This window comes from Odocoileus virginianus, chromosome 24, assembly GCF_023699985.2.
Source record: "Odocoileus virginianus isolate 20LAN1187 ecotype Illinois chromosome 24, Ovbor_1.2, whole genome shotgun sequence".
Lineage (NCBI taxonomy): Eukaryota > Metazoa > Chordata > Mammalia > Artiodactyla > Cervidae > Odocoileus > Odocoileus virginianus.
In genome coordinates this window covers 12,014,892-12,159,070 of record NC_069697.1, presented here as the reverse complement: position 1 = coordinate 12,159,070, position 144,179 = coordinate 12,014,892, and the positions used below count along the sequence as shown (strand labels likewise).

Here is a 144,179-nt window from a genome sequence, read left to right as displayed (position 1 = left end):
TACATTGTTGGTGACTGGGGCAGTCATGTAGGGTACTAAGCAGAGGTACTCTAACACAGACTCAGTGAGTCAAAGAAAGGTTCTTTGGAGAAATGACTCTGCTGATGAAACCAGGAAGATATATTAGAATTAATAAAAAGAAAAAAAGCATAGGCTATTATCATAGGCAATGGTGGATACTAGTGTTGTAGATCTCCAAGGATTTCAATCTAGGTGAAGAATATAGAGTAAGGTGAGGGAGACAGAATGTAGAGGCAGGCTAGAAATACACTGTGGAAACTTTTAATAATGATTTTTCCAAGAAATATTGGAATGATTCAAAACAGTGAAAAGATCAGATTTGTATTTTTTTAAAGAACATGTAGGTAAAATAATGCAGGTAAATTGGAAGGGACTAACTATAGATAGAGTTAGGAGAGCTATTCTGATCAAGAAAATATGTATTATTACTATGTTTTTTTATATTGGAAATGAGAGAAAGGGATAAATTGGAGCAAAAGTAAAGAAGTATTAAGAAAACAGAACATAGAGATTGCTTCTATGAGAGAAAGGTAGGAATTAGGAGGGTGAGTTGGGAAACAAAACTAGTACCAAGGTTTGAGGACAGGGATAATGGATATGATGATGACATTCCCATAGATAAGTATCAAGTGAGTTTCAGAATACCTCTATGACTTTTCCAAACATGTTCAGTAAATAACTGATACCCTGAAATGTAAGGAAGATGTTTAACTCAGTTATTATTCACAGATAACATAATTAGTGAAGTTAGCATTCAAAGAGTCTCTGACGATTAAATGCTGAAATCATCTGTTTAAACAAACGTTGATGTGGAATCTGTCTATCTGAAACCTGGTATTTCCCTGAACATCCATCAGGTATTGCTACAGAAGCAAAAGCCACACACACTTAGACAATGTGCCCTGACAATGGCACATTGTATGCTATGCATGAAGTTAGACTAGTTACGGTACAGACCTGAGTTTCTGGTACTTTCAGCCCCCTCAAGGCCACAGGCGTGTCATTCTCTTCACTGTGGGATGCTGTCTGCCGTGGGCAGTGTTCTACCATTGCAGCTTGAGCCCATAGGAAGTACCTCTCCACAACTGATCCACCACTGCTCTTTATGTTCTCTTTGATGTTGCATTAAAAGTAGAATTTAGCTAAAGCTTTTCTCAGATATTTTGGAGCTAGAGTAAAAGGCACCAGTCTTAGGAGGAATGAGAGAGAGAGGAGGGAGGGGGAGTGAGTGAGTGAATGTGTGTGTATATGTGTATATGTATGTTTGTGTGTGGGTGACATAGACTATGTAAGGTGCTTGTAAATTACATTTTCTCTTTTCAACAAAATTCAAAGACCTTCCATGTCTATTATCTCTGCTGGGTGTCTTTTGGTGGACATATTACAACGATGGTATAAAATTTCCAAACTTCCTTGTAGTCACAAACTTTGCAATGTGAATTTGCAGTTCATTTCATTATAAGCTGGAGTTTATTCCCCTGGTCTTTGAATCAGGGAAGTTACTTGCCTAGACCAGCAGAATGTTCTGGAGTGATAGTGTGTCAGTTCAGAAACTGAGACTCAAGAGTCCTTGCATGCTTTTGATCTCCCTCTTGCTTTTCTGTCTCTGCTATGAGCATAAGCCTAGATCAGCCTCCTGGGGCATGAGAAGGCACATGGAGGGGAGCTGATCTGCACAGCCAATGATAGGCCAACTCTAAATATGTGAGTGCAGACAAAATTAGCACAGCTACGTATCTGCCCCACAGCTAACTGCAGATGCATGAGGAAGCCCAGATAAGACCAGAACTGCCACCCACAGCATATACTTGTAAGCAATAAGACACAGATACTATGTTATGCCAGCAACTTCTGGGGTGATTTGTACGGCAACAATAGCTGATTGACGGAGTTCTTTATGTGCCAGAAGTACAGAGGTACCATCTTAGTCCCATCTTTTAGGTGGATGAGATTACTGTGACTTTGTAGGTTGGTTGTATCTTGAACAGTTAGATTCCATGAATCAAAGCTTCTTGATTTATTTAGTCACTCTTAATCATATCCCCAATATTTGTACTGAAGTGTGATGACTAGTAATACAAATCGTGTTATAAATGCTATAATGATAATATCCTGGGCCTTCACCCTGAATGGAAAGATATTAAATATATTTACACATATTTATTTTGATTACAATCCTTACATTAATGCCTTTGAGAAAGAGGCATGTGCTTTTGCTAAAATATTCTTTGAATAACAAGCTCATACCTCCCCTTTTATTCATTTTGTTTTTAAACCGAATGAGCTTAGACATTTTCTCCTTAAATCATCTATTTCCAAACTCTATCCAGTTTTCACTTCTGTTTATGATACTGAGAATGCCAAAATTTTTACAGAGTGTCAAAATATTGACACCTTGTTGAAACCTTCATCAATACTTCTCAGCAAAGACATTCCCTTTGTGAACTAAATCAATATTCCTTAATTCTAATTCAGGGTGCTGTTCTCTTATTTCAGAAGTGATGATGAATGTATGTATCTGTGTCTATTCCAAAATATGCCTGATCACATAATAGAATTACAACATTTTATCTATTAATAGATAGGGTATTTTCTCTATATTTAACAATATATCTCTGTTATTTCAACCTATTATTCTTCATCTACTCTTTTAATCAAAAAGATTAACAATGAATAATCATTAACTTACATGAGTCATGAATGTATCTTTTCCTTACAGCATGAAAAACTTATTTTTTTTTTTAACTTCACTAACAAGTTAGCTTTTCTAAGTGCCAAGTAGACATGCAGAAATGCAGGAGAGAGGATGGGACAGAGGAAGATAGGAAGGGGTGGAAGCAGAGAAAGAAAGAAGAACTCTTGAGAACTGTCTGAAATGTCATGGCAAGATGATTACAATGAGAGAAATGTTACAAACTGCTGGCTCCCCAGATGAATCTTGTCTGCAGATGTGTTTTATTTGGCATACACATTGTCTAAAACAAACTTGAATTAATTTTCACAATTAAAAACAGAGGAATTTAATGGAAAAAAAGATCTATCCTCTCTTGAAATATCATAAAATATATCCACACTGGGCCAACATGCTTGAATGACAAATATCTGCTGGAGCCTAATAGTAGCTGCTTCTTCTGATGGGGAATGAATTCTCCAGACCCATCAATGTCAAGTATTCTATTGCTTACAGCATTTGGCTAAGACAAAAGAAAAGTTAGAAATTCTTATTTTTTAACAGTAATATTTTCATTGTTTTGCAGAGACAAAATAGATAGTTTTAAGGGCTTTAGGAAATAAGGAAGTAAGGGGGTGACAACTGTTTACCTGGCTTGCTTAACCCATTTGCTTGCTTGGCTCCTCTAGGCCTTTTGATTTCAATACTGGATTTAAGATTTTAGGACTGAGATAGTCAATACTTCTCAATCACAGGTGGCAGAAACCAACTCAAATTTCTTTAAACAAACAACAAGTGGGAAGTCAAGGCTCACATTATTTGTTCTAGCATTCATCATAAATCTGTTTCTTTGGTTTTTCACTTACTGATGCCATTGTGCTCCCTGACGGCTTCATTTGCAGTCTGGTTCTAGCAGTGAGATAAGAAAGGCAACTGGCTCCCCCAGGATTACATCATCTTGCATGTCCATTACTCCAGATGGAGGGAGAGTTTCATTCCCAGTAATTCCAGATGACTCCTTGTGTCAGGCCACATGTACAACCCACCAACCAGTATTGGATGGTAATTGTGATATTTTTATTCACTGTGCCTTTTGGTTTGATGTAATTCCATTTCTTTATTTTTGCCTTTGCTTCCCCTGTCTGAGGAAACAGATCCAAAGAGTATTACTAAGCTCAATATCAAAGATAATACTGCTAATGTTTCCTTCTAGAAATTTTATGGTTTCAGGTCTTACAAAAATATCTTTATTCTGAGTTTAATTTTCTATATGATGTGAGAAAGTATTCCAGTGTGATGCTTCTGCATATAACTGTCTGATTCTTCCAACACTATTGAAGAGGCTATATTTTCCACATTGTATGTCCCTACCTCATTTGTTATAGATTAATTCTGATATGGGGCTTCCCTTGTGGCTCAGAGGGTAAAGGATCTGCCTGCAATGTGGGAGACCCAGGTTTGATCCCTGGGTTGGAAAGATCCTTGTGTGGATTTCTTTCTGGAGTCTCTCTTCTGTTCTATTAATCCGTGTCTGTTTTTCTGCTGGTACCATACTGTTTTGATTAGTATAGCATTGTATTATAGTCTGGAGCAAGGAAGCATGATGCCTCCAACTTTGTTCTTTTTTCTCAAAAGTGCTTGGTTATCCAGAACCTTTGTTTTTCCTTACAAACTTTACAATGTTTTGTTTAATGTCTGTGAAAAATATCATTCATATTTAGATATGGATTGCATTGAATCTGTAGATTGCAGTGGGTGGTATGGTCATTTTAACAGTATTGATTTCTCCCCATCCATTATCATGGTAATTTTTTAATCTGTTTGTGTTGTTTCAGTTTCTCTCATTAGTATCTTATAGTATTCTGAGTACTGGACTTTAACTCCTTAATTAGATTTATGCCTAGATATTTTATTCTTTTTGATGAAATTATAATGGGACTGTTTTCTTAATTCCTCTTTTTGATAGTTTAGTGTTAGTGTATAGAAACACAACAGATTTCCATAAATTAATTTTGTATTCTGCAACTTTACCAAATTTATCAGTGCAACGTAGTAGAAGAGACAGTAGTGGAAATCACTGAAGCAGAACAGAAAAAAAGAAAAAGAATTTTTTTTTTTTAATGAGAACAATGGCTGGTTCTTATTGAGGTACGAGAGAAAACCACAAAATTCTGTAAAGCAAATATCCTTCAATTAAAAACTAAAGTGACCAACAAAAACAAAAAAATATGAGAACAAGTTAATTCTTATTATAGGAGTCCCAGGAGAAGCAAGAGAGAGAGGGGTACAGAACATGTTTGAAGACACCCTTAATGTTAGACACAAGCTGAAAACACCCCTAATCTGAGAAAGGAAACAAACATTCAGGTTGGGGAAACTTGAAGTGTCCCAGGCAGGATCAATCCAAAAGAGACCGCAGTAAGATACAATGTAATTAAAATGTCAAAAGATAAAAATAAATAGAGAATATTAAAAGGAAAAGAAACATTACATACAAGGGATCACCAATGTGACCATCAGATGATTCTTAAACAGAAACTCTGCAGACCACAAGAAAGTGTCACAATGTATTTAAACGGATGAAATGAAAAAACCAACGATCAATAGTCCTCTAGCTGGCAAAGTTTTCATTCAGATTTGGAGGAGAGATCAAAAGTTTAACAGACATTCATCTGTTGATAGACATCTAGGTTGCTTCCAAGTTCTAGCTATTGTAAATAGTGTTGCAATGAACAATGAGATACGAAATTGAAAAATCTTTTTCAATTTTGGTTCCCTCAGGGTATAGCCTGGAGAAGGAAATGGCAACCAGTATTCTTGCCTGGAGAATCCCAGGGACAGAGGGGCCTGGTGGGCTGCCAACTATGGGGTTGCACAGAGTTGGACATGACTGAAGTGACTTAGGAGCAGCAGGGTATAGGCCTAGGAGTGGGATTATTGGGTCATATGATGCTTCTATTTCTAATTTTTTAAAGAATCCCCATACCATCTTCCATAGTGGCTGTATCAATTTACATTCCCACCAGCAGTGCAAGAGTGTTCTCTTTTCTCTACACCCTCTTCAGCATTTATTGTTTGTAGACTTTTTGATGATGGCCATTCTGACCAGTGTGAGGTGATCTCATTGTAGTTTTGATTTGCATTTCTCTAATAATGAGTGATGTTGAGCATCTTCTCATGTGTTTGTTAGCCATGTCTATGTCTTTGGAGAAATGTCTGTTTAGGTCTTTTTCCCACTTTTTGATTGGGTTGTTTTTCTTTCTGATGTTGAGTTGTATAAGCTGCTTGTATATTTTGGAAATTAATCCTTTGTCAGTTGTTTCATTTGCTATTATTTTTTCCCATTTTGAGTGTTGTCTTTTCACCTTGCTTATAGTTTCCTTTGCTGTGCAAAAGCTTCTAAGTTTAATGAGGTCCCACTTGTTTACTTTTGTTTTTATTTCTATTACTCCAGGAGGTGGGTCATAGAGGATCTTTCTTTGATTTATGTGATTGAGTGTTCTGCTTATGTTTTCCTCTAAGAGTTTTATAGTTCCTGATCTTACATTTAGGTCTTCAATCTATTTTGAGTTTATCTTTGTATATGGTGTTAGGAAGTGTTCTAATTTCATTTTTTTTTTTTACATGTAGTTGCCCAGTTTTCCCAGCACCATTTATTGAAGAGGCTATCTTTGCCCCATTGTATATTCTTGCCTCCTTTGTCAAAAATAAGATATCCATATATGCAGGGGTTTTCTATCTTGTTGCACTGGTCTATTATTTCTATTTTTGTTGCAGCACTATACTGTCTTGATGACTATAGCTTTGTAGTATAATCTGAAGTCAGGAAGGTTGATTCCTCCAGTTCCATTCTTCTCAAGACTGCTTTGGCTATTCAGGGTCTTTTGTGTTTCCATATGAATTGTGAAAATTTTTGTTCTAGTTCTGTGAAAAATGCCATTAGTAATTTGATAGGGATTACATTGAATCTGTAGATTGCATTTGGTAGTATAGTCATTTTCACAATATTGATTCTTCCTACCCAGGAACATGGAATATCTCTCCATCTGTTTATGTCATCTTTGACTTCTTTCATCAGTGTCATAGTTTTCTGTGTACAGTTCTTTTGTCTCCTTAGGTAAGTTTATTCCCAGATATTTTATTCTTTTAGTTGCAATGGTGATTGGGATTAATTCCTTAATTTATCTTTCTGATTTTTCATTGTTGGTATATAGAAATGCAAGTGATTTCAGTGTATTGCTATTATATCCTGCAACTTTGTTAAATTCACTAATTAGCTCCAGTAATTTCCTGATAGTATCTTTGGGGTTTGGAATATTACTCAGCCATAAAAAGGAATGCATTTGATCAATTCTAATGAGGTACATGAAACTAGAGCCTATTATACAGAGTGAAGTAAGTCAGAAAGAGAAAAATAAATATCATATACTAACACATATACGTGAAATCTAAAATAATTTTACTGAAGAATTTACTTGCCTGGCAGCAGTGGAGAAACAGACACAGAGAATAGATTTATGGACCTGGGGAGAGGGGAGGAGAGGGTGAGATAGATGGACAGAGTAACATGGAAACTTACATTACCATATATAAAATAGAGAGCCAACGGGATTTGCTGTGTGGCTCAGGAAACTCAAACAGGGGCTCTGTATCAACCTAGAGGGGTGAGATGGAAGGGAGATGGGAGGGAGGTTCAAAAGGGAGGGGATATATGTATACCTATGGCTGATTCATGTTGAGGTTTGGCAGAAAACAAAAAAATTCTGTAAAGCAATTATCCTTCAGTTAAAAAATAAATAAATTTTAAAAGAATGTTTAACAGATAAGAAAAAGCCAAAAGTATTCCACATCACAAAATAAGCTTCAGAAGAAATATTAAAGAGGCTTCTTCTATAAACAGAAAATAAAAAGCTACAACTAACCACAATGTGAACATTTAAAATGGAAAAATATTTTGATAAGGCAAATACACAGTAGCAGTAATAGCTCAAATACTTATAAACCTAGTAGGAAGATTAAAAAACAAAAGTAGTAAAGTCATCTATATCCACTATAAGCAGTTAGGGGACACAAAAAAAGAAAGGATGTAAATGTCATGTCAAAGCAGTAAATATTTGTAAGAGGCAGTAAAAAATACAGGGTTGTTAAAGTGTTTTGAAAATTGAGATCAGTAACTTAAAATAATCCTTTATATTTTGCTATATAGAAGCCTTATTGTAGCCACAAACAAACATCAATAATAGATACACAAAAAGAGGAAGAAATCCAAATATAACATTAAAGATACTCCTACAATCACAATGGAAAAAAGAAGAAGAAGAAGAAAGGAACAAAAAGCTACAAATATAAATTCAATTAACAAGTTAGCAATAAATATATACCTATCAATAATTTCATTACATCTCCAAGTCAGGCTTCAGCAATATGTGAACCGTGAACTTCCAGATGTTCAAGCTGGTTTTAGAAAAGGCAGACGAACCAGAGATAAAATTGCCAACATCCGCTGGATCATTGAAAAAGCAGGAGAGTTCCAGAAAAAATCTATTTCTGCTTTATTGACTATTCCAAAGCCTTTGACTGTGTGGATCACAATAAACTGTGGAAAATTCTTCAAGAGATGGGAATACCAGACCACCTGACCTGCCTCCTGAGAAATCTGTATACAGGTCAGGAAGCAATAGTTAGAACCGGACATGGAACAACAGACTGGTTCCAAATAGGAAGAGTACATCTAGGCTGTATATTGTCACCCTGCTTATTTAACTTATATGCAGAGTACATCATGAGAAATGCTGGGCTCGATGAAACACAAGCTGGAATCAAGATTGCCAGGAGAAATATCAAATAACCTCAGATATGCAGATGACACCACCCTTATGGCAGAAAGTGAAGAAGAACTAAAGAGCCTCTTGATGAAAGTGAAAGAGGAGAGTGAAAAAGTTGGCTTAAAACTCAACATTCAGAAAATTAAGATCATGGCATCTAGTCCCATCACTTTATGGCAAATAGATGGGGAAACAGGGGAAACAGTGGCCGACTTTATTTTTCTGGGCTCCAAAATAACTGCTGATGGAGATCCAACCAGTCCATCCTAAAGGAGAACAGTCCTGGGTGTTCATTGGAAGGACTGATGTTGAAGCTGAAACACTAATATTTGGCCACCTGATGGGAAAAGCTGACTCATTTGAAAAGACCCCAATGCTGGGAATGATTGGGGGCAGGAGGAGAAGGGGACGACAGAGGATGAGATGGTTGAATGGCATCATTGACACAAGGGACATGGGTTTGGGTGAACACTGGGAGTTGGTGATGGACATGGAGGCCTGACGTGCTGCGATTCATAGGGTTGCAAAGAGTCAGACACGACTGAGCGACTGAACTGAACTGAAATGTGAAAATGCTTCAATTAAGAAACAGTTTGTAAAAAAAAAGAAAAACAGTTAGTAGATGAATGAACACAAAAATAAGATATATCTATCTATCTATATATATAGATATATATAGATATATATACATACATGCTCCCTACAAGACACTGGCTTAAAATCTCAATACACAGACAGCCTGAAAGGGGATGGAAAAAGGTATTCTAGGCAGATGGAAATGAATACAAAGCCAGGTTACCGTATTTATATCAGACCAAATAGACTTTTAGGCTCCAAAATCACTGCAGACGGTTACTGCAGCCATGAAATTAAAAGATGCTTACTCCTTGGAAGGAAAATTATGACCAACCTAGATGGCTTATTTAAAAGCAGAGACATTACTTTGCCAACAAAGGTCTGTCTAGTCAAGGCTATGATTTTTCCAGTAGTCATGTATGGATGTGAGAGTTGGACTATAAACAAAGCTGAGCACCAAAGAATTGATGCTTTTTAACTGTGTTGTTGGAGACGACTCTTAATTGTCTCTTGGACTGATAGGAGAGCCAACCAGACCATCCTAAAGGAAATTAGTCCTGAGTATTCATTGGAAGAACTGATGTTGAAGCTGAAACTCCAATACTTTGGTCACCTGATTTGAAAAACTGACTCATTGGAAAAGACCCTGATGCTGGGAAAGATTGAAGATGGGAGGAAAAGGGAAGACAGAGGATGAGATGGTTGGATGGCATCACCGACACAATGGACATGAGTTTGATTAAACTCCAGGAGTTGGTGATGGACCGGGAGGCCTGGCATTCTGCCGTCCATGGAGTTGCAAAGAGTTGGACATGACTGAGTTACTGAACTGAACTGAAATAGACTTTAAAACAAAGACTGCAATAAAAGGTAAAGAAGGACTCAATCCAAGTAGATATAGCAATTGTAACTATATATTGTATCCAATGTAGGATATATATAAAGCTAATATTAATGGATATAAAAGGAGAAATCAACTCTGATACATTAATAGTAGGGGACTACAATGCTTCATTTACATCTTTGGGCAGATAATAAGGTAAAAAAATCAATACTCAAACACTGGCCTTAACACATTAACCAGATAATGCGTATATTATATATTTTGTATTTCAACATAATAAAGTCCATATATGACAAACCAACAGCTAACATCATACTCAACATGAAAAGCTGACAGCATTTTCTCTAAAATCAGGAAAAAGACAAGGGTGCCTACTCTTCCACTTTTATTCATCTCTTATTAGAAATTTTAGCTACGGCAAAATTTATATTTTCCTTCCAAGACAATATAAGACTCAAAGAACAGTTTATCTTCCTTTTGACAAGTTATTCCTATTCTGTATCTAAATTCTACACATTTAATCCCTTTGAACATTATATTATCTTTTTATTTCAATGAATATTTGTTTATATTTATTCACATATTTATACCTGTTGTTTTCTTTCATTCATTTCAGCCTCTTCACCTAGGATCACTTTCTGTTTGCATAGAGTGTATTCTTTAGATTTCAGTGCAACTCCACTTGGATTAAGTTTCTTAGTTTTGTCCAACAGTGTATTTATTTTGCCTTTCATACTTGAAAAAAGTTCTCAGATTTTCACAAAAGTTGTGAGCTTCCACTCTTGTGAATGAGGAGAAATCCTTGTAATGGGAACAAGTATTACTGAGATATGAATATTTGGGGCTTATTTACTTAGTGGGTCACAATAATGTGGTCCTAGCTATAACTGCACATACTTGTTAATACTACCCAACTGGTTCTGAGATTCACCTGCATGTAAATTGCTACTGTACAGTTGCTAAGTCGTGTTCAACTCTTTGAGACCCCATGGATTGTAGCATGCCAGATTCCTCTGTGCCCCACTATTTTCCAGAGTTTGCTCAAGGTTTGCTCAAACTCATGTCCAGTATATAAATTATTCAACTTTAACGTGCTAACTCTTGGTGTGATTTATGTACATCTGGCTCTTGTACCTCATCTGTCTAGCTCTAGTTTTGGTGTTGGTTGGTTTAGTTGCTAAGTCATATCTGACTTGCAATCCCATGGACTATATAGTCCATCAGTCTCCTCAGTCCATGGGATTTTCCCATGGCAAGAATACTGGAGTGGTTTGCCATTTCCTTCTCCAGGGGATCTTCCTGACCCAGGGATTAAACCCAGGTCTCCTGCACTGCAGGCAGATTCTTTAGTTTTAGTACATGTAAAACTGGCAAGCATTCTATGGTGATATTGATTAGATGTGATGTCTTTCTGTGGTGGTAGTCAATATTTTTGTGTTTGTATTGATATAGTGAAATTGAGATTTAACATACACACATATACAAATACTCTACATACTCCCAACTCTTTTATTGTCAAATCACTTTTTTTTAAAGTTCCTTGGGAATGGAGTACTGGAGGTGAGTTTAATCTTAATTCACATTTGCCCTGAAACTAGCCTTTGAAGTCCTACCTTTCTTGATGGAGGGGTGTAGGTATCTTCTAGTAGACTCCCTATCATGGGAAAGCCTAGAGCTTTGGGTTCTGTTTCAATGTCTTATGAGATCAAAATAGCGTCAGTGCAATATTATCATGATTGAAAATTATCTTTAGGGAAAACATGGGTGATGTGTTCTGCTTGCTTCTGAGTAATTTTATACTAAGATAATTCTTTGAAACCTTTAAAATAATGTATTAAAATATTTCAATTAGCCCTTTTAATTGATTTCAGAGGGTAGAATAATCTGAATAGGAATTATGATGACTACCATATACAAGGTGACAATTTTTTACTTTGCCAGTATCTGCCTAGAATGGATTGATAGGGCTCAAACTCTGTACTTGTGTGGCTCAGTGATTGGGTGGAATCCAAATGCTTTCTTCGTCCTCACTCTTCTTGTCTCCACTGTAGAGTACACAGAATTTTTAAGGCAGTCTCTTCTCTTGTTCTAGCAGTAATAAGTAAAAACTAGATGAAGTTACCACTGCTTGGTAACTTAAAAATTTCTCATAACCACTTATTATAGAAATTCTTCTACTTCAAAGACTATTTTCTTTACAAATAAAATTATATGACAGAATATAGGTGGCATTTGGCTGACGAAAATTAACCACAAAAAATCTGTTACCAAGATGTGAAAGGTCTTAACAGTACCAACTAAATTCAAAATTATATTATTACATTTCTGCTGGTTTTATATTTTAAGTTACAATATAGGTTAGCAATATTTAAATGCCATTCTCTTCTTCCTTAGAAGGAGTTCTACATGTTATCTATGAAATTAACTTGCTGATTATTCATTGTGAAGATTTGCATGGTGCATGTGTTTTTACTGTGTATTGGGTTGGGGGATGGTGAACATGAACCAACGTCAAATGAAGGTCATTAGGTATATTTTATGAGCATGTCTCTGATTTGCATATATGAGGCAGTTTTATACACTAATATGTAATTTTATGGTGTTTTGCATTAATAATCTATGCTATAATAATATCAGATTTTATTTGACAGCTTTTGCTGCAAAAAGGCTCCGTACAAATAACCTTTGACTTTCAGCAGCTTATATAACTAGATTGATTTCTCACTCACATTTTATGTCAGTGCCCTTGGGTTAGATGCTGACTTTTATGTAAGTTCAATGTCAGATATAGGTCTGCCCCAGGATATCCTCTAATTCCAAGACCACCATGATACTGAACCCCATCTGAGGTGTGATGTTTTCACGGGAAAGTAGAATACAAGAGGGGCACAGAGACTATCCATATCTCTCACAGCTTTTTCTCAAAAGTGGCTCCCCTTCACTTCCGTCCACACATACTGACCAAGGCGAGCCCTATGACAAAGGGGCGCATGGATGCGTTGAGAAGGGTATCCTTCCCATGCAGTGTCATCAGGGAAGAGTGAAGATTTACAAATGAGAAAATCAACCTAAAGGGCATTTTGGATATTGTTTTTATTTTTTAAATTTTTGAATAGTTATAACAGAATAAAATTATAGAAAAATAATATAAGAACCAATACACAGTCCAACAAGTTTTAGCAAAATTAAATATTCTTTCATATCTACTGGAGACACGTTATTTATCTTTTTTATTTATTTATTTTACAGTGGTCATGGCTTTTATTTTTTTAATTTATTTATTTTAATTGGAGGTTAATTACTTTACAATATTGTAGTGGTTTTTGCCATACATTGACATGAATCAGCCATGGGTGTACATGTGTCCCCCATCCTGAACACCCCTCCCACCTCCCTCCCCATCCCATCCCTCAGGGTCATCCCAGAGCACCAGCCCTGAGCACCCTGTCTCAGGCATTGAACCCGGACTGGTGATCTGTTTCACATAAACATGATTCAATGCTATTCTCTCAAATCATCCCACCCTCGCCTTCTCCCACAGAGTCCAAAAGACTGTTCTATACATCTGTGTCTCTTTTGCTGTCTCACATATAGGGTTATTGTTACCATCTTTCTAAATTCCATATATATGTGTTAGTATACTATATTGGTGTTTTTCTTTCTGACTTACATCACTCTGTATAATAGGCTCCAGTTTGATCCACCTCATTAGAACTGATTCAAATGTATTCTTTTTAATGGCTGAATAATATTCCATGGTGTATATGTACCACAGCTTCCTTATCCATTCATCTGCTGATGGGCATCTAGGTTGCTTCCATGTCCTGGCTATTATAAACAGTGCCGTGATGAACATTGGGGTGCACGTGTCTCTTTCAATTCTGGTTTCCTCAGTGTGTATGCCCAGCAGTGGGATTGCTGGGTCATATGGCAGTTCTATTTCCAATTTTTTAAGGAATTTTCACACTGTTCTCCATAGTGGCTGTGCTAGTTTGCATTCCCACCAACAGTGTAAGAGGGTTCCCTTTTCTCCACACCCTCTCCAGCATTTATTGTTTGTAGACTTTTGGATAGCAGCCATCCTGACTGGCACAAGATGTTACTTCACTGTGGTTTTGATTTGCATTTCTCTGATAATGACATGTTCTTTAATAAAGCAAGCCTTCCAGAGATGGCTGAAATCCCATGTTAACTCTTTAAAATTCATACCATTGTCATCTCTTCTTTTCCAGAGTTAATTACTATCTTGAAATTAGTATTTCACTTTTTCATACACATGTACACATTAACTTGATATGAGTATAAACTAAAGCAAGAAAATATAAATGCAAACTTTTTCATTTTTATAGAAATATGATTATATTACTATATGTATTCTACAAATTTATTTTAATCCTAAAATATGTTCCATGTTAATATGCACAGTCATAGTTTCATTTGTTTCAGTTACTGTAAAGTATTACATAGTATGAAAAAGTGACAATTTCTAAATCTATTCACACAGTGTTGAACATTTAAAATTTTCAGTATTTAAAAATTGATTTTGCCTGAATTGCTTTATCTTTCTGGAGAAGGAAATGGCAACCCACTCCAGCGTTCTTGCCTGGAGAATCCCAGGGACAGAGGAGCCTGATAGGCTGCCGTCTATGGGGGCACAGGGTCAGACACGACTGAAATGACTTAGCAGCAGCAGCAGCTTTATCTTTGTTATTACAAATGTTTTGGTAAATATATTATGCAAGTCTTCTGGTACAATTATGCATTATTAAAATATTACACTTCAAGTGCATTTGTTAAGTCAAATGGTATATATATTTTTAACTTTATACTGCTAAAATTATTGTTTAAAACGTAATGAGTTTGTCTCCCCTTAGCAATTTATTAGAGTTCATGTTTTTCCACATTCTAAACAATGTTTTTTTATAAACAGACTTTTAATTTTAAAAATTGCTTATTTGGGGAGGTACTTTTCTGGTGGTCCAGTGGTTAAGGGTGTTTCCACTGCAGGGGGCATGGGTTCTATCCCTGGTTGGGGAACTAAGATCCCACATGCCTCCCAGCACAGAAAGAAAAAGACCCTGGAGCAATGACCTCAAAAGTCTCAAGGAAATTCTTTAAAGAAAAAGAGATCATTTTAAATTTAGCTATTAAGTGGGGTTGAACATCTTTCAACATATCTACTGGAATTCTAGATTTCCTCTTCTATGAGCTGTTCATTAAATCATTTGGGTGTTTTGTTGTAAAGTTTACAAATCTTTTATTTACTTGAGAGAGTTATTTATATATTTTTAAGTATTAATTTTGAAACTATGTCACAATCTATACATCATCAGTTTAAACACCTAGGTTTCTATTTTGTCACATATTATTTTAATTTAATTTACCCTCATTTGTTAGTCCTTTTTGTTAAGGCCTGTACTTTTTGAGTTGTTGAATGAAACTCTTCTAATGTAATAGATTATTTTGTACTAAAGTTTTATTTCTCACTTATAGTCTTTTCATCCACTTGTAATTTGTATAGTATGAAATGACCCATTGTCATTTTTTTTACATGTATCTGTAATTATTCTTCTGTTATTTATATAATCCCTCATTTTCTCATTGTTTTGAAAATTTCACATATCTTTCTTCTTTTCTGTCATCAATCAGTTTATGTTCATCAATTTGCTTCATGGTTATATATGTCACTTCTTGAAGAACACATACTTTATTAATTACCATAACACAGTAATAAATTTAAAACTTAACAAGTTTTAAATAAAAAGAGAATTTCATGAGAATTATAGAGAATTTAGCAAATAATCTGTAGAGAAGTGACTTTCCAATATATAATCTTCCTTATATAGGAACTGAGTGTAAATCCTCTGTTTTTTTCAAATCTTCCTTTTGGTTTTCAATATGTGTTTAGATTTGTTTGTATGTGTATTTATGTATGTGTGAACATCTGTATATGTACATATATTTCCTAATTTCTGCTAAAATTAGATCTATATTTTTTTTCCTGTTCCAGTATCTAAAAATCTTGCTGCACTGAAATTTTCATTTTATTTTTCTGTAGATTTTCTTGTTTTGTGTATATTTACAGTATTTCAAATAATAAGATAGACATTTCTTTTCCTTTACCTTTTATAATTTTATTTTTATTTTTTGTCAACTTGACTAGAACTTCTATTAAAAAGTTGAATAAAAGCAGCACCTCATTATCTTAAATAACAATAAGCATTTCAGACTATAGATATTATATTTTGTCTTAGTTGGCAAAGACATTTTAAGAATCATGATTATGGGTTTGAGTTTATCAAAAGCATTTTTGGGGGAGTTTTGAATAAGGTTTTCCCCCTTGTTAATACGCTATTTTTATTCAATTTTCTGATGTTGTTTGCATTTAACATTGTTGACTATAGTCTACTATTTTAAGTTACTGCTAGATAGGTTCCTTAGCGTTAGAGTTTTTCATATAGTTTCATCAGTGGGATTGCTTTATGAATATATTTTTCTCCTTGATTTTTCCTTTATGTTGTTTGTTAACAAAGTTTGACTTGTAAAATAACTTGGAACACTTTCCTTCTTTTCCTAGTCTCTGAAAAAACAAAATATATATATAACATATGGATTTTCTTTTCCATTTTTATTGAAGTATATTTGATTTAGAATGTTGTGTTAATTACCACAGTACAGCAAAATGATTATTTATATATGCATATATACATAGACATACATATACTATATATATATGTATATTCCTTCATAATGGTTTATCATAGGATACTAAATATAGTACTCTGTGCTATATACAAAGATCTTGTGGTTTATGCATTCTACATAAAAAGCTGCATCTATTAACCCCAAACTCCCACTCCACCCCACCCTTAACCCGCTCTCTTGGCAACCACGAGTCTGTTCTCTATGTCCATGATTCTCTTTCTCTTTCATAGATAGATTCAGTTGTGTCATATTTTAGATTTCACATATAAGGGATATTATATGGTATTCATTTTTCTCTCTGACTTACTTTACTTAGTATGATAATCTCTAGCTGCATCCATATTGATGCAAATGACATTATTTCATTCTTTTTCATGGCTGAGTATTATTCCATGACATGGGGCTTCCCCAGTGCCTCAGTGATAAAGAATCCACCTGTGCTGCCGAAGACGAGGGAGATGTGGGTTTGATCCCTGGGTCAGGACAATCCCTTGGAGGATGACATGACAACCCACTCCAGTATTCTTACCTGGAGAATCCCATGGACAGAGGAGCCTGGCAGGCTACAGTCCACATGTCTAACTCTGCAAATGACTGAGTCAACTGAACATGCATCATTCCCTGGTACATGTGCGCCATGTCTTCTTTAAGATGCACTGCCCCATTCTTCCATGGACATAACTTAGTGACTAAACAAATGTTGATGGACATCTAGGTTGTCTCCATATCTTGGCTATTGTGAATACTGCTGCTATGAACAAAGGGGTACATGTATCTTTTTTAATTGTAGTTTTGTCTGCATAAATGCCCAGGAGTGGGATTGCTGGATCATATGATAATCATGTTTTTAGTTTTCTAAAGAACCTCCATATTATTTTCCACTATTTCTCACTATTAAATAGTTGCACCCAACTTACATCCCCACCAACAGTGCAGGAAGGTTCCCTCTCCAGAATTTACCAATTGTAAACTTTTCTGTAGTGGCCATTCTGACTGGTGTGAGGTAGTACCTCATTGTAGTTTTGATTTGCATTTCTCCAATTAGACATGCTGAGCATATTTTCATGCACCTATTTACCATTCCCCCTTTGGAGAAATGTCTATTTAGATCTTCTGCTCATTTTTTGACTGGGTTATTTATTTGTCATGGAGTTATTCTGCTCCGTGATGATACAGAAAACTGCCTTATAAACTTGTATCTGTTTTAGGGAGTAGGAGCCACAGAATATATTTGAAAATGAATTTGATCTCTTTAAAAATAATTGCTTTATTTAATTTTTCTATATTAGTTTGAATCAACTTTAATTTCTTATGGTTTTTCTGAAAAGTATGTATTTAAAAGCATAACATTTATGTTTCATTTATAATTGTTTAATATCTTCTTAATCTATAATTTTAGACTTCTCTTCATTTCTAGTGCTATTTTTTTTTGGCCACTCCTCTTTATGCTAGTAATTTACAATTTAGGATGGGTACTATGAGCTTGTCTCTCATTTGTTTTTATTTTTATCCCAAATAAGCAGCTTTTGGAGTTAGGATATTGTTCATTGTTTCATTTCTAGTTGATTTTGTTTCTTATTTAATCTTTATTATTTCTTATACATTTTTTCTTCATTCTTTTTTTCATATATTTTGTGTAGAACATATAGTGTAACTACATGATTTTAAGCCTATATATTTGTATCTTTAAAAGCCTTTTCCTTTAAATCCTACAAGTTCTTATATTAAGAATTTTTAGTCTTCTAAATATTTTTGAATTTTAGTCTTATTTTCCTCTTTAACCCATTGGTAACTTAAAATTTTTTCCTTTTTAAGCTCGTGGATATTTTTAGATACAATGTACTTTACATTTTAAAATTTCCAATCAATCATATGAAATCTAGGTATTAAGGATTTTGCAGACCCAGTCTTTGAGACAGTGGGTGTCATAGTGTAATTCTTGGTCTTTGCTGGTGAAGCCCCAGTCTTGCCACAGAAGTTTGCTTGCTTTGTTTTCTTTTATTCAGCAGGATTGGGATCAACCAGGTTCTAATGATTGAGCCTAACTCTGAGGTCCTGTATGATCAGAAGCCCTTTTAGTCACCATATCCCACAAGGAGTTTCAAATTTATGGTGACCACTGCATGTTTCCAGAACTTGAACCCAGCAGGGGTGTGGCATAGCCCTGCTCTGTACATTGCCTTTGTGGTCTTTTTTAAGTCTAGCAATTAAAAAATAATCTTTTGTTTAGGCCCAGATATGCCCTACTGGCTTTCCATTTTTCTGTTTTATTCCTCATTGCTTCATGTGTAGAACAGATTGTCTCTGATTAAGCATTAACTCACTGTACAATGTTGAAAAGAAATTCTACCCTTTTTTAAGATGTGCCATTTTATGAAATACACCATGTTTTGACATTCCTTTAATAATGAGTGCTGCCAAACACATAAACCAGTCATTCCTTTAGCAACATTTTTGAATGTTTATTTTCTTTTTTGAAATTCATGTATGTATTTTTATTGAAGGATAGTTGATTTGCAATGTTGTGTTAGTTTCAAGCTTCTAGCAAAGTGTTTCAGTTATCCATACATATTTATTGTTGTTCAGTCACCAAGTTGTGTCTGACTCTTAGTGACCCTGTGAACTGCAGCAAATATTGAGTACATTTCCCTGTGTTATATAGTAAATCCTGTTGTTTATTTTATACACACTAGTGTATAAATGTTAATTCTAAACTCTTAATTTATCACCCATTTCCCCTGTGGTTACCATAAGTCCGTTGTTTGTTTGTGGGTCTGTTTCTGTTTTCTATATAAGTTCCTTTGTATCATATTTTTAGATTCTATATATAAGCAGTGTCACATGACATTTTTTTTCTGACTTACTTCCCTTCAAACGATCATCTTTAGGTCTGTCTGTGTTCATTCTTTTTCTATAACAATAATATTCTGTTGTATAAATATATGACATCTTCTTTATTCATTCATCTACTGATGGATATTTAGATTGCTTCCATGTCTTTGCTATTGAATAAATAGTGCTGCAATGAACACTGTGGTACATGTATCTTTCAAATTCTGGTTTCTTCTGGATAAATGCCCAAGAATGGGATTGCTAGGTTTCATGGTAGCTCTATTTTCAGTATTTTAAGGAAATTTCACACTATTCCTCAATGTGGCTGTACCAACTTAAACCAACAGTTTCTAATTTTTTAAGGTCAATTCCACATGTATTATACACAGTGAATCCATTTTTAAACATTTTCAGTCAGTTCAGTCACTCAGTCATGTCCGACTCTTTGCAACCCCATGGAATGCTGCATGCCAGCCTTCCCTGTCCATCACCAGCTCCCAGAGCTTGCTCAAATTCATGTCCATTGAGTCAGTGATGCCATCCAACCATCTCTTCCTCTGTTGCCCCCTTCTCCTCCCACCTTCAATCCTTCCCAGCATCAGGGTCATTTCCAGAGAGTCAGTTCCTCTCGTCATGTGGCCAAAGTATTGGAGTTTCAGCTTTAGCATCAGTGCTTCCAATGAATTTTCAGGACTGATTTTCCCCAGGATGGACTGGTTGGCTCTCCTTGCTGTTCAAGGGACTCTCAAGAATCTTCTTCAACACCACAATTAAAAAAACATCAATTCTTCAGCACTCAGCTTTCTTTATAGTCCAACTCTCACATCCATACATGACTCCTGGAAAAACCATAGCTTTGACTAGATGGACCTTTCTTGGCAATATCTCTGCTTTTAAATATGCTCTCTAGGTTGGTCATAGCTTTTCCTCCAAGGAGCAAGTGTCTTTTAATTTCAGTCACCATCTGCAGTGATTTTTGGAGCTCAAGAAAATAAAGTCTCTCACCATTTCCACTGTTACCCATTTATTTCCCATGAAGTGATGGGACCAGAAGCCATGATCTTAGTTTTCTGAATGTTGAGTTTTAAGCTAATTTTCTCACTCTCCTCTTTCACTTCCATCAAGAGGCTCTTTAGTTCTTCTTCGCTTTCTCCTATAAGGGTGTTGTCATCTCCATATCTGAGGTTAGTGATATTTCTCCTGGCAATCTTGATTCCAGCTTGTGCTTCATCCAGCCTGACATTTCTCATGATGTACTCTGCATATAAGTTAAATATGCAGGGTGACAAGATACAGCCTTGATATACTCCTTTCCTGATTTGGAACCAGTCGCTTTTTCCATGTCCAGTTCTAACTGTTGCCTCTTGATCTGCATACAGATTTCTCAGGAGGCAGGTCAGGTAGTCTGGTATTCCCATCTCTTTAAGAATTTTCCACAGTTTGCTGTGATCCACACAGTCAAAGGCTTTGGCATAGTCAATAAAGCAAAGGTAGATGTTTTTCTAGAACTCTCTTGCTTTTTTGATGATCCAATGGATGTTGGCAATTTGATCTCTGGTTCCTCTGCCTTTTCTAAATCCAGCTTATTATGACCCATCCTTAAGGAACAAAAGTTGCACCTCGTCTTCCAAGGCTGGAAAAAAAGGCACTCAGGACAGATGTACTGCAGAGGGCAGCAGTGTGCACGAATTCGCCCAGGCAGCCAGGGTTCACTTCAGTGAATGTGGAAGGCGAACAGTTGTCAGAGGTGAGGCATTGCTTGTTTGTGGAGATGATGAAATGTAAGTGTTAGAAATTATTATTATTTTTTTTTTCAGATTGGCTTCTTTTTTTTTTTATTAGTTGGAGGCTAATTACTTTACAATATTGTAGTGGTTTTTTGTCATACACTGACATGAATCAGCCATGGATTTACATGTGTTCCCCATCCCGGTCCCCCCTCCCACCTCCCTCTCCACCCGATCCCTCTGGGTCTTCCCAGTGCACCAGGCCCGAGCACTTGTCTCATGCATCCAACCTGGGCTGGTGATCTCTTTCACCCTAGATAATATACATGTTTCGATGCTGTTCTCTTGAAACATCCCACCCTCGCCTTCTCCCACAGAGTCCAAAAGTCTGTTCTATACATCTGTGTCTCTTTTTCTGTTTTGCATATAGGGTTATCATTACCATCTTTCTAAATTCCATATATATGTGTTAGTACACTGTATTGGTCTTTATCTTTCTGGCTTACTTCACTCTGTATAATGGGCTCCAGTTTCATCCATCTCATTAGAACTGATTCAAATGAATTCTTTTTAATGGCTGAGTAATATTCCATGGTGTATATGTACCACAGCTTCCTCATCTATTCGTCTGCTGATGGGCATCTAGGTTGCTTCCATGTCCTGGCTATTATAAACAGTGCTGCGATGAACATTGGGGTGTACGTGTCTCTTTCAGATCTGGTTTCCTTGGTGTGTATGCCCAGAAGTGAGATTGCTGGGTCATATGGCAGTTCTATTTCCAGCTTTTTAAGAAATCTCCACACTGTTTTCCATAGCAGCTGTACTAGTTTGCATTCCCACCAACAGTAGAAATTATTTTTTTAAAGTTGAGTGCCAGATGTCTAATGATACCTGAAATCAAGTCCTTAAGAGGTGCTCACAACTAGTACATATCAGGAAATTGGTAATGGGGTGCCTTTAATCTCCAGGACTCTATGCATTCCTATAAAAGCATTCAGAAGATCAGATTTAGGAACAAAGGAAATAGAATCATGTAAATTAGAAAATGCAGCATTTTGTGATTCACAAAGGCAAAAAGACCCTTGCAGAAAATGCAAGAGAGTGACTGTGGTGTTTCTTTTTGTTGATTAGAGAAGAAAATGAAGAGGGTGAGAAGGTGAGGAAGAAGAAACTGTTGATCACTTCTATTTGTTTTCTATGCTTGATTTTGAATACTTTGAGGTCAGAGTTATATTTTATTTTGCTATGTATCCACAGCACTCTCTCTGAATACAGTAGGATTCAATAAGCAGTTATTGAGCTGAATTTAATTTCTACAAAGGTACTTTTATTCAAAAATTGGCAAATGAAAACTTTCACAATTCATAAAAGGCTTCTCTTTGATCACCAAAGGTGAATTTAAACCCCAGTATTCAGATAATCTTTCATAACCAAGCATTTGTGAGACAGTGGAAATTGCTTTCTGAAATAAGTCACAATGATTTCTATTTTTGGACAGAAGTCTACTGACAGCCTAGAATTTCTCACCTGGATCTCTCTAAAACCATGCATTTTAAGCTGCTTTTTGGAGATTTTGAATAAAAGCATCAAAAGCGGAAAGACTAACATATAAAGGAATGGTGTGATACATTGTGTTAATCTTTTTCATGTGTGAAATGAAATAGAAGTAGGAAGAAAGACTAGTCACTGATAATATTTAACAAAAACCAAGTGAGAAACCTTAGTGTGGGTACGTTTAAAATTCCTAAATATGAAAGCAAGTAATAACCCATCATGAAGTTAAGGTCTTCTTTGTTCTGCTTATGCTTTCAACTACAGCATGTGACATGTTGTTCTGCCATAACAGGAGACTTAAAAGAAACATAGTGCTTGAAGCAAAGCTTTCAAGTATGCCCATTGAAGAGATATATGTGTTTGTTATTTTTTTTTTTTCTGGGTGTATTTTAGTGGCATTTTACAAAACAGCTGAAGGTAATGTTTCCCTAATATTAAAAAAAAATTAGATCTATCAAAAGGCAACTCTATCATACCATTAATATTTTTATAACAAAACAAGTGAGTTATATGACTACATTCCATTTTACTATAATAATCATAATGCTTAATTAACACAAGTTTATTCTTTATCTGATTAAATTTGAAAGCTCAAATTTATTATAAGCATTCTAAAATTGTATAGTTGTCAAGAAATGGTAGATTTCTACATTCAGGGTAAAAATGTTCTGAAAAATTAAAGTATATTTTTTCCTCCCAAATAGCTTATTTTTACTGCTCTAGTCGCATTTTTTTGTTTCAAAATATTCTTTATAAGACAGCTATAAGACATCAGAAACATATTTATTATATATTCTTGCATGATATATCTTGTATGATTTATGATGTATCACAGCAAACTATGGAAAACTCTTAAAGAGATGGAAATACCAGACTACCTGACGTGCCTCCTGAGAAATCTGTATGCAGGTCAAGAGGCAACAGTTAGAACTGGACATGGAAAAAGCGACTGGTTCCAAATCAGGAAAGGAGTACATCAAGGCTGTATCTTGTCACCCTGCATATTTAACTTCTATGCAGAGTACATCATGAGAAATGCCAGGATGGATGAAGCACAAGCTGGAATCAAGACTGCCAGGAGAAATATCAATAACTTCAGATATGGAGATGACAACACCCTTAAAGGAGAAAGCGAAGAAGAACTAAAGAGCCTCTTGATGGAAGTGAAAGAGGAGAGTGAAAAGGTTGTCTTAAAACTCAACATTCAGAAAACTAAGATCATGGCTTCTGGTCCCATCACTTCATGGGAAATAGATGGGGAAAGAATAGAAACAGCAGGAGACTTTATTTTTCTGGGCTCCAAAATCACTGCAGATGGTGACTGCAGCCATGAAATTAAAAGACGCTTGCTCCTTGGAAGAAAATCTATGACCAACCTAGACAGCATATTAAGAAGCAGAGACATTACTTTGCCAAGAAAGGTCCATCTAGTCAAAACTATTGTTTTTCCAGGAGTCATGTATGGATGTGAGAGTTGGACTATAAAGAAAGCTGAGTGCCGAAGAATTAATGCTTTTGATCCGTCATATTGGAGAAGACTCTTGAGAGTCTCTTGGACTTCAAAATCAAGCCAGTCAATCCTAAAGGAAATCAGTCCTGAATATTCATTGGAAGTACTGATGCTGAAGCTAAAAATTTCAATACTTTGGCTACCTGATGCAAAGAGCTGATGTATTGGAAAAGACCCTGATGCTGGTAAAGATTGAAAGCAGGAGGAGAAGGGGGTGACAGAGGATGAGAAGGTTGGATGGCATCATTGACTCAATGGGCATGAGTCTGAGTAAGCTCCAGGAGTTGCTGAAAGACAGGGAAGCCTGGTATGCTGCAGTCCATGTGGTCTCAAAGAGTCAGACATGGCTGAGTGAATAAACTGACTGAATGATGTATCTATACTTGTATATTTTATTTAAATATCAATTTAAATATCAATAGAGCCATTATGTATTAAAGACAAGAGGTGTTAGAGATAATCTTTAAAAAATCCCCTTTGCAGCTAAAGAAGCTGTGACTCAAAGTGGTAAAATTTGGAAATACCTGGTATATTGTAAAAATATTTGAAATTTCTACATATTTATCCAAATCGTAGTTGATGTAAATTATTTTCTGAAACCAATAATGGTTGTAAAGAATGGAATATACATAAATTGAAAAATAAATGAGTACAAAATAAATAATGAACTATCAGTGTAACAGAAGAAATAATATTGCTTTGAATCTGACCAATTTGGTGTTCGTCTTTAACAATATTTCCAGCGAATTAAGTCTGCTTCAAAATATTAATTTGAATCATAAATAATTGTATCAAGCATTACTGGATTAACACTCATCATTTTGTAAGTCTTCTTTCTAATTTAATTGGGGAAGGTGGTATTGACTCTTATTGGTTTGGTTTTAAGCATTGTTTTATCCCTTAGTGGTCATATGACTTTCAGGAAATCACTTAATTTGCCTAAGTCTCAGTCTTCAGTTCTGTAAAGAAATGTGTCTACTTTCTTTTGGGAGATTGCCAGTTATGTCAATAAGAGCTTCCTCCTTGCCTTCCTTTGTTTTTCCAGCTCATTCCTATTGGTGGGATTTTTTTATTTTTAATTTTATAGAACATCATCAAGAGAGAGATTATATGGGGAGAAGTGGTTGATACAATGTGTATAGTTAAATACCTAGACACTAGCAAGTTCCTTGTACCAGTTTTTGGAGCAGGAGAAGTAGGGATTAGGTATTTTTAGAGGCAGAACTAAGAGAGGACTCAAAACTTTTGTTAGAGCTGGGCCCTTAATAGCTTGGGGCAAGTGGTGACACTGGACACAGAAAGATGCTCCTCCCCCCTCTACTTTTACATGCCAGCACTATTTTGATACCAGGAGGAATAGGAAGTTGGGTACCATCAATCCCAACAACCATACCTGAGACGTCAGCATTCTTCTGACAAGCTCTGATGGTAATGAAGCTTCTTTGGCAAGCATGTAAGGCAGCAGGCATGAATCAGTGAGACCATAGGTGAATGAAGCATACCAGGCAAAATCTGAGCTGTGACATTAGACACCAAGGAGATTTGTAGGTCTGTGTGTGACATCTCTAGGGGAAGTCCAAAAGTGATCCTGAATCCTCAGATCCGGAGGAAACTCTCTCTGCTTTGGGTCCTGATTGCATATTTGTTGAGAAGTGTGCCTTTCATCACATCATATATGCTTATATTCTCCGTTTAACAAGAATGTTAGCATCTGGAAGGCAGATTCATTTCTTAAACTCTTAAGTCCCTTAATATCTAGGAAAGGGGAGAGAAATGTTATATAATTCGATATATAAGTGTGGATATACTTTAAGGTGGCAACAATGAGATAACTTATTTTCACAGAAATGCTATAGTGGCAAACACCAAACTGTATACATTAGGTTATGATTATTTTTTTAACCTAAGGAGAAAGTTCAAGGAGGGGAATATTGAAAGGTGTTTGTGAAGGGAACAATAACATTGGTGCCTCAATCTAAAATCTAAAAATAATTACATGCCTGATTCAATCTGGCTGAGACTGTACACTCCTCCTGAATTTATCTTGGCAATGGTATGAGAAAAAGAATAACCCTAAAAGACAGATGTTTGAGATAGAAATGGAAATATTTCTGGATTAAGAGAGAGATGTTTTAGTTACAATTTTAGCAGTGCATTTACTGTTCTCAGATCCTTGATAAATTTCTCTCCCTCATTATGTAAGATTTTCATTTGGATTTATAATTCATTCTTAATTTGGATAATAATTAGCTGTGGCACAAGTCATGGGCCAAAAGTAGATAGTAGATAGGCCAAAAGGGTTCAAGGATCTATTTTGACTGTTCTGAACTTGTGGCTTGATATTAGATTAAATCTGTTTCTCCAACTGCAAAATGACCAAATTATGTCCAGATGTAATTAAAAATGGTTACATATAACAAAAATGGGGCTTCCCAGATGGCACTAGTGGTAAAGGACCTGCCAGCCAGTGCAGGAGTCGTAAGAGACCCCTGGGTCAGGAAGATCCCCTGGAGGAAGGCACGGCTACCCACTCCAGCGTTCTTGCCTGGAGAATCCCATGGACAGAGGAGCCTGGCAGGCTACACAGTTCATGGGGTCGCCAAGAGCTGGACATCACTGAAGCAACTTAGCATACATAACGAAAATAGTAGATATGTGAATAAGTCTGTTTTGAAAATGTCTGTGCTCTTATGAACAACAGAAATTGATTGACTCTTTACTTTTTAAATTTTTAAGGGTTGAAAATTAGAAAAGCAAAATAGATAGACATGATACTATATCTCCACAGTACTGTTTGTCAGATATTTGGAATTATAATTATGTGTTAGTATACCTTTCTATATTTTCAATTTCTTAGAATTTGAATACAAAGGATACATGCATATTTGGGTCAGTTTAGATGTACTTTTTGACTTCTCAAACTGTTTAGAAAATTAAGAGGAATAATGTCAATCAACTTCCCAGTTGCTTCCTTAATGTCTAGAATTGTGCTTACTATTGAGTAATAGTTTAGTATGACTAGTAAATCTTTAAAGGCAGGAAGATGCGCAGGTTCATATATGGTGTATATTCATTATATCTAGCAACAGAAGGCATCTTTCTAAAGTGTAACCAAGTTGTGGTGTCCCTGATCCAATATATTTAGAAAAATGATTATCATTAGTTAACATTCATGATATATTTCCAGCATATTTTAATGCTGAAGTAAACAATAGAATCATTCTATTTAAAGGAAACTAAGGTCATCTAGTCTTGACCCATCATTTTGCAGCTGAAGTTGGAATCCAGTGCCAGTATGTAACTTATGTGCAATCATCCAGCTAATAGTGCTGAGAATGGAGGCTCATGTCCTCTTTTCCCCTCCAGGGTTCTTTGTACTAACCAACACTGTAGACAAGCTAATAGGCTCTCATTTTTCCTCTGATTCTAGCTTATTTCCTGTTTTCCTATTCATTTTCCCACATAAGCCAGAATCACTTAAATGTTTGTTTGTTTGTTTGTTTGTTTCCTAATGGTCTTTGACTATGGATGTGAAAGTTGGACAATAAACAAAGCTGGGAACTGAAAAATTGATTCTTTTGAACTGTGGTGTTGAAGACTCTTGAGAGTCCCTTGGACTGCAAGGAGATCCAACCAGTCCATCCTAAAGGAGATCAATCCTGAATATTCATTGGAAGGACTGATGCTGAAGCTGAAACTCCAATACTTTGGCCACCTGATGCGAAGAACTGACTCATTGGAAAAGACCCTGATGCTGGGAAAGATCAAAGGTGGGAGGAGAAGGGGACGACAGAGGATGAGATGGTTGGATGGTATCACTAACTCGACGGACATGAGTTTGAGTAAGCTCTGGGAGTCGGTGATGGACAGGGAGGCCTGGTGTGCTGCAGTCCATTGGGTTGCAAAGAGTCGGACATGACTGAGCAACTGAACTGAACTAATGGGCATCTAACTGAAGGAATTTAGCTGAAGTCGTTCTTGAAGTCAAAAGCACATAACTATCATTTTTATTACTGAACACTTACTGTAGGCAGACCTACTGTGAGGGACATAACACTACTTTTCTTTGACTTATTTCTCACTCTAACCCTATGAAGTTAGTTCTACATCATCATCAACTTTTCAGCTAAAATAAATTGAAATTGGCTGGGGGAAACTTAAGTGGCTTTTCTGAAGTCCCTGTGAATAAATGGAAGGACTGGGGGATACGGTTAGTAGAGCCAGCTATTTCCTGAAGCATTTGAGTAGCTTCTTTTGTGTAGCGAGCTTGGCCATCAAACCACAGGCCAGAAGTTTCACACCCTGAATGAATCCTAACCAGTTCCTCTAAGTGCTCCAGCCCAGCCCTCCACAGGGTATTTGGGTGGCAGCTAATGTTATATTATTGAGACCTATTTTGGAATAATATGTAACTTTTACACAGTTGGAATACAATGAGTGTTCTAGAATACCACATTTTAAGGTAAATTCATGAATTTTTATTATTTCAAACAAAATTTGCCCACCTGGTTCAATGTAAAGGAAGTTTAAAACACTTTATAAACTGGTTATTGACTTCTTGGACCTCACAGAGCTCTTACAAAACACCATTTAAATAAACCAAGCACAAATATACTGGAAACATATGAATTAAATTTCCCTTGAAATGCACTGGATTTAAAAATTGGGAGGAAGAGCGCTTGGCCAAGGCATTTATGTTTTGCCAAACCCCAAATGTTTGAAAAAATAGTTTTAAAACATTTTATTGAATCAAAATGCTACCGAGTATACACATTCCTTAAAAATCTGTGTTTACTTATTGAATTGTAAGCCATATTACATTGGTACAAATTAAGTGATTATGGAGCAATGTGTCAAACTGTTCAGAATATTAATATAAAATGTTTGATAATTTAGCAGTGGTCAGAGATTGACAGAGCTATACAACATGTCCTCTGCTCAACTTAACAGTCATAGAACAGCATAGCCATAGAATTATTTTCCATAGAAGTAGCACAGACAGTTATTTTAGAGAACAAAAGCATGTTCTCAAACTTAATGATTCTAATAATTACGAAAAAAACTTCAATTTACTAAAGGGGAAAGGAAACAATTTTAAGAATGTGACCTGGTCACAGTAGAACATTGATCACTCTGTGTGTGTATGTGTGGATATAGCTTACTCAAATTAGAACCAAACACATTTTTGTATAAATAATCAGCAGTTTTTCCAATTCCTTCAGTATATAAGTCTCAATTTTATATGGACCCTAATGTGGAAAAGATTTACAAAACTAACTTCTGTAACAGTGTTTGGCATGCTCTACCCAACTCACTTTTGCTGGGTGATCCATTAGCACTTCACTCCTTTGAATCTGAATGGATTTGTAGTCTCCTTGTGTCCACTTTTACAGTAGAATTACCCTGAGTGTTAGGTCATTGCTATCTAGGTTCTTAGCAAGAATGGTTTGAAACTATTGGTGGTTGGGTTGGCAACTAGCTGGAAACAAAGCTTAGTGGGAATAGGCTTCAGCCCAAGAGTCAGATGGGAAATGGCTGAGACATCTAAAACTGCAAGAGTAAATGGTCTGCAGTATGAAAAAAACTTGCTTGGCTCTTTTAGTCAGAAATCCATCAAAATCCATGTGCAACTCTTGGCTGTTTATGGGACACAGTACCTGCTCGTGACTACATCAGGGTACATGCTAAAATGCTTTTTCCCCCCAACATCCCTCTTAGGCAGCAACTTCATTCTGCTTTCACTTTTCAGATTACGTTTTACCTCCTGTGTAAATAGTTGGATGACTCCACCTTAAGTGGGTCCTTGGTGGTCTCAGTTCTCTTCTGTTTTAGCTACTTCCTTGTTTCTTTTATATCATATACTAGAATTTTGAATTATTATGTTTATTGCTTAAGAACTTTAAATTTACCTCCTTCACCAGAGGAGATCTATGGAGAAGGGTGATGTCTGTCAAATTCACAGTTGATTCCCAGTACCTAGCACTGTGTTTGGCACTGGATGAATACTTTGGAATGAGTGAATAAATGTTTGATGACAGAGAGATGAGTAGTCTCATATGTGGTATAGTCACTGTATTTAGCAATAGCAGTCATTTGTTAAAAATTGAGACAAATTATAGTGTTAACTACAATGTAGGAGATAGCAACTTAACTGTGGATGAACTGAGCCAATGCCTGCTGATATGATACTATATTTCTTCACTCAATATATGAGCTTATGAGTCTATTTCCTGGAAAGAGTTTCAAGAAGGTTGGAAGATTTCCTAACACTTTTTTTTTTAATTTAAAGATTTATTAACCTAATCACCTAATGCCTGGAGAGAAAAAGTAGATTGAGGCAGAGGCTCCTATAGACAGATGTCTAAGAGCCGGTCTTAAGGAAAAAAACATTAGCCTTCCATTATAAAGGAAGAGAAGAGACTGAGTAAGGCAGAAGGAAAGCATGGGGAAACATTTTCTTTAAAATTTCCTGTGTATTAGTCTACTTTTGGAAACATTAATATATGTCCCCTCTTACCTGAAGTCAGGCCATTTTCCAAGCAAAGAGCTCATTGAACATGGTAGCCAAAAATAAGTGAGACGCGATGGATCCTTCTTGCCATGAGAACAAGTTCTGATTATCCTCTCAACACATAAGGTCTATTTGGACATTCAACTGAAAAATAAATTCCCAAAATTTTTTTCTCGAATTACTACAGTCAAGATCTGTCTTCTAACTCTTTCTTCTATTGTTGTTGTTGTTCAGTCCCTAAGTCGTGCCCAATTCTTCACGACACCATGGTGTTTGCTCAAACATGTCCATTAAGTCAGTAATGCCATCCAACCATCTCATCCTTTGTCATCCCCTTCTTCTCCTGCCTCCAATCTTTCCCAGCATCAGGGTCTTCTTCTATACGCACATCAATTTTATACTTATGTCTTATTTTCTCTCTTCTTTAGAAATATTATTTTAGCATCTAGTGTGTATCCAGAATTGGGAGTATAGTAGAAAACAAGATGTGTTCCCTTTTGTCTTGGAGAATATACCTTTTCCTACGAACCTCCACAACCTACCAACATATTCATGGGTTGGAAAATATCCCAGTTGTTTTACAACTAAACTGGTTTTGAGGTTGGTCCTTGTACTTTTTTACACTGAAAGGGCTAGATGCAAAGAAAGGATCTGAGAGACTGCCAATTTCCTGCATAGTGTTCTGTTTTTTGTGTTTTTTTTAACCATAAAAGGAGTGGGGGAAAGCCTCAATGGGCGATGAGCAAGAGTATGGCAGGGACATGTCAGTGACTGTGTGAGGTGGAAGGAGGTACCTCTTAGAACAAGTTGTCAAGGAAGTCAGAGGACTCTCCAGAGTCGGCTGTTAGATTGCCAGCACCACCTTGAGTTTTCTACTAACATTTCTATCCCTCTCATGTTTCTGTCTTCAGTTACTTTATCCTTAATTTATAGTTTTTGAATTCATTTGTCATGCTGAGTTAGAAATTCAAGTCTTGACATTTTCGATTAGAAAATTCTATAATTTCAGATTTTACTGAAACTGGCCCATAGATTCTCCATAGAATATCATATAGTATTTTCTTGGTATGTTTTGAGATGCCTGATATCACATGGGCAAGTGAGAGAAGAGGCCAGAAGTCTAAGAAAGAGTCAAGGATTCAGTGGGTTCTTTTTATAGCAGATGTAGTGAAAACTAAAACCAGTTAAATGAAAAATATTTGTTTGACCCATAAGAATACCTTTATAGAAGAGGAATTTACCAGATGTTTGATACTTCCGATTGGCTTGTAATTTATAGGCTGTATTAGGTCAGCAATGACATTTGTGTTAGCAAATATCAAAATGGTAGGAGTGATATATTTTAAACACATTTTTGGTGTGAGATGGTCACGTTGAAAAATAAACTATTTGAAAATCAGTTTCTTTGTATAGTCTTACAATCATTCTGCATCTTGCAAATACATATATTGTTGCCACTGATTTTCTCATTGGCCCCACGAACTTGCTCAAATTTAAGTTCATTATAGCAATAAAAGTCTTGACTTCCTTATTAGTCTTGTTAACTAGTCTAAATTCCTTACCCCCCTGGAATGGAAGAATTTAACCATTTCTAGAACTATAACATAAAGGACTAATATGATGGGAATTTGCTATGGTATGCGGCACAGGTCCACGTATATGTATTAAGTTTTCATTCAAATTCATTTAAGTGTATTTTATCAATGCATTTTATTCAGTAGGGAAACCACCTTTCTCCTCCAATCATATTTTCAAGTAAAAGTACTTTTTGGCTCAGAGCAATTCTTGCCTCTTTCCCTGTTACTCACATGCTCATCTCCATAAAGAAAGGATGAATTATCTGTTAAACTTTGTACAAAGAATTATACATATTCAATCTCTCTCCCTTTCTCTTCTCTGTTTTGGTGCCAGCCGCAAAAATCACAAATTGTTGTGCCTTTATTTAGTAAGAGACTTGCCAGGAGAAGCTTTGAATTTTTCGGATCTATGCAAGCATGTTTAATAGTTTGAAATATTAATAACCCATCTATGCTGCAGATTTATAGTAAATCTCTAAGTAGCCTCACTGTGATTAAAAACTTGATATTTTCAGCTCAATATCTTTGACTCTTCAGCTGTATATCATAATGAATTCCCAGCCCAAGAGGAGGAAAGAGATGTTATTTATTCAAACTTAAAAACCTCAACACAAAGAAATAGATTTCAGTTTTAAATTTCATTTATAATAACATGGTGGATATGTCACATATTCACCTAAAGCACATGTGGAAACACTAAAACATATGTGTAAACACACTAGGCATCCACACACTTAGGAATCCACATAAAAACTTTCTGTGAGATAATATTTTTTCCATATTGATGCAACTCTCAGTTGAAAAATAAGTTGTAAGTTTCTATTCTGATTGAAACTTGATTTCCATAGATTTCAGTTATATATAGCTTAAAGGTGACTTTTTTTTTCTTTCGTATGAAATGCTTGAGATACTGAAAAGATTCTGCATATTTAAATTGTACTTAGATTATGAAGACAAGGCAAAAGAACTTAGATGAAAATATACTTAAGAATTTCACAGAGAAACTTGATTCTTCAGCATAATCTTCATCTTTGTGAATTATTTTGACTAAATTTACTTAAATTATCTTACTTAATATCTACCTCTAGTTTTCAATAGAAACATATTAAAGCTGTTTATAAAATTAATAATATTTTCAAAGATAAATCTGTGTTTACATAAAGCAATTGTTTTGAAATTATTAAACCTCAAAGATTTGTATTCTTAATTCTCCCTCATAACTTTTTTCATTGAAACCAGTTTATTAATGCTTAGATGCTGAAGAGTTGATGGAATTTAACAGCTAGTTGTCCAGCAGAACACTATTACAGTAAAAAATGGCAAAAACACATTAATAGGCTAAGTTGGAAACAAACATAAATAAGTAATCTTCTTTATAACTAAATGAATATTCCAGGCCTCAATTTTTATTTTTAACAACATTAAACTTATTAAATGTTCTGCCTCATTCTGTATTCCTCTTCACCTACTGATGTAATTGGTGGAACTATATCAGTTTTCCCCCTGTATCTCTGGTATCTCCTAGGTCATTACTTTGTAGGTCATTGACATTGATCTTTGCTACCTGGTCATTAAAACTGGAGTTTTATGGCAGTTCTATTTCCAGTTTTAAGGAATCTCCATACTGTTCTCCATAGTGGCTGTACTAGTTTGCATTCCCACCAACAGTGTAAGAGGTTTCCCTTTTCTCCACACCCTCTCCAGCATTTATTGCTTGTAGACTTTTGGATAGCAGCCATCCTGACTGGCGTGTAATGGTACCTCATTGAGGTTTTGATTTGCATTTCTCTGATAATGAGTAATGTTGAGCATCTTTTCATGTGTTTGTTAGCCATCTGTATATCTTCTTTGGAGAAATGTCTGTTTAGATCTTTGGCCTATTTTTTGATTGGGTCATTGATTTTTCTGGAATTGAGCTGCAGGAGTTGCTTGTATATTTTTGAGATTAATCCTTTGTCTGTTTCTTCATTTGCTATTATTTTCTCCCATTCTGAAGGCTGTCTTTTCACCTTGCTTATAGTTTCCTTTGTTATACAAAAGCTTTTAAGTTTAGTTAGGTCCCATTTGTTTGTTTTTGCTTTTATTTCCAATATTCTGGGAGGTGGGTCATAGAGGATCCTGCTGTGATTTATGTCGGAGAGTGTTTTGCCTATGTTCTCCTCTAGGAGTTTGATAGTTTCTGGTCTTACATTTAGATCTTTAATCCATTTTGAGTTTATTTTTGTGTATGGTGGTAGAAAGTGTTCTAGTTTCATTCTTTTACAAGTGGTTGACCAGTTTTCCCAGCACCACTTGTTAAAGAGGTTGTCTTTTTTCCATTGTATAGTCTTGCCTCTTTTGTCGAAGATAAGGTGTCCATAGGTATGTGGATTTATCTCTGGGCTTTCTATTTTGTTCCATTGATCTATATGTCTGTCTTTGTGCCAGTACCACACTGTCTTGATGACTGTGGCTTTGTAGTAGAGCCTGAAGTCAAGCAGGTTATTTCCTCCAGTTCCATTCTTCTTTCTCAAGATTGCTTTGGCTATTCGAGGTCTTCTGTATTTCCATACAAATTGTGAAATTATTTTTTCTAATTCTGTGAAGAATACTGTTGGTAGCTTGATAGGGATTGTATTGAATCTATAGATTGCTTTGGGTAGTATACCCATTTTCACAATATTGATTCTTCCAATCCATGAACACAGTATATTTCTCCATCTATTTGTGTCCTCTTTGATTTCTTTCATCAGTGTTTTATAGTTTTCTATGTATAGGTCTTTTGTTTCTGTAGGTAGATATGCTCCTGAGTATTTTATTCTTTTTTGTTGCAATGGTGAATGGTATTGTTTCCTTAATTTCTCTTTCTGTTTTCTCATTGTTAGTGCATAGGAATGCAGGGATTTCTGTGTGTTTTTATATCCTGCAACTTTACTCACTCCAGGGCATACACACCGAGGAAACCAGATCTGAAAGAGACACATGTACCCCAATGTTCATTGCAGCACTGTTTATAATAGCCAGGACATGGAAGCAACCTAGATGCCCATCAGCAGACGAATGGATAAGAAAGCGGTGGTACATATACACAATGGAATATTACTTGGCCATTAAAAAGAATTCATTTGAATCAGTTCTAATGAGGTGGATGAAACTAGAGCCCACTATACAGAGTGAAGTAAGCCAGAAAGAAAAACACCAATGCATTATACTAACACATATAAATGAATTTAGAAAGATGGTAATGATAACCCTATATGCAAAACAGAAAAAGAGACATAGATGTATAGAACAGACTTTTGGACTCTATGGGAGAAGGCAAGGGTGGGATGAACTGAGAGAACAGCATCGAAACATGTATATTATCAAGTGTGAGACAGATCACCAGTCCAGGTTGGATGCATGAGACAAGTGCTCAGGGCTGGTGCACTGAGATGACCCAGAGGGATGGGATGGGGAGGGAGGTGGCAGGGGGATTCAGGATGCGGAATACATGTAAATCCATGGCTGATTCATGTCAGTGTATGGCAAAAACCACTACAATATTGTAAAGTAATTAGCCTCCAACTAATAAAAATAATTGGGGAAAAAAGAAATTTTAAAAAAATCTGATTTCTGTCATATATCAACATGAATTAGCCCTTGGATGGAAGTTTGTAATGGAACTTTATACTAGTATAATAGTTCCTCAGATGTGATCCTAGGCAAATAGTAAACCTCAAAAAAAAAAAAAAAAAAAAACTGGAGTTTTGTAAATGTTAGACCAAAGTCTGCTTTTTCCCCTCACTGTGCATCTTCTCTCTTAACCATGTGAACTTCTCTAGCTGAGGAAGCTTGCTTTGTGTTACCAGCCCTAATCCTTCCTCTCAGAATGGATGGATATAGCCACCCCTTATTTGGGTTTACTGCCCAGTTATTTAAAATCACCTCGCACCTCATTTTCTTTCAATTTTCTCCTTTTCATTATTCTCTTTATCCAATCCTTTATCAAATCTCATCAAATGCGACTTTCAAATCTCTTTCATTCATTTGCTTTTTCATTGTGACTTTTCTAGTCCAAATTATCATTATTGCAGACATTAATAATGGTAGTTTAATATGGATATATTACTAAAGTCTATTACAAATACTCACAAGTTAATTTCAGTAAAATCTAAAGAGAAAGATATATAGAAGACAGACTATTTTGGTCATGTAATACTATGTCATTAACATCATTTTAGTCAGGAAACTGGGAAATACTAATTGATTCATCTCTCAAGGGTAAGGATTGCTATCAACCATAAGTAATCAATAAATCATTTATTTTGGTGCCATCTTAGGCCAATATAATGTACTAAGTTTACTTAGGTGAAGATCTTTTGGTTATATTTATAATGTAATAGATAGTTCAATAAGGACCTTAAATATTATATTTATTTATTATTATTATACTTTCTTCTCTCCATGTATTTGTGGCATTCCTTGGAGGACTTTGTGACTTAACAACAATGTGTGTCAAGAGAAATCACAGAGGGACATGTTAAGTAGAGGAAAAGAGCTTTGCATTTGAATTAGGATCAGAATTTAAATCCTAACTGTGGTCACTTAAGTTTGTATAAACTTGCATGCCTTCTTTGTTTTCTACCTCAATTTCCCCATCTGTAAAAGGGGACGATATTACTTTCTCTTGGGTTATGAGGATTATCAAGTAAGATACAGCTCATGAAACACATTATGGGGCTTAGACCATGGCTTCATATGTTTTTGAACAACACAAACTATATGTTATGGGAAAAGTGAAAGTGAAGTCACTCGGTTGCATCCAACTCTTTGCGACCCCGTGGGCTGTAGCCTAACAGACTCCTCCGTCCATGAGATTCCCTAGGCAAGAATACTGGAGTGGGTTGCCATTTCCTTCTCTAGGGGATCTTCCAGACCCAGGGGTCGAACCGAGGTCTTCCACCTTGCAGGGTAGACGCGTTACCCTCTGAGCCACCAGGGAAGCCCTGTTATGAGAAATGTTATTTTCATTTTAATTGTGCTTTACATAAAGATTAGAACCTACTAGCTCTAAATAATCTGAATTCCACGAACAAAAGTATTTGTGTGGTTTACTTCATTAATATGTATTTATTAACACTTAATGGATATGATCCTTTTACTTTAAGGTACCTTAAATTCTTTGTGGGAGCTATTTAGTGCATCCACTGTAAAGTAATGTATTAGATAAAATCTTGCCCCTGTTTTATGCATGATTGCTAATCTGTCACACCTGTGTTATAAATTGCCATAGAAAGTGTGCCTCCTGTAACACACGTTTATCATTACAAACCAAAAGTAAAAGACCAATTACGTAGGTTTTTTCTAAATTTTTTATCACCTGAAGTTTGAGTCTGAAAATGTAAGCCTAAAAAGACCAATTAAATATATTTGTCTGTTCATATGGAAAATTCATGCAATTGTTCTACTTACTTTTTTCTAAGTAGACAGTTTTGTGCCCAATTTTCTCCATTCAACGCATTTTACACAGAGCATATGGAATAGCTTTTTTACATCTTCCATCAGGCATATGGAGGTTGGTGAGAAAATAGATCATAAGAAAACATTAAAAAAAATACATGAAATACATTCAAGATGTGTAAGGAAAACCAAACACAGATTTTTCAAGGCCTGGCAAATTTAGGAGTGAGAAAAGCAATGGATTCAAAGTCTTGATCTCACTTTTGCTTTAACAACTAAATATGAGTAAATAGAAAAAGAAACATTTTTAAATGATTTTAATGAGGCAAGAAAAAAATCCAATTAAGATTTGAGTTAGGCTATTGATTATACCTAACTTTTTAAAGAAAAAAAGCAAGTCTAGTTCCTTTGGGGCAACATCATTGTAAAAATCATATAACATTATTGATTAGAAATGATAGATCTTACTATACAAATAATAAGGATAGAAGTAGAGGAAGTGTAGGAGAAATTTTAAAAAATATTTCATGTTCATTTAGCATGGTGTCTGAACATGTTAAATAATGTTGAAGTGAACACTTCGGTAAAATTAATAGGACAATGAACTCATATAACTTAAGTTCAAAGTACTAAGGTACAATTAATAAAATTTCCTCATTTTCCAACTGAAGAAACTGAGGCTTAAAGATAATAAGAATTATGTCTAATATCACACTTTGATAAATTGATAGAGTTGAAATTTCATTTGTTTTTGCTTTTGAGAGTTTAGTTTTTAAGTCACTAACATATGGAGAAGGGAATGGCTACCCACTACAGTATTCTTGCCTGGAGAATTCCATGGACAGAAGAGGTTGGCAGCCTATAGTCCATGGGGTTGCAAAGAGTCAGACGTGACTGAATGACTAACACTAACATATATTACTGATAACTTGAGAAAAGTTATTATTGTATTGTTACTTTCACAAACAGTGACATATCTATAATTACATATATATTGCCTTATTTTAGTTTTAAAATGATCTGTAACTCGTCTCATATCAGCTTTATAGTTAATATAGTTTAAATTTTAAGTTAGATATTTTTTAGATCAAATAGTAAGCAACAGAGTTGAAATTAAAGCACAAACACTGATTACTCATGTCTTGGAATGGATTTTATTCTTATTGTATGAGTTGTTCAGTTTATACTGATTGACATATATGCTTTTGTATATTTCTTCCTTTTGAGTATGCTTGGCATTTAAACATCACTAGGTGATTAATCTTATAAGTGCATTCTATTTCAACAGAACTGTGTTTACTTCCAGATATATATTACTATGGATATAATATTTTCAAAAACTGAACCTAGCCTTCAGAATTTTAAATTCCAATAAGAAAAACAAATAGAAATAAACACCCAGTGGTAAAGTAGTAGGTTAAGTACTTTCCTTAGTAGTATAAAAAAACTTTTAGGAGGTAGAGCATTTCTCATTCTGCCTTGCAGTATGGCAGAAGAGGTTATACTGAAGCTCTGGGGTAGAGTAGAGCTAATTAGTTACTAATTTGGCTTAATAGTAAGCCAAGTGTTCCTATCCTTTGAGTTAATCCACTACAAGATTACTCAGTCAATAAATATGCTTTAGGAAGTGCTGAGAAATCTTAAAACTGGCTATATCACTTGGCTGTTGGTCTATCACTCAGTTGCTGCCCTCAGAGAGTTCACGGTGAAGCCAAAGAAAGGGGAAGCCAAGAATATTTATTCCATAAAAGAAAGGACTTTTCTGCTGTGTCCATGAGTGTATTCCAAGCTGTTTGTAAAGCCTGGTTCCTGATAAGCAGACACGTAATTATTGAGTAAAGGACTAAATGATTGAATAAGTGTGAATGGAAATGTGGACTTTGACATTGAGTTCAAACCACTGCATCCTCCAACTACTAACTTTGACTTAAGGGATTTGGAGTATATGCATCTAACTTATGTAGTAGTTCTGATTATTAAAAATAATGTATATGAATTAATAGATTTTTTGAGTTATCTATAAGCATATATAAAAATTGTTCAGCAGTATCATGAGAAAATTGTAAACAAACCCCAATAAATTGTAGAGAGGGTAGTATTGATTGAGTTGAAGAGAGTGGATGAACGGAACGTGAGCTTCATGGATAGAATTTATGTTTCTGGTTTCTGAATTTCCTGCCTCTGCTTCAAGCACATTGTTTGACTTTCCTGTAAAGCTTAGATAGTAATACTTACCTTATAGGGATTAAAGGCCTGGAGGCTGACTAAAACAGAGCCTTAATAAATGGTATTTAGCTAGTGATTATTGTAAATTTAAACAGTCAAGGTAAGTTTTACAGAGGAGAAAGAAAGGTAAACCAAACAAAAAGCAAACCAAACCAACAACAACACACCTAGAAAAGTAATAAATTGAAAATGGAGGCACATAATAAATTTAGCATATTTGTATGGGAAAAAAATGTCTGGGCTCCCCTCGTGGCTCAGACGGTGAAGAATTTGCTTACAATGCAGGAGACCTGGGTTCCATCCCTGAGTTGGGCAGATCCCCTGGAGAAGGAAATGACAACTCAATCCAGTATTCTGGCCTGAAGAATTCCATGGACAGGGGAGGAGCCTGGCAGGCTACAGTCCATGGGGTTTTAAAGAGTTGGACATGACTGAGCGACTTCCACTTTACTTCAAATGTTTATGCTGCTTAAAAATTTATAGATGCTAAGAAGAGGCGGCAATTTTACATGGTGGGAAAACTACAGCTATTCTGCAGCCATAGTTAAGTTTGCTTGAAAGAAGGAACTAATATGTATTAATTACCTCATGGTTAGTACTTTTAATGTGTAATTTACTTAATCTGTTTAAAAGTTAAAGATATTATATATCTCTATTATTATGTATTTTTTGTGGATTAGGAAAGTGAGAGGTTAAAGAATTCAAACAAGGTCATACATCTATTGAATGGATTTTCAGAAAGTATTTATCCACCAACCTGGTATTTCTTCAAGTAAGGTCACAGCTATACTTGAATTAGTTCCTATGGTGTTTTTAAACATGCATATTTCTGAGCTTCACTCCAGATAGACTAAAGGAGCTTGAGATGGACCAGGAATCTATATTTTTAACAATCCAGGAGAATTATATATATATAAATATATATATATATATTTATATATTGATATATATATTTATATTATAATATAAATATATATAATATATATTTATATATTGATATATATATTTATATTATAATATAAATATATATATAATATATATTATATATTATATATATTATATATATAATATTTTTGATACATGTAAATAAATATATATATAATTTGAAAACTATTTCATTATCTTTAAGAATTCAGATACTAACCTATTTGTTTACATGATGTTATGTAAGTTAACTAGGTTGGCTTACAGTTTCCTCAACTACAAAGCAGAGATTTCAATTGAAGTATCTGCTTCAATCAGTTACTTTGAGGATTAAATAAATAAGCATGTAAGAATCCTCAGAACAGAGTCCAGCAGGTTTTAGAATTCAAAAATTTTAGCTACCATTATTATTTGTCATTTCCTTCAAGATTTCTTTGAGCTAGAATGAGTCTCAGAGACCAATTTACTCATTTTAATCATTACTCTTTTCACATTCATTTTCTAAGACTGAAGAGTCCTAATCTTCTGGTTTTTCATGGAGGCATTCCATCATTTTGGCCATTTAAATTACATCTTCCTGAGCAGCTTCTGTCTGCATTATATCTTTCATTTCACTAGCAATCACAAGACAGAATATTGCAGATGGGGCCTTGCAATAATTTCACAGTAGGATAAGCTTATGTTTGTGTTAGTTCCCTACCCTTCCTCACGCTTCCCAACCTTTTTAGTCTTTTTGTGCACATTAAAGGGGGGAGAAAGCTAAATCATTCAGTTTCTTTTTCCTAGATTGGATAAGAGCTCAGAACCCATCATCTAAAAAAAAAAAAAAAAAAAAAATAGTGCTTATATTTGTTTTCTTGAAATGCATTATCCTAATTAAAATAATAACACTTTATACTCTCTTAGTGTTTTATGATTCAGAAATCCCATTTGATCAGAAGCCATAAAGGTACCATTTCATTATGTATTTTTACTGTTATATAACATTTCTTAAGCACAATAACCACCCACACAGACATAAAGCCAAACCAATTTTACTCCTCATTCCAAATCTTACTCTACAGCTAATATGAGGTAGGATTTAGAAATGGCTTCTCTAGTGTGTATAAATTTTTATATATATATAAAAGAATCTTGGCAGTATTTTTGAAATGTTAAGAATCAAATGTAAGTATCATCAACTACTAGTTTGGATTAAACCAAAATCTCCCAATAAACAGTTCCATTTGAAAAATTGTGCCCAACTAAGTCTTAGTAGAGCCATTGAGACCCCCTGAACAGTTCAGCCAATATGGGTGGGTAGAGCAATGAACTCTGAGCACCCAAGCCTTCCAGCCCCTTTATCAAAACAGCCCAATTTCAATTGTTTTTATCTGGCTTGCAATTTTGCCTGAAAAAAATGCTATTCTGGTTAAAAGTGGATTGAAAACTTCTATAGTGTGTAATAGGTTTTTAAAAAATCTCCATCCACAGAAATTAACAAAATCAACAAAAATTTTAATAAATCTAATTAAGTGACAACACTAAAATCTCAGGGGCTTAAAACCATGAGATATATTCATCAGAGGGCTATGTTCCATTTTGCCCAAGTTTAGAGATCTTCCTACAGCATCTATGTCTACTCTAACAGAGAAAGTGTTAGTCACTCAGTCATGTCTGACTCTTGCAACCCCACGGACTGTAGCCCACAAGGTTTCTCTGTCCATGGAATTCTCCAGACAAGAATACTGGAGTGGGTAGCCATTCCCTTCTCCAAGGGACTTCCTGACCCAGTCTCCTGCATGGTAGATGGATTCTTTACCATCTGAGCCACCAGTGATAGGTGAGTCTAACAGAGAAAGATAACATGGCAAATGAGTCACTACCTTCTAGGGATGACACTGCTGAGTGCATCTGTGGGCTTTTCATAAGCCAAGCAAATAGCACAGTCATGCCTAGCTTCAAAGGATGTGAAAGTTGGCTCCTGTTCTTTACTATGATGGATGAAAACTGGAGGTATCAGCAAACAGAAATAATGACCACCACAAGAGCCAGCTTTCAGAGAGTCTGCTGAATAAAATGGAAAATATAAATGTCTGCACAATCCCTAGCCTCATATATCTTAGAGAAGTAAGCAATCCTGTTTATACAGGATTTATAGTTAAATCATATGCATTTAACTATAACATGGACATATAGAAGCAGCAGAATATCAACTAGAGACAAGATTTTTGTTTTAAACAAATGCTTCACTAGCTTTAAAAACCACACTCATGTTAGCAATGCATGTCTTAAGCAAGAAAATAATTGGCATTTTTTCATATACTGTCTATAAGCATATTATTAGTCATTTATCATTTCCACAGATCTGAGCCCAATGAACATGTTTTGTGATATCCAAGAAAAAATTTTAAGAGTCATTCATTGATCAAAACTTCTTCCAACATTCTTCTAATTACCAGTCTTGAGGCAACAAATGATATAATTGAGCATGATGGGATTTTTCTTACAGATAAATATCTCACATGAACTTACTACAAAATTTTAAGAAAGGTAAGTGTGATCTCAGACAGTAGAGGAAGAGTACTTCTGCTGGTAAGTTTCAGCAGAACTTGAAGATTCAACTTTTTTTAGACTTGTCTGTCTTCTCAGGTTTTCATATCCGAATCTTTGGGCTCCTTCCATGGCAGTGCCCAAATTTTAACATAAAAATCATGGCAAAGGTGAGCATTTTTGAGTTACATTTTAATTCCATGATCAGCCTAATTTAGTGGTGTGTCAGACTTTGAGTCTTACCTGCCTAACAGTGACAAACTAAAAAAAGATATTTCTTTAAGGCCACAGTGGAAAGTTTCTCTTGTTCTCCAGTTTCTTGAGGGGAAATTTTGAGTTTATCTTTATCCTTTTTAAGGTCTTCACAATTGTCAGAAGCAGTCAGCAGATACTTGACTTGACACCTCAAAGCTTTTCCCTACGTTGACATTTAATCTTAAATAACTAAAAGTAATAATATGTGGTAATACGGATAATCTCGATGCATCTGCAAGCCATAGATAATAGCATTGCATTTTCCATTAGGAAAAAATTTCTTATGTGATCAAGCTCCAAGAGGAGAGAAACCCAATCTCCAAATCCCATGTTGAAAATCTCTTGTGGAACTATTCCTAGGTCTTTATTAGTAAAGGCTTAATTAGCAAAACAGCCCATCCTAAGTAGCTCAATAGGATGAATTAATTACAAAGAGATAGATGTGCTGGAAAGCTGAAGGATGGTGAGGCAACCAAAAATAATTAACAGCAATCTCTTTGGATTTGGAGAAGCCAGAGTGGGAGATGGTGTGACCAGAGTCAGGGCCAGCTAGTGGAAATTGGAATTATGGTGGAGGCTGCTTGAGGAGGGCTGGAAAAAAGGAGGAGAAGCAGGAAGTACTGGCTATTTTCCTTCCTCAGATCTCCCAAACTTTTTGTGTTTCTATTGGCCAAACCCACCTAGAAACCTCTTGGCAAATGATCCTTAGGGAATTTGAAGGATTCAGTGCCCATCAATGAAAATTAAGTTAGGACAAGTTCAAGAAATTGATTGAAAGCAAATGGGGGAATTGATAGGCACACTCATTGTCATGACCATTCTTTGAAGAAGATAATAAGGAATTTGAGTTTGTAAGAGATACCCAGATATAATTTTATATTGTTATAAAATTATAATAATTTTCTTATATTTTAATTATAAAATTCATAATTTAATTTTAAAAATCATTTCATGCTAGAAGGAAGACAGCTTCTAAACTTTCCTTGGTAATTAGTTACATGGTCTAATCACAGCTCCTTGAATCAAGAAGTTCTTAGTGCCATTTCTGATCCCTAATCATTTGAAACCAGTATCTATTATTCTTAGTTAAGAAAAATGATTATGAAACACAGCCATGTTCATTTTTATCCTTTAATTCTTAGTATTGGTACAGTAGTACTTTGCACACTTACCCGATGTGTGTGTCATATCTTAATATTGTGGAGGCTCCCATTTTCTCTCTAATGCTTTTCCTGAGCTATCTTTGATTTCCTATATTGATTCTAAATTACAATATCTGCCTTTATGAAACAGACATCACTTGCACGAAATTTTTCAAATGGTAGTTTCAGTTGGTCTGGCAACTTTGAAACATGGCAAAGCAGACTTACAACAGCTCAACATAATCATACTTTATGACAAGCCAACTCACTACTCTATAATGTTCATTAAAAGACATGTGAAAGAAAGCTCATAGCAGTGTTATTTGTGGTAGCTCAAAACTGGAAATTATCCAAATGTCCATTAGTGATAGAACAGATAAATTGATTTAGCAACACAATTTATTGTTCAACAGTATGAGTGAATTATCTATAATGATACAAAGCATTATAGATGAAGTGAATTGAAAGAAGCTGTACATGAAAGAGCATGTGATATATGATTCCATTAATATACAAGAAGAAAATACTGAATCTATGCAAATAGAAATTAGCATAGATTTCCCTTGATGGTATAGGGGTAGTGGCAGGAAGGGAAAATAAGAGGGGTTTCTGTGGTGCTGGTAATGGTGTAGCTGTGCGTGAAAATTTTATTAAACTCTTCATCTTGTTGTAGACTGAATGGTGCCCCCTTGTAAATTTATATATTGAGGCCCTATAATCCTTAGAGGTCTCAGAAGAAACCAAACCTGCCAACACCTTGATCTTCTAACTTCTAGAACTGTAAGAAAATATTAGGTTGTTTGAGCCACCCAGCCTATAGTATTTTGTTATGATAGCCCTAGCAATCTAATATACATGTGTTATTCTTTTATATTATACTGTGCTTTTAAAAAATTTATTATGACATGCATATCATTTACTATGTATTAATAATATTCATCAGAGTCTAGGGTAATACTCTGTTGCCATATTGGCAAATCTATAGCAAACCATATAGCTATTCAGACTAAGTGGGATAAATAAAAATTATGAATAGTCTCACTTCTATTTGTGTCAGATTTAGCTGATCAGTGAGTTTTGGCATCAAACAAACAAAAAAAAAAATCCTTCCGTTTAAGAGCTCTGTGGATTTGTAAATGTGGATAAGTCATTATGGAACTGATCTACAATAATTTAAAAATGTACGGTAATGTCTATTTCTAACTGCCGTTTTACACTACAGTAACTTCAGTCACCTTCTAAAATAATCTTGGAAATTTCACATTGTCATTTGTACTCCAGGACCTTTAAAATGTTTTGCAGCTTGAATTAGAGCACAGTAAATATAAACACAGGGTCTTTGTGAGGACTTAGGATCTACTGTGAGCCTCATAGTATAATACAGCCAGTATATTAAAAAGGCCAATAAAGTAAGGCTGAAAGAATAAAATAACTTATGAAGTACCATGACATATGCCCTTGGAAATTATACTCCTATGAGTCCAACTTCAATTCCTAGTAAAACTGCATTAACATAAAATCGTATTGGGATTACTAAATAAATTTTAAAATATCATGAGTAAAATTTGATAGTCTTTCATAAAATTATAAAATGAAGCTGATAGAAAAATAAAGACTTTTATACTTTTTCAGAAAGTCACTTGATGATGTCTCAGGGCAAATGTCCTGATCTTATTTCAGGCTAAAGGAGACATATGCTATCCTAAGCACCAATAATTAATAAGCCTTCTAGTTTTATTTTCACCTTACATGGTCAAATCCATGTGATATTGAAAACATTTTTAACTTTTTATTTACTTGACTGTATGGTTCCTGTATAAATAAAAAATTTCCACAAATCAAATCAGCATTTTTAACAAGATGCCAAATGCCTGTGTGTCCAGCTCACAAACTGTGTACTTTGCATTTCCTCTGGGAGGTGACACAGTGTTGTAAATATCTGTGAAGACTATTCTAAAATAGACTTGTGTTTAACATGGGAGGAAAATACTAGAAATCTAAGTTAAAGAAAATTTCAAGGGAGCAAATGACCTTTTGAGGAAGAGAGATGATATTGTGAAGTTTCATCTGATCTTTGTGACATTTTATTGTGAAGTTTATCTGCCCTCTTCAGTTCATGCATGAGACCACCATTCTTTGTAATAGGCATCTTTGAATGACAAAATCAGAGTGTATGGTTATAGCAACAAATTTTTGGCTCAGATTTTAAAAGTTGAGTTCCAGATGTAATATAATAAATGTTGGGAGAATACATGAGTAGGCAGAATCAAATAGCATATTCCTCCTGTATGTTTCATTTGGAACAGGGAAAACTTGACCAGAGTTGCCCTCCATACCACATAGATTGCTAATAACTGAGAAAGTTGTGAAGGCAGAGAACATTTTCCATCTTGCTTTGGTGAGAGAACAAACTACATATCTACAGTTGTATTCCCTGTTATGTGTACTCTGTACTGTGTGTTGTGCCAAGAATTTACATAGAATATCTTTATAAAATATGGATATTTCAAATAATTAAGGCTTTGTCCATGTTTTCCAAGACTGTCACTGACAAATCTGGAATTTGAGCCTGGTTTTACTGTCTTTAAAACTTAAAAAAAAAAAAAAAAAAACTCATGGTGAGAATATATATAAGAGGAGGGGGGATATTTTTAAATAAAAAGCAGCTTATGGTACTCTGGAAAAGACAGCTATGGAGTCAATTCTAGCAAAGTGAACAAGAAAGAAAGTTCAAGTTAAGAAAACTCAACATCAGACACATTTGATCTCTAACAGAAACATTAGATCTGTAAGAGTAAATTGAATTTGAAATCTAAAGATAATTGAGATATTCTTGATGGTAAGGATTGCATCATGTTTTATTCTATTTTTTCTGATACTCTTTGAATATTTCATGTTCTCGTGGAATGAATCAACAGGTTAGGAGTATTTCATTGGAATATCAGGCATATATTATAAAAACCTCTGGAGATGCTAAATATTAGACAATTTTAATGTTTCCCTTCCTTGGGATGAAATGCATTCTTGTTATTGTTAGAAATCAGAACATATTATTTCGTGTTTTGAGTCTCTGAGAAACCTCACAAACCCCCAATTATAAGCTTCACTTATTTCTATATAGGTATCTAACGTTTATCTTAGCCTACTCTGTTTGGTGCCTTTTCTTCTATGTTACACTTTTTCCATCTCATTTATATTCCTAGTATGTAGAAGAATACTTGCTATATAGTAAATATTAAAACTATCCAGAATATGGCCTCTACTTTTTAAAGTATTCTCTTCCGTATTTCCAGTTTATGGTATGGAAGAGGGGCAAGCATAAATCTCTATAGAACTTCTGATTTGAAATGCAAATATAACTAAAAGAGGAAATGAATGAATTTGCTAAATCTCTCACTTTTAGAAGACTCTAGAAAAGAATGAAGTACAAAAGGGGACGGGAAATTCTGATAGTGCGACCAAGAGAGGGAACTCCCAGTAGCGCGACAAAGAAGGTGGTGTTGGGAATTATAAAATCATGGCACACTGCCTACATTACAAGTATTTTAGAAAGTTGAAATATCTAGCTCAAGGTTATTAATGGATCATATGTTAGACTGCAAAACAAGTCTTAATAAATTTAAGAAGATTGAAATCATATCAGTCATCTTTTCCAACCTCATTGTTTCATGTTCTTGCAAATCTGTCCAACATTCAGCTTAATAGAAAATGAATAGAATCTCATATCTGCTTCCATCTCTTGGAATATCACACATCATTAGAGTCTCTAGAAAACTCCATATACATTTTTAGAAAATGGAAGATAAAATAGCAAATGACATCTTAGTACTTTTGTGAAATTAGTTTTGATTTATAAAAAGTTTTTACAGGCCCCTAAGGAGCTCAGACATCACTTTGAGAACTACTTCTGCTGCAAATATTTTAAATAATTTTCTGGCACTTTTCTACTGCTCCTGAAGGAGGTTGTAGTCAAAAATGTTTTTTGTCTATATCTGACTTGTTTTACTTAGCTCAATGCTTGTAAGTTTCTTTCTTTGCACTTGAATTTTAGTAACTTCACCAAGATATGCTTTGCTGTTTTGTGTTCTTTATCAGTTTATCACTGACTAAGCTCTGAACTTTGAAACAACAGTTGAAGGCCCTCTTTCGTGCAAAACAATTATTCCTTTATTTTTCAATGTTATTCCTGTTCTGTTTGTACTTTTTTTTCCCAGGGACACAATTATATTTATGTCAGACATTCTCTGAATGTCATAGTTATTTAATCAAGAATTTCTGTTGATCTTTTAAATTTTCTATTGTAATATTTTCCTTGAGTCTGTCATCTGTAAATTTGACTTTGCTGGACATACATGTCTCTTTGCTTCTAGTGTGTGCTCCTTTTGAAAATGAGGATGTTGTAATCTACAGTTTGATGAGCGCTGATTTCTGTTCTCATTTTTGATCTTATTATCATACTAATTTTTTTCAAAAAATATTTTATGGAATCAAAGGATGTATTATTTTCCATAATTTTAAGAATGTAGGGTATTATATCTTTCTAAAATGTCATTTTTCCCTGGAAGAACTTTCTTTTTTTTTTTTTAAGTGGTCTGTAATTTATGATCGACTTCCTTTTTCTCTTAGCATATAGTAGTAGGTATCATGTTCAATCCTTATGCTTATAACTCATATACAAATGAGAGGGGTTTTAAACCATTTTACTGAGATACTATTGAGGTATTACACAGGTAAAATGCTGAATATACATTTAATGTATACAGTTCAGTGAGTTTGTGGATAAGGATGTGTGTGTATGCGCTAGTTGCTCAGTCGTGTCCAACTCTTCGCGGCGCTTCTGTCCATGTGATTTTCCAGGCAAGAATACTGGAGTAGGTTGCCATTTCCTTCTCCAGGGGATCTTCCTGGCCCAGGGATCAAACCTGGGTCTCCTTCATTGTAGGCAGACTCTTTACCATCTGAGCTACCAGGGAAGCCCAGGGATAAGGATACAACCATAAAATCATCACCACCATCAAGGCCATAAGCATGCACATCACCTGCCAAAAATTTCTCCTATTCCCTTTATCATCATCCTCTTTATTGTTTCTGTGTGGTAAGAACACTTAACATGAGATCTATGCTCTTAAAACACTCATTCTACATGTACAAAACAACATTATTATTAACTATTTATCTTGCACAACTGAAACTTGTACCCTGTGACCATCACCTCCCCAGAAACCCTCCCCACAGCCCCTGGCAGCCAGGATTCTAATCTCTGCTTCTGAAAGAAGCAGATTCTACATATAAGTAAGATTATGGTGTCCCTCTGTGTCTGATTATTTCACTTAGTATAATACCCTCCAGGTCCATCCATGCTGTTACAAATAGCAGAATTTCCTTCCTTTTAAATGTTGAATAATACTTCAGTTTCTCCTATTCCTCCTATTATCATTATACTAATATTTCATTGTATTGTGCATGTAAACATAAAAAAGTCTACATACAATAAGTCCACAGATACCATCTTCCTCAACAGTGAAAAATTAAGAGATTTTACTCTAAGATTAGGAACAAGAGAAAGATACCCTGTCTGGCCACCTCTTGGTGTTCTCTGACCCACTGACTTGGATCAACAGATCAACAGGTGGGGGACTGACCACATTTCTTTCTGTTTTGTACCTTTTTACCTTCAGCCTGATTCTCATGAATAACCATTTGAAGAGCGGAAAAATAGTATACCTATAGCAGTTCCAATTTTCAACTTTGCAGTGAATTTAGCTGTTTTTCACCTAACTTCTCTCTCATATATCCCTACTGCTTATATCTAAAGTTATCTCTTTATATTTTTCAGAAATTAGTTTTATAAAAATTTCTAGACCTAGAAATCAAAGTGAAGTATATATTTTTATATTGATAAGATTGAATACACTGCATGTCTTTGTCTTTGCAAAAATTGTCAAACTATTCCATATGTCTTAAGGACAAGAATTGTAGTTATAGACACTTGAAGTCTACAAATATTGCAATTATTGAAACATAGTGTTATCCTCTTGTTTGTTTCCTAAGTTCATTGCCAATGAGAAAATTACCTATCTATAACAGGGGTCAGAAAAGTACAGCTAATGGGCCAATCCTGATCATGCCTTTTTTTGTTGTTGTTTATAGATAGGTTTATTGGTACACAGCAACACATTTATTCACGTGTCATCTATGGCTGTTTCTACTTTTACAACAGTACAAATTACTAACTGTGACAGACCCTATGGCTAGCAAAACCTACAGTATCTATTATTTGGCCTGTAACAGAAAAAAATTTGCTGACCCCTGATCTATGAAAAGTGAAAATGAAAAGTGATTAAAATTTCACACTCTTCTTATGCTCTGTTGAGCCTAAAAGTTTGTATATCTAAGAAAGAGGAGAGCTCAAGAGTTAGGGAAAACTTTTTAATAAAGTAAAAACAAGTAGAGCATTATAGGCAAAGATTCTAAGCATGCTGGGGAGAGATTAATGTATGTTGGAATTAAATTTGAAAGAATGTTTGTGCAAAAATAGAATATAAAAATGACTGAAATGTACAAATATAGCCAAGATCAAAATGGAATCAGTGAGCTCTGAAATATCATCACAAAATAATTTTTTGTATAAAGAAACAGAAATAGCTAAATAAAATGCACAAAACATCTCACATATAGGATAATGTTTCTAAGACTTTCCTTAAGTTTCCAATGTCTCCTTAACAAACAAAAGCAAATTTTATTTCAGATGGAAAATATTTCAGAATTTTCCAAGATAAACAATAGGATTGTTTACAACAAAAAAAGGAATTCAATGGAAATGACAGAATAAGCTTACTGTTTAAGGAAACAGAATAATTCTGCTCTTTAGAGGCTAAGTTATAATTCATTCTTATTTTACATGTAAAAAGCAGGAAAAAATGAAGTAAAATTCACATATACTTTATTATTAGACAGCCATGCAATATATGCATAATTTATAAGAACAGCAAAATATATTTTAAAATTCCAATATATGGGTATCAGATTGAAGTTTCTAATGAAAACAAAAGGCAACTTCAATGTTTTCAAGAACAATGTTGAGAACAAAAGGTATTAAATGCTATTGGTGATCAAAACTCTGAAAAACTTGGACTGCAAATATATATATTTAGCACAATTGATGATGCCAATATCAAATTGTAATTACAGAAAAAATACCCAAATTGAATATAAAAAATAGTACCAATTTACCAATGTGTTAGGAGACATCATTCTGTTGTATACTACAGAAATCCAACTCAAACTACTTTAAGCACACACAGAAAAAGATTCATTAACATGTAAATAAAATAACCCAAGATATTACTCAAAGTAATATAAAACACTGGAATTCTAGTGATGACATCAGAATTTAGATTATGTCTCTTCTCTGTGTTAGATTTATTTTTCCCCCATAGGGAACCCTGGCTACTAAGGCTTATATGGCCATCTTGTTCTACCATATAAGACAGCTTCTCCTTGTCAAGTTCCAGAAAAGATCCTTGCATTACTATAATTCCATCAAATTCCTGAAGTTTAAACAATTAAAATTCTCAGTACTGGCTACAGACTAACAAATTTCATTGTTTATGAGAATGGAAATTGGCAGAACCATTGCAGAGAGTGATTTGTCAGTATCTGAGCAGGAGGAACGATATTATGAGGGACATGAGTAAATTTTTTGAAGTCAAATAGCATCTCTAAACATAAGAATCTCTGGTCAAAATATCCAATTTCTGGAATGTAATCTTAAGAAATAATCAGAATAAAAATATTTTATTCATCAAAAATTAATCAAAACCTTATTTATCATTAAATGAAAGTTTCAAAGATGTTTTTACTATTAATATTTTCAGTTATGCTTATAAAAAGTTATAAGCATAAGTTATAAGCATCCAAAGTTATTAGCAAAAAGTTATAACCATCCAAAATATTTTTAACTTCATAAAGAACAAATAATCATCTAAAATAAAAATGTTAATATCTTTAAATAAAATACCTCTAATTTCAAAAATCAGAAGCATTCAATAATATGAAAACTTTAAATTGTAGTATATACTTTCAAAAAAATCATCATAGCATTAAATATTATTTATCCTAATTTTAATTTTGCCATTTATCTAAATACATAGATGTAGGTATATTTGTGTTGCCTTTTAATCCAATTCTGTAGTGTTATTTCTTTTATAACCTCCTTCCCTCTTGTGAATTTCTTTTCCCTCTTTCCCGTATTTTCTGTATTATTGTATACTATGGAGCTCATCAAACAGAACTTCTTTTCTATTTAGAAGTAGATTATATTCTGAGGATTTTTTTTTTATATTTAGATTATCAAGTACTTTGCCTGACATCTTTCCTCATAACCATGGCACTTTTTGCTCAAGGACCCTATGTTTTGTGTTTTTTTTCTTTTCACTCGTTATCAGTAAAGACAGAGTTTGCCAAAAGAAAGAATGAAGAATTTTTTCTTCATCAGTCTTCACTTGTATGGGGGTCCTTTTTGAGAGCTACAGTTGAACTTCTCAGTGGTCAGTCCTACCACTTAGCAATTGCTGATTCAAAACGAGAAGCTTTTCTGGGTTTGGTTTTGTTATTTTTGTTTTTTAATTTGAAGTTTCTGCATGTGTGTGCAGTCATTTCCATGAGAGCTGAAAATAACTGCAGAAGGTGCACCATCTTCACCTAACAGTTGTTGAGGGATAGAAAGAAAGACTTTGTTTTCCTGAGTTAAGAATTGACTCCCAACCATGTACAATGTTTCCAGGTAATCTCTGTACATTAGTCTGCTTTTCTATGAAACCAACTACCTCAGAATCTCAGTGGTTTAAAGTAACATTTAATTCCCTTGCTCCTTGATTCCTTGGTCAGCAGGGTGGTGCTGATTCAGGTCTGTTTCATCCTTGTATCTGGAATGTGTCTTTTTCATGAGGACTAGTAGAAGTATAAAAGGAACAAGTAGAAACAGTATATTTCATAAGATCTAGGTTTGGAAGTGTCACACTGTTGTTAACTGTCCATTCACTGGCCAAGGCACGTTACATGGCTAAGTTTAAAAAAAAAAAGATACTTTGACCATTCTAGTGAGAGCTACCTACTGCAAAGTCAACTAAGAACATGCATCAGTTAATTCTATTACAGAGAGGGACTGAAGAATTGGTAATAAATTGGCAACACCTATCACATTCTGTTTCATGAAGCAAACCCAGAGTTTATCATGTATTGAAGCATAAACAGATCTTACAGTTAATAAATTCAATCTGCTTTATAATGTATGTCAGTTTCTTTCACATCCTCTCATTAAATTATCTGTCAATCTGGGCTTTTTTGCACTACAAGTTTTTATCTTGTTCTGTGTCCAGTGGTATATTGGTGAGAAAATGAATGAGATCTTGTTGGGACTTGTTAGAAAGCCATAGCTTGAACTGATAACTTGCATTCTGTTTTGCTTTTCAAAACTAAAGTTGAATTAGACTTCCATTTACAAAGGATACTAAAACAATTTTCAAGTTATATGTCAAAATATATAACTTTAATCCTACTGATAGTACAAAGCAACTTTGTAAACTTGGATAAGCCTGGATTCTCTCTCAGCTTCAGTAGTTTCATCTGTAGAGAAACAAAATTTTAGTTCTTAAAGTCAAACCTTGAATAACGGCGTATTTTTCAGTAGTAAACAATATTTTACATGTGCTATCAAACAAATGAACAGACATTGTATCCTATATATTTGAAAACAACTCACAATTTTTCAGTTAGGCTAGTTATTAAAATGTATTGAAATTAAAATTCTAATTAAAATTAAAATAACATTTCTGATTTATCTCATCCGGGAAGGGGTTGGAGAGAACCCTATAGGGTATGAAAATATTCTATGTTTTGATAGAGATGTGGGTTACATAGGTGTATGCATTCATCAAAAAAAAAAGTACATTTAAAATTTGAATATTTCACTATCTTTAAGTTTTACCATTTTAAAAGAACTACAAACAATTTAGAATGCCTTTAAAAGGCGTTTAAAATTAACTTATAAGTCTAGGATATTTTGAACATCAAAATGTATAAATAACAATAAGAAATTAAAGTCCATTGAATAAAACAAGAATCCATGGTGCCATGCGGACAGGAGAGAAGGAAGGGCTGTTCCTCGAAGTAGCTTGTTTACAAATAGAGGAAGTGATGGTCCAGAGGCAAAGGCATACTTGGCGATCTTCACTCTGGCTACTGGTGTAGACTGTGAAATCCTGATTAGATGAAGTGAAGGTAAAGAGGTAGATAGTAGCCTAAAGTGTCCTATAATGTAATGTAATGTAAGTCACTTCAGTCGTGTCCAACTCTGTGCGACCCCATAGACAGCAGCCCACCAGGCTTCCCCATCCCTGGGATTCTCCAGGCAAGAACACTGGAGTGGGTTGCCATTTCCTTCTCCAATGCATGAAAGTGAAAAATGAAAGTGATGTCGCTCAGTCATGTCTGACTCTTAGTGACCCCATGGACCACAGCCTACCAGGCTCCTCCATCCATGGGATTTTCCAGGCGAGAGTACTGGAGTGGGGTGCCATTGCCTTCTCCAAAAGTGTCTTATAGGCTGAGTTAAACATCCTGGACTTGTTTCCTTTAAGAGTCATGGAGACCCACTCAAGGACGTTAAGCAGGGCATGGGCATGATTAAGCCTGTACTTTGTTGTCATACAGTTGCTCAGTCGTGTCTGACTCTTTGCTAGCCCATGGACTGCAGCACACTAGGCTTCCCTGTCCTTCACCATCTCCTGGAGCTTGTTCAAACTCATGTCCATTGAGTCGGTGATGCCATCCAACCATCTTGTCCACTGTTGTCTCCTTCTTCTCCTGCCTTAACTCTTTCCAGCATCAGGGCCTCTACTTTAGGATGTACAAGTCTGTACTTTAGGATGACCATATTCATGTCAATGTGAAGCACAGAATATTCACTAGGCAGCTACTGCAGGAACATTGCTGATAGATGATAATGGCCCAAGTTAAACTAGTGGCAATGTGAATGGGTACATGGGGACATACTTTATGGCTGTTAGGCAGCTGAAATTTATAGGACATGGCATCTAACTAGATGTAAGATAGGAAAGATGTTAAAAATGTCTTTTGGTTTTCTGGTTTGGGCAGCTAGATGGACAGTGGTTACCACTCAAAAGATAGAAAACAGAGAAAAAGGAGTGTGTTTCTTAATCCATTTCTTGATCTAAAAGTTGCCATTGTTTTAATCATCTTGTAGGGTTGCCTGCACTACACTGAAACCTAAATCCCCGGCACAGAGATGTTTAATAAACAACCATTAGTTCTATGTACAAAGTTGCAGAGAAACAGGTAGCTGTAGGTGATAGGAGACAGAATGGTTACTAAGCATGCCAGAAAGGCACGGGAGTGCTATAGACAGGCGACAGGAAACCAAGGCGGATGCTTTTCCTCTGTGATCTCATAGTACCTAGGCATCCTTTCCTCTTTTCCTGTGAGATTTTAGGACCAGGGTCTGTGGACTTATTCACTGTTGTATCTGTACCTAACACAGTGCCTGCCACAGAATAATAATATGCAATAATCATTTGTTGAGTGCCTGAAATGAATGGATGGATGAAAGCAAAACTAAAAAGGCAGCTTGAAGTATTACAAGAGAATGAATTTAGATCTTTATCATAGACAACTGATTACCTTTGTCCTTTAGGTCAAAATACATTGTCCTTTCAATTCTCCAACAGTACCACGCCTTCTCCAATTGCAGGGCCCGTGCACCTGCCTGAAATGCTCTTTCCCCTCCCACCCAGAATCAATGCCCCCTTTTCCTTCAGATTTCAGATCAGTCATCCTTTCAATAGGGAAGGATTCTTGCTAATGCAATCAGCCCCTCTACTATATTACCCTCTTGCACCAGGCATCTGTCCTGTGTCATTCTCACCGAAATAAAGCTCTATATTTATGTCTGTGACTGTTTATTTAGTAACCGTTTCCTTCAGTAGACAGAAAACTTCAAAGGATAGAATCATGTCTGTTTTTTATTCACTAATCACCCAGAACCTAAAGTATAGTGCTTGACACACAAAATAGAAGCTTGTTAAATAGATACATTAATTTAACACTGTCTCATCAGTAGATAGTTGGTTCATCTCAGCACTATCTATATAGTCGGGCTCAATAAGTAAGAGTTGCTTGTTAAATGAAAGGTTAGAATTGATTTTCTTTCTCAAGTTTGTAAACAGTTGTTGACTAGCATGCTTGAAGCAAATAAATTCATTCCTACAATTAAAAAATAGAAAGAGTGATGGAATTAGAAAAATTAGTGAGTATTTAAGTGATTGAGAGTACAATTTTGCTAAGAAAATGACATTTACATAATTTCAAATTACTCCCCACAGAGTATTAATTATGAAGGGGAAAGGGAAATACAGTGACTTCATAGTAGATAAACTTTGAAGATAACCTTTTAACTATATAATCAAATTAATATCATATGCCTTTTACCTTCTGTGATATTTTGTGATGCCTTCTGTCACATTCCTGATTCTTGTGATATTCCTGACAAAAATGTAATAGATGAAACTTATGACTCAGATATATAGAACAGACTTGTGGACTCTGGGAGAAGGCGAGGGTGGGATGTTTCAAGAGAACAGCATCGAAACATGTATATTATCTAGGGTGAAACAGATCACCAGCCCAGGTTGGGTGCATGAGACAAGTGCTCGGGCCTGGTGCACTGGGAAGACCCAGAGGGATCGGTGGAGAGGGAGATGGGAGGGGGGACCGGGATGGGGAATACATGTAAATCCATGGCTAATTCATTTCAATGTATGACAAAAACCACTGCAATGATGTAAAGTAATTAGCCTCCAACTAATAAAAATAAATGGAAAAAAGAAAAAAAAAAGAAACATCATAAACATCAAATTCATACTGAGATATTTCACAAGATAATGACATATGTGTGTGTATAGGGAATTATGTAAAATGTTAAATATCTTGGTCTTGATCATTAACCAGTCATTATATAAGGGAATGTTTTTATTAAGTTTTAAAAATTGAAGGATTTAGTGGTAAAATAACATGCTTTCAATGGATAAATAAGCTCTTACTTTATAGCACAGGGAAATATATCTAATATCCCATGATAAACCATAATGGAAAAGAATATAAAAAGAATATGTGAATATGTATAACTGAATCATTTTGCTGCATAGCAAAAATTAACACAAATTGTAAATCAACAATATTTCAATAAAAAAAAGAACATGATTCCAATTGACACAAATACACCTGATTTATTCTGCTCTCCATCTCAGACAAGACCCATGGCTTATAGAATTTGAAATAGTAGCAGAAACACAATCTACAGATTCATTCCTCCTTTTCTCTGCAACTGGCAAGAAATGATCAGAAAGAGGGAGATGATAATGGTTGGCTAATGGTTGAGTGTGCCAGGGCTCACCATATAGCCTCTTAACAAATCCTAAAAAGCAGTTATATCTCCAGCTGTTTGTTGGTATCTTTAGAATATCTCTTTTCAACTGGGGCCCCATTTATCTACCAAGGAACAAAGAAATAGCCCATTTATCGTTCTGTGATATCTTACGTCTCTAACGTTCAAAATCGTACTTATATCCTTATATAGTGTGGGTAAATATAGATTCTTTACGATCTTTACAATCTTGAACTCATTATTTACACTGACTCTTACCTAAACATCATTCTGCATTTCCTATATATAATCAAATTGTCATCCTTGGACCTAGAAATGTTTCCTGAATTCTGTGCATGCAAGCGTGCTCAGTCGTGTCCCACTCTTTGCAACCCCGTTGACTGTAGCACACCAGGCTCCTCTGTCCGTGGGAATTTTCTGGCAAGAATACTAGAGTGGGTTGCCATTTCCTTCTCATTATACAAAGATAAAAACAGTAAATCACATAAAAATGATTTAAGTTCTTTTTACATATTACATGCATACATATATATGTGTGTGTGTATATATATGTTTTATTTTTAAAATATGCAACCTGGGTCTGGTATTTGAGTCAATTAACTCTGCTACTAGAAATCTTTATTCAGAAATGTATAAAGCAAAGTTCGTGCTTCTCCATAGACATTATATTTCCCAGATATTCTCATGGCCCCTGGAGAGCCGCTAGCAAAAAGTATTACCAAGTAGGAAGAAAGCTAAAGAAGTCACTGAAGCATAGTGTCAGAGAGCTCTACATAAACAAGGAAAACAAAGATTTATACAGTAATTGTGGAAAGAGAATATGTGGGTGTGAAGAATAAAATTGGCCCTGGAGGTTTCACTACAAATATATTGCCATCAATTTTTCTGGAGATAAGGTAGAAAATTGTCTGATGACATTAAAATGCAGTAGAGATTGAAAACAGCAAATGTGTAGGAGACCAAAATGACCCCCAGATAAAACTTTACCCCGTTCATAATGTTTATATCTATATAGCTGTGAACCAGCAATTCTCTTGCCAACTGCGTTTTCCTTTTGTAACCAGCTGATGTGTGTCATATAGACATCAAATTCCACCCAGAATTAAGTTATGTGACTTTACAATCAAATACTTAATATTTAGAGCAGAAGAGGTTATGTTTGTCTTACGTACAAAGAAAATAACGTTTCCCTTAAACAGTCATGCAATCATTTAGTATATAACATACAACAACCATTGTGAAGAGAAAATGTGCTAAACAAATAGCTATTAAGGCAAGCAAAGTAATCTTCTTTGAATTCTACCACTCATAATCCCAAGGTTGTAAACAATTAGCATTTCTTTCTCTTAGTACACTTATTTGTAAAATAAGACAATATTTAGGGTCATTTTTGTCATTTCTAACAATTTTGAAATTCTGATTTCAAATACTTGTAGAAAATATCTTTTAGAGCCTTATTCCAGAGAGAAAAACAGTGGATTTAAATCTTTTATGTCATTATTAGTCTACTACAAATAGAAACTGGTTTCTTCAAAATGTAAAATATGCAGACTCCTCAAATGCTGCAGTTACCTTTAAATATAATTCTGCCATTCTTAATACCTTACTTTTCCTTGTTTCTAGAGAAATAACTAGGGGCAAGTCTCTGCAAGGCCTCACCAAAGAAATATCATGTCTAGGGAAGGGGGTAGTTATGTAGTTATTTCCTTTTCCTTGCTCCATCTGTTGAGGAGATCTATAAGCAGTTATATACCAATAACAATAAAAACATATACAGGTAAAATATTTCATTTAGTCCCTAAATTGTGTCCAACTCTTTGCGACCCCATGGACTCTATCTGCCAGGCTCCTCTGTCCACAAGATTTTCCAGGCAAGAATACTGGAGAGGGTCGCCATTTTCTCCTCTATGGGAACTTCCTGACCCAGGGGTCAATCCCAAACCTCTCTGCTTCTCCTGCATTGACAGGTGGATTCTTTACTGCTCAGCCACCGGGGAAGCCCTACAAGTCAAATATTTGTTTCTAAATATAACTCTCCACTAAAAGGAACCTAGGCTCATTAAGGGGAAAAAACCTGATTTTAGGGCTGAGGAAGGGAAGGTACATGAGACTGGAACTTTTTTTATGCTAGAAAATAAGAAAGTACCCTGAGAATGATGTGGTGGTGGTGGTTTAATCGCCTAGTTGTATCTAACTCTCTGTGACCCCATGGACTCTTGCCTGCCAGGCTCCTCTGTCCATGGGATTCCCCAGGCAAGAATACTGGAGTGGGTTGCCATTTCCTTCTCCAGGGGATCTTCCCAACCCAGGAATCAAACCTGGGTCTCCAGCATTGCAGCAGATTCTTTACCAACTGAGATATGTGGGAAGGGACATCTCAAAAGGACCCAGGGTTTAGCTTGGGGGGCTTATACTGGTCACTTTAGGAACATCAGAAAATAATGATAGCAATAGATTTTAACTTATTCAAGAAACCATGGTCCAAAAGTTCATACTGATTTACACACAAGCATGGATGTGTATTTTATTGAAGCTAAAATGTCAAGTAAAAATATAGAAAAAGTTGTTGCTGGAGACCTCTACTTTTCTCAAAAGTCAAATTCAGAAGAGATAAACCTGTGGAACTCTTTCAGAGTAATGGAGACTAAGGAGAAAGAATGCCTAAATGCAATGTGTGTTCTTGCATTAGATTCTGGACTGGAAACTATAACAGCTATGAAAAGTATTACTGAGACCACATTAAGAACAAGAAATATACTTATGGTCTCTGGATTAAATAAAAGAATTATATTACTGTCAATTTTTATTTTGAGAGTTATGGTTCTTAAGAGAATGTCCTTGTTCTTAAAAAAATAAACATCTATCATACCCACAGTAACATAAATATTTTATCTCCAACTTACACTTAAATAATTCAGAAAAATTTCACACACACATGGAGAGAGAAAGGCTATAAAAATTCAGTGATAGCAAAATATAAACAATTGGGACAAACAAGAGAGCTTTATACCATCCTTGTAACTGTCTCTAAATTTTAAAACATATGTCATGATTTTAAAAATCAAGAGAGATCAAGAATGTAGGTGACATATTTCACTATACTGGAAAATAATGAAATCCTCCCCTAGTATTTATAGTTGTCTCTGTTCTCAGTTTTAGAGCCAGTCAGTTAAAGGGGTGGCTGGGTTTTCTGGAGGAAGAGCCCCACAATACCCAGCAAGCTTATGTAATACTGATCACTTCAGATTTCCCTAAGGGACCTACAGGTGTTTACCAGAGTAACTGTCTCTTTGTGAAAAGAAGATTGATCAGATCCTTCAAAGGCTATTGCTTATAAGAAATGAAGTGCTACACACACACACACGTGTATATGTGTGTATGTACTTTTAAAAGGAAGAGAATGGGCAGTGGTGTACTGGTAGGCTAACTCTCGGGTGGAAAAAAAATCCTAATTATAGTGTTTGCTGATTTCTGAGGCGTATGTCCCCCACCATGGCCAATTTCAAGCTACCAACAGTTTGACTTATGAATTTTTAAATGTTTTTCTAATTTTTCAAATGTTTTATTATTGAGGTGTAACTGATGTAAGGGCTTCCCTGGTGGCTCAGTTGGTAAAGAATCTGCCTGTCCATGCAGGAGACATGGGTTCCACGTCTGGGTCGGGAAGACTCCCCCGGAGAAGGAAACGGCAACCCATTCCGATATGCTTGCCAGGGAAATTCCATGGACAGAGAAGCCTTGTGGGCTACAGTCCACAGAGTTGCAAAAGAGTTGGACACGACAGAGACTAAACAACATCAATAACTGACATCAACCACTGTTAGGCTCAGGTGTATGACATTAAGAATTGGATATGTGTAAATACAGAAAAATGACCCCCCTAATAACTCTAGCTGACATCCATCTGCATACATAGTTCAAAGTGTTTCCTGTGATACTTTTTAAAATTAATTTTTACTAGAGCACAATTGATTTACAGTGTTGCATTAGCTTCTGCTAAACAGCAAAGTGAATCAGTTATACATTTACATATATCCACTCTTTTCTAGATTCTATTCCCATATAGGTATTATGTATTACATTACCTGTATGTAATACCCATATAGGTATCACAGAGCATCGAGTAGAGTTCCCTGTGTATACAGCAGGTTCCTATCAGTTATCTACTTTACATACAGTACTCTGTATGTGTCAACCCCCGTCTCCCAATTTCTCTCTCCCCCTCCCTTTCTCCTTGGTAATAAGTTTATTTTCTATATCTGTGAGTCTATTTCTATTTTGTAAATGGATTCACTTGTAGCACTTCTTTAGCATCCATTCTTCTTTCTTCTTCTTTCAGCCGCTCAGTCGTGTCCGACTCTTTGGAACCCCATGAATCGCAGCAAGCCAGGCCTCCCTGTCCATCACCAACTCCTGGAGTTTACTCAAACCCATGTCCATTGAGTAGGTGATGCCATCCAGCCATCTCATCCTGTGTCATCCCCTCCTCCTCCTTCCCCCAATCCCTCCCAGCATCAGGGTCTTTTCCAATGAGTCAACTCCTCACGTGAGGTGGCCAAAGTACTGGAGTTTCAGCTTCAACATCAGTCCTTCCAATGAACACCCAGGACTGATCTTCTTTACGATGGACTGGTTGGATCTCCTTGCAGTTCAAGGGACTCTCAAGAGTCTTCTCCAACACCACAGTTCAAAAGCATCAATTCTTTGGCACTCAGTTTTCTTCACAGTCCAACTCTCACATCCATACATGACCACTGAAAAAACCATAGCCTTGACCAGACAGACCTTTGTTGGCAAAGTAATGTCTCTGCTTTTTAATATGCAATCTAGGTTGGTCATAACTTTCCTTCCAAGGAGTAAGCGTCTTTTAATTTCATGGCTGCAGTCACCATCTGCAGTGATTTTGGAGCCCCCCAAAATAAAGTCTGACACTGTTTCCACTGTCTCCCCATCTATTTCCCATGAGGTGATGGGACCAGATGCCATGATCTTAGTTTTCTGAATGTTGAGCTTTAAGCCAACTTTTTCACTCTACTCTTTCACTTTCATCAAGAGGCTTTTTAGCATCCATAAACAGGCGATATTATATAATATTTGCCTTTTTCTGTCTGACTTACTTCACTTAGTATGACAATCTATAGGTTCATATATGTTGCTGCAAATGGCATTATTTTGTTCTTTTATACAGCTGAGTAATCCATTGTATGGGAGAAGAAAATGGCAATCCCTCCAGTATTCTTGCCTGGAGAATCCTGTGGGCAGAGGAGCCTGGTGGGCTACTGTCCATAGGGTCTCATAGAATCGGACTTGACTGAAGCAACTTAGCAACAGCAGCAGCAATCCACTGTATATATATACCATATCTTCATCTGTTCCTCTGTCAATGGACATTTAGATTGCTTCCATGTCCTGGCTATTGTAAATAGAGATGTAATGAATATTTGGGTATATGTATCTTTTCTAATTATGGTTTTCTCTGGATATATACCCAGGAGTGGGATTGCTGGGTCATATGGTAGCTTATCTTTAGGATTTTTTTTTTTAGCTTTTTTTCCCCCATTTATTTATATTAGTTGGAGGCTAACTACTTTTCAATGTTGTAGTGGTTTTTGCCATACATTGATATGAATCAGCCATGGATTTACATGTCTTCCCCATCCTGAACGCCCCTCCCACCTCCCTCGCCATCCCATCCCTCTGGGTCATCCTAGTGCACCAGCCCTGAGTACTTGTGTCATGCACCAAACCTGGACTGGTGATTTAAAACAAATTACTTATTTATTTTCATTGGAGGATAATTGCTTTGCAATATCATGACAGCCCCTGCCATACATCAACATGAATTGGCCATAGGCATACCTGTGATCTTCCCTCCTGAAACCCCTTTCAACCTCCCTCCCTTCTCCATCCCTCCAGGTGGTCACAGAGCACCAGCATTGGGTTTCCTATATCACACCTGAAACTTCCAGTGGTTATCTATTTTAGTTAGTTAGACTTAGTCACTCAGCCATTTCCCATTCTTTGTGACCCCATGGACTGTAGCCCACTAGGCTCCTCTGTCCATGAAAATTCTCCAGGCAAGAATACTGGGAGGAAGTAGCCATTTCCTTCTCAAGGGGATCTTCCCAACCTGGGTCTCCTGCATGGCCTCAGATGATGCTTTAACATCTGAGCCACCAGAGAAGCCCAGGGAAGTTACTTATTTTACATGTGGTAATAAGTTTCAATGCTATTCTCTCAAATCATCCCCCACTTTCCTTCTCCCATTATGTCCAAAAGTCTGTTTTTTATGTTGTGTCTCTTTTTGCCCTGCATGTAGGATTGTCAGTATTATCATCCGAGATTCCATCAGTTAAGTTCAGTCATTCAGTCATGTCCAATGACTCTTTGCGACCCCATGGACTGCAGTACACCAGGCTTTCCTGTCCATCACCAACTCCCAGAGCCTACTCAAATTCATGCCCACTGAGTCAGTGATGCCATCCAACCATCTCATCCTCTGTTGTCCCCTTCTCCTCCCACCTTCAATCTTTCCCAGCATCTGGATCTTTTCCAGTGAGTTAGTTCTTCACATCAGGTGGCCAAAGTATTGGAGTTTCAGCTTCAGCATCAGTCTTTCCAATGAATATTCAGGATTAATTTCTTATAGAATGGACTGATTAGATCTCCTAGCAGTCCAAGGGATCCAAAGAGGCTTCTCCATCACCACAGTTCAAAAGCATCAACTCTTTTGTGCTCAGTTTCATTTATTCTCCAACTCTCACATCCATACATGACCACTGGAAAAAACATCTAGTTTGACTAGATAGACCTTTGTTGGCAAAGTAATGCCTCTGCTTTTTAATATGCTATTTGGGTTGGTCATAACTTTTCTTCCAAGGAGCAAGCATCTTAATTTCATGGCTGCAGTTACCATTTGCAGTGATTTTGGAGCCCAGAAAAATAAAGTCAGTCACTGTTTCTACTGTTTCCCCATCTATTTGCCATGGAGTTATGGGACTGGATGCCATGATCTTAGTTTTCTGAATGTTGAGTTTTAAGCCAACTTTTTCACTCTCCTCTTTCACTTTCATCAAGAGGCTCTTTAGTTCTTTTCTTTCTGCCATTAGGGTGATGTCATCTGTCTATCTGAGGTTACTGATATTTCTCCCAGCAATCTTGATTCCAGCTTGTGCTTCATCCAGCCTGGCATTTCACATGATGTACTCTGCATAAATTAAATAAGCATGGTGACAATATACAGCCTTGATGTACTCCTTTCCCTATTTGGAATCAGTCTATTGTTCCATGTCCAGTTCTGTTGCTTCTTGACCTGCATACAGATTCTCAGGAGGCAGGTCAGGTGGTCTGGTATTTCCATCTCTTGAAGAATTTTCCACAGTTTGTTGTGATCCGCACAGTCAAAGGCTGTGGCATAGTCAAAAAAGCAGAAGTAGATGTTTTGCTGGGACCCTCCCCTTCCAATAATCCAGTGGATGTTGGCAACTTGATCTCTGGTTCCTCTGCCTTTTCTAAATACAGCTTGAACATCTGGAAGTTCATGGTTCATGTACTTTTGAAGCCTGACTTGGAGAATTTTGAGCTAGTGTGTGGGATGAGTGCAATTGTGTGGTAGTTTGAGCATTCTTAAGCATCGCCTTTGGGATTGGAATGAAAACTGACCTTTTCCAATCCTGTGGTACTACTGAGTTTTCCAAATTTGCTGGCATATTGATGCAGCACTTTTACAGCATCATCTTTTAGGATTTGAAATAACTCAACTGGAATTCCATCACCTCCGCTAGCTTTGTCCTTAGTGATGCTTCCTAAGGCCCACTTGACTTCACATTCCAGGATGTCTGGCTCTAGGTGAGTGATCACAGCATCATGATTATCTGAGTCTTGAAGATCTTTTTCATATACTTCTGTGTATTCTTGCCACCTCTTCCATATATGTGCATTAATATATGATATTTGTCTTTCTCTTTCTGACTTAGTTCACTCCGCATAATAGGCTCTAGTTTCATCCAATTCTAAAAACTGACTCAAATGCATTCCTTTTAGAGTTGAATAATATTCCATTGTGTATATGTACCACACTTTCCTTATCCATTTATCTGTTGACGGATGTCTAGATGGCTTCCATGCCCTAGCTATTGTAAATAGTGCTGCAATGAACAGATGAACATCAGGGTACATGTGTGTTTTTCAGTTATGGTTTCCTCAGGGTATATGCCCAACAGTGGGACTGCTGGATCATATGGTAGTTTGATTCCTAATTTTTTAAAGAATCTCAATACTGTTCATAATGGTTGTATCAGTTTACATTCCCTCCAACAGTGTAAGAAGGTTCCCTTTTTCCCACATCCAATCTAGCATTTATTATTTGTAGACATTTTTATGATGTCCATTCTGAGCAATGTGAGGTGATACCTCACTGTAGTTTTGATTTGCATTTCTCTAGTAATGAGTGATGTTGAGCATCATTCATATGTTTAGTCATCTGTATGTCTTCTTTGGAGAAATTTTTGTCTAGGTCTTCTGCACACTTTTTTATTTGGTGGTTTTTCTGGTATTGAGCTGCATGAACTACCTATATATTTTGGAGATTAATTCTTTAAGTGTTTTGTTTGCTATTTTCTCCCATTCTGAGGGTTGTCTTTTCACCTTGCTTGTAGTTTCCTTCTTTGTGCAGAATTCTGTAAGTTTAATTAGTCACATTTGTTTATTTTTGTGTTTATTTTCTTCGCTCTAGGAGGTAGATCATAGAGGATTTTGCAGTGATTTATATTAAAGGGTGCTCTGCCTATGCTTTCCTCTAAGAGTTTTATAGTTTCGGTCTTACCTTTGGGTCTTTAATCCATTTTGAGTTTATTTTTGTGTTTGGTGTTAGGATGTTTTCTAATTTCATTCTTTTCCGTGTAGCTGACCAGTTTTTCCAGCAAACCTTGTTGAAGAGGCTGTCTTTTCTACATTGTATATTGTTGCCTCCTTTGTCAAAGATAAACTGTTCATAGGTACATAGGTTTATCTCTGGGCTTTCTATCTTGTTACATTGGTCTATATTCTGTTTTTGTGCCAGTACCACACTGTCTTTTTTCAAAAATTTATTTATTTTTAATTGAAGGTTAATTGCTTTACAGAATTTTGTTGTTTTCTGCCAAACGTAACCATGCATCAGCCTTAGATATACAGATGTCCCCCTCCCTCTTGAAACTCCCTCACATCTCCCTCCCCATCCCCCCCCCAGGTTGTTACAGAGCCCCTGTTTGAGTTCCTTGAGTCATATAGCTCATTCCCATTGGCTATCTATTTTACATATGCTAATGTAAGTTTGATGACTATAGATCTATAGTGTAGTCTGAAATCGGGAGGGCTGATTCCTCCAGTTCCATCTTTTTTTTAATTGCTTTGGTTATTCAGGGTCTTTTGTGTTTCCATACAAATTTGTGAAATTATTTGCTCTAGTTCTGTGAAAAATACTTTTGTTAGTTTAATGGACATTGCATTGAATCAATAGGTTGCTTTGGATAATACAGTCATTTTCACTATATTGATTCTTCCAATTCAAGAACATTGTATATCTTTCCATCTGTTTGTGTTGTCTTTGATTTCTTTCATCAGTGTCTTATAGTTTTCTGCATACAGATCTTTTTTCTCCTTGGTAAATTTATTCCTATATTTTATTCTTTTTATTGTAATGGTAAATGGGATTATTTCCTTAATTTCTATTTCTGATGTTTCATTTTTATTACATAGGAATGAAAGGGATTTCTGTACATTAATTTTATATCATGTGACTTTACTATTTCACTGATTAGCTCTAATAATTTTTGGTGACATCTTTAGGGTTTTCTGTGTAGAGAATCATGTCATCTGCAAAGAGTGAGAGTTTTACTTCTTTTTTAATCTGGATTCCTTTTATATCTTTATCTTCTCTGATTGCTATGGCTAAGACTTCCAAAACTATGTTAAATAATAGTGGTAAGAGTAGGCAACCTTGTCTTGTTTGTGATTTAGAGGAAATGCTTTCAGTTTTTCACCCTTGAGGATGTTTGCTATGGGTTTGTCATATATGGCCTTTATTATGTTGAGGCATGTTCCTTCTATATCTGCTTTCTGAGATTTTTTTTTTTATCATAAATGGGTGTTGAATTTTGTCAAAGGCTTTCACTGCATCTTTTGAAATGATCATATGGTTTTTAACCTCTCAATTTGTTAATATGATGTATCACATTGATTGATTTGCATATATTGAAGAATCTTTGCATCCCTGGGATAAAATCAACTTGGTCTGATGTACGATCTTTTTAATATGTTTTTGGATTAATATGTTGTTGGATCCCGTTCGCTAGAATTTTGTTGAGATTTTTGCACCTGTCTTCATCAGTGTTATTGGTCTGTAAATTTTTTGTGGCATCTTTGTCTGGTTTTGATATCAGGGTGATGGTGGCCTCAAAGAATGAGCTTGGGAGTTTTCCTTCCTGTCCAATTTTCTGGAAGAGTTTGAGCAGGATAGGTGTTAGCTCTTCTCTAAACTTTTGATAGAATTCCATTTGTGATGCCATCTGGTCCTGGGCTTTTGTTTGTTGGAGATCTTTTATTACAGTTTGGATTTCCATGCCTGTGGTTGGTATGTTCATATTTCCTATTTCTTCCTGGTTCAGTTTTGGGAGGTTATACTTTTCTAAGAATTTGTCCATTTCTTCCAAGTTGTCCATTTTATTGGCATACAGTTTCTCCTGATAGTCTCTTATGTTTTGTATTTCTATGTTGTCTATTGTTAACTCTCCTTTTTTTTTTTTCTCTAATTTTACTGATTTGAGTCATCTCCCTTTTTATCTTGATGAGTCTGGCTAAACGATTCGTCAATGTTGTTTACCTTCTCAAAAAACCAGCTTTTAGCTTTATCGATCATTGTGTTTTTTAAGGTATCTCATACTGTGCTCCATAGTGGCTATACCAATTTATATTCCCACCAGTGGTATAATAGTGTCCCTGTTGCTCCACATCCTCTTCAGCATTTCTTGATTGTAGATTTTTTGATGGCCATTTTGGCCTGTATGAGGTGATACCTCATTGTAGTTTTGATTTGCATTTCTCTGATGAAGAGTGATGTTGATCACCTATTCATGTGCTTTTATGGTCATCAGCATGTCTTCTTTGAAGAAATGTCTGTTTAGATCTTCCGCCTATTTTTTGATTGGGTTGTTTGCTTTTTTTTGATATGGACCTTCATGAGGTGTTTATAAATTTTAGAGACTAATACATTGTTGGTCACATTGTTTGCAAATATTTTCTCCCATTCTGTGGATTGTCTATTTGTTTTGCTTATGGTTTCCTTTGCTGTGCAAAAGCTTTTAAGTTTAACTAGGTCCCATTTGTTTATTTCTGCTTTTATTTCCTTTTCTCTAAAAGGTGGGTGAAAAAACAGCTTGCAGCAATTTATGTCAAAGAGTGTTCTGCCTATGCTTTCTTCTAGGTGTTTTATAGTGTTCAGTCTTACATTTAGGTGTTTAGTACATTTTGTATTTATTTTTGTGTGTGGTGTTAGGGAGTATTCTAATTTCATTCTTTTACATATAGCCATCCAGTTTTCTGAGCACTACTTATTGGAAAGTCTGTCCTTTCTCCATTGTATTTTCTTGTCTCCTTTGCCATATATTAGGTGACCATAGGGACAGGGGTTTATCTCTGGGCTTTCTACCTTGTTCCACTGATCTATTTTTCTGTTGTTTTTTTTTTTTTTTTTGCCATGACTATACTCTCTATACTCTTTATAATATTTTGAGTACTGAAACTTTGTAGTATATCTGAAGTCAGGGATTTTAATTCCTTCTGCTCCATTCTTTTTTCTCAAGATTGCTTTGGCTATTCAGGGTCTTTGTGTTTCCCTACAAATTGTAGAATTTTTGATCTAGCTCTGTGAAAAATGCTGTTGGTAATTTGGTAGAGATTGCATAGAATCTATAGGTTGCTTTGGGTAGCATAGTCATTTTGACAATATTGATTCTTCCAATCCAAGAACATGGTAGATCTATCCATCTGTTTGTGTCTTGATTTTTTCATCAGTATCATAGTTTTCTGAGTACAGATCTTTTGCTTCATTAGCTAAGTTTATTCTTAGGTATTTTATTCTTCTGATGGTAAATAAGATTGTTTCCTTAATCTCTTCTGTGACTTTTCATTGTTAGTATATACAAATACAAGAGATTTCTTTGTATTACTTTTGTGTCCTGAAACTTTACCAAATTCATTGATGAGTTCTAGTAGTTTTCTGATAGCATATTTAGGATTTTCTATGTAAGGGTCATGTCATCTGCAAACAGTGACAGATTACTTTTTTTCCAATTTGGATTCCTTTTATTGCCTTTTCTTCTGTAGTAGCTGTGGCCAGGACTTCTAAACTAAGTTGAATAAAAGTGTCAAGAGTGGACATCCTTGTCTTGTTCCTGAACTTCAAGTAACAGCTCTCAGTTTTTCACCTTTAAGAATTACATTTGCTCTGCTCGCTTCGGCAGCACATATACTAAAATTGGAACGATACAGAGAAGATTAGCATGGCCCCTGCGCAAGGATGACATGCAAATTCGTGAAGTGTTCCATATTTTTAAGTATGATGATGTGGGATTCATTCAGTTTTAATTATAAAATGGGGTTTTAGGCAAAAGTGAAAATCCAAGATACAAAGTCCAGAGAAGTATTCAGTTGCTGCCTCATGCCTTTGTAGCTTTCCTGGGTGAAAGTTATTTGAGACAACTCTTTCGAATAAAAAGTTAAATTTTGTACATTGTAAGAAATTAGGAGGGTATATCTGTATGACCGAAAAGGAGGATTTGCCAAAAAAGAAAACAGAATGTCTTATTTCTACTTAGTGAAATGTGTGTATAGGGGTAACTGTATCACGACATAATATAAAACTTGGATGATGACTTCCTGATTTTCTGAAAAATAGATATATGATGACTGCAGGACTTTAATATTCATCAAACATGCTGCCATAACTTAGATTATCTTGGTAAAATATAAAATCATTTATTTATAATTCTTAAAGTTTATGATATATATTATTAGAGCTGAAATCTATGTAAATCAATAAACCACTTTTTATTTTTGTTAAAAAAAAAAAAAAGAATTACATTTGCTGTGGGTTTGTCCTGTATGGCTTTTATTATGTTGATTTATATTCCCTCTATGCCCACTTTTTGTCAAGTTTTTATCATAAATGGGTGTTGAAGTTTGTCAAACACATTTTCTAGATAAATATTTTTGGATCCATCTCTTCAGTTCAGTTCAGTTGCTCAGTCATGTCCAACTATTTGCAACCCCATGGACTGCAGCACGCCAGGCCTCCCTGTCCATCACCAACTCCCAGAGCTTACTCAAACCCATGTCCATCAAATCAGTGATACCATGATCATGTTGGTGATGGTGATCCAACCATCTTGTCCTCTGTCGTCCCCTTCTCCTCCTGCCTTCAATCTTTTGCAGCATCAGGGCCTTTTCCAGTGAATCAGTACTTTGCATTAGGTGGCCAAACTATTGGAGTTTCAGCTTCAGTATCAGCTCTTCCAATGAATAATAAGGACTGATTTCCTTTAGGGTGACTGGTTGAATCTCCTTGCAGTCCAGGGAACTCTCAAGTGTCTTCTCCAACACCACAGTTCAAAAGCATCAATTCTTTGAAGCTCAGCTTCATTTATAGTCCAACTCTCACATACATGCATGACTACTGGAAAAACCATAGCCTTGACTAGAGGACCTTTGTTGGCAATGTCTCTGCTTTTAAATATGCTCTCTAGGTTGGTCATAGCTTTTCTTCCAAGGAGCAAGTGTCTTTTAATTTCATGGCTGCAGTCACTATCTGCAGTGATTTTGGATCCCCCCCAAAATAAAGTATCTCGCTGTTTCCATTGTTTCCCCATCTATTTGCCATGAAGTGATGGGACTGGATGGCATGATCTTTTCTGAATGTTGAGCTTTAAGCCAACTTTTTCACTCTCCTCTTTCACTTTCATCAAGAGGCTCTTTAGTTCTTCTTCACTTTGTCATATCTTAGCAACATTCTTTGCTTTCTGATCCATCTCTTAGGAACATTCAAATATGGTATAGCATATGGTATATACTATATATTGTATAGCATTACAGAATATTAAGTGAAGTTGACTCTTCTTGAACAACACCGTTTTAAAATGTGTAGGCCTAATTATCCATGAATTTTTCAGTAGTAAGTGGAACAGTACTATGCCAATCTGCAGTTGGTCACATCAAAGAATAAGGAGCTAGGGATAAAAGGAACTACAGATATGAAGAGCTGAAGGCTACATGTGGATTTTGAACTGCATAGGGTTTTGGCACACATGCCCCCCAAACTGTTCAAGAATCATTTTTTGTACTGTCACCATGCTATGCATTACATCACCATGGTTTATTTCATCACTGAAAGTTTCTACCATTTGACCCTCTTGCCCTATTTTACTTAACCCCTATACTCCACCTCTGTGTCAGATGTTTTGTTTTTTAAGATTCCATACACGAGATCAGAAGATATTTTTATGACCTCATCTGACATTTCACTTGGCATAACACTCAAGGTCTATCCATGTTGTCACAAATGGCAAGATTTCCTTCTTAGTATGACTGAATAATGTTGCATCATATATACATGTCATATTTTCTGTATCCATTCATAAAGTGATAAGTAATTTCTGTTATCTTGGCTCTTGTAAAAATACTACAAATTGTGACTGTGCACGTGTCCTTTAGAGTGAGTTTTCCATCTTATCTTGATACTCAGAAGTGTAACTGCCTCATGTGGTAGTATCTATTTTTATTGAATTCTCATACTATTTTCCACGGTGGCTGCAGCAATTTAAATTCCCACCAACAGTGCACAAGGGCTCCTTTCCTCCACGTTTTCACTAACACCTACTGCTTCCTGATAGTAGCCGTTTTAACGGGCGAGGTAACATCTCATTATGGTTTTGATTTGCATTTCTCTGAGGACTATGGATATTGAGCATCTTTTTCATGGCCCTTTTGGCCATATGTATTTCTTCTTTGGAGAAACGTCTATTCAGATCCTCTGCCTAATTTTTCATCATATTGTTGCTGCTGTTGATGTTATTGACTTAAATGAGCTCTTTGGATATCAATTTTTATCATTATTTTCTCTCATTCAGTAAGGTTAAATTTTGAATTTGTCGATTATATCCTTTGGTGAGCTGTCTCAATTTCTTTTTTTTTTTTTCCATTTATTTTTATTAGTTGGAGGCTAATTACTTTACATCATTACAGTAGTTTTTGTCATACATTGAAATGAATTAGCCATGGATATACATGTATTCCCCATCCCGGTCCCCCCTCCCACCTCCCTCTCCACCCGATCCCTCTGGGTCTTCCCAGTGCACCAGGCCCGAGCACTTGTCTCATGCACCCAACCTGGGCTGGTGATCTGTTTCACTCTAGATAATATACATGTTTCAATGCTGTTCTCTTGAAACATCCCACCCTCGCCTTCTCCCAGAGTCCACAAGTCTGTTCTATACATCTGAGTCTCTTTTTCTGTTTTGCATATAGGGTTATCATTACCATCTTTCAATTTCTTGAACTGAGGATTAGAGCTATTATGATACAAAATCCAAGTGGAAATCCTTAACATGGACATATTCCCTTTACCAAATAGTGAGTAAGAAATACATCTGACTTTTAAACACCACAAGGGTTAATCCACACATAATGTAGAACTGGCCCTTCATATCTGTAGTTTCTCACATTTGCCAATTAGACCAACCACGGACTGTGTTGCACTGTAATATTTTCTACTGAAAGAATCTGCATATAACTGGACCACGCAACTCATATCAACATTCAAAGGTCAACTGTGATATCATATTCCAGATATAGTGGCAGAGATTTATCACCCTGTAAGGTGTCACTAATTATACATGGAAAATTGTCCCTATCATCATCCTCTTAATTTACTAGTATAAACCCTGCCAAAGCCAGAAGAATAATGGTGGTAATGGTGAATGTGTTAGATATTTACTGCTGCAAGACAAATCTCCAAAAAACTAGTTTCTAAAACAACACACATGTATTATCCACTATTTCTGTCAGAAGTCTGGGCACAGTTTAACTGGATCTCCTGCTTCAGTCACAGGAGACTACAATCCACATGTAGGCTAGAGAATCGGTTGCGGAAACATCCGCTTTAGAGCTGCTTTAGGTTGTTGGCAATATTCAAGTATTTGCATTACTGAGGTTTCAGTTTCTTGCTGGAGAATGCTTTTGTACAAAAAGGCTACCCAGAGTTCTTTTGACATGGCATTTCTAACTTGGCCTTTACTTCATGGCAGCTTTAGGGTCTCTCTAGTACGTTGGTTAGAGTTAGGTTTACCCATGAAATTAAAAGACACTTTCTCCTTGGAAGGAAAGTTATGACCAACCTAGACAGCAGCATATTAAAAAGCAGAATTACTTTGCTGACAAAGGTCCGTCTAGTCAAGGCTATGGTTTTTCCAGTAGTCAGGTATGGATGTGAGAGTTGGACTGTGAAGAAAGCTGAGTGACAAAGAATTGATGCTTTTGAACTGTGGTGTTGGAGAAGACTCTGGAGAGTCCCTTGGACTGCAAGGAGATCCAACAAGTCCATCCTAAAGGAGATCAGTCCTGGGTGTTTATTGGAAGGACTGATGTTGAAGCTGAAACTCCAATACTTTGGCCACCTCATGCGAAGAGTTGACTCATTGGAAAGGCCCATGATGCTGGGAAAGATTGAATGCAAGGCGAGAGGGGACGACAGAGGATGAGATGGTTGGACGGCATCACTGACTCAATGGACACGAGCTTGAGTAAACTCCGGGAGTTGGTGATAGACAGGGAGGCCTGGCATGCTGCAGTTCATGGTGTTGGATGAACTGAACTGAAGTACATTGGTTAGTAAGATGGAATTCACATACATCATAATTACAGTAGTGACATTCTGATATCTTTGCCATGTTTCATTGATTATAAGCAGGTAGTGGGAAGAGATTGTATAAGATCATGAGTAGCAGTAAGCAGGAAACACTGGGAGTCATCTTTGTGTCTGTTCATTAGAGCGGACATCTGAAAACTTTATTATTCATAGCTGCTGTCATACTAGCTACAGTAAATTTACTCAAACAGGGATATTTCAAAATAATAAAGGAATTTTCTTTTAGGAGGATGTTATATTGCTAAATCTTTATGTACCTGATAACATAGCTTTAAGCTGAAACCCAAAATTCCTATAAACAACAGAATGGCTAAATTATGGCATAGTCACACAATGGAATACTACAATGCAAAGAGATTGAACAAACTCCAATGTGGCATACTTCAAAACACTTCTAGAAACCTATCTAGAATACTTACACATGTGTATTTTTATTGAAATGAGAGAACAAACACATTGACTTAATATGAAACAGAAATAAACACAAAAATTACATATACTTTATTTTTATTGCTAAAGTGATGGGCTACCATGAATATTTATGTTTTGTGACTCCAAACAGCTTCATGAGAGCAGCAGCAGATTCAAAACATAAGAGCTACAAGTACACCAGAATAAAACCAATTTGAATTTTAATTACTAGGAAAATTTTAAAATACTTTTAAACTTTTGGTTTAACAAATGGAAAAAAGAATGTTTATTCACACATTGTCAAGCAAAACATACAAACAGAAAAGATAAAACATTGTAGAGAATATAGTAAATAATCATAAAATATCATGTTAAAAAAAAAGTATTGTCAGACTTTCATTTAAGAAATAAATGTTGAAATTTATTCTCTACAAATAGAGCATATTTAATTTATATCTTCCACTTAATGTGAGATTTAATTTTATAGTAAAACCACAAAGAAAATTTATGTCTAACATTTGAGCAGTATTTAATATGGGAGAAATTAAGTTGCATCCATAGACAAATATTTATAATATTATTGACATATGTAATCATGAGCCCTTTAAAGGTGAAAATTATATCATGGTAACTATTAATATAGAAGCTATAATTAATGGTATTTACATTTCTTATCTTTTTAATCTTTTTCATATGGTTTAAAGCTATAAAAGAGTACATTTTAATCCATTATTTACTTTGTTTAATAATAGGTGGAGAAGAATAAACATAAGCAGTAAAAGAAGAAATGTAGGAGGAAGAACTGTGCTATGACTGATGCCAATAAACGTCACTCTGATGGGTACCCACACTAGGTCAGGCGCTGCAGCTTATGTGTGTGAATGTGATTAGTGAAAGTGTTAGTCACTCAGGTGTGTCCCACTCTTTGTGACCCCATGGACTGTAGCCTGCCAGGCTCCTCTGTCCATGGAACTCTCTAGGCAAGAATACCGGAGTGGGTAGCCATTCCCTTCTCCAGGGGATCTTTCCAACCCAACGATTAAACCCAGGTCTCCTGAATTGCAGGCAGATTTTTTACTGTCACCAGGGAAACCCCTAGTGTAATTAGGGTCCCCCTGAAATGAGAAGAGAACACCATAAGTATATAAGTTCAAATAAATATGCAGAAAATGTTAAATATCACTAGCAACATAAAATTAAATACTAATATTTAACTACAAATAAGAACAAACTGCCTAATATTTCTATTTCTGTGAAAAATGACTTGGGGATTTTGAGAAAAATTGTTTTGAATCTGTATATTGCTTTTGGTAGTATGGACATTTTAACAATATTAATTCTTTCAATCTGTGAAATCAGGATATCTCATATATATGTCCTCTTCACTTTCTTTCATCAATGTCTTAGAGTTTTCAGTATACAGTTTTCATCTCCTTGGCTAAACTAATCCCAAGATATTTTCTTTTATTTATGATGCAATGGTAAATGGAACTGCTTTCTTAATTTCTCTCTGATATTTCATTATTAGTATATATGTATGTAAAATATTTTTATATAATGACTTAATCTTGCAGCTTTACTGAATTCATCTTCTAATAGATTTTTGCTGGAGTTTTTCTATATATAATATGCTATCAGGATAATGCTGGCCTTGTAAAATGAGTTTGGAACTGCTCCCTTTCCTTCTAATATTTGCAAGAGTTTGAAAAAAATTGCTATTAATTATTTTCTAATGTTTTGTATAATTCATCAGTGAAGTCCTCTGGTTCTGGGCTTCAGTTTGTTGTGATATTTTGATTACCGATTTAATTCCCTTACTAGTAATCAGTCTACTCAGGTCTATTTCCTTATGATTGTCTTGATAGGTTATATGTATCTAGAAATACAACTATCTCTCCTAGATTGTCCAATTTGTTGTATATAATTGTTCATACCTGTCTCTGATGATCCTCTGTATATCTTTAGTGTCAGTTGTAATGTCTCCCCTTTCATTTCTGATTTTGAGTCTTATCTTTCTCTCTTGATAAGCTTAGTCAAAAGTTTGCCAATTTTATTTTTGCAGGAACTGGCTCTTAGTTTCATTGACCTTTTAATTGTCCTTTTAAAAAATTTGCACTGTGATCTTTATTTACCTGATTAGTAAAGTTTACAGTTACCTTTAAATTTTCTGCCCTATCCTCCCTCTCTTCTCCTTCTAGGACTCCTGTGGTGCAAATACTGTTTCATTTGATGTTGGCCCCTCCGCCCCTTAAGCTATTTTCACTCTTATTTTTTTCTTTTTGCTTCTCTGATTAGGTAAGTTCCCTGGTTAGTTAATTGACAATGTTGAGTTAGTTTCCATTGTACAGCAGAGTGAATCAGTTATGCATATAGACACATCCCCTCTTTTTCAGATTTCCTTCCCATTTAGGTCACCACAGAGCACTGAGTAGAATCCCCTGTTACACAGTAATTTCTCATTAGTTATATATTTTATATACTGTTCTTGTTGCTTAGGCACTAAGTTGCATCCAACTCTTTTGCCATCTCATGGACTGTAGACTTCAAGGTTCCTCTGTCCATGGGATTTCCCAGGCAGGAATACTAGAATGGGTCACCATTTCCAGCTCCAGGGGATCTTCCCAATCAGGGACTGAGCCCACATCTCCAGAATTTTATATATAAGTAGTGTGAAGTGAAGTGAGATTCGCTCAGTCATGTCCAACTCTTTGTGACCCCAGGGGCTATACAGTCCATGGAATTCTCTAGGGCAGAAGACTGGAGTGGGTAGCCTTTTCCTTCTCTAGGGGATCTTCCCAACCCAGGTCTCCTACATTGCAGGCGGATTCTTTACCAGTAGTCTATACATGTCAATTCCAATCTCCCAATTTGTCACACACCTCATTCTCCCTTTGTTAACCATAAGTTTGTTTTCTATATCTGTGACTGTATTACTGCTTTGCAAATAAGTTAAGCTATACTACATTTCTAGATTCCACATATAAGAAATATTGAATAATATTTGTATTTCTCACTCACTTCACTCTATATGGCAGTCTCTAGATCCATCCGTATTGCTTCAAATGTCCTTATTTCATTCTTTTTTTAATGGCTGAGTGATATTCCTTTGGATCATTGTACAGCATCATCTTTATTCCTACAATGATGGACATTTAGGTTACTTCCATGTCCTGGCTATTGTAAACAGTGTTACAATGAACATTGTGGTTCATGTATCTTTTCAAATTATGGTTTTCTCTGGATATACATCTAAGAGTGGGATTGCTGGGTCATAGGGTGGCTCTGTTTTCAGTTTTTAAGGTACCTCCATGATACTCTCCAACAGGGGCTTAATGAATTTACATTCCCACCAACAGTGTAAGAGAGTTCTCTTTTGTCCTTTTCCTTTCCAGCATTTATTTTTTATAGATTTTTTTAAATCATAGGTATTCTGATAGGTGTGAGATAGTACCTCTTTGTAGTTTGATTTGCATTACTCTAATAAATGGTGATGCTGATCATAATTTCATGTTTTTGGCCATTTGTATATCTTTTATGGAGAAATGTGTATTTCGGTCTGCCCATTTTTTGATTTTTTGTTTAATATTGAGCTTCATGAGTTGTTTGTATATTTTGGAGATTAACCCCTTCTCAGTTGCTTTGTTTGCAAACACTTTCCCCCACCTTGAGGGTTGTCTTTTCATTTTGTTCATGGTTTCCTTTGTTGTGCAAAAGCTTTTTTTTTTTAATTAGTTGGAGGCTAATTACTTTACAATATTGTAGTGGTTTTTGTCATACATTGACAAGAATCAGCCATGGTTTTACATGTATTCCCTATCCCGATCCCACCTCCCACTTCCCTCTCCACCCGATCCCTCTGGGTCTTCCCAGTGCACCAGGTCCGAGCACTTGTCTCATGCATCCAACCTGGGCTGGTGATCTGTTTCACCCTAGATAATATACATGTTTCGATGCTGTTCTCTTGAAACATCCCACCCTCGCCTTCTCCCACAGAGTCCAAAAGTCTGTTCTATACATTTGTGTCTCTTTTTCTGTTTTGCATATAGGTTTATCATTACCATCTTTCTAAATTCCATATATATGTGTTAGTATATTGTAATGGTCTTTATCTTTCTGGCTTACTTCACTCTGTATAATGGGCTCCAGTTACATCCATCTCATTAAAACTGGTTCAAATGTATTCTTTTTAATGGCTGAGTAATATTCCATTGTGTATATGTACCATAGCTTTCTAAGGGTCATTTTTTTATCAGTTGATTTTCTGTTTGTGACTTTTATTTTTCTATAAAATATTTGGTCTCTTTTCCTTCTATTTAAAAATTTATATATTAAGGATATTAGTCCTTTAATTGTGATATATGTTGCAAATACTTTCTTCCAAATCCATTTATCTTTTTATCTTGCTTTCGGTCTATGTACAGATTTTATGTAGTTAAGTGTGAAACAGACCGCCAGTCCAGGTTGGATGCATCAGACAAGTGCTCAGGGCTGGTGCACTGGGATGACCCAGAGGGATGGGATGGGGAGGGGGGTTCAGGATGGGGAACACATGTAAATCCATGGCTGATTCTTGTCAATGTATGACAAAAACCACTACAATACTATAAAGTAATTAGCCTCCAACTAATAAAAATAAATGAAAATAAAATAAAATAAAATTTTATTCTCTAGTTTGGAACACATTCCTCTATTTACTTTTCTTGACTTTATGTGGCTTATATGCATTAGTTAAAAGAGCCACCTCTCATAATTGTGAACAAGTGGTTTCATGGAGGATATAAACTTACCTTTCAGTGGCACCCTAGCTCTTGGTTGTCATTTAAACCTCTGTGATTTTTCAAACAGTCTATTTATAGTGACTCCTAGTAGATGACAGTATGCCAAGACCTGTCAGTGTCCCAAAGGAGAGGATCTCAGTTAGTACCTAAGTTTCCTTTCTATATTTTCAAACTTATTATCAACAAATATTTATTATTATTTATTCCTTTAAATATATTCTTCCCATACACTAAATAAGATCTTCATTTTTGCTTAAATGCAAAAGACATTCACATACATTTACTGCTATTTTAATCTCAAACTACAAATAGTAATGTCTGTTTAATATAAAGATAATTATTGAAAATTAAAAGACACTTGCTCCTTGGAAGAAAAGCTATGACCAACCTAGACAGCAAAGTAAAAAGCAGAGACATTACTTTTCCAACAAAGTTCTGTCTAGTCAAAGTGATGGTTTTTCCCGTAGTCATGTATGGATGTGAGAGATGGACTATAAAGAAAGCTGAGCACTGAAGAATTGATGCTTTTAAACTGTGGTGTTGGAGAAGACTCTTGAGAGTCCCTTGGACTGCAAGAAGGTCCAACCAGTCCATCCTAAAGGGAATCAGTCCTGAATATTCATTGGAAGGACTGATGCTGAAGCTGAAACTCCAATACTTTGGCCACCTGATGTGAAGAACTGACTCATTGGAAAAGACCCTGATGCTCGGAGAGATTGAAGGTGGGAGGAGAAGGGGACAACAGAGGAAAAGATGATTGTATGGCATCACTGACTTGATGGACGTGAGTTGGAGCAAGCTCCAGGAAGTGGTGATGGACAGGGAAGCTGGTGTACTGCAGTCAGTCAATGGGGTTGCAAAGAGTTGGACATGACTGAGGGACTGAACTGAACTGAATTTATTGACTCAATACACATTTGCTATAAATGACTACATAGCACCTGACTTCTTTAACATAATTTTCACTATGAAACTAAATTAACAACAAAACAGGACAAATTTGTTCATATCAGAAAGTACTAAAAATATCTAACATTATACTTACAGGAATGAGAACATTTCAATGTCACAAAACAACAGCCTTTTTTTTTTTAAGGGTTGCATTCTAGTAGGTAATTTATAAAATAAGTTATTTTCACAGTTAATAATATTTCCTTCCAAAGATACATCAGTATCTTCAATATTCTTTAAGTACTCTGATATTAAAAATCCTTATCTATTTGGCTACAATACTCACTTGAGGAATTGCTCATAGAATACCTTTAGAGTATTTAGCTATCAATAAGAAACTCAGGCTGAGCCCCTGAATTTCCTTTCTGATATAAAATTGTCAAGTCAGCAGGAGTAAATTTATGTCAACTAGGATGTGCCTTTATGCTTCCTCAGGGAACAGAAATAAAGACATCAAGTGTTAGCTATTTAAGGTATGTGAAAGAGAAGAATACTATTAGAGTTCCCTTTGACTCACTAATGGTTGCTTACATAAAAATATCTGATATATTTAACTGCACAAAAAATAGATTAATTAGTCACATAATCTTGTTTCTAATACCTCACACCCAAAGGTAAGACACCAGTAACATTTTAGTTAAATCAATTGGAAAAACTTCAATGGAAAACTCTGTACTTCAAGGAATATTAGTTATATTGGAGCAGATCAGATTCACTAGTAAAAATAATAATACTTATTATAGCTAATATTTGAGTGTCTACTATCTGCAGACATGATTATGTCTTACTATTACCTATTTAATCATTATCAAAAAAAAAAAAAAGAAGAAGAAATCATCAAGGTAAAAGGAAGTCAGAATCTTTCCCAGGTCACACAGTTTCAAACCTGAGCATATTCACTCCAAAGCTGGGTCTGAAAATGGGAATCCTACACACAAAGCTACAAAAACAGGATTATATAACTTGGGTATAGAATAATAAGATTTTTTTCCCCTCAGTCTAGTGGATTTTATATAGGGGAGTTGAAGATATAGGGACATAAGCTTGGTTGAGCCAAGATTATGGTGAGCCAATTATGGTTTCTGGAAAATAATAGGGAGCATGGAAAGCTTTCCAGCAGAGGGATAGCAAAATCTAAATGCTGCCTTAAGGAGAAAGAAGATTAACATGTAATGTCAACTATTAGACAGCTGTTAAACTGTAACTGTGGAATTACATAAGATGTGGGAGTATTGAGTTTGCTTTAAAAACAGCATTACTCCATGGTTCCACTCATAGATTTATAATGAGTAATGAATCCAGTTTTGGCATTTGTTAGGTATCTCATGGATAATCTGGGACTGTATAAATTACTTGGATGAACTGCTTGGGTAAGCAACATATAGTGTAAATTCAAACTAATAATAATATACTGATAACATTTTAAATTTTTTCTTAAAAAATTTAAATGTCCTAAAACCCCTATTGTTTTCCATTTCTGTTATAACTAACCTAATTCAGGCTGCTACAAGCTCATTCACCAAAACAGTGCATCAGTCTCCCTAATAGCCTCTAATGTTCAATTTACTATTTATCTCTGCAACTAAAAACCACACCATTCTCCTCAAAATTTTCAGTGACTCTTAATAACTTAACAGTGTAATTTAAAACTTGTCATTCTGGCATTTAAGACTTCCAAAGTGTCTCTCAACTTGTCTATTTAGTTTATCTCTAATTACTATGTCATTGCTAGTTTATTCAATAAAGATGTTATCTTGCTTTCACTCCACAGAAAGGGAAGAGGGATAAAATTTAGGAATATACATGAGTTTGCTTCTCAGATATTTAACTTCTTGAACCACATTTTGCCATTTTGTTAAAACAGGTTTTTCAAACCTCACTCAACAAGATATTATAAGGATTAAAATAAATTTACATAGTCAAATGAAAATATACTAAAAAACATGAATTTTTCCATCAAACACTGCTGTGTTCCAGGCTCTGGACTAGGCACTGTAGCTGCAATGACAACATTCCAGAGACCAATCTATTAAAAAAAATAAGGACTGATGTTAGAATTTGAGATGATGTAATAACTATACCCATTTTCCCCTTCTAAACTCATAACTAATTCAGATATAAAGAGATCAATGTATTAATTTTGTTACTAACAAAACAAGCCCAAAGACTAGTCCAACCATCCTCTGTACCTATAGGAATAAACACCAGATGACTATCCCATCTGAGAGATGTTTTGCTTCTGGAAAGCAGACCTATTTGTCCAAGAAAGCTGTCTTCCATTATTGTGTGATGGACTATCCAGTCCTAGTGAGTACTACATGCAACCTAGGTATTAAAGCAGGAATATTTGACTATAAATAGAAAGAGTAGTAGATACTCACTGTTGATCTAAGTACTAATCTAGTTAATTTAGCCTTGTCCTAATCCTTTTCTCTCCAGGAAGGAGTTAATTCCCAAGAATTACTTTCCTCTTCCCTCAATCAGTTCAGTTCAGGTCAGTAGCTCAGTCATGTCTGACTCTTTGCGACCCCATGGACGGCAGCATGCCAGGCCTCCTTGTCCATCACCAACTCCTGGAGTTTACTCAAGCTCATGTCTATTGAGTCGGTGATGCCATCCAACCATTTCATCCTCTTGCCTATCTCCTTCCAAACAGCTGTCTTTGAGTCCACAGGATAGTCTGTTTAATTCCTGATCTTTATCCTCTGATATGGGCATTAATACAATAATCTTATCATTTGCTTTATCTTTTGGCCTCTTTTACACATCTATTGAAATTTCTTGACATATACCAGAAAATGTAGAAAATCATATCAACTGTATAAATAGTTCCAAAATCCAGTTTTACACTGCCCACTGCCCTGTCTTTCAAGTGTTTAGGCAAAAATTTATTTGCTAAATCTAAGTCCTTTCACTAAGGACTTTCTTTGTTATAAATTTCCCATTTCAGTCTCTGGCTATCATGGAAGCAATATGGTTTGCTATGTGCTTTAAGTCCTCTAAAATTGTGTGATAACTACATGACTTGTTTTCCAAAGAGGGACACTTCAAAGAGTAAAACAGAAAGAAGAGTAAGACAAGACAGTCCCAAACTAGGACATATGACTGCCCTCCCTAAAACTGACTGTAAGTCTCTCAAGTCCCATTTAGCTCCTATACAGATAAAACTGAATATCTATATATCCATTTCCATTATTCTTATGGTGTACTATGCTATTTATAGTTCATTTGACAGCCTCTTAGAAGTCCCACCTATAAAGGAACTGGTGAACTATCTAACATTTCCACTCAGACATGTTTCCTTTACATGATATTTAATTGAAATCTCTCCCAGTTTCCCAGGACTTAATGATTCTGGATGCACAAGAAATGGGTATGACATATCTTTAACATCTATACATTTTTTTGTTGTACAAATCTATGATAATTTTTAAATCAACATAATTAGACCCCTAAAAATTATTAGACTAAGAGGACCTCATAAATCAATATCCACCATATTCAAGTTTGCCAACAAAGGTCCATCTAGTCAAAGCTATGGTTTTTCCAGTAGTCATTTATGGAAGTGAGAGTTGGACTATAAAGAAAGCTGAGTACTGAAGAATTGATGCATCCATGGGTTCGCAAGATCAAACACGAATAAGTGACTGAACTAAACTGATAAGATAGACACCACAGGCCTAGCAAAGTGCCAGCACCCTAGATCTGGTATGTTTCTCTCTCGATGTGTTTGCTATCCAGTTGGATTCTCAATCCTTAAGGGAAAAAAAAAAAAAGCTGGTTTCACCTGAGTGAGAGGTAATTTATAATGACAAGTGGACACTTCAACAACCTGGGTCCACTTATTACACATGGGTTTTTTTAATATTTATTTCAGTACTATAAGATTCCTAGCTGCTTGAATTGGTATATGCATAACCAACTATAAATATATATATATGGAATTTCCACTGGATTGAGGGTCAGTGTCTCAAACCCCAAATTGTTCAATTGTCACTTGTATAGCAGATAATTAATTTCACAATATTTATAGCTTTAAAACATGGATCAGTCAGTTCAGTTCAGTTGTTCAGTCATGTCCGACTCTTTGCGACCCCATGGACTGCAGCACACCAGGATTCCCTGTCCATCACCAACTCCCTGAGCTTACTAAAACTCTTCTCCATCGAGTCAGTGATACCATCCAACCATCTCATCCTCTGCAGTCCAATTCTCCTCCCGCCTTCAATCTTTCCCAGCATCACGATCTTTTCCAATGAGTCAGTAACTCGCATCAGGTGGCCAAATTATTGGAGTTTCAGGTTCAGAATCAGTCCTTCCAATGAATATTCAGGACTGATTCCCTTTAGAATGGACTGCTAGGATCTTTTGCAGTCTACAGAACTCTCAAGTGTCTTCTCCAACACACAGTTTCAATGAATCAATTCTTGGGTGCTCAACTTTCTTTATAGTCAAACTCTCACATCCATATATGACTACTGGAAAAACCATAGCTTTAACTAAACAAACCTTTGTTGACAAAGTAATGTCTCTGCTTTTTACTATGCTATCTAGGTTGGTCATAGTTTTTCTTCCAAGGAACTAGCATCTTTTAATTTAATGGCTGCAGTCACCATCTGCAGTGATTTTGGAGACCAAGAAAATAAAGTCTCTCACTGTTTCCATTGTCTCCCCATCTATTTGCCATGAAGTGATGGGACTGGATGCCATGATCTTAGTTTTCTGAATGTTGAGTTTTAAGCCAACTTTTTCACTCTCCTCTTTCACTTTCATCAAGAAGCTCTTCAGTTGTTCTTTGCTTTCTGCCATAAGGGTGATGTCATCTGCCTATTTGAGGTTACTGATATTTCTCCCAGCAACCTTGATTCCAGCTTGTGCTTCTTCCAGCCCAGCGTTTCTCATGATGTACTCTGCATGTAAGTTAAACAAGCAGGGTGACAATATACAGCCTTGACTTACTCCTTTTCCTATTTGGAACCACTCTGTTGTTCCATGTCCAGTTCTAACTGTTGCTTCTTCCCTGCATACAGATTTCTCAGAAGGCAGGTGAGGTGGTCTGGTATTCCCATCTCTTGAAGACTTTTCTACTGTTTTTTATGATCCACACAGTCAAAGGCTTTGGCATAGTCAATAAAGCAGAAGTAGATAATTTTCTGGAATTACCTTGCTTTTTCAATGATCCAATGGATGTTGGCAATTTGATCTCTGGTTCCTCTGCCTTTTCTAAATCCAGCTTGAACATTGGAAGTTCACAGTTCACATACTATTGAAGCCTGGCTTGGAGAATTTTGAGCATTACTTTGCTCACATGTGAGATGAGTGCAATTGTGCAGTAGTTTGAACATTCTTTGGCATTGCCTTTATTTGGGATTGGAATGAAAAATGACCTCTTCCAGTCCTGTTGTCACTGATGAGTTTTCCAAATTTGCTAGTGTGTTGAGTGCAGCACTTTCCCAGCATCATCTTTTAGGATTTTAAATAGCTCAACTGGGGTTTTATCACCTCCACTAGCTTTGTCCGTAGTCATGCTTCCTAAGGCCCACTTGACTTCACATTCCAGGATGTCTGGCTCTAGGTGAGTGATCACACCATTGTGGATATCTGGGTCATGAAGATCTTTTTTATAAGTTTCTTCTGTGTATTCTTGCCACCTCTTCTTAATATCTTCTGCTCCTGTTAGGTCCATACCATTTCTGTCCTTTACTGAGCCCATCTTTGCATGAAATATTCCCTTGTTATCTCTAATTTTCTTGAAGAGATCTCAGCTTTCCCTTTCTATTGTTTTCCTCTGTTTCTTTGCATTGATCACTGAGGAAGGTTTCCTTATCTCTCTTTGCTATTCTTTGGAACTCTGCATTCAAATGGATATATCATCTTCCCTCTTCTCCTTTGCCTTTAACTTCTCTTCTTTTCTCAGCTATATGTAAGGCCTCCTCAGACAACAATTTTGCATTTTTTGCATTTCTTTTCCTTTGGGATGGTCTTGACCACTGCCTCCTGTACAATGTCATATGTACATTATGTTGACATAATGTTGTCATATGTACATATGGAACCTCTGTCCATAGTTCTTCAGGCACTCCATCTATCAGATCAAATCCCTTGAATCTATTTGTCACTTCCATTGTATAATTGTAAGGGATTTAATTTAGGTCATACCTGAATGGTCTGGTGGTTTTTCCTACTTTCTTCAATTTAAGTCTGAATTTGGCAATAAGAAGTTCATGATCTGAGCCACAGTCAGGTCCCGGTCTTGTTTTTGCTGACTGTAGAGAGCTTCTTCATCTTTGGCTGCAAAGAATATAATCAACATGATTTTGGTGTTGACCATCTGGTGATGTTCATGTGTAAAGTCTTCTCTTGTGTTGTTGGATGTGGGTGTTTACTATGATCAGTGTGTTCTCTTGGCAAAACTCTCTTAGCCTTTGCCCTGCTTCGTTTTGTACTCCAAGGCCAAATTTGCCTGTTACTCCAGGTATCTATAATGAAAAGGACGTTTGTGGGGGGTGTTAGTTCTAGAAGATCTTGTAGGTCTTCACAGAACCACTCATCTTCAGCTTTTCCAGCATTACTGGTCGGGGCATATACTTGGATTACTGTGATATTGAATGGTTTACCTTGTAAACGAACAGAGATCATTCTATTGTTTTTGAGATTGCAAGTACTGCATTTCAGACTGCATTTGTTGACTATGATGGCTGCTCCATTTCTTCTAAGGGATTCTTGCCCACAGCAGTAGATGTAGTAGTCATCTGAGTTAAATTCCAGTCCATTTTAGTTCACGGATTCCTAAAACTTTGGCGTTCACTCTTGCCATTTCCTGTTTGACCACTTCCAATTTGCCTTGATTCATGGACCTATCATTCCAGGCTCCTATGCAATATTTCTTTTTATGGCATTGGACTTTACTTCCATCACCAGTCACATACACAACAGGGTATCATTTTTCTTTGGCTCCATCTCTTCATTCTTTCTGGAGTTATTTCTCCACTGATCTCCAGTAGCATATTGGGCACCTACTGACCTGGAGAGTTCATCTTTCAGTGTCCTATCTTTTTGCCTTTTCATACTGTTCATGGGGTTCTCAAGGCAAGAATACTGCATAGTTTTGCCATTCCCTTCTCTAGTGGACCACGTTTTGTCAAAACCCTACACCATGTCCCATCCATCTTGGGTGGCCCTACATAGCATGGCTCATAATTTCATTGAGTTAGACAAGGCTGTGGTCCATGTGATCAGTTTGGTTAGCTTTCTATTAAGTGGTTTGCATTCTGTCTGCCCTCTGATGGAGAAGGATAAGAGGCTTATGGAAGCTTCCTGATGGGAGAGATTGATTGAGGGAAAACTGGGTCTTGTTCTGATGTGTGGGGCCATGCTCAGTATCTTTAATCAAATTTTCTGTTGATGGATGGGGCTGTGTTCCCTCCCTGTTGTTTGACCTGAGGCCAGACTATGGTGGAGGTGATGCTTTTAATGGTGACTGCCTTCACATGCTGCGCTCGTGCACCGTACCCTGCAGCTGGCCACAGCCGACCCACGCCTCTGCCAGAGACTCCTGGACACTCCTGGGCAAGTCTGGGCCAGTCTCTCACTGGGTCGCTGCTCCTTTCTCCTGAGTCCTGGTGGGCACAAGGTTTTGTCTGTGCCCTCCAAGAGTCTGTTTCCCCACTCCTGTGTAAGTTCTGGTGGCTCTATGGCGACCTCCTCCAAGAAGGTTTATGCCATACCCAGTTCTGTTGCAACCAGAGCCCCTGTCTTTGCAACAGGCCACTGCTGGCCCGTACCACTGCTGGCCCGTTCCTCCATTGAGGAAACACTCAAACACCGTTCTGGCTCAGCCTCTGTGGGGTCTCTGGGTCCAGGTGCACACAAGGTTTGTTTGAGCCCTCCGAGCGTCTCTGGTGTGTATGGGCTTTCTTTCTAAACATGATTTCACCCCTCATACTGTCTTGCTGGGGCTTCTCCTTTGCCCCTGGATATGGGGAATCTTTTTTTGATAAAACCCAACATTCTCCTTTCAACGGTTGTTCAGCAGCGAGTTGTAATTTTTGAGTTCTTGCAGGAGAAGATGAGCACACATCCTTCTACTCTACCATCTTGTAGTCCATCATTTACTCCCAAAATAGTGCTCTGACCTCATCCAAGCATTCATGACCATCTTCAGTTTCCCAAGGCCCCTGAATTCCAACATTTTTATCCTTCTTCCCTTGGAAGGCATGCTCATCTTTTGGGTCCCTCTGATTTATATTCCCACTCCTCTGTCCATGGGATTCTCCAGGCAAGTGGGTAGCCATTCCTTTCTCCAGAGAATCTTTCCGACCCAGGGATCAAACCCAGGTCTCCCTTTTTATCATCTGAGCCACCAGGGAATCCCTAATTTCTATTTCTCAACCCATAAATATTATTTCAACATACGTTTCCAAATTTAACCATATAGAGTTGGTAAAAGTAAGCAATTTAAAATGAGTTCTGCATTACCTGAGAGTATTCATTTCGAGCAACATTAGAGGACAGTTCAGAAATGGCATAAGTTACTTTCATTTTGGTTAAATACTCAAGCATCAACAAGAAATGCACATCATATATAAAATGTGAACATAGCTCCCCAGTGCATCCCCAGGTCTTTATAGAAATGTGCCAAAGCCTAACAGTAAATGATCTGACTCTGAGTAAACAGCCAGATAAGAAGTATGAAGAATGCAGTCACAAATTCTTACACCATTATACTAGGTGATTGCATCTCAGTTCTTTGCTTTACTTCTAATGCCTTATGAGGTCAACACCTGGTCTGGCCATGAACTACCACTCATAGTTCAAAAATGTCTTACCTCTCCTAGGTAGTTATTTCATCTAGAGGATATTCCCTCCTTCCAAAATCCCTCATTCCAAAAATTCCAAAATAAATCCAGCATTTATTTCTACTAACTGGGGCCTTGCCCATTTCCCCTTTAGTTTTGTATCATGCATTCATGACCTCTCTTAGGTTTCTAATTTTTTTAAAATTTTTATTAGAGTATTGCCAGGGTCCAGCCTCGGCAGGATCCAGGGAGTACCCTCAGGATGAACGGCATCGGCGAGAGAAGACACATGAGACCGGCCTTGATAGGGCCAAGTCTGCAAGGGAGAGAGAGAGAGAGAGAGAGTGACCAGACGGGGGGTGCAGCAGGGTCTGGCAATGCTTTATTTTTTACCACAGCTTTTATACCCCAAGTTAGTACATTTCTAACGGGAAGATAGTTTAACATTACATCAGCTTGTTCTTCACGAAACCAGGGTGTTTTCTGCATACTCCTTTGTTTATGAATGTCTTATACATTATCTTCTGGCCTTGGGGCCTATGAACATTTTATGCAAGTCAGGTGAATATAAACCTATTTTTTGTTTCTGTGGTGATCTTAACAGAAAAGTTATAGTCTATAGGGCAACAGTACAGCATGTCACAACATAGTAGAAGTATAACCTTGTTAACATAAAAGTCAATTCTTCTGCAGAAGTTGTCAGTTGAATTTATCTAAAAGGTTTACCCCACACAGACTCTGCGGCTTCAGTAAGGCAGCCTCTGTCTAGCACTCCTGGCTGACAATTAACAACCATCTCATTACTACTACACTAGGGCTAAGCTCTTATTTTTCTAGATCTTTAATTATATTAACAATGGTTTCCACAATACAACCTTAGCACATTAAGAGCAAAAACACAGCAAGCAAATGTTAACCCAATAACCACCTTTAGAATAATTTTTCTTATGTTTTCTAATAGGACTCCTTCATCCCCCAAAAAGCCTCTATGTCTATTAGGGCCTTTATATGATCAGGTTTTTTATGCTGTTTTATGATTAGGGTATTACGAGCAGTCAAGCATATTAGTACCAAGGGCATAAATGCATTTGCCAAACAAACTAAAATACCAGCAAATGAGTTTAAATTAAAACACTCCTTTCACCCTAGATAATCTCATAAAATACCACCATCCAGGAAACTTATTGATTAAAGTTCTAAACTGATTCTTATTTGGAAAGAGATTGGGGAAGGTCTTCTGCCTGTGTCACAGAAATTAGGGAGTAGTCTGTTGAAGCAAGCATCAGAAAGACAGACATCATCTTTAAGGTGAGCGCCGGGGGCAGCTTTTCGGAATCCCTGAAACCTGATCCGCCTTGCCTGTCAGGTTTTCTCCCTCATGACCTTGTCATGGGTGGGATCTTGTGTGGTGGCTCCCAGCAGAGTATAGTTGCTTTACAATGCTGTGTTAATTCTGTGGCATAGCAAAGCAAAATCAGCCTCACATATACATCTATCCCCTCTTTTATGGATTTCCTTCCTATTTAGGTCACCACAGAGCACTGAGTAAGGTTTCCTTAGCTATACTGTAGGTTCTCATTACTTACCTATTTTATATACAGTATTAATAGTGCATATATATCAATCCCAATTCATTCCAACTCCTCCCTTTCCCGTTTGGTGTCCACAAGTTTGTTCTCTACATCTGTGTCTCTATTTCTGTTTTGCAAATAACACAATCTCTACCATATATATACCATATATATATATACACTCCACATATATACATTAATATACAGTTTTTATCTTTCTATTTCTGGCTTATTTCACTCTATATGATAGTCTCTAGGTCCATCCACATTTCTACAAACCTTGTTCATTTTTATGGCTGAGTAATATTCCATTGTATTAATATACACAGACCACATCTTCTTTATCCATTTCTCTGATGGACATTTAGGTTGCTTTGATGTCCTGGGTATTATAAATAGTGCTGCAATGAGCACTGGGGTACATGTGTCTTTTAGAATTATGGTTTTCTCCAGGTATATGACTAGGAGTGGGATTGCTGGCTTATATGGTAGCTCTATTTCAGTTTTTTAAGGAACCTCTGTACTCTTTTCCAATTCCATAAACTTTCCAGAGCTTTTTCCTCCTTGGCACAAGCAACATCTGAATTTCAATGACTAAGTCACCTTGAAACTCAATAATTCTTTCAGCATGTTAAGTTGTCCAAATTTTCTGTATTCATATTCAGGGCTTCCTTGGTGGCTCAGCTGGTAAAGAATCCACCTGCAATGCAGGAGACCTGGGTTCATTGACTGCGTTGGGAAGATCCCTTGGAGAAGGGAACAGCTACCCACTCCAGTATTCTGGTCTGGAGAATTCCAAGGACTGAATAGTCCACGAGGTTGCAAAGAGTCTGACACGACTGAGCAACTTTCACATATTCTATAGATGTCCCAATCTTCAAATTGTTTCTTATGAATCTTCCATTTAAAATCTGATACAATAAACGTGAATTTTGGAGGCCCTTAGTGTTTTTCTGGGTTGCTTATTCCAGACTTCCCATGTGATCTCCCATTTCTTATTTGTCGGATCTCTGAGTTATCATTGACTTCCTTATCTGAACAACCATTAAAATTACTTCTTTCTAATGATAAGACAATTTAGGAGTTACTATTCAAAATGCATAAATAGCCTATAAAACTCAATATCAAAAAAGCAAACATCCCACTTAAACAATAGGCAGAAGACCTGAATATTTTCCAAAGAGGACATACCTACAGTCAATAGTCACATGAAAAGATGCTCTTCATAGCTAATCATCAGAGGAATGAAAACCAAAGCCACAGTAAGATACCATCTCATACCAGTCAGAATGGTAGCATCAAAAAGAACACAAATATCAAATGTTGGCAAGGATGTGTAGAAAAGGGAACCCCTTGTGCACTATTGGTGGGAATGTAAATTGCTGCAACCCCTATGAAAAACATTATGAAGAGTCTTTAAGAAACTAAAAGTAGAGTTGCTATATGATCCAGCAATCCCATTCTTGAAAACAAAAACAGCCATTTGAAAAGATACATGCACCCCAATGTTTTTAGCAGCATTATTTACAGTGCCAATCTAAGGAAGCAACCTAAGTGTCTATCACTATTTGAACAGATAAAGAAGACTGGTATATATTTATATACACAAGATGCTACACTACCAGCCATACAAAAGAATTTAGTTTTACCATTTGGGCTTCCCTTGTAGCTCAGTTGGTAAATAATCTGTCTGCAATGCAGGAGACCCAGGTTCGATTTCTGGGTTGGGAAGATCCCCTCCAGAAGGAAATGGTGACTCACTCCAGTATTCTTGCCTGGAGAATCCCATGGACAGAGGAGACTGGTGGGTCCATGGGGTCACATGAGTCAGACACAGCTTAGTGACTAAACCACCATTTGCCACAACATGGATGAACCAGGAAGGTTTTATACTTAATGAATTAAGTCAAACAGGTAATATAAAAATAAGGCAAAATAATATAATAACAACAATAAAGAAAGAGACTCACAGATATAGAGAAAAAGCTAGTGATTACCAGTGGGGAGGGCAAGATAGGGGCTTAAGAGGCCTACACTACTATGAATAAAATATATAAACTACAAAGATACATTGTATAGCACAGGGAATATAACCAATATTTTATAATAACTTTAAATGCAGAATAATGTATAAATAATTTGAGTCACTATGTTGTATACCTTAAATTAATACTTACAAATCAACTGTGTGTGTGTAAAGTCACTTCGGTCATGTCTGACTCTTTGCAACCCTATGGACTGTAGCCCACCATACTCCTCTGCCCATGAGATTTTCCAGGCAAGAATATTGGAGTGGGTTACCATGCCCATCTCCAGGGGATCTTCACAACCCAGTTGGAACCCACACCTCTTGAGTCTCCTGCATTGGCAGGCAGGTTCTTTACCACTAGCACTGTGTGGGAAGCCTATAACTCAATTTAAAAATCTGAGGTACAGTTGATACCACCTGGAATCATTTGTACCTCAATTTTTTAAAAAGCATCATAAGAAATGAATCTCAAAACGTTTTACATTTTGCTAGCATTATTTCTAAAATTATACCTAGGTATCTTTTTTTTAAATGTATGCATTTTTATTAAAACATAGGATTGATTCATTTTAAAATCTGAACTCTTCTATAAAGTTTATCCGTTTTTTTCTATATTCCTCAGTTCCTCCCAAATATATTATTTATTATTTCCAGAAAAAAAAAATTTGAAAATATTATCTAACATATGCCAGCAAATCTGGAAAATGCAACAGTGGCCACAGGACTGGAAAAGATCAGTTTTCACTTCAATCCCAAATAAAGACAATGACAAAAAATGCTCAAATTACTTCACAATTGCACTCATCTCACACACTAGCAAAGTAATGCTCAAAATTCTCCAAACCAGGCTTCAACAGTACATAAGCCATGAACTTTCAGATGTTCAAGCTGGATTTAGAAAAGGCAGAGGAAACAGAGATCAAATTGCCAACACACATTGGATCATCAAAAAAGTAAGAGAGTTCCAGAAAAACATCTATTTCTGCTTTATTGACTATGCCAAAGCCTTTCACTGTGTGGATCACAATAAACTGTGGAAAATTCTGAAAGGGACGGGCATATTAGACCACCTGACCTGCCTCTTGAGAAACCTGTATGCAGGTCAGGAAGCAACAGTTAGAAATGGACATGGAACAACAGACTGGTTCCAAATAGGAAAAGGAGTACGTCAATGTTGTATATTGTCACCCTGCTTATTTAATTTATATGCAGAGTACATCATGAGAAATGCTGGGCTGGATGAAGCACAAGCTGAAATCAAGGTTGCTGGGAGAAATATCAGTAACCTCAAATATGCAGATGACACCACCCTTATGGCAGAAAGTGAAGAAGAACTAAAGAGCCTCTTGATGAAAGTGAAAGAGGAGAGTGAAAAAGTTGGCTTAAAGCTCAACATTCAGAAAACTAAGATCATGGCAACTGGTCCTATCACTTCATGGCAAATATATGGGGAAACAGTGGCTGACTTTATTTTTCTGGGCTCCAAGATCACTGCAGATGGTGATTGCAGCCATGAATTAAAAGACACTTTCTCCTTGGAAGGAAAGTTATGACCAACCTAGACAGCATAGTAAAAAGCAGAGACGACTTTGCCAACAAAGTTCTATCTAGTCAAAGTTATGGCTTTTCCCAGTAGTCATGTATGGATGTGAGAGTTGTACTATAAAGAAAGCTGAGTGCGAAGAATTAATGCTTTTAAATTGTGGTGTTGGAGAAGACTCTTAAGAGTCCCTTGGGCTGCAAGGAGATCCAACCAGTCCATCCTAAAGGAGATCAGACCTGAATATTCATTGGAAGGACTGATGTTGAAGCTGAAGCTCCAATACGTTGGCCACCTGATAAGAGCTGACTCATTGGAAAAGACCCTGATGCTGAGAATTATTGAAGGTGGGAGGAAAAAGGGACGACAGACAATGAGATGGTTAGACGACATCACCAACTCAATGGACTTGTATTTGAGCAAACTCTGGGAGTTGGTGATGGACAGGGAGGCCTGGTGTGCTGCAGTCTGTGGGGTCGTGAAGAGTTGGACATGACTGAGCAACTGAACTGGAGTGAACCGAACTGAACAGTCATTCTATTTAATTAGAAGTAGTGCTCCTCAGGGCTTCCTAAGTGGCATAGTGGTAAACAACCTGCCTGCTAATTCAGGAGACATAAGAGATGCAAGTTTGATCCCTGGATCAGCAAGATCCCCTGGATGCGGAAATGGCAAACCACTCCACTATTCGCCAGCAGAATCCCAAGGACAGAGGAGCTTGGCATGCTATAGCTGGTGGGATTTCAGATAGTCAGACATGACAGGCGACTGAGCACACACTCACAGAGTTCTTCAACCTTGGGAGGTGGCTGGAAACACAGGAGACATTTTTGATTGTCAGAATGACTGAGAGAATATTTGGGAGATTGGAGTAGAACATCAAATTTATTATCAGAAATAGGATTACCCCTAATATTGTGACCCTTTCCTGCCTAAAATGCCAGTACCATGTATGCATCCATTAAAAAAAAACACTACTCTGAAAATAATCAGATTATTTTATCTTCTAATATATGCATATTCGTTTCTTGTATGACATTCTAAATTCCCAAACTGAGATATCCCATTTACAGGCACATTTGTTACTTGTTTTGCACTTTGGTTTGTAATAATTTAGCTCCATTTTTACCAGTGTTCTAATAAGAAAATGCTCTCAATGACATAAGATTTAAAAGTAGTTTATTTGTAGTTAATGAAGCCTTCTATATTTATGTAGGTAAAGCCACAATCAAGTTTCCTAATTTTACAACAGCTATTTACAAAGAGTTAATAGTAAAGTCTCAAAAAGAATAGACATTTGAGCCTGTAATTTCTATATGTCTATTCATCTTAAAAGAAAATGATCATTTAATGAAAGAAATATCTTGTAGTACAAGAGACATGACTGAAAAACACAACCACAGAAACCAAATGATTCTATCATTGAATTTTTAGAAACTCACAAGGAAATTTTAAATGTGTCTTACCAACTTTGGATGTCAAAATCAGAAGTATACCAAGAAGAGGATTCTGAAAAGATGGCAGAGTAGGGAGCACAAGACAAGGATGCCCACTCTCACTGCTTTTATTCAACATAATTCTGGAAATCCTAGCCAGAGAAATCAGAGAAAAAAGGAATCCAAGTTGGAAAGGAAGGAATCAAACTGTCACTGCAGACATGGTACTAAGAAAATCTGAAGGACAATACTAGGAAACTACTAGAGCACATCAGTGAATTTGGTAAAGTTGCAGGATATAAATTAATACACAGAAATTGGTTGTACTTCTATATACTTTATAATAAAACATTAATCTTTATTAAGAAAATAATTCCATTTTCTTTGGTTTATAGCTCCAAACTTTGTTTTCTGTGTAATTTAAGAGAAATGTTAGTTTACATATGGGACCGCATAATGTGTAAAGATGTAATTTTGTCATGTCAATAACCAAAGGGTGTGGCAAAAGAGCTGTAAAGGAGCCAAATTTTTGCATGTTACTGACATTAAACTGGTACAATTCATATTAGAGTCTTGTAGTCTCCATGGAAACTACAAAGAAAATAGCTATAAAATTATATACAAAAGGGTATGAGAAATCAATTTAAAGATCTCACTAAAAAAATTGACCAAACAAATATGCAGGACAGTAATGCAGAGAATAAGACACAAAAATGCTATTAAGTACAATAAAAAAAAAAACCTGCACAATAACAGAAATAAGAAATTACTATAAATACTATATAAATAGACTAAATCTTTCTATTAAAAGTCAGAGTTTGATAGGTGTAACTATAAACATGTATGAACCTAATAGCAGATCATCACAACATATGAAACAAAACTGATGGATTTGAAGAGAGAAATAGGCACGGCTATAATAAGTTGGAGCCATCAATATCTCAATCACAATAAAGGATTGAACAATCAGACAGAAGATAAAAAAGAAAGCATAGGACTTAACAATATATGCCAAATATAACTGACAAATAGAGAACACTCTACCACAGCAAATGCATATTCTCCTCAAGTGTGCACAGGACATTTTCATGATAGACCTCAATATATTGAGATATTTAAAACATTAAAATAAATACAAATACTGACATGTTAGCCTCAATACATTTAAGAAGATAAATATGCAGAATATCTTCTCTGATAACATTGGAACAAACTTTGAAATCAATAACTAAGGGAAAAGTGGAAAATTCACAGCTTTGTAGAAATTAAAGGACACCCTTTAAAATAATCTATGGGTCAAAGAGACAAATGAAAATGAGAAAAAAATATACCAAAACTTATGGAACAGAGTAAAAGTGATGCCAAGCTGGGAATCTATAGCTGTAAATTCTTACAATAAAAAATAAGAAAGATCTAAAATGAATAACCTAACATTACAACATAAGGAATTAGAATAAGAACAAACAAAACCCAAAAGTGGAAGAAGGAAGAAAGTAGAAAAAAAATACAAATCATTGAAACTAAAAGTTGTTTCTTCAAAAAAAAAAAAAAATCAACAGACCTTCAGCCAGATGGACTAAGATAAGAGAGAAAATGTAATTACTAAAATTAGAAATGAAAATGGGGATGTTACCACCAATTCTAGGGAAATAAGATATTTTTAGAAAGTATTATGAACATATGTATACCCACAAATTAGATAACATAAATAGAACAGACAAATTCCTAGGAAAACAAAATCTACCAAGATTAAATCATGAAGAAATAGAAAATCTAAATATATGTATATTTAATAAGAAGGCTGAATCAGTAAACAAAATTTTCTCAACAAAACCACTGGCTTCAGTGGAGAATTCTACAACATATTTAAAAAAGTAAAGCCAATCTATCTCAAATATTTCTAAAATATTGAAGAGTAGGAAGCAAGTCCTAAGTGATTCTATGGAGCCAGCATTAACCCTGAAACCAAAGCTAAAGAAAGATACTTCAAGGGGAAAAAAAAAAAACAACAACTGTAGCTCAATGGTCAAATGATTTTTGGCAATGGTGGCAAGACCATTCAATGAAGAAAGAACAGTGTTTTCAGCAAATAGTATGGGGAAATTGTGATATGTTAATGCAGAAAAGTTAAATTGGATCCTTATAACCATACATAAAAATTAACTTAAAATGTAAGACCAAAGAATATACAGTGGAGAAAAGACAACGTCTTTAACAAGTGGTGCTGGGAAAACTGGTCAGCCACTTGTAAAAGAATGCAACTAGAACACTTTCTAACACCATACACAAAAATAAGCTCAAAATGGATTAAAGATCTGAATATAAGACCAGAAACTATAAAACTCCTAGAGGAGAACATAGGCAAAACACTCTCTGATCCTTTATGACCCACCTCCCAGAATATTGAAAATAAAAGAAAAAAATAAACAAATGGGACCTAATTAAACTTAAAAGCTTTTGTACAACAAAGGAAACTATAAGCAAGGTGAAAAGACAGCCTTCAGATTGGGAGAAAATAATAGCAAACGAAGCAACAAAGATTAATCTCAAAAATATACAAGCAACTCCTGCAGCTCAATTCCAGAAAAATAAACGACCCAATCAAAAAATGGGCCAAAGAACTAGACAGACATTTCTCTAAAGAAGATATACAGATGGCTAACAAAAACATGAAAAGATGCTCAACATCACTCATTATCAGAGAAATGTGAATCAAAACCACAATGAGGTACCATTGTGGTACCACTGGCTGCTATCCAAATAAATAAAAGTCTACAAGCAATAAATGCTGGAGAGGGTGTGGAGAAAAGGGAACCCTCTTACACTGCTGGTGGGAATGCAAACTAATACAGCCAATATGGAGAACAGTGTGGAGATTCCTTAAAAAACTGGAAATAGAACTGCCATATGACCCAGCAATCCCACTGCTGGGCATACACACTGAGGAAACAGATCTGAAAGAGACACGTGCACCCCAATGTTCATCGCAGCACTGTTTATAATAGCCAGGACATGGAAGCAACCTAGATGCCCATCAGCAGATGAATAGATAAGAAAGCAGTGGTACATAAACACAATGGAATATTACTCATCCATTAAAAAGAATACATAAGAATCAGTTCTAATGAGGTGGATGAAACTGGAGCCCATTATACAGAGTGAAATAAGCCAGAAAGAAAAACACCAATACAGTATACTAACGCATATATGTGGAATCTAGAAAGATGGTAACAATAACCCTATATGCAAGACAGAAAAAGAGACACAGATGTATAGAACAGACTTTTGGACTCTGTGGGAGAAGCAAGGGGATGATGATCTGAGAGAATAGCATTGAAACATGTATATTATCAATTGTGAAACAGACTGCCAGTCCAGGTTGGATGCATGAGACAAGTGCTCAGAGCTGCTGCACTAGGATGATCCAGAAGGATGGGGTGGGGAGGGAGGTGGGAGGGGGTTCAGGATGGGGAACACATGTAAATCCATGGCTGATTCATATCAATGTATGGCAAAAACCACTACAATATTGTAAAGTAATTAGCCTCCAACTAATATAAATAAAAAAATAAATATTAAAAAAATAAAATAAAGTGATGCCTAAAAGCAATGGGAAGCAATAAAATACTTCTATGCAAATGAAAAAAAAATGTAAGACCAAAATAATATAGCACTGAGAAAAAGCATAGCATAAAATTTTCATGGTACTGATTTGACAAATTCTTGGATATGGTACCAAAACTATAGTAGACAAAAGAAAAACTAAAAAAAAAAAAAAAAGAAAAATAATTTATCCACAGAATAAAAGGCAACATCCAGAATGTGATAAAATATTTACAAATAATATAAGGGATTATTATCCAGATTATATAAAGGACACTTAAAATTCAACAACAAAATACAAACAATTCAATTAAAAAATGGACAAGAGAGACATTTCTCCTAACAGAATGTGTGAATAGTCAATAAGTACATGAAATGATACTTAACATCACTATTCATTAGAGAAATGCAAATCAAAACTACAGTATACCACTTTACATCCATTAAAATGACTACTATCATAAAGAAACAGAACACATATCCTGGCAAGGATATGAAGGAATTGGTTCATACACTTGAGCATAAATAATGTGGATGTAAAATGGTACAGTCACTCTAGAAAACAGTATGGTGGTTTCTGAAAAAATTGAAAATAGAACAAGAGCATGGTTCAGCAAGTCCACTTCTGGGTATATACCCATGAGAATTGAAAATGTCTTGAAGTGATATGTGTACACCTATATTTATAGCAGTGTTGCTCACAATAGCTCAAATAAGGATGCAACACAAATAGCCACAGACAGATAAATGGATAAGCAAAATGTGGCATATATATATATATATATATATATATATATCAGCCTTAAAAGGAAGAAAATTTTGCAATGATTACAACAATGATGAACTTTGAGAACATTATGCTATGTGAAATAAGCAAGTCACAAAAAGACATGTACTGATTTCATTTATAAGACATACTTAGGGAGGTCAAATTACAGAGTACAATGAAAGTACAATGGTAGTTATCAGGGCTCAGGGAAGGGAAATTTGTAAGTTATTGTTTAATGGATATAGAGTTTCAGAAAATAATTATGGGGATGGATGGTGGTGATGGTTGCACAACAATGTGAATGCATTTAAAATCACTGAATTATATACTTTAAAATGGTTACGATGGTACATTTTATGTTAAGTGTATTTTACCACAATGAAAAATAATAGAAAGAACACATTCACATACACTCCACATTCTACAAGGACAGAAGCTTCCGTGTTCAGGTCCTTTCTAGACTGTGTCTTGGGTATTACTTCATCTGTCTATTCTTTATCCTTTAAAGTATCTTTTTACAAAAAATTAGTAATATAACAGGTTAAAGAAAGAAAAAAATAGTATATTCAAATATACCCATCCATTTAAATTTACCTGCTATACCTCTAAACAATGCGTCTATTTCTAAGAGCTATTTGGTCTCTCAATTTTGTTCTGGCTCTATTTCTCAGGTTTCCCTCATGGTTCAGCTGGTAAAGAATCTATCTGCAATGTGGGAGACCTGGCTTTGATCCCTGGGTTGGGAAGATCCCATGGAGAATGGAATAGCTACCTACTCCAGTATTCTGACCTGGAGAAGTCCATGGACTATATAGTCCATGGGGTTGCAAAGAGTTGGACATGATTGAGCTACTTTCACTATTTCTCAGACATTAAGAACCCACCTGCCAATGCAGAAGACACAAGACACACAGGTTCAATCCCTGAGTCAGAATGATCCCCTGGAGAAGGAAATGGCAACCCACTCCAGTATGCTTGCCTGGAAAATTGCATGGATAGAAGAGCCTGGTGGGCTACAGTCCATGGGGTCACAAAGAGTCAGACATGACTGAGCACACACACATACATAATGAATATACCAAATGTTGGAAGTCAATATTTTTTCAGAACCAGTTGAGAGAGAAATACAAAAATGAACATGTATTTTCTTTTCTCCTATTAAGTTGTTGAAGAACACAGTGAGACTCATATGAGTTAGCTGGCTCTTCTTGAAACACTCATCAATTTAAAAATAGCCACAGGAAATCTTGGCTTCATAGAGCAAACATACATAGCCAGAGTGACTGCTCACACTAATCTGAGATGGAAAGGGAGGTCAGAGACCAAATGCATAATGCAGATATGTATTTTTTATACAAATTAACTCCACCCAAGTGAAAAAATATGTACTGATACTTTTCATTTCACAACTAAGAAAGTCACTCCTTCATGAGGAGGAGTAAAAGTGGAGCTAGAAGTTCTGAGTGCTGGTTTATTGCATGTTAAAAAAGGCTTTCTATCTTAAAAGCTGTGAAAGACTAATGCTTGTTGCAAATTTGAAATAAAGTTACAAGTGATACATTTTGGGAGGTTGCACCAATTTTAGAATTCTAAAGTACTAGGTCCATCAGATGGACAAAGAGAAGAGTCCTTCACAGAAAAAAAAAATTGACAAGGGCCAAGTATGGAAGCACAAAACAGTCTGTCCATGGCCCACTCTAAGTAATTTTGCATGACTGTGAGTTAAACACACAATTGGCAGAAAGCTTTGGCAGAAATGCATTGACAGGCAGGAAAGAAGCCAGATCATTTAAGGCCTTACATGCCAGCTAAAGAGTTTTAGCATGATTGCGAAGGCTATAGAGAACAATTAGGGGTTTTAAGGTGGCTTAGAAATCAGATTTCAATATTAGATCATTTTAATTCCATTGTGAATAAGGGATGGAAGGTTTGGAGGGCTGAAAATACAATAATGAAAGGAGAATACTAACAGGGACCAAGGAGAAATGATGAGAGTCTGGATAATTCACTGCTGATAAGGAGCTACATTTTAAGAACTGTTTAGGAGGTGGCATAAGACTTGATGATTTGAACAAGATAAGTGAGAGGAAGAAGTCCTGGCTGACTTCTTTGATTTCATTATTTATGATTGATTGAATGCCAGTGCCTATGAGCATAATAAGGAGAAATGGAAAAATGTGGGGAAAATACATTGAGTTTGTGAATAAAGCTATTAACTTTCAAATGCTTAAGTAAATGCAAGAAAAGATACTCAGTAAGGATTTGATTATATCGTTCTGGATCTCAGAAGATGGGACCCTGGTGGAAATATATATTTATGAGTTATTAGCATATTGGGTTTATGAGAGATAATTTGGAGAAAACATACAGAATGAAAATAGAACATAACTAAGAAAACATTATCATTTAAGAATGTGGTTAGCAATGCACAACGTAATAGAATACTCAATAAATAGCAACATTTAAAATGGTTTCCAAATCTACAAATAATGAATCCTAGGGAGGATGTGGAGAAAAGGGAATCCTCTTGCAGTGTTACTGGGGATGTAAATTGATACAGCCACTATGAAAAACAGTATGGAGGTTCCTTAAACAATTAAAAATAGATCTGCCATATAACCTAGCAATCCCACAACTGGGCATAAACCCTGAGGAAAACAAAAATCCAAACAGACACATGTACCCCGATGTTTATAGCAGCACTGTTTAGAATAGCTAGGACATGGAAGCAACCTAAGTGTTCATCAAAAGATTGATGGACAAAGATGTTCCGTGTGTGTATATATATGAAAGTGAAAGTGAAGTCGCTCAGTCATGTCCGACTCTTTGCGACCCCATGGACTATAGCCTACCAGGCTCCTCCATCCATGGGATTTTTCAGGCAAGAGTACTGGAGTGGGTTGCCGTTTCCTTCTCCAGGAGATATTCCCGACCCAGGGATTGAAACCGGGTCTCCCGCATTGTAGGCAGACGCTTTACCATCTGAGCCACCAGCGAAGCCTCGTGTGTGTATATGTGTGTGTGTGTGTATATGTAATATATATGCACATATATGATTGGTGTATATATACATATGTAATTGGTATAAATATATATACAACATTCCATTGTACAATGGAACATTACTCAGTCATTACAAAGAGTGAAATAATACCATTTGCAACAACAGGGATGGACCTAGAGATTATAATATTAAGTGAAATAAGTCAAAAAGAGAAAAAAAATACCATATTGTGTCACTTATATGTGGATTCTAAAATACGACACAAATGAACATATCTATGAAACAGACTCACAGACATGGAGGACAGATTTGTGGTTGCCAAGAGTAGGGCCTGGGGGTAGAATTGATTGGGAATTTAGGATTAACAGATACAACCTATTATTTATAGGATGGATAAACAAAGTTCAACTGTAATATTCAACATCTTGTGATAAACATAAGGAAAAAGAATATGAAATATGTATGTGTGTATTTATTAATATATATGTGTGTATAACTCAGTCACTTTGCTACACAGCAAAAATTAACACAACATTTTAAATCAATGTTATACTTCAGTAAAATGAAAACATTTTAAGGAGGCTTCCGTAACTAGAAATCCAGAGGCCACTACTCCAGGGATTTTGCAGTGGTTTAACACCACCTTCAAGAACCTGACTTATCTCTGTGTTTCTCCTCTGAAACGACCAGCATGTTGGCTGTCGTGTTCACACAACTCCTTGACGGCTGTAAGACAACACTGCTCCCCGTCTCATCTCCACATTGTACACAGAAGGAGCAAGACAGAAAGAGACGCTTTCGATATAGGAGAGGGAAAACATCTTCTCCACGACTCTAAGACACACTTCATTAACCAAAGTCATCATATGACTGTACCCAAAAGAGAGGAAAGCCCTGTATTTACATCTCAGCAGACTGCTACTCCAAGCCACTTCCTTTAGTAAGAAAAAGATAGGTAGTGCTCATGGTAGGCAATTCACAGGCTCCAAAAACACAGAAGTCTGCTCCAAGAATTACCAGAAGAGGTAGCACTTACGAAGCATATTGGAAAGGAGGGGCCCAAGAGACCGTGAACGTCTTCAGATAATGATATCCAAATCAAACAAGTAGGAAGTAAGCAGCAGTGTGTGTATGTGGGGCGGGGGGAGGAGTTCTTGTACAAGAGAAATGACGAAAATAGATGAAGATACTCTGAAAACATCAGCTGCTTGTTGTCTTGCTTGCTCTGTTTAACTTGCACATGAATTGCCCTTCACTTTGAAAACTCCTCTTTTATCTCTATATTATGGGCTTCCCCTGTGGCTCAGCTGGTAAAGAGTCTGCCTGCAATGCAGGAGGCCTGGGTTCAATCCCTGGGTTGGGAAGATTCCCCTGGAGAAGGGAAAGGCTGTCCACTCCAGTATTCTGGCCTGAAGAATTCCATGGACTGTATAGTCCATGGGGTCACAAAGAGTGGACATGACTGAGCGACTTTCACTTTCACTATCTCTATCTTATAAATCCAGCATATTTCCAGGTTCTGTTCTACTTGTTTCTTTATCTACGATGAAGTTGACTTATCCAATGTCTTAGTGAACCAAATATATTTAATCATGTGGGTGCTCAGAATTGTTTCTTATGCCTTTGAAACACTTTGATAATTTATTTCTATCATCTGACCTTGAAAATAAGAGCAGAGTGGAAAATGTGGGGCCTCTTAGGACTAAAACACATGTCCATCCTGATGCTGAGAAGGCAACTGAGATAGAGACAGACATGACTTTTATCTGAAAAGTGCTACCTCCCCCAAGGGAGCTTGCTTTCAGCGCTTGATGGGGGCTGTAAATACTCCCCCTATCCTGGATCCGTTTCTAGATCTCTACAGTGCCAACTCAGCTACAGGGGTCTTCATGGAATCACAGACTGGCTTCTCCCTTGACCTAATACTGCTTTCTTCACCTGACTCCCAGGAGTTTACCTTGAGAGTACTCTCCAGTGAACTTCCTAACCCTTAATCTTCACCTCAGACTCTGCTTTCTGGGGAACACAAAAGTATTTCATTGATCTTAAAAATATATACTAATCTCTTCCTTCATTCATCTAATACATATATGCATCTTTGTCCTTATTTTGCAATAAGGAAAGAATAACACAAATGCATCTCTATCTTGTAATTTTTTTTTAAGTAGAGGAATACAGACAGTAAATAAAATATAGCTGTACTGTCTGTCTAGATCGTCAGGCAATGAGACACACTTTGGATGCCATTGCCGTGAGCTGAGATAATATTAGGTAGCCAAGTATAAAAGTTTAATAGGCAACTGGATAAACAAATCTGGAGTTCAGGGTGAGATCTTTATTGATGTGTATTTGAGAGTCAGCAGCACACAGATGGGATTTAAAACCAAAAGAGTAAATATTAATAGATGTCTGAATATTGAGTCTTGGGTCATCACCATCTGCAGAGAATAGGGAGATGAAGAAGAATCAGCAAGAGAGACTCAAAAGAGTGACTAGTAAAATAGAAAGAGAACCAAGACAGAGTCTTTAGTCTAGAAGGCAAGTATAAAGACTGACAGGTGAGTGGAATATAAAAACATATATGGATGAAGAGCAAGGTGGTAAAATGGATTAGAAATAATCATAAAATTATTATTCTCTGATAGTAAGCAGTTGAAGAAAGGGAGAGTAAGGGGAACTGGAAAGATGTGAGAAATAATGTGAGAAATAAATTGATGCAGCTTAAATTTGGATTGAATTTTGGATAAGAGGGTGAGAAATGAGTTAAGCCTTAATTGTTTTTATGTGTTCTGCTTCGCATACCCTTCTGGTCAACCTGGGTAGGTGATGAGTACTTGTAGAATCTCCCTCTTCAAACAGTTCCATCTCTAACTTTCCCATTTTGGTTAATGATTTATTTGTCACAAAACACTGATTAATAAAAATGGGAGAATTGGAGGTACAGCTATTCTTTCATTATGCCATACCCCCTTTAAATCAGAATGTGAGTCTGTATATTCCCCAGACGAAGAGATGGTATTCATTTGGATACATCAGGAAGGAGTCAGGAATTAAGAAAATGTTTCTAAGTTACCACAGCTGTGTTTACACTTACCTTTGCATTTTTCTATTAAAATGTTTAATCAATTCTATACTAAACTTTAAATAAACCTTTGAAATATCATACTTGTGGCTTCTTAAAATTTTCTATCAAGACATTGAGACATCAAATGAATGTGAGAGGGTAAACCCAGGACCCACTACAAGTATCAAACTTGTTTCAAGTCAATGTTTGGTTTTGAAAAATGCATATATTCTTTCATCTCTATAATATGACTATTAGTATAGAATTTTGCTTTAAAAAATAAACATATCTCTAGCAAGATGTATTATGCTTCACCTTGGTGTCTCATATGCCTTGCTAGCTCTCTCTCACTCCACTTTAAGCTTTTTATTTTATATTGGTGTACAGCTGATTAATGATATTGTGATAGTTTCAGATGGACAGCAAAGGGACTCAGCCATACATATACATATATCCATTCTCCTGCAAACTCCCCTTCCATCCAGGCTTCTATATAACACTGAGCAGAGTTCTCTGTGCTACAAGGAGGACCTTATTGGTTATCCACTTTTTAAATATAGCAATGTGTACATGTTGGTCTCAGATTTCCTGTTTCCCTTCCCCTCTGGCAACCATAAACTCATTTGCAACAGCCAAGACCTGGAAGCAACCTACAGGGCCATCAACAGAGGAATGGATAAAGACAATGTGGTACATATATACAGTGAAATATTATTCAGCCATTTAAGAGAAAGAAATAATTTACAAAACAGAAACAGACTCACAAGCTGCTGCTGCTCCTGCTGCTGCTAAGTCACTTCAGTCGTGTCCGACTCTGTGCGACCCCAGAGACGGCAGCCCACCAGGCTCCCCCGTCCCTGGGATTCTCCAGGCAAGAACACTGGAGTGGGTTGCCATTTCCTTCTCCAATGCAGGAAAGTGAAAAGTGAAAGGACTCACAAGCTAGCTCCCTTTTAAGCGAGAGTTACATTTTCCATAACTGGAAGAAAACCCAGCTGAGTAACCAGTCAGAGAGCCTTGCAAAGTTCAAGGTATTAGAAGTTGATTACAATTCAAATGAGCTTATGTCAGTGATCAAGAGTCCATTGTTGTCATCTGAGTTTGGGCTGCATTAATAATTAAAATTAGTTTAATTGGGAAGCAAAATAAGTTTCCTCAGAAAATGATCCACACAGTTTAGATAACATGAATTATAAAAGTTGGGTTGAGGTTTGAATAAAACATTTATCTGTGATATTTTTATCTCTTTCTGTGTGGGGCAGGAAGCACCACACACTTGTATTTTATCCCCTCTTAACACTCCTTAAAAAAATTCTCATCCTGAATGGAAAAAAAGTTCTCAGCAAAAGGAGTTTATTTTGTTTCTGTCTGAGTTTTGAGGGAGATGTCTAGTTGTGTTTATTGTTTCTAAAAGTTTTGGCAGGACAAAGAAAAGCATTTTTGCTTATGAAAACCATAGTAGAAATTTGAATTAATACAAAGAGAATGAGAGCAAGTTTAGGCCATTCCTTTGAAGCTGGCTAGGCAATTCAAAGTCATAGGGCAGGGCATCAAAGAACCATTGCCTAGGAAGACGTCTCTCCACCCCACATCAAGCTCTGATATATTTGGGATAAATTGTGTATCTAGTCCAACAGGCTTAAAATGTTTTATTTCAGATTGGCTGAGGTTGGAGTTATTGTCCTTCTTATGACTTCAACATCATTTGTCTTTGTGTCTTTTTCCTCCCTGGTTGCCCTAGCTGATCTTTTCCAAGTCCCCTCCACATAAATGTATCCTTCTCCAAGTATCTTCCCTCTCATTTCTACTACCTCTGCCTTCTGATATTTTTTCTGTCACTGATCTAACTCACAGAATGATATGCACACATTATCATACACACAGCCTTCCACACACCACTGTGTTGGTAAATTTGACACAGCAATCCATCAAAAAAAGCAAGGAGAAAAGCAGCATATATTTTTTTAGATTTAAAAGATGATGCGTTCAAGAAAACAGTCTGTAAATCTGTGTTCTGTCAAGTGTTCTAATCCACTCGGCACTTTATATTAACTGTGTATATTAAAATTGGGCAATGAAAATTACAACAGATACCAAACTTCTTCTGACCTTCCCTTCAGATTCTAAGGCCCCTCATAGAGGGATATAACATAAAGAGGTCAGAGAAAAATTCCTAGAGGGAGTGATGTGTGAACTCAAAGTTGTAGGATGAGTAGAAAATATCTAGTTAAGGGTAGAAGGCAGCAGAAAATACCTAGTTAAGAGTAGGGAAAAGGAGCAATAGTGAGTATGAAGGATGGGAAGAAGCCCAGTGGCACTGCATGAGGAAGTTGGCAGACAATGAAGGCAGAGCAGTGCTCAAGGTTACATCACACAGGGTATTAAGGCCAAGGTGAGAATCCTGCTTTTTCTCCTGAAAGCAACATGCATCATTAAAGGGTAGTTAGCAGATGAGGAACATGATCAGGAATGTGTTCTGACAGATCACTCTGCAATAAAGTATGGACAACTGATTAAAGAAAAGTTCAGAGAAGTCTGGGGAAATTAGCTATTGAGAATCCCAAGATTGCAACAAGTACAGAAGGAAATGTTGTGTTGGCCATGCACATGAAAAAATAATATGAGGAATATTTAGGAAATGTGGCTGGCAGGACTTAGTAATGCATCAGTTATGGAAGATGAGGAAGAATGCTATGTCCAAGATGAGCATTGTTATTTCCTTGTAAAAATAAAAGGATTAGAGTGCCATTCACAGAGATCAGGAAAGCTGAGAAAGGAAGAGAACTGAGGGAGAATACCATGAGTTTATTATTTTTCATACCTTCTATTTGAGGTGCTTTATAGGTTGCCAAGAAGGGATATCAGAGAAGGGGCCAGGTAAGTGCATCTGTTCTCTCTGTATAGCTAATAATGATTGAAGTCATAAAAGTGAATGAAAACATAAGAGATGAGAATAGGATTCTACCACTAAGTGTAACATCAGAACTTAATGGCCTATAGTAATGAGCCTGAGAACAAACACAGTGAGGTAGGAAGAAAACCAAAGGGTGCTATTGCAAGAAATTCAAAAGATGAGAATTTTGCAATGCAAGAAAGTAGACGATAGAGCTGAATGTTACTGAGCAGCACAGTAAGAAGGGCATAAAAAATATTCTTTGAATTTAGAGACAGGAATGTGATTACTGATCTTATCAGTAGCCATTTTGATAGAGACATGCTTGATGCCAGATCAGTTAGAGAAGTAAAAGATAATAAAGGAATGCAGCTATCATATACATCTTTTTTGAGAAAATTGTATTAGGATGTTCTTCCTCTACATTTTGGTGAAATGACACAAAAACTCATACCCAGATCAGAAACATGAGTGTTAAGCTAGATTGATATGTCTAATTTACTATTGTACTCTAAGAACAAACTTTGCAGATTTCAAAGCAAACATGAAGACTTTCATAGCAAGCAGCATCTTAGACTAGAAGGAATTTAAGCCATGGATCTGAATCCCAAATTTATCAGTGACTAACTCTAAACTCTGAATAAGCTACTAAGCATCTTTAAGCCCTTATTACTTCATTATAAAACACCATGAATAAAATCTTTTGCAGAGAGCTTTTTTAGAAATTAGAGAGATTACTGTAAACTGCTTATAAAATGATAGCCATTTTAAATACTAAGACTAGACATCCTTTATCTTTGTCTCCTTTTCTTTCCCTTATCAATACTTATGTTTGGGTTTTTATCAGCTTTTGCCCAAATACTTCACTTTTTTTCCTAACTAGCCTTTCTTCTCTTCCAGACTGTTGCCAAGATGAACTTTCTAAAAGGCGAGTATGTTCATATTGCTGGCTTGGTTAAAACCCTTGAAATGTTTCAATAGCTCCCCCCTAGCTTCCAGAATAAAGTTCAGATTTCTTAGACTGTCATCATGTTGTGATACTTGCCCCAAAATCCTAGCTCTGTTTACTGCCATTTCCTCACATGAACACTTCTAATCAAGCCCCCAGAACTTCTTGCCATTCTCAAACACATAGAGTATATTCTTCACATTATCACAGAGGGTGTCCCCACTGTTCAAAGAGCTCTTCTTTCTGTCCCCTCTTCAAAACTAAACTGAATCTTCACTGTAACGATTTTCCTGAATCAGATTGGCATGGGTTATCCCTATGCTCCAATAACATCTGTGTATTTTCTTCTCTTATATAGTGGGTTAAGCCATAGACATTGGCATAGACTGCCCTTGTTCAAATATTGGCTCTGATATTACTTGTATGCCTCAAAGCTAATTACTCTTTCTGTGGCCCACTTTTCTAATCTATAAAACTAGGATCACTTTAAAAGAGTCACATTTCTGATTTGTTATTAGAAATATGAGCTAATACATTTAAAGCATTTAACACTCAAATGTTAGATGTTAATGTGAAGGTGGCATGTGAGCTGTTAAGAGAGAGGTCATGATAGCCTACTATTCTATGAGCTCCTTGGATCAAAGGTCTTCTATTGTTTGCTTTTATAATACCAACATATCACAATTGTTCCAAAGACTACTGCTGCTCAAGTAATGCTGAATAATGAAGTGGATACAATAAAAAATAAATTTCAGAACATTGCATCTGAGATCTGAAAGTGCCAATATGAAACAAGGATTAGCATGGACACAGAAAAATCTCTCCTAATAAATTAAGGAAAAGTATCTTTCTAGGGTGGCCATATGTTTATATCCCACAATTCATGTTTGCTGAAGAAATGAACTGTAGTAAATATTAGTAATAAACATTCCTTGAAGAGATAAAAATTACACATTATGGGAATTTGGATATGTCTTAATTGTAAATGTACTTTTTATTAACAGAGTAAATAAAATAATCATTTCTTAAAGCATCAGTTATTCCTATAAATTAGGTATATTTTAATTAAAAAAACTAATTTCTATTTTTAAAAGATATTCTTTTACAATATTAAATTTTGTAGTGTGGTCATTTGAAATATTCAGGTTTTAATTAAGCATATTATGAATAGCCCAAAATATGGTATACATTGTGGTCAATAATATCAGTGTACTTACTGTTATAAGAATAAACAGAATAAAAAATACATTTGTTTGGTTTCCTAACTTATTTTATATAATCTGAACTCAGCCCAGCAGCTAAGGACATATTCTCTAATTTCCAGTTAATCAATTTCAACAATCTGCCACTCTTCACATCCAAGTCTGTTCTCAGAAATCAGAATTATTTGCCTTACAAATTACAAGAATAATTCATAAGTGACCATCTTAGAAGATTTTGCTTCCTCCAAATAAAACAAACTATTAAGTGGCCATGAGCAAACTTACCTGTGGAAAGCATAGTAAATACTTCTCAGTTCCTCTTTTATAACTGTCTTTTGTCATTCTAGAAACTTCTGCAAAGGAACAACATAGTTCCAAAGTTTCTCATTTGAGAGAAGAGAATCATGATCCACACAGAACAGTAACACAAACATTTTTTTAAATGGTCAGTTATCAATATAGAATCTGAGGCCACTTAAAACCTTTTGAAGATCATTTTTCTCCAAATAATTTTTCTATTCTAATACTACCTATAACCTGGTTGACATGGACTCTTGCTTCAAAATCATAATCCACTGAGAAAAGAAAAGTCTTGACCACCTTACCTTGTTCATGGCCAAGTCCTGGTATTTTCTTTACTCTTGAGTTCCTAAACCTTCTAGTCAACTTCATTTTTTATCATTCACTTCACGTACTATTAGTTGTTCTATACTCAGCTTTCATATCTAACAATAAACATTACTACCCTGGTAATGACCAAAGTTCCCAAATATGACTCACCTTGCTCCTTGGAACTGTGCCTGCTGGGGTCACTTATCTAGCAAGAAGCCTTGCAAACTTCAGCCCTGGGAATAAAGATCAGATAATTTTAAAAAACAGGGAATAGAGTTTTGAATATTCATACATTTCTAGACAAAAGTATATTAAATTAACTTTCTCCAAGTTTGAAATATACTGATATTAGCATTAATACCAAAATGTAAGTTTAGATTTTAATATTCACCTTAAGTATCAAAATGCATATTTAAAAAAACTTGCAGGAATTTGAAAAATTAAGAATTCTAAGATATGATCTAAGACTACATAAATATAAAAATAGATATTCCTCCTATATATTCATCAAATACAGAACCTGAGCAAAGGAAATATTAAGACTGAAAAATTAGACACAAAAAGTTTTTGAAAAAGTATTCAAATCAGTGTTTCAGCTGTGCTAAGTTGAGCCAGCTAGACTTAGCCTTAATGGGTATGTGGTTCCAAATTATCCTCCATAATTTTCACCAAGTGTTTTATATTTCTGAATAGGAAAAAATAACCATATAAGTCACTTTAAAATGTGTGTTCTTTACTAACCAAGAACAAAAGCCATTCTTGGTTAGAAGCATGGATAGTAGAAGCATGTATATTAATAAAAATAATTCTGTTCTAAAATATAAAATTATTCATATTTTATCATAATAGGTATAATGTGAGAAAATTTGCCCTGATTCCATTTTTCACAATGTTAATCTAAAACTATTATATTAGTAATAATAACATTAATTATTCACTTCTAACTCACATTTTTATCCCAAGAAAATTATACAGTATCTTATTATAATATTTTGAACTTTACTCAAGCACCCACTGAATTTAATACATAGTCTAAATATGCCATGGACATATACAACTGTTTATAGTCAAAAATGATAAGAACTCACAGGAAACATGATTTAGGGAGTGTGATATTTCAGTTATTTTTCAATTAATACTAATGGATTTTGTTTGAGTAAATCACATAATTATTAATATTAAGCATGTTCATTGTTTCCAACTCAAAATCACCTTATGATTCTAAAAGAATCATCAAAATCTTTTCTTGAATTAGTTAAATTTTGACATCAGCAGTGAGACAGACCACGGCAGCAAAAATGGATTGAGATTACCTGCTTATTTTTATAGGCAGAACCAGATTCCATTTCTGGGATAATGTGGTCTTTAAATTTAGATACTGGAATATATTTAAGAACCAAATCGGTTCAATAAAATATTATAGATCAAGTGTACATTTTCACCTTCTGTCAAGGAGCTCTTTATTTGTATGATGAAAACAGTGGTAAGACATTATAAGTAGAAACCTATCATTTTCCATTGTTCTTTTTTTTTTTTCATTTATTTTTATTAGTTGGAGGCTAATTACTTCACAATATTGTAGTGGTTTTTCTCATACATTGACATGAATCAGCCATGGAGTTACATGTATTCCCCATCCCGATCCCCCCTCCCACCTCCCTCTCTACCCAATCCCTCTGGGTCTTCCCAGTGCACCAGGCCCAAGCACTTGCCTCATGCATCCAGCCTGGGCTGGTGATCTGTTTCACTATAGATAGTATACACGTTTCGGTGCTGTCCTCTCGAAACATCCCCCCTCACCTTCTCCCACAGAGTCCAAAAGTCTGTTCTGTACATTTGTGTCTCTTTTTCTGTTTTGCATATAGGGTTATCGTTACCATCTTTCTAAATCCCATTTATATGTGCTAGTATGCTGTAATGTTCTTTATCTTTCTGGCTTACTTCACTCTGTATAATGGGCTCCAGTTTCATCCATCTCATTAGAACCAATTCCTGCAGCACAATTCCAGAAAAATAAATGACCCAATCAAAAAATGGGCCAAAGAACTAAACAGACATTTCTCCAAAGAAGACATACAGATGGCTAACAAACATATGAAAAGATGCTCAACTTCACTCATTATCAGAGAAATGCAAATCAAAACCACAATGAGGTACCATTACACGCCAGTCAGGATGGCTGCTATCCAAAAGTCTACAAGCAATAAATGCTGGAGGGGGTGTGGAGAAAAGGGAACCCTCTTACACTGTTGGTGGGAATGCAAACTTCTACAGCCGCTATGTAGAACAGTGTGGAGATTTCTTTAAAAACTGGAAATAGAACTGCCATCTGACCCAGCAATCCACTTCTGGGCATACACACCGAGGAAACCAGATCTGAAAGAGACACATGCACCCCAATGTTCATTGCAGCACTGTTTATAATAGCCAGGACATGGAAGCAACCTAGATGCCCATCAGCAGACGAATGGATAAGGAAGCTGTGGTACATATACACAATGGAATATTACTCAGCCATTAAAAAGAATTCATTTCCATTGTTCTTGAACCTAATGCTTTAGGCTAACTTGTATGCAAAGAGAGAAAGCCAGAGGATAAGCAAAGAAAGACCAAGGAGAGATATATGTTATATGTTACATATTAACATAATATATATGTTATATATTACATATTAACATAATATATATGTTATATATTAATATAATCACAGTGACTGAAATTGAAAAGCAGTAAACACTCCAGCAGAAGAAACTCAAAATACAACTCACCTCTAACTACAGCTATTTTCTTATAAAAAGTTTAGTTTGAACAATATGAAGCATGCTCTGACTAAAATAAAGCAGGATGTGATGAACTTGATTCTCAGACCAACACAAGTTCTATTATCAACTCTGACTATATTATGTCAGATAGATTATTAAATATGAAAGAGTTTCAGTTCCCTTCATCTGACCAATAAGAATAAAGTTACTTGAAGCATATAGGAGAAGATTAATATGAAAGTATTTAGCCTAAATCTGGCAGCAACTTGGTATTTTAATACTGCAACTTTTTACCATTAATCAATCCTGGCTTAAATATAAGATCTTGGGCATATTTTCATTCATTACACCCTCTGCGTCAACTTCTTTTTTGGTAAATACAAACTAAATAGTAAAAAGTTCCCAAAATCAGATGTGTAAAATACAACTTTATTTTTAACTGCAATTATTGTTACTGAGATCCCCATTCTCTGGATAGTTAAAATGTTTAACTCTACCAATTCATGGTAATTAAATTACTTCTGTTTTAATAGTCTCAGAATTTCACCTCTCACACACACCACCACCATCAGCATGCACACACAAACATACACAGGCGTGGTTCGCCTTAATTTCTCCCAGAGTCATCACAGTCCTAGGGTGGAGTTATGTGTCATCCCAGCATTAGAAGCGAGGCATCTGGTCCTTATGCCAGTCCCTGGCTCCTCTGGTTCACATGGAAATGTAGTTCATGTTCCTCTGGCCCTCACTACTCTATTACCTTAAAGGACCCAGTTCATGTCTGTTTTCATTGTCAGAACCATGTTATCCACATCCTCTTTGTCCTAAACACAAGTCTTCTTCTGGTACCTTGATCCTGCTAAAAATTCTGAACATTTGCTGGGGACTCGTTGCTCAGAAATGTTGGTTATCTTCCCACACTATTCTGGGAGTTCATGATTTTGTGTAGTTGACCTCATACTGATTTAAAACTCCTTCAATCACAGCTAGTCTAATCCTGGGTGCCAACTGGGCATTGGGTTTTCCCATAAGACTTGCAGAATTCTACATTATACTGTGGGAAGCCAAGCAGCTAGTCTTTTCTTCTCATATCTGGGGATTTGTCTAGTCTACTCTCTGGGGCTTGGTTCAAAAATCAAGGGATGGGCACTTCCCTGAGAACCATTGTTTCTAAGGTCCAGCTACATTCCTTTGTGATCTCTCTTCCCATAAGCTAATCAGTCTAAACCTCCCTTTCCTACTCTAAGATATCAGTTCTTGGCTCCAATTCCAGCAGGCACTAGTTCTTCATAACTAAATGGAGCTTCCAAAAGTGAAAGAAAAAGGCACAAATTTCTTACAGTTAAAAAAGTCCAGTCTTTTTAAAACATCGTCTCCACCACAGGTTTACAGATATTTAGGGAATCAAGAATTTGACTCCTTGATTGTTTACCTTTTGTTTTATTCTTATCATCTCTGCTTTGAAGATACAGTTTATAGAAACCCTTCCTGCTCCCTCAGAGGCTGAGCCCATGAGAAAGTAATGGAAAAACATGGTTTCAACATCAAAACTTTGCTCAGGGCACTTGACACTGCCAAAGATAGTTAGACTAGACTCCAGAGCCTAGTGTTTAATAGCCCACTCACATGTGGCTTTCTGCCTCTGTAGTTCTTCACATGGTTCCTTCAAGTTCTTCCCTCCAGGTTTGTATATTCAAATCTATGGCATCCTAAGCTCAGTTCAAAGTGCTGCCTCTTCCAGGAAGCATCTCTAGTCAATAGAAATAGTAAAGATGGTCTCTTCTTCACCAGAAATTCTTACAGAGTCATATCTGTACCACTGTCATGAAGTAGAAAACTTCTCATTTATATTGGAATATTTCTGTTATATATTTTATTAGTGATATTTTAAGTCCCCAAAATGTATTTCTTCTGTCTGAGCCCTATATTTATCACTAGCTTGTGATTGTATCCGAATGAGATATCACATCAGTTTAATTCATAAACTGATCAAACCATTTAGCTTTCTCTAGGGTTTATTAACGGAGTAGGCAATGGCAACCCACTGCAGTCCTCTTGCCTGGAAAATCCCATGGATGGAGGAGCCTGTTAGGCTGCGGTTCATGGGGTCACGAAGAGTCGGACACCACTGAGCGACTTCATTTTCACTTTTCACTTCCATGCATTGGAGAAGGAAATGGCAACCCACTCCAGTGTTCTTGCCTGAGAATCCCAGGGATGAGGGAGCCTGGTGGGCTGACGTCTATGGGGTCACACAGAGTCGGACACGACTGAAGTGACTTAGCAGCAGTAGCAGCATTAGGGTTTATTAAAATGTGTAACATGTATTCTAATATTAAAATACTTAATTACATGTTAGTTTCCTAGCACTGCTATTGCAGAGTACCACAAACTGGATGACTTAAAAGAACAGAAACATGCTCTCAACAGATCTGAAGACAAGAGGCCAAAATCAAGGTGTTAGCAAGGCCATACTTCCTCTGAAACCTGTAAGGCAGAAATCCTTTCTTATCTGTTAGTTTCTATTGGTGGCCATTAATCCATAGTGTGGCTGAGCTTGCAACTGCATTACTTTAATCTCTACCTTTGTGGTCACATGGCTTCACCTTTATCTGTTTCTGTCCTGATATGGCTGTCTGTCCTCCTCCTTGTGTGTGTCTGTGGCTGAATTTCTCTCTTCATATAAGGACACTGGTCATCTGAATCAGGGCCTACACTAATGACCTGGGGGCTTCCCAGGTGGTGCTAGAGGTAAAAAACCTGTCTGCCAACTCAAGAGATGCGAGTTAGATTCCCAGATCAGGAAGATCCCCTGCAAGAGGGCCTGGCCACCCACTTGAGTTTTCTTGCCTGGAGAATTTCATGGACAGAGGAGACTGGCAGACTACAGTCCATAGGGTCACACAGAGTTGGACATGGCTGAAGCAACTTAGCAGGCATGCACTAATGACCTGATGTTAATTTGATTACATCTACAAAGACCCTATTTTAAATAAGTTCACATTACATAGGAACTGTGGATTTGGACTTCAACATACCTTTATGGGAAGATACAATTCAACCCATAATAATAGCTGGTAATGGTTGACAAATAGTGAAATACTTAAAACAGGACTTGTCTGTGGCTCACCTGATAAAGAATCTGCCTACAATGTAAGAGACCTGGGAGGGAAGCCAGGAGATACCTGGAGTAACAGGCAAGTTTGGCCTCAGAGTCAAAACGAAGTAGGGCAAAGGCTAACGGAGTTTTGCAGCACTAAATAGGCCAGCAAATTTGAAAAACTCAGCAGTGACCACAGGACTGGAAAAGGTCAGTTTTCATTCCAATCCCAAAGAAAGGCAATGCCAAAGAATGTTCAAACTACAACAAATTTGCCCTCATTTCCATGCTAGCAAAGTAATGCTCAAAATTCTCCAAGATAGGCTTCAACAAAATATGAACCAAGAACTTCCAGATGTTCAAGCTGGATTTAGAAAAGGGAGAGGAACCAGAGATCGAATTGCCAAAATCTGTTGAATCATAGGAAAAGCAAGAGAATTCCAGAAAAAAATCTGCTTCATTGACTTAGTAAAGGCTTTGACGGTGTGGATAAAACAAACTGGAAAATTCTTTAAAAAATGGGAATGCCAGACCACCTGACCTCTCTCCTGAAAAACCTGTATGCAGATCAAGAAGCAACAGTTAAAACAGGACATGGAACAACAGACTGGCTCAAAATGGGGAAATTAGTACGTCAAGTCTACGTATTGTCACCCTGCTTATTTAACTTAGATGCAGAGTATATCATGCGAAATGTAGGGCTGGATGAAGCACAAGCTGGAATCAAGATTGCAAGGAGAAATATCAATAACCTCAGATACACAGATAACACAGGCCTTAAGGCAGAAAACAAGGAGGAATTTTAGAGAGTGAAGAGCCTCTTGATGAAGGTGAAAGAGGAAAATGAAAAAGCTGGCTTAAAGCTCAACAAAAAAACAAAGATCATGACATCTGGTTCCATCACTTCACAGCAAATAGATGGGAAACAATGCAAACAGTGAGAAACTTTATTTTCTTGGGCTCCAAAATCACTGCAGATGGTGACTGTAGCCAGGAAATTAAAAGATGTTGCTCATTGGAAGAAAAGTGATGGCCAACCTAGACAGCATATTACAAAGCAGAGATATTACTTTGCCAACAATGGTGCATTTAATCAAAGCTATGACTTTTCTGCCAAGAGAATGCACTGGTCATAGCAAACACCTTCTTCCAAAAATGCAAGAGAAGACTCTACACATGGACATCACCAGATGGTCAACACCAAAATCGGATTGATTATATTCTTTATAGTCAACGATGGAGAAGCTCTATACAGTCAGCAAAAACAAGACCAGAAACTGACTGTGGCTCAGATCATGAACTCCTTATTGCCAAATTCAGACTTAAATAGAAGAAAGTAGGGAAAACCACTAGACCATTCAGGTATGACTTAAATCAAATCCCTTACAATGATACAGTGGAAGTGAGAAATAGATTTAAGGGACTAGATCTGATAGACAGAGTGCCTGATGAACTATGGATGGAGGTTCATGACATTGTACAGGAGACAGGGATCAAGACCATCCCCATGGAAAAGAAATGCAAAACAGCAAAACAGCTGTCTGAGGAGGCCTTACAAATAGCTGTGAAAAGAAGAGTAGCAAAAAGCAAAGGAGAAAAGGAAAGATATTCCCATTTGAATGCAGAGTTTCAAAGAATAGCCAGGAGAGATAAGAAAGCCTTCCTCAGTGATCAGTGCAAAGAAATAGAGGAAAACAATAGAATGGGAAAGACTAGAGATCTCTTCAAGAAAATTAGAGATACCAAGGAAACATTTCATGTAAAGATGGGCTCAATAAAGGACAGAAATGGTATGGACCTAACAGAAGCAGAAGATATTAAGAGTTGGCAAGAATACACAGAAAGACTGTACAAGAAAGATCTTCATGACCCAGATAATCAGGATGGTGTGATCACTCACCTAGAGCCAAACATTCTGGAATGTGAAGTCAAGTGGGCTTAGGAAGCATCACTATGAACAAAGCTAGTGGTGGTGATGGAATCCCAGTTGAGCTATTTCAAATCCTAAAAGATGATGTTGTGAAAGTGCTGCACTCAATATGTCAGCAAATTTGGAAAACTCAGCAGTGGCCACAGGACTGGAAAAGGTCAGTTTCCATTCTAATCCCTAAGAAAGGCAATGCCAAAGAAAGTTCAAACCACCACACAATTGCACTCATCTCACACACTAGTAAAGTAATGCTTAAAATTCTTCAAGCCTGTCTTCAACAGTACATGAACCATGAACTTCCAGATGTTCAAGCTGGTTTTAGAAAAGGTAGAGGAACCAGAGATCAAATTGCCCTCATCTGATGGATCATCAAAGGAGCAAGAGAGTTCCAGAAAAACATTTATTTCTGCTTTATTGACTATGCCAAAGCCTTTGACTGTGTGGATCATAATAAATTGTGGAGAATTCTTAAAGAGATGGGTATAATAGACCACCTAACCTGCCTCTTGAGAAACCTATATGTAGGTCAGGAAGAAACAGTTAGAACTGAACATGGAACAACAGACTGGTTGACTGGTTCCAAAATACATCAAGGCTGTATATTGCCACCATGCTTAATTAACTTATATGCAGAGTACATCATGAGAAACACTGGACTGGATGAAGCACAAGCTGGAATCAAGACTGCTGTGAGAAATATCAATAACCTCAGATATGCAGATGACACCACCCCGATGGCAGAAAGTGAAGAACTAAAGAGCCTCTTGATGAAAGTGAAAGAGGAGAATGAAAAAGTTGGCTTAAAGCTCAACATTCAGAAAACAAAGAACATAGCATGTGGTCCCATCACTTCATGGCAGATAGATGGGGAAACAGTGGGAATAGTGTCAGACTTTATTATTTTGGGCTCCAAATCACTGCAGATAGTGACTGCAGCCATGAAATTAAAAGGTGCTTACTCCTTTGAAGAAAAGTTATGACCAACCTAGACAGCATATTAAAAAGCAGAGACATTACTTTGCCAACAAAGGTCCATCTAGTCAAGGTTATGTGTTTTCCAGAAGTCATGAATGGATGTGAGAGTCTGACTATAAAGAAAGCTGAGTGCCAAAGAATTGATACTTTTGAACTGTGGTGCTGGAGAAGACTCTTGGGAGTCCTTTGGACTGCAAGGAGATCCAACTAGCCCATCCTGAGGTAAATCAGTCCTGAATGTTCATTGGAAGGACTAATGTTGAAGTTGAAACTCCAATACTTTGGCCACCTGATGGGAAGAGCTGACTCATTTGAAAAGACCCTGATGCTGGGAAAGATTGAATGCCAGAGGAAAAGGCAATGACAGAGAATGAGATGGTTGGATTGCATCACTGACTCAATGGACATTAGTTTGAGTAAACTCCAGAAGCTGGTGATGGACAGGTAGGCCTGACATGCTGCAGTCCATGGGGTCACAAAGATTCGGGCACAACTGAGCGACTGAACTGAACTGAATGGATGGTTTTTCCAGTAGTCCTATACAGATGTAAGAGTTGGACTGTAAAGAAGGCTGAGCACCAAAGAATTGATGCTTTTGAACTGTGGGGTGTTAGAGAAGGCTCTTGAGGGTTCTTTGGACTGCAGTGAGATCAAACCAGTCAATCCTGAAGAAATTCAAACCTGAATATTCATTGAAAGGACTGATGCTGAAGTTGATGCTCCAATACTTAGGCCACCTGTAACAAAGAGCTGACTCATTAGAAAAGACCCTGATTTGGGAAAGATTAAAGGCAAGAAGAAGGGGACAACAGGAGATGCGATGGTTGGATGGCATCAAAGACTCAATCAACATGAGTTTGAGCAAGCTCTGGGAGTTGGTGATGGACAGGGAAACCTGGTGTGCAAAGAGTCAGACATAACTGAGTGACTGAACAGCAACAACATACTTGAAATATATTTGAATAAAAAAGTTGTTCTTAACATGAGATGTTCTCATTAACAGTACCTACTTTATATGCCCCAGCTCATCAGCAACATGTAGCAGCATGATCCTTGCATTAATCAAATAATCCATCTGAATTTAAACAAGCCTGCCTCTATATTACTGCCTAGTAGTTCTCTTTCTCTCTGAAATCATCCCTCATTTTTATTTTTAAGCTTTTGCTCTGAAGCTGACTGCTATTGTGACTTTCCTGTTAAAGGTCCAAATCAAATCCATTTAATCAGTAATGGAATTGGGCCCATTAATCTAGTTCATTACACATCACAGAGAAAAATCAAACTGAAAAGAAATAAGAAATGACACTGTACAATATATTCACTTGCCTCTCTTAACCCAAGCCCTTGGGTTAGCTGTTCAATTTCATTGCAAATGATTTAAGATAATTCATATTTATCAACCTCACACTGTGTCTAGATAGTTGTTGAAGCATCTCTATGGGATATGCCACTGTATTGATATAAAAATATTAAAAACCTAGCTCTGAAAACTGAAAAGCACTGCACCACATGAATTGTGTGTGTAATTATTGATAGTGACATAAAAATTCAAGGCTGAGCCATTAATATTATAGATCAAATGATATCTGATTGGTGATTGCAACTAAAATTGCTTTCAACGAAAGAGTGAATGATTACATTTTATCACATTCCTACTGCAAAATACTAAACTCCCAGAATATTGTTTTTTTTTAATTGTATCACTTACATTTGGTGTTATTTTAAAGTGCCATTCAAAATGCTTTATAGCTATGGTGAGAGATCCATAATGGCATTTTCAACATAATGCATGAGAAAGTAACACAGAGATAATGTTTGATGTAAATAATTTTGAAAGCATTTCCATCTGAAATATGTCTTTTAAAAATCCCACAAAGTGTCTTGAATTTTCACATAAATGCTATATCTTAGTGAGAAAATATACTGGTAAAGAATGAAAAAGGAAGAATTACTCATAAATACATTTCATGACAACTATGAACTTTGTCATCCTACAATACAAAATAAATGACTACATGTTTCTAAATACCTCATTTCAATTCACAAAGTATATATTGCTATTCAGCATTATAAAATTTGAAACGTTTAATGAAAAACAACTGAAGTCTCTTGCTGTGTGAAGAAGCAACTTGCCTTGTCCTGCTTTCTCCATGATCTCCAGCCTCTTCACTGTCCTTTCTTGGGTGATCAATTACCTTTGGCACACTTGTCTCTGTACCTTGTCTGTATAAATTATCACTTTTTAATAAGCATGACTTTCAGGCATTTTCACCTTATAAAGTAAAAACTTCACCTAAAACCAACCAGAGTGTGTATGCTTTTTGTTTGTTGTTTTTTTCTTTTCCTAAGCGATACTCTAACAATGGCTCAGATATTCATTAACATTTTAACATTAGATAGCTTATCCTGTTTGAGTCTAAGTTACTTCATGTGCAAAATTAATCATTCATGCACTAGTGTAAAGATATTATAAATCAACAAAGTCAACAAAAAGCTAGCACATAGTATATAATGAACAAATGATAATTTGTTGTCAGTTGCTTCTAATTCAAAACACACTTCAGAGAAAATTGCCTAATCATGTTGAATGGCTCTAGTAAAGATGGATAACATCCATTCTCTTCTCACTCCAAGTTGATCCTGGGCAGCAGTCTCACTCATCCCTAGTTTGTGCCCACTTTCTTTCCCACAAAGACTCTTCCATGTTTTGTCAGCTTCCATACATTTTCAACCCATCCTCAAGTGAAATGTTAATATCCTATTTCACTAACAAATCTAGACATGCACATTTTACTTTAAAATTCTATTTTTTACCCATCTTCATCCTCTTTCCTCAGTTAACCAGATGAGTAACTGGCCCTCCTGGAATCCATCTCCTTAGAATACGCTTCTAGTTACATCCCTACAACATTCTCTCATCTCATTTAAATCTTTGCTCAGACATCATCTGTTCAATGAGGCCCAACTGAATCCTCCTATTTAAATGTTAACTCATTCATCTCCTTCATGGATCACAGCCTTGTGTGGAAAAGGGGGTTGTGCAACTCAATACAGATATGAGCTGTGCTGTGCAGAGTCACCCAAGATGTACAGGTCATAATGAAGAGTTCTGATGGAACCTGGTCCCCTACAGGAGGAAATGGCAACCCACTCCAGTATTCTTGCCTGGAGAATCCCATGGACAGTACGAAAACAAACAAAAAAATGGCACTGGAAGATGAGCCCCCAGGTAGGTAGTTATCCAATATGCTACTGGGGAAGAGCATTGGGCAATTACTAACAGCACCAGAAAGAATGAAGCAGTTTGCTCCAAGTAGAAATGATGTTTAGTTGTGAACTTGTCTGGTGGTGAAACTAAAGCTCAATGCTATAAAGGACAATATTGCATAGGAATGTGGAATGTTAGGTCCATGAATCAAGGTAAATTGATGTGGTCAAGCAGAAGATGGCAAGAGTAAATATCAACATCTTAGGAATCAATGAACTAAAATGAATGGAAATGAACAACTTATTTCAGATGACTATTATATCTACAACTATAGGTAAGAATCACTTAGAAAAAATGGAGAATCCCTCATAGGCAAAAAAAAAGAGAGTCCAAAATGGCAACTTCAAAAATGACAGAATGATCTCGTTTGTTTCCAAAGCAAACCATTCAACATCACAGTAATCCAAATCTATGCCACTATCATTGATGCTAAAGAAGCTGAAGCTGACTAGTTCTATGAAGACATACAACACCTTCTAAAATTAACACCAAAAAAGGTGTATTTTTCATCATAGAGGACTGAGATGTAAAAGTAGGAAGTCAAGAGATATCCAGGAAAGCAGGCAAGTTTGACCTTGGAGTACAAAAGGAAGCAGGGCAAAGGTTAACAGAGCTTTGTCCAGAGAACATGCTGTTCACAGCAAACAACCTTTTCCAATAACTGAAGAGACAACTGTACACATGGACATCACCAGATAGTCAAACCAGAAATCAGATTGATTATGTTCTTTGCAGCCAAAGCTGGAGAAGTTCCATATAGTCAGCAAAAACAAGACCTGGAGATGACTGTGGTTCAGATCATGAGCTCCTTATTGAAAAATCCAGGCTTAAATTGAAGAAAGTAAGGAAATTTTATTTAGTTCAGATGTGAACTAGGCCAAATCCCTTAGGATTATATGATGGAGGTGACAAATAGATTCAAGGGGTTAGATCTGGAAGAAAAAAAAAATGTGCCTGAAGAACTATGGACTGAAGTCCATAACACTGTACAGGAGACGGTGGCGAAAATCACCCCAAAGAAAAAATGCAAGAAGGCAAAGTGGTTTTCTGAGGAGGCTTTTCAAATCTCTGAGGAAACAAGAGAAGCAAAAGGCAAGGGAGAAAGGGAAATATACCCAACTGAACGCAGAGTTCCAGAGAATAGCAAAGAGATATAAGAGGGACTTCTTAAATGAACAATGCAAAGAAATAGAAGAAAACAATAGAATGGGAAAGACTAGTGATCTCTCCAAGAAAATTGGAGTGATCAAGAGAGTACATTTCATGCAAGGATGGGCACCATAAAGGACAGAAATGGTAAGGACCTAACAGGAGCACAATAGATTAGAATAGGTGGCAAGAATACAGAGGAAGAGTATAAGAAAGATCTTAATGATCAGAATAACCACGATGGTGTGGATCCTCATCTAGAGCCAGACATACTGGAGTGTGAAGTCAAGTGGGCCTTAGGAAGCATTACTACAAACAAATCTAGTGGAAGTAATGGAACTGCAGCTGAGCTATTTCAAATCCTAAAAGATGATGCTGTTAAAGTGCTGCACTCGATATGTCAGCAAATTTGGAAAACTCAGTAGTTGCTACAGGAAAGGAAAAAGTCAGCTTCCATTCTAATACCAAATAAGGGCAAAGGCAAAGAATGTTCAAACTACTGCACAATTACATTCATTCAACATGCTATCAAGGTCATCCACAAAATCCTTCAAGCTAGGATTCAGTAGAACATGAATCAAGAACTTCCAGATGTGCAAGCTGGGTTTCAAAGAGGCAGAGGAACCAGAGGTAAAATTACCATCAATTGTTGGATAATGGAGAAAGTGTGGGAGTTTCAGAAAGGTATCTAATTCTTGCTTCATTGACTATGCTAAAGCCTTTAACTGTGTGGATCACAACAAACTGTGGAAAATTCTTATAGGGATAGGAATACCAGACAACCTTACCTGTCACCTACGAAACCTGTATCTGGGTCAATAATCAATAGTTAGAACCAGATATGGTTCCAAATTGACAAAGGAGTACTACAAGCTGTATACTGTCACCCTGCTTCTTTGACTTCTATGCAGAGTACGTCATGTGAAATGCAGGGCTGGATGAATCACAAGCTGGAATCAAGATAGCTGAGAGAAATATCAACCATCTCAGATATGCAAATGATAGTGTTCTAATGGAAGAAAGTAAAGAGGAACTAAAGAGCCCCTTGATTAGGGTGAAAGAGGAGAGTGAAAAAACTGGCTTGAAACTCAACATTCAAAAAACTAAAATCATAGCATCTGGTCCCATCACTTCATGTCAAATAGAAGGGGAAATAGAGGAAGCAATGAAAGGTTTAGTGTTCTTGAGTTCCAAAATCACTGCAGACTGTGATTGCAGCCATGAAATTAAAAGACATTTGCTCCTTGGAAGGAAAGGTCTGACAAACCTGGACAGCATATTAAAAAGCAGAGACACCACTTTGCCAACAAAGGTCCATCTAGTCAAAGCTAGTCATGTATGGATGTGAGAGTCTGACTGTAAAGAAAGCTTAGTTCTTGATGCTTTTAAACTGTCGTATTGGAGAAGACTCTTGAGAAGTCTCTTGGACTGAAAGGAGATCAAGCCAGTCAATCCTAAAGGAAATCAGTCCTGACTATTCATTGGAAGGACTGATGCTGAAGCTCCAATACTTTGGCCACCTGATGCAAAGAGCCAACTCATCGGAAAGGGCCCTGAGAGAGATTGAAGGCAAAAGGAGAAGGGGGCATCAGAGGGTGAGATGGTTAGATAGTATCACCAACTCAATGGGCATGAATATGAGCAAACTCCGGGAGTTAGTAGAGGACAGAGGAGCCTGGAATGCTGCAGTCCATGTGGGCACAAAGGTTCAGACAGGACTCAACAACTGAATAACAACAACAAAGTCATTCATGGGATCTTAGCACACTCTATTTTTGTTCCATACCAGGTTTTAGCCGTAGACTAACTACACAGTTTGCTTATTCAGTTGGCCTATGATGTGTTCTTTAAGAAAAAAATCAGCTCCTCTTACATAACAGGAATTCTTTTATATTTTTTCAGTAAAGGCACTGTGAACTAAATATATATATATATATGCATATGCATATATATATGCATTCCACATATATTCAGTGGATAAATGAATGAATGTCTTCCTCTTAATCTACCAAACAACCTTTTCTCTACTCCTTAGAAAATAAATCTTTAACCCTTTTATAAAAATTTAAAATAGAGAAAATATTTTTTTAAATGTGTATTCGTCTTAAAAGTTTAAATGAACTCAACTGAAGTCTTTAAAATGCAAAAGAACTAGAGGAAGGAGAGAGAGAGACATTGGTATATGTTTGTATGGGAAGGGAAGGTGGGAAATGGGGGAGGAAGGGAGAGAGAGTGGGAGGGAGGAGGAGGGATTGAGATTTTAGACTTGAAAATTTAAAAGGCAAAATCTAAACATATAACAAGAAAACCTATAAAACAAAGTGATTTAGAGATTTAAAAGAAAATAAGTGCAGTATTTTATGATGCTGTTTAAAAGACACCAACAGAGGATTCAGGACTATAAAACAGAATCAAATTCAAGAAACATGGAGGGCTAAGAGGCTCCAACATTCATCTCCCCTACAAAAACAAAAAAATAAAACTAAAAAATAAACAACTACAGCCTGATGAAAATAGTTCTAGGAAAACTCTGGACTACAAAGCAGCAGCAACAGTCATCCTGCACAGCTCATAAACCAAGAATAGCTGCATAGAAAAGAACAGGAAGTTTTTATATGTGTTATTTTCCACTTGTCCAGAGCACCTTTGTGCCAAGAGGGTTCCACTCCAAGGGAGTTCACTTCACAGGATAAAGAAGAGCAGAGAGCTGTGAGCACCAGCAAGCCTCACCGTCATGGACATTTGCAGCCTTTGTGATCAAGAAATCCCACAGTCTTCTGCAACACTAAACCCAGCTGACAGCTGCCCAGAATCCCCACTGGTTTTTTCTCTTCCACTTCTGGGGACTGGAGCTCTGTCTCTGTAGGTAGATCTGCCTACAGGCTCACTAGTCACTGCTCTGTTCTGTTCTCCAATAACAGGAGGCCACAGTGCCTCATCCTCTACAAGACAACAGATGCTTCTCTATGCCCAGCTCCCACATCTCCAATTGTGACTCTGACTGGCCATTCCCAGACATAAGATTTCCCTGCTCTGCATCCCTCCCTTGGTCTTAAGTCAGGGTTCTGAGCCACATCACAGGCTGCCCTGCAGGAGCTCTGTGCAGACCCCAGGGTTCTAACTGATGTCTTTGACCTGCCATTACCAGAGTTGCACTGCTTCTCCTCTGTGCCATGTCCCCTGTTGCCAGAGTTGGGACTTGGACCCACCATGCTCTTACCCCTTGCCCACTGGGCCCAAAACCCTGCTTTTCATCCTGTTTTCCAAGAACCCATGCCACGTTTATGTCCTACCCCTGGGACCTGAATCACTTCAGCAAGTCGCATAGACCAAGAATCCAATCCCGCAGCAGATCTGTCTACAGTGGCAGTAGTGGATCCATGCTCCAGGACCAAGGAACTCTTACAGTTTTGCCAGTACCTGATTTTAGGGCCCTGGCTCGGCCGCTGCTCTCGAGCGCCAGTCTGCCAAATCTGCCATTGAGAAGGACCAAGTCAGTTAGAATTTCTTCTCAAGGGCAAAAGTGGAGAAGAGGAGGATCCAGGAGACTTAACCTCTGAGGACCACCACGACACGAGCCACTAATGCCAGCCACAGAAAGTCCACAGTCTTGACCACAAAAGAGCCCACTGTGTTTGCTGACGTTGCCCCTAATAGACGGAGCTGCAGAAACTTCACCACTGCGCCTTCCCAGGAAGAGTGTCGCTTCACTCCCTAGCTGGCACCCTCACAGCCACCATCAGGTGCAAATCTTTCCACATCGAAGACAGTTTGAGAAGACTGCTCCCTCAAATGCACAGACATCAATGCACAGAAATACACAAAAAAGGAAAAACAAGACACTACCAAGAAAGACAATACTTTTCAGTAATTGAACACCAAAAGAATGGAGACCTATAAGTTGTCTAGAATTATTATGTTGAGGAAGTCCAGTGAAATTCAAGAGAACACAGACAACTCAATGAACTCAGAAAAACAATGCATGAACAAAATAAGAAGTTCAACAGAGAAGTCACACACACACACAAATTTGACTTCAAGAATACAATGCATAAAATTAAAAATACAACAGAGAGCTTCAATAGCAGGCTCAATCAGATAGAAATAAAAATTGCAAAATTGAAGATAGCTCTCTAGACAGAGAAAATCTCTGATCAGATCTCTGGTTGGGGGGAAAATAATAATGAAAAGAAATGGTTTTCTTTTCAAAATATTGACAGAGGAGAGTCCTGAAATCACCTCCTCCCATAAGCACACTGAATTTACAGTTAACTATGGAATGACTACCTCTGAAAGAAATCCAAAGTAGCTCAGCCACTCAGGTGAATGAGGAAAAAAACAAACAAATCAACCAAAAAAAAAAAAAAATTGAAATGGGTGAGAGGCTAAGACACATAATTGGTAAGGAAATTATAACTGCCAGCTTCTCTCTGAGCAGGGAAGGATTTGGACCACTCTTCTTACTCCCCATCTTTTTTAAATCTTCTACCTGACAGGACGCCAAAACATCTAGATCTGAAGATCAGTGGAGCTTGCATCCATGAGATAATAATGGTATAGTGAACTAAGAAAAAGTTCTTTAAAAACTTCCAAGGATTCACCATGATTTTCCCCCCAGTGTTCAGTGAGAAGCAGAAGACTGAGATGGCCAGTCTTTCTTTTGAAAGAAGCCTAATTTCTTATCTTAAAAGCTGAAGCCTGAGGAGTAGGCTTCTAATTTAATCACAGTGAGGAGGAATTAAAGAGCTTCTTGATGAAGGTGAAAGAGGAGAGTGAAAAACCTGACTTAAAACTCAACATTCAAAAAATGAAGATTATGGCATCTGGTCCCATCACTTCATGGCATATAGATGGGGAAAAATTAGAAACAGTGTCAGATCTCATTTTCTTAGGCTCTAAAATCACTGCAGATGGTGACTGTAGCCACAAAATTAAAAGACACTTGCTCCTTGGAAGGAAAGCTATGACAAACCTAGACAGCATATGAAAAATTAGAGACATCACTTTGCCAACAAAGGTCCATATAGTCAAAGCTATGGTTTTTTCAGTAGTCGTGTATGGATGTGAGAGTTGGACTATAAAGAAAACTGAGTTCCAAAGAACTGATGCTTCTGAACTGTGGTGTTGGAGAAGACTCCTCTTGAGACTCCCTTGGACTGCAAGGAGATCAAACCTGTCAATCTTAAAGGAAATCACCTCTGAATATTGCTTGGAGGGACTTGTGCTGAAACTGAAGCTCCAACATTTTGCCAACCTGATGCAAAGAACTGACTCACTGGAAAAGACTGTGATGCTAGGAAAAAACTGAAAGCAAGAGGAATAGGGGGCAACTGAGAATGAGATGGGCAGATGGCATCACTGACTCAATGGACATGAGCTTGAGCAAACTCAAGGAGACAGTGAAGGACAGGGAAGCCTGGCATGCTGCAGTCCATGGGGTCACAAAAAGTTGGACATGACTTAGTGACTGAACAATAACAAAGGGCTGATTACAATACTTTCCAGAGGCAGGAGAAGCTAGTAGCTACCAACTTCATACTTTTTCTCTGTCATACTCCACATAGCCAGAGAAAAGTTTGTGTACATGTCTGATGCCTTAGCTTTTATGGTTGTTGCCCAGAGTATGCATCCCTTTATCACCTAATTCTGGTGACCAGTGGGGGTACATTTTTGAGTCCCACATGCCAAGACCTCTTGTAAAGAAGCCTGTTTTGCTGACTTTAAAAGCTATAGACTCAGGCAGACTTCTAATTTATCACACATCTAGGAGCTGATTAAAATCCTCCCTAGAGACCAAGAAGGCCAGCAGATGTCATTTCTGTGCTGTCCCTCTGCCCCACACCAGATTGCAGGTGTCTCTTTGAAAGGAGTTTGTGCACATGTCTGGCACCTCAGCTTTTCTGGCGGCCATCCAAATTACACAGACTTTGATTGTCTGGCTCTGGTGGCCAACAGGACTTGTATTCATGGGTTCAATGGGGTAAGAGCAAACAAAAAAACACTTCTTAACTGGCTTTTCCCTTAGGCTCCATGTAGCTGGAGCAGGTGGAAAAGCTAATCTCCAAAAAATCTCCTCAGTCTTCTCCTGAAAAGGCTATTTACATACTACAAAATCTGCTGCCTGAGGGTCTGAGTTTCAATAAGCTTGCTTCTAAGTATTGATGGAGATGTTGCTCCTTGTGTGGCTGACCAGTCTTAGAACACAGTCAACCATAAGAATCATTGAGAGAAAAGAAGTCTGCTTGAACAATTCAAGGTTTCAGAGACAACCAAGAATGAGGGCAGAATTCAATTGATAAGACTTATTTCCTACACAGGGGCACTCATTCAAGAGTGAGAGAGATAATTATTTTATCTAATTCACAGAAAATCAACAAAAATGAAGAAACAACAGGATATGTTCCAAATAAAAGAATAATATAAATGTTATAAATATATTTTTCATATAACATATATTCATATGATAATATAAATGCATGTGATTTACTTGGAAAAGAGTTCAAAATAATGATTATAAAGATGATCACTAAGGTTAGGAGAACAATGCATGAAAAACATGAGAATTTCAACCAAGAGGAAATTTAAGATTTCTATACCAAACAGAAATTACAATGTGGCAGAATAACTGACCTCAAAAATTCAACAGCGGGGTTCAAGAGTAAATTAAACGAAGCAGTACTAAGGGTTAGTGAACTTGAGAAAAGAGAAAATTGGAGGAGCAAAAGGTAAAAGGAATGGAAAAAAAAAAAAAGGATGAAGATAGGTTAAAGGGTTTAAAAGACAATATAAAGAAAATCAATATTCATGTTATATGGATTCAAGAAAGCAAAGGGAGAGAGAAAGGGGATAGAAAGCTTCTTGGAAGAAATAATGGATGAAAAACCTCTCCTAACCCAGGAAAGGAAATAGATACCCAGATCCAGGAAGCCCATAGATTCCAAATAAGATGAATGCAAAGGCCCTCAGACTAAGATATAATTAAAATCTCAAAAGTTAAAGACAAGAAGAGAATGTTGAAAACAGCAAGAGAAAAATAACTTAAGTACAAGGAAACCATGAGACTCTGAGAAGATTTTTCAGCAGAAATTTGTAGACCAGAAGAGAATAATATGATATATTCAAATTTCTGAAAGGAAAAAAGAAAAACCACTAGCCAAGAATACACTACCTGGTAAAGTTGTCATTCAAGAATGAAGAGAGAATGAATTTTTCATATAATTGAAAGCTGAAGATGTCTTCATGACTAGCCTAGACTTACAAGAAATATAAAAGAGGTTTTTTTGGTTTTTTTTTTTAAGCTGAAATAACAAGATAGTAATTAATAACAGTAAAACATATTAAAGTGCAAACTGACTGGTAAAGGTAAATACATAATTAAATTCAGAAAAACTATAATGACATGATGGTGGTGACTAATAACATATATCTATATGAAGGTTAAAAGACAAAAGCAGGGGCTTCCCTGGTGGCTCAGTGGTAAAGAATCTGCCTGCCATTTTCAGACATGGGTCTAATCAGACATGGGTTTGTTCACTGGTCCAGGAGCATGGACATGAACATGCTGTGGAGCAACTAAGCCTATGCACCACACACCTACTAAGCCTGCCTTCTAGAGCCTTCTAGAGCCTTGGAACTGCAACTACTGAAGCCCTGAGCCCTAGAGCCCATGCTCCACCATAAGAGAAGCCTCCATGATGAGAAGGCCGTACATCACAATGAAGAGCAGTCCCTATTTGCCTCGACTAGAGAAAGGCCCACACAGCAATGAAGACCTAGCACAGCCAAAAATTAAAACAAAAAAAGACAGAAGCAGTAAAAATAACTATTATTACAATAGGTCATCAATGAATGCAAAAGAAAAAGATGTAAATTGTGATATCAAAACATAAACAAGAAAGCAGGAATAAAAATGTATTTCTAAAATATGTTTCTGTGTAAGTTGTTATCAACTTATAATGTTATAACCCTAAGACAGTTTGTGTAAGCCTCATGATGACCACCAAGCAGAAAGCATAGTAGATATACAAATTTAAAGAAATAGCCATCTAAGCATGTGTGTTGTTTCAGTCATGTCCAACTTTCTGCAACCCTATGGACTGTAGCCTGCCAGGCTCCCTGTCTGTGGGTTTTTCCAGGCAAGAATACTGGAGTCAGTTGCCCTTTCCTTCTCCAGGGAATCAGTCCATACCTAACAAGAATTAGTTAAAGTGTAAATGGCTAAATTCTCAAATAGAAAGATACAGAGTGGCTGAATGGGCACATAAAAAACAAGACCCAACTAGTCCTGTCTACAAGAGACTCACTTCAGACATAAGCACACACATAGACTGAAAGTAAAGAGATAAAGAAAGATATTCTGTACAGATGGAAACCAAAGGAAAGCTGGGGTAGTTACAGCAGACAAATCAGACTTACAAGACAAATATGGTAATAAGACACAGATAAGGTTCTTATATAAAGATAAAGGTGTCAACAAGAGTATTATATTATTTATAAATATTTATGCACCCAACATATAAGAACCAAAATATATAAAGCAAATATTACATGCCTTACAGGAGAAATAGACATCAGTAGAATAATTGTAAGGGACTTTAATACCCCCAACCCCTTAACCAGTGGATGACCATCCAGGCACAAAAAGGATAACAAAACATTGGATATAGACTAAGTGTTAGACCAGATGGCTTCAACAGACATCTAGAAAGCATTCCCTCCAAAAGCAATAACATACACATTCTTCTCAAGTGCACATGGAATATTCTCCAGGATAAATCATATGTGGGGCCACAAAAACAAGGTCATGATAAATTTAAGAAGGTTGAAATCATATCAAGCATCTTTTCAGATCACAATGATATAAACTAAAAATCATAAGAAGAAAACTGGAAAATTCACAAATATTAAGCAAAATGCAACTAAATAACCAATAGTCAAAGAAGAAATCAAAAGAGAAAGCAAAAAAGAAACTCCTGAAAAAATGAAAATACAACATATCAAAACTATTGGGAGGCAGTAAAAGAAGTTCTAAGTAGAAATTTGTAGCAATAAACATCTGCAGTAAGAAACAAGAAAGATCTGTGTGTGTGCTTAGCTGCTCAGTCACGTCTGACTCTTTGTGACCCTACGAACTGTAGCCCGCCAAGCTCCTCTGTCCTTGGGGATTCTCCAGGCAACAATACTGGAATGGGTTGCCATGTCCTCCTCCAGCGGTTCTTCTCAACCCAGGGATCGAACCCAGGTCTCTTAAAACACAGGCTGTCTCTTTACCATCTGAGCCACTGGGGAAGTCCAGGAATACTGGAGTGGGTAGCCCGTCCCTTCTCCAGGGGATCTTCCTGACCCAGGAATCAAACCAGGGTCTCCTGCATTGCAGGCAGATTCTGTACCAGCTGAGCTACCAGAGAAGTCCAAGAAAGATCTCAAATAACCTAATTTTATACCTCAAAAACCACAAAATGAATAACAAACTAAGACTACAGCTAGTAGGAGGAAGGAAATAAAGAACAGAGTGGAGATAAATGAAACAGAGACTAAAGAATAGAAAATATCAATGAACCTGAGTTTTTTTTAAAAGATTAAATTGGCAAATATTTAGCTATATTCATCAAAAAAAAAGAGTCAAAAAAGTAAAAAAAAAAAAAAAATTAAAAAAAATAATTACTGTTACCATAGATATTAAAGGATCTAAATGACTGCTATGAACAACTATATGCCAATATTTTAGACAAATAGAGAAATGGACAAATTCCTAGAAGTATGCAACCTATGAAACTGAACCATGGGGAAAAAAAAGTCTGAACAAACCAATTACTAGTAAGGAGAATGAATCAGTAATCAAACTCCTCCGAAAAAACAAAAACAAGAGTTCAGGACAAGATAGCTTTACTGGTGAATTCTAGTAGGCCTTTAAAAAGGAATTGATATCAATACATCTCAAATTCTTCCACGAAAGAGAAGAGGGACACTTGAGGCCATGTTATGCTTACACTAAAAGCAGACAAAGAAAGTACAAGAAAAAAAACATAACCAGTAATAGCTCTGAGGAACACAAATCCAAACACTGTCAACAAAACACTAATAAACTGAATTCAAAGCCGCCTATTAATAAAAACCGTGATGAAATGGGACATATCTCTTGAATGCAAGGATGGTTCAACACACTCAAATCATTAAATGTTATACACCACATTAACAGAAGAATGGATCAAATTCATATGATTGTTTCAACAGATGGAAAAAAGTTGCTAAAATACAGCAGTCTTAATAAAAACTCACAAATCAGGTATAGAAGGAATGTATCTCAATATAATAAAGGCCATAATAAAGACTATAGCTAATATCACACTCAGTGGTGAAAGTTAGAAGCCTTTCCTCTGAGATCAGTATGAAGACAAGAATGCTTGCTCTCAGTACTTCAGTTAACACAGTACTGGAATTTAGCCCCAGTAATTCAGCAAGAATAAGGTAAAAAGCATCCAAATCAAAAAGAAAGAAGCAAAATTATCCCTCTTTGTAGATGATATAGTACTAAATATAAAAAACTTTAAATATTCCATCAAAAACTTTTATAACTAATAAAAATAAAGTGTAGGATACAAAATAGCATTCAAAAATTGCCTTTCTATTTGCTAACAATGAACTATGTAAAAGAGAAATTAAGAAAACAATCACATCAAAAAAAATAAAACACTTAGGAATAAGTTACTCAAGTAGGTAAAGGACCTGTACACTGAAAACTATAAGATATTGAGAAAGGAAATTAAAGAAAACACAAATAAATGTAAAGATATTCTATTCATTTCACTTAGAAGAGTCAGTATTATTAAAATGTTATATTTCTATATGACCCAAAACAATCTACACAATCAGTGAAACCCCTATCAAAATCCCAATGCATTTTCCACAAAATTAAAGAATCCTAAAATTTGTGTGGAACTACAAAAGACCTTAAATAGCCAAAGCAATCTTTTTTTTTTTTTTAAGCCAAAGCAATCTTAAGAGAACAGAACAAAGCTTGAGGCACCCCACTTCCTGATTTCAAACTATATTACAAGTTTATAGTATTCACAACAGTATGCTTTTGGCCTAAGTACAGGTATACAGACAAGTGGATCATCAAGAAGCCCAGAACTAACCCTACACGTATACGGTCAACTGATTTTTGACAATGATACCAAAAATGCACAATGGGTAAAGGATAGTCTCTTCAATAAATAGTGTTGGGGAAATTGAATATTCATATGCAAAAGAATGAAACTGGGCTCCTATATTACACTACATAAAAAAAATGAATTCAAAATAGATTAAAGACTTGAACATAAGACCTGAAACCATAAAACTCCTAGAAGAAATCACAAGGAAACAGGTCACTGACATCAATCTTAGAAATGATTTCTTGGATAAGACAAAGTACAGGCAACAAAAGCTAAAATAACTAATTAGAAGTACATCAAACTCAGGAACTTCTGCACAGCTAAGGAAAATATCAACAAAAAGAAAAGACAACCTATGGAATAGGGGAAAAATATTTGCAAGTCCTATATATGATAATGGATAAACAGTCAAATTATATAAGAACTCAATAGTAAAAAGTCAACTAATCCAATTAAAAAATAGGCAAAGGACCTGAATATTTGAAAAGGCAATTTTCCAAAGAAGACATAAAAATGACTAACAAGTACATATACTCAACATCACTAACACCAGGGAAACACAAGTCAAAACCACAAATACTTATCATTTAACATTTTTTTGCAGGACACCCTGGTTGGATTCCTGGGTCAGGAAGATCCTCTGAAGAAGAGACAGGCTACCCACTCCAGTATTCTTGGGTTTCCCTGGTGGCTCAGCTGGTAAAGAATACACCTGCAATGCAGGAGATCTGGGTTCAATCCCTGGGTTGCGAAGATTTGCCTGGAGAAGGGAAAGGTTACCCACTTCAGTATTCTGGCCTGGAGAATTCCATAGACTGTATAGTCAATGGGGTCACAAAGAGTCGGTCACTTTCAGAATGGCTGTAGTCAAAATTATGAAATAAGAATATGAAAAAAGGATTCCCTATACCTTATTGGTGGGAATGTTAATTAAGTAGCCATTACGGAAAACAGTATGGAGCTTCCTGAAAAAATTAAAAATAGAATTAACATATAATCTAATAATTCCCATCCTGTGAATATATCCAAAAGAAATGAAATAACAATCTCAAAATATCTCTCCTATTCATTGCAGTACTATTTACATAGCCAAGATACAGAAACAATCTTAATACTCTTAAGCAGATGAACTGATAAAGAAATTGTGGTACCTATACACATGGAATATTAATTGGACAGTTTTTTAAAAAGGAAATGCTGCCTTTGCATCAACATGGGTAAACCTAGAGGCAATTATGCTAAGTAAATAAACCACCAAAAGAAAGACAAATAATACATGGTAACATTTATATGTGGAAAATAAAAACAAATACAAGCTAATTTCATAGAAACAGAGGATAGAACCAGCAGCTGAGGGGAGGGGAAATTGGGAGATGCAGGTCAAAGTTAAAAACATTCAGTTTTAAGAATAAGTCCTGAGGATCTAATGTAGAGTATTGTGACTATAAAGAAAGCTGAGTGCCAAAGAATTGATGCGAAGACTCTTAAGAGTCCCTTGAACTTCAAGGAGATCCAACCAGTCCATCCTAAAGGAAATCAGTCCTGAATATTCATTGGAAGGACTGATGATGAGGCTGAAACTCTAATACTTTGGCCACCTGATGCAAAGAACTGACTCACTGGAAAAGACCCTGATGCTGGGGAAGATTGAAGGCGGGAGGAGAAGGGGATGACAGAGGATGAGATGGTTGGATGGCATCACCAACTCGATGGACATGAGTGTAAGTAAGCTCTGGGAGTTGGTGGTGGACAGGGAAGCCTGGCGTGCTGCAGTCCAAGGGGCTGCAAAGAGTCAGACACAGCTGAGCGACTGAACTGAACTGAACTGACGGTGACTATGTGTGTATGCTCAGTCCCTCAGTTGTGTCCAGCTCTTTAGGGTCCCATGGACTGTAGTATGCCTGGTTCTTCTGTCCATAGAATTCTCTGGGCAAGAATACTGGAGTGGGTTGCCATTTCCTATTCCAGAGGATTTTCCCAACCCAGGGATCGAACCTGCATCTCTTGCATCTTCTGCATTGGCACTCAGATTCTTTACCACTGCACCACCTGGGAAGCCCACGGTGACTGTACTTAATAATACTATATACTTGAAAGTTGCTGAGAGTAGATCTTCTTAATTTTTCTTATCAAACACACACACAAATGTTACCTGTATGAGGTGATGAATATATTAATCACTTTGATATTGATAAACATTATGTAATGTAAATCAATATCAAATCAAACATTTTACACTTTTAAATATATAATTATAATGGCAGCTATTAACAATGAAGCTATAATGGAGTATTTATGTACTAAGAACAACAAAGTCAATATTATAAAGCAAAACTATAGAAGAAAAATGAGTATTAGAAAACTCCTAGTATGAGGAAACAATTTATTTCTTTAGTCCAGACAGGTAAGTCAACACAGTAAATAATACCAATGGGAAAAATAATCAAAAGTAAAGACAGGAGACCTAACAGAAAGAGATAGACTGCATTGAAATATATAGAACTTGACATGTAAAAATGTTCCCTAATGCTCATAAAACAATAAACATGACTAGAATCTTAGCTACAAATAAAGTACCATAAATCCTAAAATATAAATATTGTACCAATATCATTATCTGATTAAAGGAAACTAAAAAATTTAAAAAACCCAAATATCTTACCAAATAAAAATAAATAAATTTTTCCTTAAACAATCTTCTACTAAAGAAGTAAATCAAATCTACATGGTGTAAAATCTAGAAAATATTTAAATGGAAACATTCCCTATTGAAATCTATAGAATATACCTAACACCATATTAAGATAATTCACAGCTACAAATTTTGTGTCAATAAAAATAATGAAAACCAACCAAATGATTCAAAACATTAGAAAATAAATCACAAATTAAGCCAAAGGAAAACAGGGAATAATTATTAATGCTAAAAACAGAAGTTATTTATAAATCTGAAAATAATAGTGAAATTCAAATCGAGTTTTCAGAATAACTATACAGTTAAATTATTAACCAAACTAGTCATGAAAAAAATTTTTATAAAAAATCCCTAAAATTTAAAAATATCAAATTAAAAACTGAGAAATGAAGAAAAACAAAAACAATGGGATGAACAAAAATTTTTTCTAGAAAAATGGAACTGAACTTGCAACCAAAACTAAATATGTCAATTCCCACAGAAGAAATGTCGTTTGTAAACTGATATCTCTCTAAAAGCACTAGGCATAGATCATTTTTCATACTGTTCATGGGGTTCTTATTAAGGAACTAAAGAGTTTCTCAATGAAAGTGAAATAGGAGAGTGAAAAACCTGGCTTAAAACTCAACATTCAAAAAAATGAAGGTCATGGCATCCAGTCCCGTCACTTCATTGCAAATAGATGGGAAAATAATGGAAACAGAGACAGACTTTGTTTTCTTTGGCTCCAAAATCACTGCAAATGGTGACTGCAGCCATAACATTAAAAAACGCTTGCTCGTTGGAAGAAAAGCTATGACCAACCTAGACAGCATATTAAAAACTAGAGATATTACTTTTCTAACAAAGGTCTGTCTAGTCAAAGCTATGGTTTTTCCAATAGTCATGTATGGATGTGAGAGCTGGACTATAAAAAAGGCTGAGCACCAAAGAATTGATGCTTTTGAACTGTGGTGTTGGAGAAGGTTCTTGAGAGTCCCTTGTACTGCAAGGAGATCCAACCAGTCAATCCTAAGGGAAATCAGTCCTGAATATTCATTGATGCTGAAGCTGAAGCTCTAATACTTTGACCACCTGATGCGAAGAACTAACTCATTGGAAAAGATCTGAGGCTGGGAAAGATTGAAGGCAGGAGGAGAAGGGGACAGCAGAGGATGAGAGGGTTGGATGGCATCACTGACTCGATGGATACGAGTTCGAGTCAGCTCCAGGAGTTGGTGATGGACAGGGAAGCCTGATGTGCTGCAGTCTATGGGGTGGCAAAGAGTCGGACACGACTGAGCAACTAAACTGAACTGAACTAGATCATTTTACATGAAAAATTTATAAAATCCTTGACAAATAGATCATTTCAAAGCTATTTAAACTCCACTCATGTGGTGCTACTGGTAAAGAACACACTTGCCAGTGCAAGGAGACATAAGAGATGCAGGTTCAATCCTGGGTCAAGAAGATTCACTGAAGAAGGGCATGACAACCCACTCCAGTATTCTTGCCTGGAGAATCCTGTGGACACAGGAGCCTGGCAGGCTGCAGTCAATAGGGTTGCACAGAATTGGACATGACTGAAGCAACTTAGCCTGCATGAATGCACCGTATATTAAAAAAACAAAAAACCCTGAATTCTGTTTTTTCAAAGCAAGCATAAAATTACTAAGTACTGCACAAAACCTGTCAAGAACTGTATAAAGCTGGTAAGATAAATATGATTTATGAATTATGAGACATTTATTATAAAAATTTTGCAAACAAAATTCTGATCATTATATGAGCAAAATGTCATTTTTCAAGAGATTTTATTCTAGATAGAAGGACTGCTAAACATTATCTAAGTTATTAATATATTTAACATATTAATAAGCCTATGGAGAAATATATTATCCATAGATATTAATTAAATATAAAAATATTTGATATTTTATATTTACAGATATTGTCTTAAAATGATAAAATACACTTATTCTTAGTGCAAAAGTCTTAATAGAGAAGCAATAAATATTTGTCCTAGTAAAGTCAAGGACAAGATAAGGCTGTCCTCTGTCACATTAGTTCTAACATTTTACTTTTGCTACCTGCCAAAATATTTTGATACAAGAAAAACTAGAGATATAAGATTTAGAAATAAAGTGGCCTCTTTACAGATGATATGTTTAAATACCTGTAAAATAGAAGTGAATCAATAAAAATTATTCCGTAAGAAATAAAATGACTCAGCATAGTATGGCATTAAACAGAATATTCATAAACAAGCATTCAAATAAAATAGTTTGAACCATATTGGAGAATTATTTTTGCTAATCAAAATCCATAAAAACATCAGCAATTCAATTAAACACTACTAACAGCAACTGGTAAAGTAAAAAAATAAGTTTATAGTAGAAGAAAAGATCCCACTTGTAACAATACAAAAGAGGTACAGTACCTATAAATAAACTTAACCAGAAATGAATAAATATTGTTTTTGACTAGAAACTGTAAAACACTCATGAAAGAAGAAGATTCAACAATTTATAATGTAATGTGATGTCAAATAAAAATTTTTTTTTTAACTAAACAGGCTATCTCAAAGCTCAGATGGAAAATAAATGTGAATAACCAGGAAAATTCTTTAATAAAAACAAGCTTGATGAAGGCCATTAGCCCATTAATATAAAATATGAAGCTTTCATAAATAAAACAAAATAGTACATTAATAGACTATTGGAATAGGAGAAAACAGATAGAAATATACATACAAACATTATTATAATATATGAAAATGTTTGGATCTCAAGTTAGGAAAGAAAAAAGTGGCTCATTCTATAAAAGTTTTGGGGAAAACTGGGTAACCATCAATACACAAATAAATTTGGAACTGTAATTCATGTCACACATTAGGAAAAAAAAGCAAAATGAATCAAATATGGAAATGTCAAATTTTAACAAAGGCATGCAGTATAGTTGCAAAATGAATGACCCTAATTTTATCTTGCAAAGCCAGAATGACCTAATTACAGAGTCTCATTTCCTAATCCTTGATCCACTGGACATATATGAACATTTTGCAGGTGTTCATTTCCATTTAAAACCCTCCATACTTTGGCTTGAGTGACTTCAGGGTTCAATGCAGACTCAGGTCAGACAGACAGTTATAGTTACAAAATGCCAGTTCAGTTCAGTTCAGTTGCTCAGTCGTGTCTGACACTTCGCAACCCATGGGCTGCAGCATGCCAGGCCTCCCTGTCTATCACCAACTCCTGGAGCTTACTCAAACTCATATCCATTGAATCAGTGATGCCATCCAACCATCTCATCCTCTGTCAGCCCCTTCTGCTCCCACCTTCAATCTTTCCCAGCATCAGGGTCTTTTCAAATGAGTCAGCTCTTCACATCAGGTACAAGATGCCAATATATAAATAAAGCTAAAGTAAATAAACTGAATAAGTGGTGAGAAGAAAAATGAATTCCCAAGATATTTCCTAGGTATATTATTGGTTAAATGACTTCAGTCATTCTTCCCTGACTCACCTTCCATAAGCAATTTTTGTGGAGGTAGGTTTTTAAACTCCAAGGTTTTGCTTTGCTTAGGGTTAGGCAATCAGAGGCACGTCTTTTCCAATATCCTCCCATACAAGATTTTAGCTTCTTTGAATAAATGAGAAACAGCCACTTAGAGAGTAACATTGGAAAGGACATCCAACTACTGGTTTGTTCTGTAGACAGTAAATCTTCACGTCTACCTGGCCCTTCAAAGTCTTCTTCCCTGGGATCTTTCATGTTTTTAAATATTATTGTTTTCACCAATTGGGTCATCCCCTTCAGAGATCTTATCTACTTTCATAACTCAAAAAAAAAAAAAAAAAAAAGAAAATTGATGACTCTAAAACCTATAATCATATCTTTAAAAAACCTTTGGCTCCAGACCATTATTATCAATTTCCTATAAATTGCTGTCTCAAGTCAGAGAGAACCACATGAAGGCAGCTTAACATAGTTGTTAAGAGCATTGGGGGGAGGGGGGCAAGGGGGTGGTTCCCTGGGGGTTCAGTAGTAAAAACCCATCTGCCAAACAGGAGACTTGGGTTTGATCCCTGGGTTGGAAAGACCCCCTGGGGAAGGAAATGGCAACCCACTTCAATATTTTTGCCTGATAAATCCCATGGACAGGAGGAGCCTGGCAGCTACCATCTAGGGGTCACAAAAGAGTCAGACATGACTTAGTGACTAAACAACAACATTAACAGCATTGGAGCCACAATGCCTGGGTTCAAATCCAAAGTTTG

General features: G+C 36.3%; 1 long non-coding RNA gene and 1 other non-coding gene across 3 annotated transcripts; one reads left to right on the top strand and one right to left on the bottom strand.

The window, feature by feature from the left end:
* Window positions 1–57,360: 57,360 nt before the first annotated feature.
* On the bottom strand, window positions 57,361–113,117 carry LOC110143077 (uncharacterized). Of its 2 annotated transcripts, XR_011483188.1 has the most exons (4): window positions 113,051–113,117; window positions 80,471–80,570; window positions 78,702–78,819; window positions 57,361–57,414 (listed from the first exon to the last, which is right to left on the bottom strand). It is a non-coding gene; the product is annotated as an uncharacterized lncRNA (long non-coding RNA). The 2 variants fall into 2 exon arrangements; XR_002315482.2 differs by lacking the exon at window positions 57,361–57,414 and having other exon boundaries at window positions 76,091–78,819.
* LOC139030985 (U6 spliceosomal RNA) lies at window positions 70,800–70,906 on the top strand. The gene has a single exon (XR_011483415.1). It is a non-coding gene; the product is annotated as a U6 spliceosomal RNA (small nuclear RNA).
* Window positions 113,118–144,179: the final 31,062 nt, after the last annotated feature.